The following is a 119,467-nucleotide window of genomic DNA, read 5'->3' as shown; positions in this document are numbered from 1 at the left end:
ATTTGCATTATGACGTAAATGCGCAAAGACTTCTGGTAGTTGTAGTTAGGTTCGCGGGAAAACACCATTTCTGCCTTATGATTGGCTGAGGGCAGCCATGCGCGAAGAAGGACATCCAGGACTTTTATTTTGATCTGAAGTTGAGCTGCTATATATATAAAGTTTACGCTCTTGTCGCTTCGAAATTTGTTTATACATTTATTTTTTCAGTTAACTGTCAAAAATATAGAAAACAGGATGATAGCTTTGGAATGAAAATTGACTGAGTTCTGTGTTTTAACCAAGACAGACAAATGTTGTTCGTGTTCAAGTTTAATATGCACGTTGTGTGGCGGAGTTGACTTGGTAGAAATTCATTCATCGCGGCCGACAACTTCTCTTCGTAAATAATTTTAGCCTAAAATAACAGCTTCAAAACATCGCGCACTGGAAACAGATTTCTTGAAAGGACGAGTCTAGGATATAACTAAATTTGTGTGGAATCAAGTGAAAGCAAGGCAAGCCATTGACTTTGTTCATCATCTATTTTCAGACGTTCAACGAACGATCGCTTCCATCCATCGCAGGTGAATTAATTCTTCACTGAAAAGCTTAGAAAATTTACCATATATCATGATTGCTCGGCGGGACGGTCAGTTTAATTTATTTTTACAGTGAGACAGAGAAACGAGTCAAATAATTTTCCTCGTTCAATCGAGCTTCATCGATGAATCAATCATAAAGGATTTTCAAACTGATCAATCAAAACTTCCCCGTGCAGGTGAATACAGATTATTTGTTTTTTTATCTTAAAATTTTATTTCTTTTTTCGCCAAATTAGAACTGTAATTGCAATATTCTTTAACAAAGAAGTTTTCTTGTTTTTGTGCTGGAAATGTCGTGCGAGCAAATATAATTTTATTTCCATAATCTTGTTGATGAACGATTACTTGTGAGACTCGAAAGGTGAGCCTCAAAGATTTTTACGAGTGTAGACATCATGTACTGTACTCCCCCATGTTTAGAAAGGGTAAAATATTGCGTCTTCGTATATTATTTGAAAATACCTGGCAAGCAAAAGTTTTAGGAATTGAATTAAATAACCACGCGACTGAGACTCGACTGGAGGAAACACTCGTTGAAACTTCACTACAAAACGCAACCAGCAAATATACAATTTCTCGCATAACTGTTTTTTTCATTTCAACGGACTTGGTTTTAAATTGAGAGGTTGCTTTTTGCCCTTTAAATGAAGCCACAGGGACGATCTTCTTCGGTGAGAGTAATTTTCTTTACCTCCATCGCGATTTTCTTGGGCTAGCGTGCTTGATGACGATTCAAAATTTTTACCGCGAACTTAACTACAACTACCAGAAGTCTTTGCGTATTTACGTCATAATGCAAATGGTCTATTGAAGAGGTGTCGCCGTGAAATTTAGCGGTCAGTTTTCGCCTTTCTTAATCGCTATAACTTCACACTTAGCATTCACTATGAAAGAAGGAAAAGAAGCTTTATTCTGCTTGAAATTTTAAACTACGTTCAGTCTTTGTTATTCATCTGCACGTTGAATGGTATGCAACATTGAACAAGATGTCTTCAGTCGAAGGACGACAACACTGCAAAGTTCTTCTTCGATGCGTTGAACACAACTCTATTTTCAAGGTAAGTTAATCGTTACTTTACTTTGATTTAATTTGATTTCTTAAACAGTTTTCGCAACTCTGTGCAACTCTGGTTTTTGAAAATAGCTTAATATCTGACTTTGATTTTATATCGAGAACTTTGATGCCAGTGGCAGGCCTGTTCGGCTTCCTCGCTAAGTTGAGTTGATGTTTTCATTGTAAATGTTAATTAATCAGCATTTAATAATACGGCTCTCGAAAATTAACAAACCGCTGTCTTTATTTAAACGACTCTTCAATTGCACTTGACGTGCAGTAGTAAGGTTTTGCATACTGAAGCTGTTTTAAATTTGTTTAATTTTCTCTTGTGTGCCACGCTTCAATGGTGAGAAGAAATTTGTTGTCTCCAAACAACTCCATTTTACAGGTCATTTTAACGTATTTACCCTGACTGTATTCGACGATGAAAGCGTGACTAGCCTTTTTCAGCTTTAAGGTCGCGCAGGACCCTTGCAATCATTAGTATGTATTTATTTAAAGAGTATGCACGAACTGCCGGACGACTGAAGCCGACAACAAACGAAATATTCATGAGAATGTTTGTTTTCACACTCTTTTGTACAAGTAATTACTAGTAATTGTTCTCAGCTTTGTGCCACGTGCGCTGAAACATAGGGAATTATCATAATTAGATTCACAGCTTTGAATATATCACACATTTTTGTAAACATTGACTCGGAAGGTCTTCGGAAGCCTCAAAACCTGCAATTTTGTGTCCAAGTTTTCTCCGCCGACATAGAATTTCAAGAGTTGATTCGCGAGGAACATAAACTTGGTGTATTCTATTGTGCTATGGCTAGAGCGAATTTTTAAATTTCCTTCTCAAAATGAAGATAGCACGTTTCGAAGTTTAGATTTCACATTTTTGCTCTCTTAGAAGCCATTAACTTGTAGCAGTTTTTGAAATCGAAAATTTCGTTCTAGCCATAGCACAAAAGAGGTTATGATTTATCACTGCGCTATATAATCATTTAGTTTAGTGCGCTGTTCAAGCTGAAAACTTGGACACAAAAACGCATTATCTGCAGTTAAACTTTTAAGGGCTTGTAACATCACAGACAACGGTCATCTCTCAGTAAAAGGACAATCATGATGTAATTCCATCATCCCTGAATATCCTTGTTAAATTTTAGAGGAATCGATGTTCAAAATATAGTGAATTAAAGCTTTACAAGATAGCACTCCGTCAAGAAATTTGGCCAATGAATTTATTAATGAGCAAGGGTCCCGCGCGACCTTAACTGTCTCTGCTAACTTATCTGGGTACAAGCCAGATCCCAGTTACTTGAGTGGAGTTTCTTCACATTTTATTCACAATTTATTCGCAGTTTCCGAAATGCAGGGCTTCATTGAAGAATCGATTTTGTTGGTTTGGCGTTTATTTCAAGGGTAAAAAAATAAAATCTGAAGTACCAACCTTAAAAATTTAAACACTCCTTCCGCGAAAAATAATTCTGGAACTAACAATGCTATTGCTTCTTTCCTGTTTAGCGAAAACTGGTATGAGTACTGGTCTCTCCTCAGATGACTTTCAATGGGCATAAGCACAGTCTTAAGCATAAGCACGAGCGCATAAGAAAACGAACACACTCATCCTCCTTAAGTTGTCCTTACGTGGTGTAAGCACATTAAGCACAAGAAGAGCGAACAGTTTTGTCCGGGGTCTCCTATATGAAAGGTACGGGAATGCTCGTCGTCTCGCTAAGAGGTGTAAATTACGGAGTTTGATCTCACTTAGGGTGTTCAGGACAGAACGCCAATATTTTTAGCCGTCAAGGTTGAACGTGACGAAATTAAAAACGTTGCCAAACTGTGTTGGCCATCTAGACCGACTAGGCATCAAAAATTGTATCTTTAAGGGGTCAAAAAAAGATTGCGCCTCGCCTAGATTGGTCTCCTTTAGGGTTTCATTCAAATTTTCCAATTTTCCGACGAGAATCTCCATTCCTTCATATGGGACTCCCATATAAAAGGGTGATTCCCATATGAAAGGAAGGGGATTCTTGTTTCTTTTCTTCTGCATATGTTTATGCTAATTACACTCGAGGACAGCATAAGAAGAATGGGTGTGTTTGTTCTTTTTATCCACTTCTGCTTATAATTATGTTTATTCCAAGTGAAAACCAGCCTTAATGACTAACCCCAAGGGAAATAAATATGTTCACGTTTAGCTAAGTTAGTGTGAACAGGATGCTACTATGGACTCCGAACTCAGCTGTGAAGAAAGAAAGTTGAAAGTAGTTTAAAGTAATACATGTCAGTTGTAAAATCAAATATTCCTCCAAATCGAAATATTCATCCAAGCCTCTTCCGCTCACTCGTGTAGCGCGAATAGGCCTGGGGACGAAGCTGTATCACTTCTAGATTTTTCTTGACAATCAAGATATTGATCACGTGACTTGTTTTCTAAGAAAAACCTCCTTCCGCTTAGATCGAGCAGGCACAACGGCTTCCATCATTTACTATCAAAACTCGCAACCCAAAAAAATTCAGCTTCGACCAGTGACAACAATGCAACAAGTTCAGGTTGGGGAGAGACGCTTAACGGTTCAGAAAACACTTGGAAAAGGCGCGTTCGGTATCGTTTACCAAGTCAAAGACAATGTCAGCTCTAAAGTTTTCGCTCTAAAGTACATTCGTTGTGAAGACAAACGCAGTCTTTGTAATGCTGTATGTGAGGCCAGAAATCTCGGCCAAGTAGTCAACCACAACAACATAATCACAATTCTGGGCGTTGACATGTTTGAAGAAAAAACTAGCCAAACACACTTTCTGATTTTAACTGAGTTGTGTGCCGGTGGAAGTCTAAACGATCGCTTAACACGACAAAGCAGCGACGAGATAAACCTGAAGTGGATGAGTCAAACTGCAGATGCTCTGAGCTACCTCCACAAGAAAGGTATGGTTCACCGTGATCTAAAACCAGACAACGTGTTGCTTACAAAAAATGAAGATGTAAAGTTGGCGGACTTTGGTCTGGCGCGAAAATTTATCGCACTCAAGGGTGCCGATCCAGTAAAAGAGGGGTTGACGTTCTACAAACAGTATTACATGAACACATTCGCTGGCACACCGTTCTGGATAGCCCCCGAGGTTTTCAGCAGCCACTACACAGATAAGGCGGACGTGTTTTCGCTTGGAGTGATCTTCTTTGCAATTTTGGAAAGGGATTACATCATTTTCGAAGAAAAGCCGAAATACGGTGCCTTTGTCAGCCTCCTTGGTTATGAAGAGAGACTTGGTCTGGGGGCAGCCATGTCACTGAATCCAAATGTCAAAGTTTTGTTTTCGCTTCAAACGCAAGGAACAACTTCCCAACGAAGAGTCACTCTTGATGCCTTATTGTACAACGCAAACGAGAGGCCAAGCGCTGAGGAAATTTACAAAAGAGTCCAATCTGTTCGAAAAAGTATAAGGCTCGAAGCAAATACGACAGATACGACACAACAAGCGTCTGGCGGGTGCTGTTAGATCGCAGGCAGTACGTTTTAACTCTGGTCTCAGCTGTAGGCACCAACTCTAAAGTTGACTTATATAATTATACAGTAGATATCATTCTCCTTTGTATTTTAGCGAAACATAAACCTCTGCGAAGTAGGTGATCAAGAGATTATCAAAGAAACCCATGATTTTATTTTGATGCTTTTTTGTTCAATTGTATAGCTAAAACTTTCCTTTGCTGTTAACTGCGTTCAGTTTAAAGATGGCTGTGTCCTGAGCTGTTATTATGATTTACATGCCCTTCTTAGAAGTGTTTAAAAGAACTGAGCAATTCAGTTTCATTTCAAATAAATATCCAATCTTAAATAATCACTCTTTGAAGACATGAGCTTTAAACGTGGTTTATTTGGTTGCTTCTTGTGTCTCGTCTCCTTCATATCCATTCCCGGTTTTGTTACCGGAAATATTTCAGTTTATGATTCACTGTCACTTTCATTCACTTGTGACCTCGTTTCACACAAAACTAGAACTTCTCGCGCTGAATCTGTCGAGGTAGTGGGACAGGAGGCGGTATTTGAAACGCCGGGTCTTCCAGGCCAACTTTGAAATAAACGCCGGGTGCGTCTAATTGAGAAAATTATCCTCAAGGTTGTATGGTCAGTTTTACTCTATGTGTAAAAACCTAAGTTGTAAGCTGAAAGTCGCCTCGAAAGTAATCAGTTCTAATGCTCCATCTCGTCTCTCCCTTTCCCTTATAGCCGTCCGATATGATATTTAACACTTATCCAGGAAAATCGCGCGGAATAGCGCCTGATACTTAGCCGACGAGAGGGCGAAGGCCGAGTTGGCTAAAATCAAACGATACTCTAAAAGTTTGAGCAAGATACTTGTTTTATTATTCGTTTATATGCAGCGCTTTGCACGACGTCGGACAAATCTTGGGAAACTATAGCTACGTATATCGCAGGATACGCATAGACCAGTTCCTGAACTCTCCCTTCCTCGCCCTAAATAGCGGTTGAGCGACAAGAGCGAGTCAAGGATAAGTATTTTATTATTCAACAAATTGGCAAGACGAATACAGGATATCTTTTATGTACGACTGATGGATAACAATGACTTCCTGACCATATACGGGCATCGTGTGAACTTGTTGAATAATAATAGCAGGTAAACAGGCTTTTTCCGAGAAACTGTCCTCCGCTTCAAAGCTCGCGTTTTGCTTTTTTTACGACGAGACGGGAGAAAAGTAACTCATAAAATGCAGCAGGCCGCTGTAAATCTGCCATCAAGAGTTTCAGTTGGAAACAAAACAGTTAGAATCCTACGGCGACTTGGCAATGGCGCTTTTGGTGTCGTCTACAAAGTAAAAGACGAGGAAAGTTCCACAGACTACGCATTAAAAGATGTTCTTTGTTTGAATGCCTCGGCGCTTCGTAATGCTATCCGCGAGGCTACAACACTAAACAAAATCTTCCACGAGAATGTGATCGCCATCATGGGAGCAGATCAGTTCCGTGATACACAAGGCGTACACATGCTGCTTTTGACTAAGTACTGCTCGGGCGGAAGTTTAAACGAGCGCCTTGCTCGACCGAGTAGTGGAGAAATGAATTTGAAGTGGATAAGTCAAATAGCCGCAGCTCTTGCCCATCTCCACTCACGCGGTGTGGTTCACCGCGATTTGAAGGCGGATAATGTGCTTCTAACCGCAACGGAGGATGCAAAGTTGGCTGATTTTGGTCTTGCTCGCGAATACACCGCACTCACACAACGATCCTACGCTCAACAAGACGACGGTTCATGGTTGACCACTTACAAGCAATACTACATGAGCTCAGGAATTGGCCCCATACACTGGATGGCACCTGAATTTTTCACTGGCCATTACACAGAAAAAGCCGATATTTTTTCCCTTGGTACGCTGTTTTTCGCAATCCTTGAGAGGGATGTCATCGTGATTGCTGGGAAAGCAATTTACGGTGCCTTTGTAGATATTCCTGGTGTAGGCAAAATTGGCCTTGGGCTTGCAATGGAAGAGGTTGATCGCCGTATCCGAATTGCATTCTCAAGCTATGCACAAGGGTCCAACGCTCTGCAAAGAGTCGCTCTCGAGACCTTGCAGTACAACCCAAATGATCGACCAAGCGCTCAAGAGGGAGCGCTCAAGTCATGAACATTCGCCAAGCAATAAGGCTCCAACAAGTTCAGGTTGGGGAGAGACGCTTAACGGTTCAGAAGACACTCGGAAAAGGCGCGTTTGCATGGTGTCGTGTACAAAGTCAAAGACGAAGCTAGCTCGGAAGTGTTCGCTCTAAAGGACATTCGTCGTGAAAACGAAAGTAGTCTTAGTAATGCTGTTAGTGAGGCCAAGAATCTCGCCCAAGTAGTCAACCACAACAACATTATCACCATCCTAGGCGTTGACACGGTTAGAGAAATATCTGGCACAAGACACTTTCTGATTTTAACTGAGTTGTGTGCCGGTGGAAGTCTAAACGAGCGCTTAACACGACGAAGCAGCGACGAGATGAACCTGAAGTGGATGAGTCAAACTGCAGATGCTCTGAGGTACCTCCACAAGAATGGCATGGTTCACCGTGATCTAAAACCAGAAAATTTGCTGCTTACAAACAATGAAGATGTAAAGTTGGTGGACTTCGGTCTGGCACGAAAATATATCGCACTCAAGCGCGCAGATCCCGTGAACGAGTGGTTGACGTTCTACAAACAGTACTACATGAACACATTGGCTGGCACACCATTCTGGATTGCTCCTGAGGTATTCAGCGGACACCACATTGGAAAGGCGGACGTATTTTCACTTGGAGTGATCTTCTTTGCAATTCTGGAAAGGGATTACGTCATTTTCGAAGAAAAGCCGTATTACGGTGCCTTTTTTAGCCTTGGTTGGGACAAAGTTGGTCTGGGGTACGCCATGTCCAGCAATCCAAATGCCAAAGTTAAGTTTTCGCCTGAGACTCAAGGATCGACTTCCCAACGAAGAGTCACTCTTGATGCCTTATCGTACAACGCAAAAGACAGGCCAAGCGCTGAGGAAGTTTACGAAAGAGTCCAAACTGTTCGAGAAAGTGTAAGGCTGGAAGCAAATACAACACCACAAGCGTCTGGTTGGTGCTGTTAAATCGCCAGCAGTTTTAACTTTAGGTTCCTGTAGGCACTAACTTTACAAAGTTGACTTTTACATTAGATGTTATTCTCCTTTGCATTTCAGCGAAACATGAACTTCTGCGAAGTGAGTGATCAAGAGATTATCAAGAAACCCATAAATTTGTTTTATTTTTTTTTTGTTTGTTTGTTTGTCTAGCTAAAACTTCCCCTCAGTGTTTAGTTTAAAGATGACTTGCTCTGAGCTGTTATTATATTATGATTCACATTCACTTCTCAAGAGTGTTTAAAAGAACTGGGCAATTGGCCTGAACACTGGAATTAAATCCACAAAGGAACTGACATTATTTGCCTAAAACTTGGTTACGATTTCTTGCTTTGTTCTGTTTCATAACTACGGGATTATGCGTGTGACATTTGTAAAATTTGTCTTGTAACATATATATGTCTGAATTTATCAAAACCGGGTCAAAGGAAAGTGACGTCAGTATTCTTGAACAAGTACGTTACTGCGCGAATTGGCTTAAAATACCACAAGAAAGGGGAAAAAAAAATAAATACAGCGCTGAAGGGTAGAGAAGAGAGAGGAGAAGAGAAAAAAAGACTGACATTCCTTTTAGTTTTTATATCATCGAGTTTGGAGAGCGATTTGCGCTTAAACGGTGAAAATTTCTTTGACCTGGTTTTGATAAATTCAGACATATATATAAGTTACGCTTGCCTGTATAATTAGTCCATCGTTTGAGAATGGTTTTGAATTAAACCGAAATATTACGTTCGCATTTTAAAAATTTAAAAAGTTTTAAAGCCTTTTGTTGTTTTTTTAAAGCCTTTTTTTATTTATTTTTTATTTTTTTTTATACTTTTTTAATTTATCTCCTCGTTGTTGACTGAAATATTGAGTACTACAGGATGATGTTCTTCGGTGTCATTTTCATACTCTATCACTTACACTTGTCGGCTGGGAATGTGTTTTTTTTTAATTCAGTTTCATTTCGAATAAATATCCAATCTAAATAATCAGTCTCTTTCAAGAAGTTCCTGTGTCAAAACATAAGCCTTAAACGTGGTTATGATCTGGTTGCTACTTGTGTTTCGTCTCCATCATATCCATTCCCGGTTTTCCGGGAATGGATATATATGAAACGCCTCAGTCTTAGTGCTGACTGTATTTGGAAAAATGTATTTGCCGTGTATTTGGCATGCACATTTGACAGACTAAGCGTACAAGTTGGCAACTTGTTTCTATACATGAAACTGTAAACAGTTGCAGTCGAGTGCTCATGTTTTTTCACCAGATAGTCTCAACTCAGCAAAATCATTTGCTGCCTGATATTTTGTGTTTAAAAGACTGTAAACATTCAGAAATCATATTTTAAAATTATTACTTAATATTAAGAACCGATGTCCAAAACTGTATTTCGAGTCATGTTAGCTCCATAGTCAAAACACCGGATTTTACCGTGAAAAGGTCATTAAAGCGTTTCCTGGAAGACGAAATACTAAGAAAGAACAACAAACAATTAGCATTCGTAAGATGACGGGACCCCTTGTAAAATCTCTGGTTAATTACATAATGAGCCTTGACTTAATCAGTAAAAATCTGAGCAAAGTCTCATCAAATATGAGTTTGGTAGCCCATCAATTATTGTCATATAATCGGAGTATCGGTTTATCGAACATTGTATCGAGTCTGTTGAATCTTTATGTGTCTTTAGCGACGGCCATTATTTTGTTATTATTTTTCATAATTATTCAGTTTCGCTCCACGTCACCTGTGTCAGGACCATATTTGGAGCCGTTTCCTAGAAATAAAACTTGTCGGGGAGAGGGTGGTTTGGGGATTTCGAATTGGGAACACTTTGAGGAAATACAAAGTTGATTTATATGTTCTCAAGGCCGGTACGTTTTTATTTAATGTCTAAAGTAAACCCTACATTCAGAATGATGGTCTTAACTAAAAGCAGTGAAACCCGCAGTTGTAAGCTGAAAGTCCCCTCGAATGTGATTAGTTTTGATGCTCCATCCCGTCCCTTCCTTTCCCTTTATGTAGCGGTCCAATAAGATATCAGCAAATAACACGGTTTTTCCGAGAAGTCATCCTCCGCTTCGAAGCTCCATCGCGCTTTTGGTGACATTTTACAAAGAGAAAAATAGCTTATAAAATGCAGCAGGCCGCAGTAACTCTTCCATCAAGAGTTTCAGTTGGAAACAAAACAGTAAGAATCCAACAGCGACTTGGCAATGGCGCTTTTGGTGTCGTATACAAAGTAAAAGACGAGGCAAGTTCCGCAGTCTACGCATTAAAAGATGTTCTTTGTTTAAATGGCTCGGAGCTTCGTAATGCTGTCCGCGAGGCTACAACACTGAACAGAATCTTCCACGAGAATGTGATCGCTATCATAGCAGCAGATCAGTTCCGTGATACACAAGGCCTACACATGTTGCTTTTGACTGAGTACTGCTCGGGCGGAAGTTTAAACGAGCGTCTTGATCGAGCGAGTAGTACAGAAACAAATATGAAGTGGATGAGTCAAATTGCCGAAGCTCTTGCCCATCTCCACTCACGCGGAGTGGTTCACCGCGATTTAAAGGCGGATAATGTGCTTTTGACCGCAATGGGGGATGTGAAATTGGCTGATTTTGGCCTCGCTCGCGAGTACACCAAACTCAAACGAACCTACGCTCAAGAAGACGACGGTTCATGGCTGACCAGTTACACGCAATACTACATGAGCTCAGGAATTGGCCCCATACACTGGGTGGCTCCAGAGTTTTTCGCTGGCCATTACACTGAAAAAGCTGACGTATTTTCCCTTGGTACGCTGTTTTTCGCAATCCTTGAGCGGGATTTCATCGTGTTTGGCGGAAAGCGGTTTTACGGTGCCTTTGTCAGCCTTGGTTGGGAAGGGAAAGTTGGTCTTGGGTACGCTATGGCAAGAAACCCAAATGCCAAAGTCTGCAAAGTTACATTTTCGCCTTACACGAATGCAACAACTTCCCAACGAAGAGTCACTCTTGATGCCTTATTGTACAACGCAAACGAGAGGCCAAGCGCTGTGGAAATTAATGAAAGAGTCCAATCTGCTCGACAAAGTGTAAGGCTGGAAGCAAATACAACACAACAAGCGTCTGGTTGGTGCTGTTAAATCGCCAGCAGTCTTAACTTTAGTCTCAGCTGTAGACATTCAGGACACAGGCATAAAATGTTATTCTCCTTTGTATTTCAGTGAAAAATAAACCTCTGCAAAGTGAGTGCTCAAGAGATTATCAAAGAGAATTAACCCACAAGTTTGCCTGTTTAGTTTAAAAAAAAAGAGATTGCATGTCGTGACCTGTTATTATGATTTCAGATGCACTTCTCCAGTTTACTGTATTATTGTTTAAAAGAACTGAGTAACCAGTTCCAATAAATAACCAGTCTGAATAAACAGCCTGTTTGAAGAAGAGTCAGCCTAGATCTGGGTTTAACTGGTTGCTACTGACTTTCGTTTTGTCTCCTTCGTTTCCGTTCCCGGTTTTGTTACCGGAAATATTTATTTCAGTTTAATATTCACTTTCATTCACTGGTGACCTCGTTTCGCAACAAAACTAGATTGTCGCGCGCTGAATCCGTCGAGGCTGATTGAAGTGGCCTTTTCATTAACATAGATGAACCTGAAAATCGGTCCCTTTAATTAGCACTTATTTCAAATCTTCCCTTGCTTTTCTTTATGGAACTGAAACGAGAGCGGGTACTGTACGACGCAAATAGGCCATTGACTTTTTTTACAAGCAAACGCCTCTTATGACTGTATTTGACATCATGCATTTGCAAATATGCATGTATTTTGGCATGCACATTTGACAGACAAAGCGTACCAGTTGGCAACTTGTTTCGATACATTTACTGAACTGTATTTTCAGTATAACGTCCTCGAGATCAATCAACAAAACCCTTTGCTGCATAATATTTACAAGATCGAGTTTAAATGACTGAAAAAATTTTCAGATATTTAGAGATCAAATTTAAAAAATGCTGGAATTTGATTTTCATTATTGCATATCGAGTCGTGTTAGCTTTATATCATGGCAACGACAGATTTTACCGTAAAGGTCAATTATTGAACCGTTTCCTAGAAGACGAAATACTTAAAATGGACATCAAACAATAAACATTCGTAAGGTGAGGGGACCCTTGCAAGGAAATCGCAAGTTCGCCTGTTTTATAATCTCGTTTTTTTTTTCTCAAATGAGCTTACATACATTAGTCATTCCCGTCACTGAATATCACAAATATGCCTTATACGAAAACCTCCTTACCCCTACCCCCCAAGACGATAAATTATGACTGAGCATCTAAAAATTGGAACTTTCGAGAAATCACTCTTTCTGTTGAAGCTACGACACGCAACTGTTACTGAATTTAGAGTCCTACGGCCACTTGAAAATGGCGCTTTTGGTGTCGTCTACAAAGTAAACCACGGGGTAAGTTTCATTAAAAAAATGTTCTTTGCTTAAATGCCTGAAACTCCTACTGTCCAGTCCCAATCCGGTCCGGTTTTTCGACTTGAGCACCTTGACTGGTACGTTTTAGCCGGGTCGGCTAAAAATGTTGGCGCCAGGTCAGACCGCTTCGCATGAATCCTTCACATAACTCACAGCGGACAGGTCCAGTCAGGTGTGAACAGCTGTTTCTACATCATAATGCAACTTAATCTCGCTAAGTCGTAAAACTCTACACAACACTGATTGTACCGCTAAGTTATGGGGCAGAATGTATCTTATTCACGCTTCATTCATTTCACTATCATTGGCTAGTGCTTTTTTCATCTTTTTTGGTAGGTTTTCAAAAACTGGTTCGGGAATTTTTACATAAAGTTGAGAGGCGAAGTCAAACATTGCATCGCGCCCCAGATATCCATACTCTACTTCTAGGAAAGTCTTCAAACAATTTGGCCCTTTAACAGAAATGCCTTCAAATTTGTAAGTCTTGAGCGGTAATACACATGACTTTGGGAATCGCTTCCACCGGAAATCGTACCTTCCAGGAATATTCCAGTTGTAGCAAAAGCAAGAATGATCATCAGGATGCTGTCCAAAGGTAAACACATCTACATGAGCCAGGGTTGGATCAAACCTCAAATCAGTTCTTATTCCAAAGTCATCCCAGAGTTTTCTAGTAGCACAGAATTTAAGTCGTTTAATTTACCACCACATCCGTTGTACAAGATTTCGCTTCCATCTACATTAAACCAACTTGTTCCATTCACAGGGCATTTGTCTGACAGGCTTATGTAACCATCTTGCTTGGAAGTTAAGGCAGAAAGATTCCACATAACACTTGAAAAGTCAGACTCAAATATGGCAATATCAACATCCCCATCATGACATATCATTTTTCCACCTTCCCTGTACACTGACAGAGCTGTGCCACCACAAACCAGGTACTGAATATTGAAGCTACTCAGAAACTCTGTAACTTCTTTAAGCAAATAAATACAAACAGGTTTGAATGTCCTATTTTGACCCAGTTTGGCCCTAAAGTTTCCTAGGGTACAGCCATTCCACATGTCAAAACTGATAGACTTTGATGTTGTAGCTTCGGCTGAAGAATGACCAATATCTGTCATTTCTTGCTCTCCTTCTTGGCTGTCATCTTGCAAAATGCATAAGAAATCATCATCACAAGTCGCCATATCTCTGTGGAATGTATGATAAAAACAGACAATTATTATATCGTAATTGTTTCATATATATTGTGTAACAATTATTCATGGGCATGAGTTGGAAATGATGCGACAAAATAATCAATGAGCATGAAGTGTGAGTTTATTATGATCATCTTATTGACGTGTCCAACGAGGGAATAGAAGATATTGAATTCGTTTATTGTTAAAAGATAGGGTGATTTCAGTTTTACCTAAGCGAAGCAGTTCTATGAAAAGTAGGCAGAATGATTGGCATTGTACCATTGGCATTGCTGATGTGAGCTCTCTGGATAAAGAACATTATTATTATTATTATTATTATTATTATTATTATTATTATTATTATTATTATTATTATTATTATTATTATTATTATTACTCCTTGTACGGTTAGTTACCCTTTGCGTAAAACTTTGCGATTAACTTGGATACATCATGTAAAACAAAGAAAACGTAGAATAAATAAACTAGAACTTGAAACTTAACTATAAAACGGAATACAAAAATTGAACAAGAATCGAGAAAATACAAGGGAAAAAGATTACTTACAAGATCTGTACGGCAACTCCGGATAAACGAAAACTTATTTACAACCAATCAGCATACGAGATTTTATACTGATTTGAAAACAAACAATAGCGCTAATGAAGTTACGAAAACAAACAATAAACGATTACATAATACTACGCCGAGAAACTAACTTGCAGAGAAATACATAACTAGGTGTAGTTGACACTAAAAGTGCCCCCGGTCTTTGAATCTTATCTGATTTGTATAAAATGGAAACTTGTTTGTGTTTATTTTTGAGGGTTGTAAATGTGCACGAAACTGTAGCGTGCGGTTTAGTGTTAGTGGCTATCGCATCTGGGTACTGGGTGAGGCATTGATGGGCAGTGAGAAGTTAAAGATAGCTCAATGTTATTGTAAAATATTTATTTCGCTTTCAATTTTAAAATACTAAACTGTATAATTTTGATGTGGCAGTCACATAATAGATCACAAAGCTTGCTGCTGTAGTGCAAGTTGGTTACGATTGCTGGATCAGTTGAAAGACTCAGTACAAATCTGCGATTTGTCAGACACAAATCACACACAAGAGCGACTGAAAGACTCAGTCGAAAAACCAAGTTTACATAAAGAAAACAAAACACTCGTACTGCGCAGTAGCTCACGGTTTCTGACTTTCTGCTTAGTTTCACTATTCTCAATGTTTTCTCTATGTAAACTGAGTCTGTTCAATTCAGCAATCGTAACCAACTTGCTCTACACATGTCTACAATAGCAAGCTTTGTAATCTATTTCGATAGCAACAAAATCCAAACAAATATCCTTACTAGTCAGGTGGCCTAAGGGTAAAATATTTACAGACTGGAAGAAAGCACCAAAAAGCTCAAAAAAGACTGCCACGTTAAACTTCTCTTGCACAAGCTCAAAAAAATGAAACTCGGCTGCCTTCAGGGATGTCTCACTTTAAAACACTGTAGCGCGTCCGGGTTGAATTGTAGATACACATAAAACCCTATATTAAATTAAAGCTCACAGAACTGGCTATCTAAATATTTCATCCATTTTGTGATATAATCAATTGTTGATTTTTTTTAGAGGTCTAAAGACGAAAGTCGGAATCGCCTATTGAAAGCTTTAAAATTCGCTAGTTTGATTTGTTCGAGAGTTTCCGCTCCCAAAGTGCTAAAAAAACGTGTCGGCGTTTTGTCGTATTCGATTACAGTAAAAAGTTACAGAGCATTTTCGAAGAAGGGCTAAAAAAACATGGATTGATCGTACAAAAAAGCCTCTCAACGCAAACGTTTTTATAAATAAAACAATCTGTGACATGTTTTTGTTGCTGACATATTGAAGTAATTCCTCTGATGATTTGAAGTCAATTGAACAAAATCCCTTGGAGTTTTAGCTACCATGCGAAAAATATAATTCGAGAAAATAGCGTTTAGAAAAATCTATCGTTTCGCCGCAAACAAACACCGCCCACAAACTGCCCACAAACACGTTCTCAGATGACCGGGCCAAGCAGTGCTTGGTTTGTTTTTTCCGGTCACCTCTTTGGGGAAATGTTCACGCAATTTAATCTTAGCACAAAGCCTCGAATTTCTACTAGAAGTGTAGCGACCGAATACAAAGCCCTGACTAAAAGATCAAACGTTTTCATCAAGTATCGCTTTAGGTGTTTATTCCAACCTAAGCGCCCTGGGACGAGGTTGTGTTTATTCCCGACCGATTAACGTTGTGTCTGCCGATGTCATGTAGGCTCTTCGGTTGAAACATTCTAATTATATAATTAGCTTTAGAACACCTAAGCCTGGTTTTCACCAGCGACGCAAGCACAAACTCAAGCGCAAACGCAAGCACGCGAACAGGAAAAAAAAATGACCCTTGTGCTTGACACAAGTTCAAGCATAAGCATCAAAATTCAATTGTGTTTGTGCTTTTGTTTGCGTCGAAGCCGTATTCACGGTGAAATTATAGCCGTTATCCTTACGCTTGTGTTTGCGTCGCTAGTGAAAACTAGGCTTTAGCGGACTAAAAAGTTAAGTTGAAAGAATACGTTTTTGTCGGTAACTTACGTGCGTTTCAAGTTTTTAAAATAATCTTTTTGGCATATCGGATATAAACTTAAAATCTTTCATCCGGCTTGAAAATTTTGGAAAAATTAGCCCGGTATACATCTCGCCAAAATATGATTCACTACATGTGCGAGGTGAGAGTTGTGGAGTTGTGAAGACGCGTAATCCGGGAAGCTGCTTGAACGTCACCATTACCCAAAACCCATAGCGGGCAAGTACTATTGTTACGTCATTATTACCCGAGAACACCATGCGGGCAAGCGCTATTGCTACGTCATCATTACCCGATACTATTTGCAGGCAAACCCTATTGTTACGTCATCATTACCCGAGACTAGCTTGCGCGCTCACTTCAACCAAGTCGAGATTTTTTTCTAGCTTCTGACTGTATGCACTGTATTTCCCCGTGTATTTCCTCTGTATTTTTCTTCTGTAACTAGGAGTAGTTCTCACTAACATTGCCCCCGCATTTGGCTAGTCCTGCTTTGAATTTGATTTTGCAAATGTCGTCTTTTTTTTGCGGCTGCATGGAAATTTTTTATTAACCGTCCGTCTTTGGCGTGAATATGTGAAATTTTCTTGGATGTTTACTCTAGTGCTTTTATAGCCGTGAGACATCTTACAATTAAGAGGCTCCGACTGAGAATATGAAGAATCGTTGGACAGGCTGGGAAAATCGAAAATCTTGAAACTTTGCCTGAATAACACCTTTGGGGAACTATGTTCGAAAATATTATTCTCATCTTCTAGGACTTTGTGGTTTTCGAGAAATTAAGAAAAAACGAAAATAACGGTTTTTAGCTCATTGAATATGCAAAAATATGCGTAAAAATGGCAAAGTTCTCGATATTCCTATAAGAGCAATTTTCAATGCCTTGAATCGAAATAAACTTAGAATAATAGCTTGACCTTTCTTCTTTCAGGCAACAGAAACTTTCAATTTTTTCCAGCCATTTTGAGGTTTCCTTCGCCTTTTAAAATATTGCTTTATCAAGCACTTCGGGAAAGGGCAAAAATTGAGAAACTTTGGAGGCCAAAAAAGGCACCTTGATATGTCCGATATCGAGTCAAAATAAACACTGTGCAAAAGCTCGATGTTTCTTCTATTACAATATCAAATAAAAAATCTGGGTACTCAAGATTCACACAAATAAGAAACGAAAGTTTACGACCTACTCGTGTCTAATTTGCATAAAGCTAATTTTTGAATTCGTCCTCCGCTAAGTGATCTGGTCCGCTAAATTTACATTTGGGAGCTATGATTTGCACAAAGAAAGCAAGTTTAATCTTTATTTGATTTTATTGACGACTTATGCCTATCAACAGGTTATATGGACGCGAAGAAAGAAGAAAAAACAGTAAAATCATCGACTGAGCTCATTGCGTGACTTGCGTCACGTTATGAATTTTCTTGTCAACAATTGAATTTGATTTGTTTGTTAGGACTCTTGCATTTCAAATTTAAGATTAAAGAGTGAAATAATAATATCATTCACTTACCTGAAATTGGGAATGATTTGTATCTTTTATTTACTCTGGCGGGTAACTTACGTCCAAGCTATAACTTGCGTAGTATTATTAATTTGGAAGTTGACTTTAGATATGAACATAAACGTACATAAATATTATGAACATATATCGCTGTTAGTTTCCGTTCAGTTGTCATTTATAATGGAAATAAAATACCAAAAGTTTCTCATCTTGTTTTAAAACAACTAAAGGTTTCGATCGTGCAAAAACTATTCATTCATTCAGAGGCACATCACAAAATTAAATTAATTTATAATTCCCGTTAAAGAGACCGAACACGTACACAGCGACAGAACTCGGCGCCAGGACATTTAACACAAAGCACGAAATTATTCGGCTGAAATTTAAAAATAGAATGACCCTTTACAGTTGTGCCTCTCTTGTTGGTGGGGCTTGGAGTCCAAGCCCAGAAATCCAGAATTTGTCCAGTTTGTAAATTACCATGCAAACGCACACTTCAAATTTTGTTACATCTTGTCTGACAGATACTGAAAGCATCGATAGCGAAGGACAATTGTTAGTTGCCCATGCAGGTAAGGTAAAATATATTTTTTTTTCTTTGAACCATGAATTAATGCAAGCTTAACTATTCAACACTCTGGGATTTTTGTAGCGCAAGAATGCCAAGAACATATGACAGTTTGTCATAAATACAAGAACACGCTCCTTCGCTTGCGGACTGGAGAAGCAAGATGTTCTAAACCAATGGAAATTGCGGGTCATAAGCCTTCTTTCACTCGGGAGGATCGCGGAATAGCAAGCAACCCTGCTCTGTTTTACAAGAGACGGATATGCTTGTTCCAGCTAGATCACGGAAGTATCAACTTTCCGGTGAAGGTAAGGTAAATTTAATATTTGTTTTTTCTTTGAACCACATTATTTTATAAGGTTCACACTAGCGACATAACGACATGGACATAACGGTCTTTCCTTATGTCGTTATGCTTATGTCATTATGTTCCAACTATGTCGTTATGTTAGGCGGTTGTTTACACTGGTGACATAAAACATCAACTTGAGGTGTTTTTTACATTTGCGTGACCTTGCCGTTATGCCGTTATGTCGCTAATGTGAACCAGGCCTTATAACTGAATTGATACAAGTTAAACTATCCCATGCCTTCGGATTTTTGAAGCCGCTAGAATGCCAAGAAAACATGACAGTTTACCCGAAATACAGAAACACCTCGGTATTAACTTTTAACACTTTTCCTCGATATTGTAAACATCGCTTTTGTTTTCTTTTATAAAATGCCATTTGACTATATCCATTCCTACTATCAATCAATCAATCAATCAATCAAAGACTTTATTAACATGTCGAAAAAGTGCAAGGGGAAACACCCTCTGCTAATTGGGGACACTTAAATTAATATAAACCTACCATATATAAACTAAGAAACGGGTAAAATGCTAAAAACTATTGACTAATCATAATATCATTCACCAACCTGAAATTGGGAATGATTTATATATTTTATTTAATCGCGTAACTTACGTCAAAAATAAAACGTATGTTCAATGTGTTAGCCTCCGAACAAACAGTGTTGCTAAAGGGGTAGAGGACGCATGTGTTTCGACTAGCCTTCAGAAGAAGACCTACTAAGAAGAAGGCCTATACTAAGGGAAATTGCGGGCCACAAGTTTTCTTTTAGAATTTCACCCTGGGGGTATCGTGAAAAAGACACCAAACACCCCTGCTCTGCAATCCTGTTACGGCGAGGCAGGGAGGCAGGGGGTGGTAGACCCTCCAAACGAATTTGGGGGTGGGGCTTGTTCGACCCCCCCCCCCCCTCCCCCACGTTTTAGTGCCGAAAATATCGTGAGCGCAGCATAAAATAAGTTTGCCAAGATATTCTGTCTCGTGAGTAAGTCATTGGAAGTCTTCGGGAAACTTCGTTTATCTACGGAAAAGTTCAAAAAAAAAAATTTGAAACGTTCGTATGGCCTACGAACAACAAACGGGAATCTTCGGAAATCCTCGGTCTAGAAATTGCTGAGAAAACAAGAACAATTACTGGAACAGATAAAAGTCGCTCCAAATATGAAAACCTGCCGAGTATTTTTGGGACAGTCTAGTTCCCTCCAAGTTCCAAAACGCTCCGCTGCCTCTGCTTAGCTTCCAACTTTTGGTATATAATTGCCAGAACGAATATCTGGCAACACTGGCTGAAAACCAACGTCTGTCACTTAGTGCCTTCGCTAAAGTGTAAGTCTACAGAACGAGTGGTTTAGCGCAGCGCGAAGGATCAAGCGGATAAACAACTGTAGCAGTTAACAATCGCGTGCGCGCTCTTGTGTTTGCACTCGCCTGCTCGCGCATTCACATACGTTTTCTATCCCTTGAGCAACACCGCTTGTTCTGAAGGCTAGTAGGGTAAGGTCAACTATCATTTTATAACTTAAAACCAAAAGCGATTTTTACAATATTAAAGAAAAGTGTTTTAACTTAAAAGTCTAGGAAATACTATAGTAATCATGTAGGCTACTATTCACCAAAGTTTTACTTGGAAGTTGTTACTGTGGGCTTAAAACAAAATTAAGTAACAGAAAGTTAATGCTTATGTGATCTAACTGAAACAAGCATACCCGTCTCTTGTAAAACAGAGCAGGATTGCTTGCTGTTCCGCGATCCTCCCGTGTAAAAGAAGGATTTTACGGTATGTTCTTGGCATTCTTGCGCTACAAAAATCCCAGGGTATTGGATAGTTAAGCTTCTATTAATTCAGTTACCTACACACAAATGTGGTTCAAAGAAAAAAATATATTTTACCTTACCTGCACGAGCAATTAACAATTGTCCTTCGCTATCGATGCTTTCAGTATCTGTCATACAAGATGTAACAAAATTTGAAGTGTGCGTTTGCATGGTAATTTACAAACTGGACAAATTCTGGATTTCTGGGCTTGGACTCCAAGCCCCACAAACGAGCACAACTGTAAAGGGTCATTCTATTTTTAAATTTCAGTTGAATAATTTCGTGCTTGTCGCTGTGTACATGTTCGGTCTCTTTAATTTAATTTTGTGATGTACATCTGAATGAATGAATGGATTTTGCACGATCGAAACCTTTTATATTGTTGTTTTAAAACAAGATGAGAAACATTTGCTATTTTATTTCCATTTATGACAACTGAACGGAAGCTAACAGCGATAAATGTTCATCATAGTTTTAATAATTATGTATGTTTATGTTCACAAAAAAGTAAACTTCCAAATTAATTAGAACTACACGATTTATATTTTTGTCGTAAGTTACGCAAGTAAATAAAAAATACAAATCATTCCCAATTTCAGGTAAGTGAATGATATTATTATCTTAATCTTTAACCTTAAATTTGAAATGTAAGAGCCCTAACAAACAAATCTTTCCTCCGATCTTTTTAATTCAATTATTGACAAGAAAATTCATAACGTGACGCAGGTCACGGAATGGGGAGCTCAGTCGATGATTTTACTGTTTTTTCTTCTTTCTTCGCGTCTATATAACCAGTGTATCGTCATAAGACGTCAAAAAAATCAAATAAAGTTTAAAATTGCTTTCTATGTGCAAATCATAGCTCCCAAATGTAAATTTAGCGGACCAGATCACTTAGCGGAGGACGAATTCAAAAATTAGCTTTATGCAAATTAGACACGAGTAGGTCGTAAACTTTTGTTTCTTATTTATGTGAATCTTGAGTGCCCAGATTTTTTATTTGATATTGGAATAGAAGAAACATCGAGCTTTTGCACAGTGTTTATTTTGACTCGATATCGGACATATCAAGGTGCTTTTTTGGCCTCCAAAGTTTCTCAATTTTTGCCCTTTCCCGAAGTGCTTGATAAAGCAATATTTTAAAACGCGAAGGAAACCTCAAAATGGCCGGAAAAAATTGAAAGTTTCTGTTGCCTGAAAGAAGAAAGGTCAAGCTATTATTCTAAGTTTATTTCGATTCAAGGCATTGAAAATTGCTCTTATAGGAATATCGAGAACTTTGCCATTTTTACGCATATTTTTGCATATTTAATGAGCTAAAAACCGTTATTTTCGTTTTTTCTTAATTTCTCGAAAACCACAAAGTCCTAGAAGATGAGAATAATATTTTCGAACATAGTTCCCCAAAGGTGTTATTCAGGCAAAGTTTCAAGATTTTCGATTTTCCCAGCCTGTCCAACGATTCTTCATATTCTCAGTCGGAGCCTCTTAATGCTTATTAGTGAAAAGTTAACAAAAGGAAACAATGCGATTAGTGTCTAGCGGTATCGATTTGAGTAGTAACTTTTTCTCGGCCGTGGAAATAGTCAAGTCCTCGTATTCGTTTCTAAGAAAAAAATGATTGTAACAACTATCGAACAACTGGAGCTAACTGTTTTCATTAAATTTTCTTGGCATGGAAGCGGAAACCACAGGCTTCGTCTCGACAACTGATCGAGACTGACTTGTCAAAGATGCGGCAAAATTTTCTCACCTCTTGTGACGAAAACGTCTCGCGCGTCTCAGTACTCAATCCCATTTGCAAAATCTTTTTTACAATTAAATACTAGGAGTAGTTCTCACTAACATTGCCCCCGCTTTTGGCTAGTCCTGCTTTGAATTTGATTTTGCAAATGTAGTCTTTTTTTTTGCGGCTGCATGGAAACTTTTTATTAACCGTCCGTCTTTGGCGTGAATATGTGAAATTTTATTTTTTTCTTTGTTCGTGAGCGGGCGGTATTCTACAAATCCTGCGATCTGATTGGTTCCGGGAGCGGGCGGTATTCTCCAATCCGGCCCGCTCACAGCGGGCGGTATCCGTTGTGAGATGAATCGTCGAGTGTACTTTCCGCGCGAAATCATTTTGCAGCGTTGTACAAACGAACACATGAAAGATTTGCTCTGCAAAATCGAAATAGTCGCTCACCAACTGTTGTTAATGTGAAAAGACAGAATAGAAGTGGAATTAAAGGCCTCGAAGTTCTTCTAAAGGCGAGTATTAATTTCTTTATCGACAAAATCAAGTTCTAGTTTCATAGTTTGTCGAGTTTGTGGTTGTTTGTGCATTTCGGAATCATTTGCACGCCATTACGATAAGTTGTGCCGGTTTTAAACTTCAATTTTGAGTACAAACTGTCTTTTTATCGGCCACTTTTTTTGCCAAAACAAAACACTGGTTGCCATCATTCAAGAAAATGAGATCCGTTAATTAAAAACAGCCAAAATAATTCTCGCAATATTGTGCCGTACGTCCAAACTACGCCTTTCATTCATTTTCACTTCGCACTGTTTATCACAGAGAAATTATGCTGGGAATCAACGCAGAGTTTATTAATTCGTTAAATACAAGTGTGTATAGCTATACCGAAACTGTCTTTCAGTCAGATAATATTCTTTAGTCAGAGAAATTCTCGAACTTAATGTCCTGCGAACAGATTTCTTTTTCAAAACATTCATTGAGAAGCCGGAATCGACGTTTGTTCGGATTTAGTTTTGTCAATGCTTTGGCACGATTTTACATTTATGATATATTTACTACTTCAATTTTTTTAATTGCATCTCTTCAGTGTACATTTAATATGCTAAACCTTTCTGTGAATACGGTTCATTTAAGCGAAGCGACTATTTATTATAAATTTTATCGAACTAAAAAACAAACCGCATTTTACACTCTTGCTAACCCGTCGATCGACTCAACATTGAAATGGCGCGCGTATACAAACCAAGATTTTGTGACACAATCTTTCTAGGTCTCTTTTTAAAACAAACGAAGTAGGAAAAAAATAAAAATGTTATTCACCAGCCTAGGTCGGTCCGTATTGGAAAAAACTGTGCCCTCGGTCTTGGAACCGCCCTCGGCCTGCGGCCTCGGGCGGTATCCAAGACCTCGGGCACAGTTTTTCCCAATACGGACCTCCCGGCTGGTTAATAACATATATTTCTTGGATGTTTACTCTAGTGCTTTTATAGCCGTGAGACATCTTACAATTAATGCTTATTTATAGTGAAAAGTTAAAAAAAGGAAACAATGAGATTAGTGACTAGCGGTATCGATTTGAGTGGTAACTTTTTCTCGTTGGAAATAGTCAAGTCCTCGTATTCGTTTCTAAGAAAACAAATGATTGTAACAACTATCGAACAACTGGAGCTAACTGTTTTCATTAAATTTTCTTGGCATGGAAGCGGAAACCACAGTCTTCGTCTCGACAACTGACTTGTCAAAGATGCGGCAAAATTTTCTCACAGTTTTCGCACAGTACATTATGGAAAACATTCTTTACGATATTTCGGGCCTTATCTATGGAGCAAACTAGACCACAGTGATAGAGAAAAACATAATGTCACGAGTTTTAAAAACAGTATTGGGAGAAAAGACCTCACCCGTCTTATACAAACTGAGTGTAAATGTGACATATGCAGCTAGCCGATATACATTTTTAAATTTTTAATTTTTAACTCTTAACTGCAATTTTTATCTTTCACCTACTTTTATAATAAAATTTTATATTCTATTGTAATTTATTTATTTATTTATTTATTTATTTATTAATCTATGTAGTACGATTCTTCAGTTTTTCTTCTTCTTAGAATTTAAGTGTAAATATTTTAACTTTAAATAGCTTAGATATATAATAATGTAAATACTTCAGACACTTTAATAAAGTATTTCATTCATTCATTCATTCTCATCTCTTTTGACAAAAACGTCTCGCGAGTCTCAGTATTCAATCCCTTTTGTAAAATATTTTTTACAATTGACTATAATCTCTGGAGCGTGTTTCGTCGAGAAATGGCAAATCTCAGTTGTGAGTTGTAGCTGGGTAGTTTGTTTTGATTGTGACTAAGTCTTTCGGTCTGTTGTGATTTGTGTTTGACCGATCGCGGTTTACAGACGAGTCTTTCAATTCAGCGAACTTATCTAACTTTGAGACGTTAGCCTGCGTTGCAGCCGGACGTCTCACAAAACCTCGGGGTTTAATTCGTCTGCAACGCAGGCTATGAGATAGACTACGAGCAGTCCCTATTTTTTCGCAGAGTCCGTCGAGCTTGAAGCGAATTTTTTTTTTCGAAGAGTTCGTCGAGCTTATAGCGAAAAAATAAGCTCGACGAACTCTTCAAAAAAATTCGCTTCAAGCTCGATGGACTCTGCGAAAAAATAGGGACTGCTCGTAGTCTAGCTATGAGACGTTTGAGTCGCAAATCTTCAGCTTGTTGCTCGCAGTATGGCGGCGAAAACACCCAGAACACCTTGCGTGCTTGCCGCAAAATTAACCGAGACCACCGTGCGCGCCTAGCTTATTCAAATCGGGATCGCCTCGCATACTACCATATATTTCTTGTATATTTCTTCATATATTTTCTATTTTTTTAATCCCTTATATATATACACGCGAGGACTTCAATGATGCCTCCTCGGGTTTTGGCCTCTGGGCCAAAACCCTGCGGGCGCAATAATCTCTGGAGTGTGTTTCGTCGAGAAATGGCAAATCTCAGTTGTGAGTTGTAGCTGGGTAGTCTGTTTTGATTGTGACTAAGTCTTCCGGTCTGTTGTGATTTGTGTTTGACCGATCGCGGTTTACAAAAGAGTCTTTCAATTCAGCGAACTTATCTAACTTTGAGACGTTAGCCTGCGTTGCAGCCGGACGTCTCACAAAACCTCGGGGTTTAATTCGTCTGCAACGCAGGCTATGAGACGTTTGAGTCGCAAATCTTCAACTTGTTGCTCGCAGTATGGCGGCGAAAACACCCAAAACACCTTGCGTGCTTGCCGCAAAATTAACCGAGACCACCGTGCGCGCCTAGTTTCTTCAAATCGGGATCGCCTCGCATACTACCATACATTTCTTGTATATTTCTTCATATATCTTCTATTTTTTAATCCCTTATATATATACACGCGGGGACTTCAATGATGCCTCCTCGGGTTTTGGCCTCTGGGCCAAAACCCTGCGGGGGCAATAATGAGCTACGCTTAACAAAGAAACCAAAAAAACCGAACAAAATACTGACGAGAATTAAAACTAATTACAACGCAAACACGAAAAAATTGAACGCTCGTGGCTACAGGCATATTCACTTTGTAACCTGATTAAAGGAAGTTATAATTATGGCAAATGGTTTAGGTCAATAAGATCTGAAATAATTGTGGGGACATGGTATGAAATCCCGCCTGACGACAAAAACAAAGTGGATCAAAAACAGGATGCGTCAAGAACAGGGTTCTTTAAGACTTGGAATTGCTCCTACAAATTAATGAGTCATGGACTTGTTTGCGTCTAATTGTTCATTAATGTTACAAGAAATATTACATTAGTTTTATTTAATTATTGAGTTTTGGAAGCGTGCTGAGTTTTTTAAATGTGCTCAACTGAAAACTTTACAATTATTAAATGCAAACTGGCCGTACAAAATTCCACTAGTGCATGTATTCAAGGCTCTTATTCATGTCATATTTGAGACGCATCTTATTTACCTTACTATAGGAAATTAACGTGACATGCCTAAATCGCGCGTCGAAGGACCTTGAGAAAGTCTACACCGTTAATTATGCAAAGCGTTAATTTCATGACCTAACATGCCTAAATTTCCATTATTTTGGCCTCAATTTCGCGAAACGGTCCACACGTTCTCGACTGCTAGGAAAAAGCATTATTTATCAGGGTGGAAACTAAATCTGTCGGTATAACTGAACTGAGTGGTTCACCGCGATTTGAAGGCGGATAATGTGCTTCTTGCCGCCACGGAGGAGTGAAATTGGCTGATTTTGGCCTCGCTCGCGAGTACACCGCACTCAAACTAACCCAAGCCCAAGAAGACGACGGTTTATGGCTGGCAAGTTACTAACACGGACTACATGAGCTCAGGAACTGGCCCCATACACTGGGTTGCTCCAGAATTTTTCATTAACCAATTACACAGAAAGGGCCGACGTATTTTCCCTTGGTACGCTGTATTTCGCAATCCTTGAGCGGGATTTCATCGTGATTGATGGGAAAGCATTTTACGGTGCCTTTGTGTAGGAAAGTTTGGCCTTGGGCTTCCAATGGAAACGGTTGGTCGTCGTATCCGAATTGCGTTCTCAAGTTAAAAGAGACAGGTCCAACGCTCTGTAAAGAGTCGTTCTAAAGGCTTTGCAGTACGCCTCAAGTGATCGACTAAGTGCTTAAAAGATTTTTGACGAGTCATGAGCATTTGTCTGATTCTTTAACAACGACACTTATCCCAACAATCGCAGCTTTTGCCCCAAAAATCGCAGCCTTTGCCCAACAATCGCAGCCTTTGCCATGCACATCAATCGCAGCTTTTGCCTCGACAATCGGAGCCTTTGCCACAACATAGTTAGTAGAGGCATAGTTAGTAGAGGAGACTGGTTGTGAAACCCGGTAAACATCAAAGGGTTAAACAATAGCGCGGTCGGCGATGTTGAACAGACCCGTCACGTGACTCTGACCGTGCACAAGTTCATTCAAGATGGCGGACGGTGGAGACGGTTTGTTTGTATGGGGAGAAGATTTTGAAGCGATCTTGGGTATTTTGGAAGACGATGAAGAAGTAGAGGAACAATTTTCCGTCGCAGTTAGAAATGTAAGTTGAGAAAGTTGCAATTTCGAGTTGTAATTTCGCACTACTGAGCTTAAATTTGCCACGATAGGCTACTCGACGAGTGTAAACAAACGAAATTCAACAAACGCTCGCGTAAAAACTATGCTTATATATTGCTGTTTCTTCTAATGCGACTTTCTTTAGCGCTCCTGCGAAACAAGGAAGACTTATGTAAAGCTTCTAAAGAGCTCAAAGCTTCGGAATGTAGCGATTTGTCGAAATTATTTCAAGTGATAAACTTTGTGTGGCCACCGAATTTTTATTTTCAAACTCTTAAGTATATACATGTAGTTTATTTATGTTACAATGGTAATGTTTGTGATATCTTTGTAGGCTCAGCGTCAAGAAATTGTTTGTAATGACTGCGGAAAGAAGTACAAAACAAGAGGAGGTTATGAGAGACACAGGGCTGCAAAACACAACAATCAACAGGCAGAATTGGAGCAGGTGCAACAGTTAAGCCCAAATGTTCTGGCAGAAATAGTTGACCGTGCTGTCCGCAATGTTAAGGAAAGGAAAGTTTTTGCAGGAAATTTAAGGACTGAGCTTAGCAATTACTCATACCAACAGCTACAAGAAGACAGCAATGAATTCTCTGCTATCAAAGCAATCTATGAAGGATATGCAAGAAATGGAGATGCAGAAAAGTTTTATGGCAAATATTATGCAACAGTTGCTGCAAAGTTTACCCAATTCTTCAGTGGAATTTCTAGAAATGCAGCAACACTACTGGCAACCAAAGTTGCTGACTGTTTGCTGGCATACTCTAAGCAACAAAAACACTCTACCGAAAGCAGTCATCATATAAAAACTGTGTTGTCAGATAAGGAAAAAGCTGGGATGCAATATCTTGGAGGTTATGTTCTGCACAACTTACACAAAAAACATGGACGAACTAACTCAGTGGAGAGCCAACAAGCTATGGCAATACTGAAAGCTGGGAAACTGGAGAGCATAACTGACTCTAGCCAAAAACGTGTGTCAGCCTTGAACCGTGGGGGACTTTGGTCAATCACTCAGCCTGCACAGCAAATTTTTTTAAAAGCAGAAATTCATTTTAGGCAGTTCACATCAAAGCCTGACTTGCAAAGATTAGATCTTTCTGGCATCACTAACAAAGCAACCAGTGATAGTGACATCCTTGCTTATTACAATTTGATGGTATCAGATGCAGAACTTGAACCGGACAGTCATGTTTGTAAGGATGTCTTGCGTGGCATTATAAGTCTGTATGTACATGTACGTTCATTCTCTTTTGCCAAGGATATCATTCAGCATTACGAGATCAAGGCAACTAAAACCAAAGCAAAGGCTTTACGCAAGGAAATTAGTAGAAGTTGTCAAGGTGATGACCAACAAAGGCAGGAATAAGACTGTTAATTCACATTTTTGATTTCTTTATTAGTACATTGTGATCAGAACCACCATTTGCAGCGAGGACAATAAATGCCATGTTAACTCTGAAATTTTTTAAACTTTGATTCAGGTTTGGTAAAACAATGAAATTCATTCAAGTTATCAGTGAGATAGATTATAAGAACTTATGGATCTTTAATAAATTATATTTCTTGTTTTATATGCTCTGTCGCGATGAAACACAACTGCAAGCTGTTCAATACAAAAATTCACCTTAATGGTCTCCTTGTATTTCCTTGTTACACTTAATAATTACCATTTGCACTCACAAGCACAGTCATAATGAAACACAACTGCAAGCTGTTCTTGACAAGTATTTTCACTTTGAATGATCAAAAAAAAATTCTCCTTAATGGTCTCTGTATTTATTGGTTACATTACAGAATTACCACATAATTCAACTTTCAAGAAACCTTACTTATTTAAAAAGCACTAAAAAATCTTTGTCAAATGACATGAAATAATTGTATCTACAGTACATGTACAGTGTATAATACAAAATGTACACTGGATGCTATGTGATTAATCTCCTCAATGATGAAATACTGAAATGACTTAATTGACTACAGTTTCAGTTTTGTTCTACATGGTAACTTAACACCAGTAACTTGTTCCCAAGCTCGTGTCTTGTCCTTTCGGCCCCTTGTGTTGCCACTCTGACAGGACACTGTTCTCTGCATTCTTAGTGTGTTACTGTTATACCCAAATGTTTTTATGTCAGGGTTGTCACTGCGCCTACCCAGTTTCCGCTGGCCCCCGAAGTACTCCTCTACTGGATCCTGGCAGAACCGTTCTGTGAGGACAAATTCAAACCCTTCCTGAAGCAAAAATCTTGTTACTTCAACAGCAGAATGTACAGATATTTGGAAGCCCTCATATGTCTGCCATGAGAGAAACATTCGGTTTCTGGCATTCTGGGTGAAGTTACCGGGTCTGTTGTCAACATTCTCTTTCCAAGTCCTCAGATAGTCTAGGAACTCCATCAACCATGCAAATCTAAGAAATAAAAGAAAAGTCATTAATTACTGTTTCTTGACATGGATAAGGCAACATAAAAAGATACTTCCACATCATTAGTACTCAGGGCTCACCAAAACCCCTGTCCGGTCGTCCGGGACAAGTGGATTTTCCTGCCAGGCAAGTGACTTTTCATGCTTACTTGCCCGAAGGGCAAGGGCCCAGGCAAACCATCAATTAACTTAATTTCATGAATTATTAATTAGTTTGAGAGCCTGGGCAGGGGGGGGGGGGGAGTGCCCGGGCAAGCAAAGTTTGAGAGTTACTTGCCCTATGGGCAAGTTGGAATTCAAGTTTTTTTCGAGCCCTGGTACTCCATTATACAAATGCATCTAAGTAGCTTTAATTGATTAATACTAATTAAACAGAAGCTTTTTTAAAGCAAAATAAATATTCTAATCGGGATAACCTCTGGGCCCTCCTTTTCAGGATTTGTAAATTCTGAATAAAGCACTATATATAAAGAAACCATTTACAATCGATGATTTTATACCCATTTTGCTAAATAATACTTTATAAATTAAACAAAATTTAAAATAAAAAAATCAACAACACACCTTTCGTCATCAACAGAAGTATAAGGAGCCAATAATGGTTTGCGCTTTCTCTGATGTTCTGTCGTGCTTCTCACATTGAGACAATCAAAGAAGCCATCGACCATTTCGCAGAGTTTTGCAGTTGCTGATGTCTCTGGAGGTCCAAATGTCTTCAGAACTGCAGCAACTGATGCACTCAGGACTTGTGCAGCAAGATTCACCCGCATGACAGAATACGCGGTCAGGTGTACATGCTCATACGACAGCCTAGGCAACAGCTTTAAGCCATTGTCCACATCCTGATAGAAAATCTCTGTGATGTGCTGCCACAATAAATACTGCCCATCATTCCACATATATCGGGTACATTTTCCAGATCCAGAGTGCATGAGACAGTTCCGTGTTGTTTTGACTAGGTGCAGGGCATCAGAGAGGAAGTAGACAAAGCGATGAGGTGCAAAAATGTTAACTGCACGATAACACACATCAGTGCCTGCATCTCCATCAAGGGGTTTGTGAAGGTGGTAAAACCTCCTATTTGGTGAAGCACCATCAGATGTGGCAGCAATGACCCACAGATTGCAACTAGTTTCTAATATACAAACAGCTTCCCAAAACAAGAGCATTAGTTGTGCAGAAGTAACACCAGTTGTGGCAAAATGTGCAAGGCAGAACTTGAGGTCAGTGCACACTCCACGAACCAGAAAGGCAAGAGCATGTGTTGCAATTTCATTGACTTTTTCCAAAACAGCATAGTTCAGTTCCAAGTCTCCAAGATCAGTAAAACCGATCAGTTCTCCTGTTATCTTGTCCAAAACAAGGTTTGACATGACTTTCATCTCGTCAAACAAAAGAACCACATATCTTTGAACATCAAAGTATGTGTCAGTTAAGGAGTTCAACTCCTGAACAATTTCCTCTTGGAATCCACGTTGTGGCCGAATGGCATTTCGATAATCTTTCAGTCGTCGCTGACTTGGGAGTACCAACACTTTACTATTTCTAAGCTCTTCGTAACATGAAGGTGACTTAGCAGCAAGTGAAAGACAAAACCTGATGATCATTGGATGGTATCGCACCCCAGTACGACTGCTGGAGAAAAGTTTTTTCTGTTGCTGCCAGAAAAGGCTCATGAAAGGAGTGATGTTGTCATCAGCCTCATTGAGGATTTTAGTGAAGTCGTTGCTAAGTTCATGATCGACTTCAATGTTTGTTTTGACAATTGCCGCTCGCATTTCATTTAGCTCTCGCTCAAGTTCGGCACATTTCAGTCTTTGTTGTTGTAATGTCAGTTTAATTCTTTCCGGATCAGTTTTTGATACTGGTGCCTTGACACTTGCAGGTTTGGAGAGCCGCCTTTCCTTTGCTTTTATGGGCTTTCTTGAGGAAACCAGGTACTCCAAACATTGTGGGCATGCATCTTCCCCAACTTCTTTTTCGCACATGAGATGGCAGCCCTTTGACCGCCAGAAACCTTTGTTGGGAAACTGTTCACCATGCTCACATACCTGAAGTGAGTCTTCATTTATGGGAATTACGTGATGAAACAGCTGGCTTGTTAATTCACTGGCTTCCACTCCACAGCAAAGTTTATAGCACTCCAGCTCTTTAACAATTTCACATACTGAAATGTTTCTGACTGAACGCTGGTGAGTAACATAGAGGGGATGATCTTCAGGAAGATAACAACCAAAAGCTTTCACAGTGTATGCAAGACTGTCATCGATCATAATTTCTACTTCCGGGAGAAGGAAAGGTTCTACAGTCTTTTTCATAATAAGTCTGTCTGCCATTCTCTATTTTCCAATTGCCCATAATACACTTTGTTTGCCCCCCAAATTTTGCATAAACTATTGTTTTCAAATTCTCTTGGGAGGACTGCATATTTCCAAAACAATAGTTTATGCAAAATTTGGGGGGCAAACAAAGTGCATTATGGGCAATTGGAAAATAGAGAATTGTTTTAAATTTCCAACCTTTCAGGGTTTTCAAGCCAGTGATTCGCTGGCACAATTCACTAAACGACTTGTAACATGCCTTGGGTTGTTGATCGTGCTCCTTGACAACCGATCGAGCAGGTCTTGGTGTAGGCTTTGCAGCTTCGTGACTTTTCCTTGGCATGTTTAATCTTGGGATGGCGCCGAATCGTGGTTTCTTCTTCGTCATTTTCGCCGTTTGAACTGCATTTGGAAATAAAGTAGAACACAAATAAGAAAGATGAAAATTAACATTCAAGAAAATTTCACAGAGATCGTAAACAAAACCATATGGCAAGCGAGAGCATATCTTCAATTTCTACTGTATATCGTAGCCGTACTTACATATTTCGAAATCTTCAACGTCGAAGTGTTTTTCACAGGTAAACACCTTGTCATTTTCGATCCTTTTTCGAAATTCATGGTCGATCTCACGCGTCTTTGTGATCTCACTCAACCAATCGTCCCGCCATTTCTTGTGTGCCTCGTCCTTCGCCGCGGGCAACTTCCAAATACCGATCCCTTTCGTTCTTCTACAACTCCCACAGCCAAATACAGCGCAGTTATCTCCGGGCATGACGACTGATGAACAATATAGCTATAACATTTATCGAATCGAGACTAATCTAAGCTAAAAATCCGGCAAAATACAGCGTAATTCTCCGCACATTCACGTAACTCCGATCGCCATGTTGATTTTCTTGTGCACGGTCAAGATCATGTGACTAAGGGAAAACCATAACAAAGACATCGGCCTTTGATGTTAACCGCGTTTCATAACCAGTCTCCTCTACTAACTATCGCTGCTTTTGCCCCTAAAATCGCAGCCTTTGCCCCAACAATCGCTTGCCCATCTCTACTCACACGGAGTGGTTCACCGCGATTTGAAGGCGGATAATGTGCTTCTTACCGCAACGTTTACCCTTCGTTTTTCAAGACTGGTTCTCGCTTGCTTTTGTGTTCGTCCTCCAAAGAGTATGCTCGCAGTCTACCTTAGCGAACAGGTTATAACTATGGGCTTTTGTATGATCTCAGCTGTGAAGACGGAAAGAGATTGGAAAGTAGTTTAAAGTAATATTTCGAAAATCAAATATTCCTCCAAATCGCTGACTGCTGTACTCGAAAACCCAAGTTCGATAATATCCCATTGACCCCTGCCATCCACAATTTCAACTATCTCTGATTACTTATCAAGATTACAATCGAGTTATCGATCACGTGTCTCGTTTTCTAAGAATACCTCCTTCCGCTCTGATCGAGCAGGCACAACAGCTTCCATCAAAACTCGCAACTAGAAGCCTAGAAAGCTCAGCTTCGACCGGTGACAACAATGCAACAAGTTCAGGTTGGGGAGAGAGGCTTAACGATTCAGAAAACACTTGGAAACGGCGCGTTCGGAGTCGTGTACCAAGTCAAAGACCAAGCTACCTCGGAAGTGTTCGCCCTAAAGGACATTTGTTGTGAAAACGACAGCGGTCTTCAGGATGCTCTCAGTGAGGCCGAGTCTCTCTGCAAAGTAGTCAGCCACAAGAACATAATTACCATCCAAGGCGTAGACTGGTCTACAAAAAAACATGGCCCAATACACTTTCTGATTTTAACTGAGTTGTGTGCCGGTGGAAGTCTAAACGAGCGCTTAACAAGACGAAGCAGCGAGGAGATGAACCTGAAGTGGATGAGTCAAATTGCAGATGCTCTGAGGTACCTCCACAAGAATGGCATCGTCCACCGTGATCTAAAACCAGAAAATGTGCTGCTTACAAACACAGAAGAGGCAAAATTGGCAGACTTTGGTCTGGCACGAGAGTATATTGCACTCAAGCACGCGGATCTTGTGAACGGGTGGTTGAAAGGGTGGCTGACGTTTTACAAGCTGTATTACATGAACACATTGGCTGGCACACCGTTCTGGATTGCTCCCGAGGTATTTAGCGGCCACTACACTGAAAAGGCGGACGTGTTTTCGCTTGGAGTGATCTTCTTTGCAATTCTGGAAAGGGATTACGTCTTTTTTGGAGGAAAGCAGTTTTACGGTGCCTTTGTCCACCTTGATCAGGAAGGCAAAGTTGGTCTGGGGTACGCCATGTCCCAAAATCAAAATATCAAAGTAAGGTTTTCGCCCGAGACCCAAGGATCATCTTCCCAACGAAGAGTCACTCTTGATACCTTATCGTACAAAGCAAAAGACAGGCCAAGCGCTGAGGAAGTTCACAAAAGAGTCCAATCTAGTCAAGAAAGTATAAGGCTGAAAGGTAAAAAGACAAAAGAAGCGCCCGGTTGGTGTTGTTTCTGAGGTCGCAGGCAGTTTTAACATGATTCAGGAGCTGACTTTGACTTGACATGTCCCTATAATTGATGTTATTTCCGTTGTATTTCACGGTGGAACATAAAGTATTACAAAGTAAATAATTGTATTTAGACCACACTGATCAAGCTGTTTTGTTTTTGGTTTGTTCGTTTGTCTAGATATATCTTCTTTCCCAAAGCGAACAAGTATCAGCCCTTCCAACGTTTAAGGCGATGTCTTTCACATCTTCTCATTTCCACCCTGAATTGTTGCCTATTCATGTGCAAATACTCTCCTGGTTCTGAGTTACTTTCTGACTTCATTTGGGTATGGATATTTTCCGGCCTCACGTCATGCATGTCTCGCCTCGACGGCTCAATTGTCTTGTGCTTTAAAAGCAACAACAAATCACTGGATTGAGAAGCACATATCTGTTTGTAAGCCGCTGCAGCAAAACCCTTATATATCTCTAAGTTGCAAGTAACATGCCTTGGCAGTCAAATGTTTACGTTTTCCAGCAGGCAGTTCTCAAACTGACTTACATATCTCGAGGTCAAAAGCTGGCATATTTCTCAAAACTAAAATCTCAAATTACAACATTTCAAATTTAACTGGAATGTTGACTTTGGGTTTCCGTGGAAACGCTGTATTTCGTATTAATTATTTAGTTTCGCATCGTGATCATATTTAGCGCCGTTTCCTAGAAATAGAATTTGTTGTGAGAGAGGGTGGCTCAGAGTTTTCGAATTAGGAAGACTTTCGAGAAAGGCAAATTTAATATATTCTCCAGGTTATGGTTTTAATGTTTTGTCTAAAGTAAACTATACGGAATGTTAATCTTAACTAAAGGCAATGAAACTCGCAGTTGTAGGTTGAAAGACTCCTCGAAAGCAATTAGTTTTGATGCTCCATCCCGTCCCTTCCTTTCCCTTATAGACGTCCGATAAGCTAGATGTCAACAAAAACAGGCATTTTCCGAGAAGCCATTCGAAGCTCTGTCGCGCCTTTGGTAACTTTTTACAAAGAGAGAAAAAAGCTAATAAAATACAACAGGCCACTGTAAATCTTCCATCAAGAGTTTCCGTTGGAAACAAAACAGTTAGAATCCAGCAGCGACTTGGCAATGGCGCTTTTGGTGTCGTATACAAAGTAAAAGACGAGGCAAGTTCCACAGTCTACGCATTAAAAGATGTTCTTTGTTGGAATGCCTCGGCGCTTCGTAATGCTATCCGCGAGGCTACAACACTGAACAAAATCTTCCACGAGAATGTGATCGCCATCATAGGAGCAGATCAGTTCCGTGATACACAAGGCGCGCGTACACATGCTGCTTTTGACTGAGTACTGCTCGGGCGGAAGTTTAAACGAGTGTCTTGATCGAGCGAGTATCGGGGGTGGAAGAGGAATTATTGGAACTGACTTATTCATTATTCCTTCACATTTTTCACGACTTATTCATTATTCATTTTCAGACTTTTCTTGTTATTCATTATTCCCTATTGCCTAAATAAAGTAAACCTTCATTTTGTATGGGATCATGGGGGTAGAATTTGAACGACAGTGCCTGAAAAATGCGTTTGCCCTCCTTCGTTATCAGAGATTTTTACCCTGCCCCCCTTCGTAAATCCTAATTTTTTTATGACCCCCCTCCACGCAAAAAATGACAACATATCAAGCTAAATTTCGAATATCACACAAAATTGCGGTTTAAAGTGATAACAAAAATACTGTAGTGTATTGATGGGACGTGATTGTCACTGTGTCGATAACAGTGGGTCAGCTTTAATTGTTTGCAACCAGATAGTTATTGGGATGGACTTGATGCTGCCTGATACATAACAAAGTAGGGGGGTCCGGGGGCATGCTCCCCCGGGAAAATTTTCATTTTTTGAACCCCAGAAACGCTATTTTAGACATTCTGGTAAAAGTGTTGCACTATTTTAGATGCCCATCATACAATTAATTATTTTGAGTGTCCCACCCTCTCTTTGGTCTGAAGATAAAAGATAATGTTTGAGCACGGTGAATAACCACTATTCATTATTCCTTTACTGGAAATGACTTATTCATTATTCCAAGCATTGAACCTTAAATATTCCTTATCTGTTTTAGCCCGTTATTCATTATTCATTATTCCTCTTCCACCCCCGACGAGTAGTACAGAAACGAATATGAAGTGGATGAGTCAAATTGCCGAAGCTCTTGCCCATCTCCACTCACGCGGTGTGGTTCACCGCGATTTAAAGGCGGATAATGTCCTTTTGACCGCAATGGGGGATGTGAAGTTGGCTGATTTTGGTCTTGCTCGCGAGTACACCGCACTCAAACGAACCAACGCTGAAGACGGTTCATGGCTGACCAGTTACACACAATACTACATGAGCTCAGGAATTGGCCCCATACACTGGGTGGCTCCAGAGTTTTTCGCTGGCCATTACCCTGAAAAAGCTGACGTATTTTCCCTTGGTACGCTGTTTTTCGCAATCCTTGAGCGGGATTTCATTGTGCTTGGCGGAAAGCGGTTTTACGGTGTCTTCGTCAGCCTTGGTTGGGAAGGGAAAGTTGGTCTTGGGTACGCCATGGCAAGAAACCCAAATGCCAAAGTTACATTTTCGCTTTACACGAATGTAACAACTTCCCAACGAAAAGTCACTCTTGATGCCTTATTGTACAACGCAAACGAGAGGCCAAGCGCTGTGTAAATTAATGAAAGAGTCCAATCTGCTCGACAAAGTGTAAGGCTGGAAGCAAATACAACACAACAAGCGTCTGGTTGGTGCTGTTAAATCGCCAGCAGTCTTAACTTTAGTCTCAGCTGTAGACATTCAGGACACTTACTTTAACCTCGGCTAATGCATAAGATGTTATTCTCCTTTGTATTTCAGTAAAAAAAAAACCTCTGCGAAGTGAGTGATCAAGAAATTATTATAGAGAATTAACCCACAAGTTTGCCTGTTTAGTTTAAAAAGATAGCATGATTTCAGATGTACTTCTCCAGTTTACTGTAATTGTTTAAAAGAACTGAGTAATTCAGTTTCAGTTCCAATAAATAACCAGTCTGAATAAACAGGCTGTTTGAAGAAGTCAGCCTAGATCTGGGTTTAACTGGTTGCTACTGAATTTCGTTTTGTCTCCTTCGTTTCCGTTACCAGTTTTGTTACCGGAAATATTAATTTCAGTTTATGATTCACTTTCATTCACTCGTGACCTCGTTTCGTGACAAAACTAGATCTTTACACGCTGAATCCGTCGGGCTGAGTAAAGTCGCCTTTCCATAAACATAGACGAACCTGAAAGTCGGTCCCTTTAATTAGTACTTATTCAAAATCCTCCCTTGCTTTTCTTTATGGAACTGAAACGAGAGCGACACCATCTAAAGGGTATGGCGTAAATAGGCGCCTAATAGTTCAACTTTCTCACTTCCATTGACTTGTTTACAAGCAAACGCCTCTTATTGTATTTGACATCATGCATTTGCAAATATGCATGTATTTTGGCATGCACATTTGACAGACAAAGCGTACCAGTTGGTAACTTGTTTCGATATATTTACTGAACTGTATTTTCAGCATAAAGTCCTCAAGATCATTCAACAAAACCCTTTGCTGCATAATATTTACAAGATCGAGTTTAAATGAGTGAAAAAAATTTCAGATATTTGGAGATCAAATTTAAAAAATGCTGGAATTCGATTTTCATTATTGTATGTAGAGTCGTGTTAGCTTTATATCATGGAGCCAGATTTTACCTTAAAGGTTAATTATTGAACCGTTTCCTAGAAGACGAAATACTTAAAATGGACATCAAACAATAAACATTCGCAAGGTGAGGGGACCCTTGTAAGGAAATCGAAAGTTCACCCGTTTTATAATCTCGTTTTTTTTCCTCAAATGAGCTTACATACATTAGTCATTCCCGTCACTGAATATCACAAATATGCCTTATACGAAAATCTCCTTACCCCTACCCCCAAGACGATAAATTATGACTGAGCATCTAAAAATTGGAACTTTAGAGAAATCACTCTTTGCGTCGAAGCTAGGACACGCAACTGGTACTACAAAGTAAACGACGGGGCAAGTTTCATTAAAAAATGTTCTTTGCTTAAATGCCTGAGACTCCTACTGTCCAGTCCCAATCCGGTCCGGTTTTTCGACTTGAGCACCTTGACTGGTACGTTTTAGCCGGGTCGGCTCAAAATTTTGGCGCCAGGTCAGACCGCTTCGCATGAATCCTTCACATAACTCACAGCGGACAGGTCCAGTCAGGTGTGAACAGCTGTTTCTACATCATAATGCAACTTTATCTCGCTAAGTCGCAAAACTCTACCCAACAATTGTACCGCTAAGTTCAGGACAACTCGGATTAATATTAATCGGATTAATATTAATCCTAATGATTATTATAATCCAGTAATAGATTATTATAATCCAGTTATAGATTATTATAATCCAGTAATAGATTATTATAATCTATTACTGAGGTTTGAGCCGTGCCTTAATCCATTAGGATTAATATTAATCTTATGTAAGATTAATATTAATCGGATTAATATTAATCTTAATAATAAATCTCAACAACTCAATCCTAGTCCAAAGCTTCCGAACTGAACCATATACTGGCATATACAAAACGCAAAATAGTCAACAGACTTGCGCGTGAAAGATTTCAAATCTATATTTGAATCATGTGGTGCCAACGCAACGCAACAACAAGGGAGGTAAAAAATCCTAAACAACGAGCTAAAAAGACAGAGCGCTCGATCAAAATAATGCAAGAAGCATAGCCTTTACAACACAGAGTGTCTCTCTGAAACCAACTTTCAGCTTTTTCATAGTAAAGCTGAAACAGTCTCTGGCGAAGCCGGACCAAGATAATCTTGCAACAATATTGATTAAAATACCGGGCCCGGCGTCAATAAAATGCAAGTAGTTTACATTTTCACGTAACATTTCATATCTTGTCCTTCAAGGGCGAACATTTTGAGAGCCTAAAGCATATCTTGCAAATAGAATTGAGCCAAAACAAACTGAACTAGCACAACATGTGGCAAAGTACAGATTTAGAGGTGTCATTCAACTCTACTTGTAAACGGAAACCACGCAGCGCGGACTAATGACCTCTAGACACTTCCTTGGCCACAATCTTACGGCTCTATTCAATACATAATGCCTCCAAATAAAAACAGTACCCTCAGAAAGAAGTCAGAAGCAAATAAGGTCGAAAGACCTAACTTAACATAAAACGGCAAAGGTACAAATGTCACGAACGTAGGAGTCGTGTAGGCCCGTCACCTTTACTTACAATTGACGGATGTAATAAGTGACTTATGTTCTGTCAGTCCTGTGTTGTAAGTCTGCAGTGTGTTTGTCATATACATATCTGTCAGATAGTCAAATAGACATATCTGTTATCCGAACATTCAAGGAATTTTATTGGGATTATAATAGAGATTAATATTAATCCGGATTATAATATTAATAATAATCTAATCCTTCCAATTTTTTGCCGTGCCTTAATCTATTACTGGATTATAATAATATATTACTGGATTATAATAATCTATTACTGGATTATAATAATCTATTACTGGATTATAATAATCCTATTATAATCTATTATTATTATAATCCGCGGATTAATATTAATCCGAGTTGTCCTGTAAGTTATGGGGCAGAATGTATCTTATTCACGCTTCATTCATTTCGCTATCATTGGCTAGTGCTTTTTTCATCTTTTTTGGTAGGTTTTCAAAAACTGGTTCGGGAATTTTTACATAAAGTTGAGAGGCAAAGTCAAACATTGCATCGCGGCCCAGATATCCATACTCTACTTCAAGGAAAGTCTTCAAACAATTTGGCCCTTGAACAGAAACGCCTTCAAATTTATAAGACTTGAGTGGTAATACACATGACTTTGGGAATCGCTTCCGCCGGAAATCGTACCTTCCAGGAATATTCCAGTTGTAGCAAAAGCAAGAAGGGTCATCAGGATGCTGTCCAAAGGTAAACAAATCTAAATGAGCCAGAGTTGGATCAAACCTCAAATCAGTTCTTATTCCAAAGTCATCCCAGAGTTTTCTAGTAGCACAGAATTTAAGCCGTTTACCACCACATCCGTTGTACAAGATTTCGCTTCCATCTACATTAAACCAACTTGTTCCATTCACAGGGCATTTGTCTGACAGGCTTATGTAACCATCTTGCTTGGAAGTTAAGGCAGAAAGATTCTGCATAACACTTGAAAAGTCAGACTCAAATATGGCAATATCAACATCCCCATCATGACATATCATTTTCCCACCTTCCCTGTACACTGACAGAGCTGTGCCACCACAAACCAGGTACTGAATGTTGAACCTACTCAGAAACTCTGTAACTTCTTTAAGCAGATAAATACAAATAGGTTTGAATGTCCTGTTTTGACCCAGTTTGGCCCTAAAGTTTCCTAGGGTACAACCATTCCACATGTCAAAACTGATAGACTTTGATGTTGTAGCTTCGGCTGGAGAATGACCAATATCTGGAATTTCTTGCTCTCCTTCTTGGCTGTCATCTTGCAAAATGCATAAGAAATCATCATCACAAGTCGCCATATCTCTGTGGAATGTATGATAATACAGACAATTATTATATCGTAATTGTTTCATATTATGTTACAATTATTCCATGAGCATGAGTTGGAAATCAGGCGACAAAATAATCAAAAAGCATGAAGTGCGAGTTGATTATGATCATCTCATTGACATGTCCATCGAGGGCGAATGAAATTATTGTTTTAGCAAATGCTTGTCTGACAGTTTTTGTCATAGAATTTGTTTATTGTTAAAAGATTGGGGGATTTCAGTTTAACCTAAGCGAAGTAGTTCTATGAAAGGGGGCGGAATGGCTGGCATGTTCACTTTGTAATCTGATTAAAGGACATGAAGAAAGACAGCTATCTTCTCTAAAATAGTCATGACAGGAGTGAAATGCATTCTTATATTTGGGGGAAATGTCTGATAGTGCTTTCCCTTCTCTAAATTCGGTTGCAATACTTCCGGCGGGGGAGGCGGTAGGGCATGCTAATGAAACTGAACTTATATCATCTTCTGTCAAGGTTAAATGTTTCTCTTGGAAACGATAAATAACTACAATTCAACAAATATAAGAACAGCGAGACGCTTTCGATGATATGACTCGGCGGCTTTTTCGTCCACAGACGAAATCGGAAACGAGGACATTGCTATGCACAAGTCACGCGACTGAGCAAACAACAGGTTTTCTAAGAAATTGACCTTCGGTTTCAAAGCCGTGACGCTTGACTTGCGATTTTATGCGCGCTTAGCTAATGTCCTTAATCGTACCCATTGAAACCGTGAAAACAAATCTTGAAGGCTTGATGGTTCGTATTCTTGGCCATCTCTAAGAAAAAATTCACCAACGTACCTGCTGAGCTCTTCTGGTTGAATTTCCTCAGTTTTTCTGTTTTCGTTTTCTTCAGCAGAAATGCGGTAAGTAGTTTATTTAAGTAGGTTTATGTAAAGGTTTGAACCTACTTTAGCACGTTTTAACCTCGTATTTGTCTAAAAATGTACTGCGAAAAAGCCAAAACCCCGGAGAGCGAGAAGCTGGCGCCATCGACAAAGCTACCATGTTTGAAAATACTGATTTGTTTTGACAGCCGCTTTCTGATTGGACGAAACGGGTTTTCCACTTCTGGGAAAGTTGTTTTTAGTATTGGGACCGTAAAACTTTATAGTATGTCTGAAATGACAATGACTTTCTGACCATATACGGGCATGGTGCGAATTTAATAGCAGGTAAACAGGATTTTTCCGAGAACCCGTCCTCCACTTTGAAGCTCTGTTGCATTTTGTTTTTTACGACGAGAGAAGAATAGCAAATAAAATGCAGCAGGCCGCTCTGAATCTTCCACCGAGAGTTTCAGTTAACAACAAAACAGTTAGAATCCAACAGCGACTTGGCAATGGTGCTTTTGGTGTCGTCTACAAAGTAAAAGACAAGGCAAGTTCCACAATCTATGCATTAAAAGATGTTCCTTGTTTGTATGACTCGCAGCTTTATAATGCTGTCCGCGAGGCTAGAACACTCAGCAAAATTTCTCACAAGAATGTGATCGAAATCATAGCAGCAGATAAGTACCTTGATTCGAAAGGTCTTTTACACATGTTGCTTTTGACTGAGTACTGCTCAGGCGGAAGTTTAAACGAGCGTCTTGATCGACCGAGTACTGAAGAAATGAATTTGAAATGGATAAGTCAAATATCCGCAGCTCTTGCCCATCTCCACTCACGCGGAGTGGTTCATCGCGATTTAAAGGCGGATAATGTGCTTCTGACTGCAACGTTGGATGTGAAGTTGGCTGATTTTGGCCTGGCTCGAGAGTACACCGCACTCAAACGAACCTACGCTCAAGAAGATGACGGTTCATGGCTTACCAGTTACACGCAATATTACATGAGCTCAGGAATTGGCCCCATACACTGGGTGGCACCTGAATTTTTCACTGGCCATTACACAGAAAAGGCCGATGTATTTTCACTTGGCACGCTGTTTTACGCAATCCTTGAGCGGGATTTCATCGTGGTTGACGGAAAAGCAATGTACGGCGCCTTTGTAAAAATTCATGGGGTAGGAAAGGTTGGCCTTGGGCTTGCAATGAAGGAGGTTGGTCGTCGTATCCGAATTGCATTCTCAAGCTATGCACAAGGGTCCAACGCTCTGCAAAGAGTCGCTCTCAAGGCTTTGCAGTACGACCCAGATGACCGACCAAGTGCTCAAAAGGTGTATGACAAGGTGATGAACATTCGCCGAGCTATAAGGCTCCAACATGGCCAGCGGGATTCGTCAAGTACCGGTGAGTGTTGTTAAACCCACTATTGGTAACAGGGCACCGGATCGTTTAAAGGTTTCTAGGAAAGTGAGACGTAATTCATGTGTATAAAATATTTTCAGTAATGGGTGGTTTTCATTGTCACACAACTGTCATGCCGCGAAAAATTAATGCAAAACTATTGGACCAAAACAATAAAGGATACAACAGGTCGTAGACAAGTACTAGATAATCTACTTGTCCTTGTTTCAAGTCTGTACGGTACTCCGTACTCGAGCTATTCTTCAGAATGTTCCACTTCTCGCCAAACCTCGACTGTTCAGATTGTTTAAAATTACAGGATGAGGGTACGGCTGGTGCTATCGAGCTAACAATATATTTATTAAGGATGTCTAACAGCCAGTGAAGGATAGAAATTCAGGGGTCTTGCAATTTTGGATTTTACAATTTTGAAGACATCAAGTGAAAACCACGAATAAGCTTCTAATGTGTGCCAACAAGGCAGAAACAAAATGAAACTTTATCATTGATATAACATTTTAATTTTACACTATATACGACTTTGTATTGAATTAGTTGTGGTCGAATGCTTTACATGTATACTTAAATAGAAGTGTTACTGATGAGCTTATTATATTGATACAGCAATATTCATCTTGTGAATACTTGTGAAAAAGTGGTTGAGTTTTTTCATTAATCTGAAGGTGTTTATTGATATTTTATAGAAGAAGAAGAAGAAGAAGAAGAAGACGACGACGACGAAGACGACGACGACGACGAAGAAGAAGAAGAAGAAGACGACGACGACGACGACGACGACGACGAACTTAATCACCGTGATTCTTGTTGTGTTTCGTAAATGAGTAAATAAACCCCCCGGGGGGGGGAGTACTCCCTATAATGGCCTATACGGGGAGGCTCCGCCCGAAAGGGGTACCTTTTTCAGGCTTCAGGTATATAATTTTTCAAAGTAGAAAGAAGAAGTAGAAAGAAGTTTGAAGTAACAAGTTTGGGAAAAGTTGTCTCAGACATTTCCCCCAATTATAAGAATGCATTTCACTCGTGTCGTGACTATTTTAAAACTGAGCAATGTTTGATAATATTTTAGAACCGTTTCTTAGAATGTGGAATTGAGCATTTCAAACTTCTTGGAAACAAATTTTGTAACGCTTATTGTAAACTTCATTCAGTAATAATTCCAAATTTAACAGAAAGACACTATTTAGGTCACATGAATGCGCTGTAAATCCCAACACAGAATAGGCATTTTGTAAAGGATACAGAATAAAGGAGCGATTGATTACAACAATATACTGTTTTGAAAATTGAAAACAAAAAAAAAACATATTCATTTCACAAGTCCGATACGGTATTCGCGTCCGATTAAAAGTCACGCGACTCAACAAACAGAAGGATTTTCCAAGAAATTGACCTTCGGTTTCGAAGCCGTGACGGTTGACTTGCGATTTTATCAGTGCGCGCTTGCCTAATATCTTGTCGTAAACAGCGCGGGAAGGCAACAGAAAAACATCGATACAATTCAGCAACTGGACTAATTCGTGAGTACATCACACGTAACAGACGCTCAGCAAAACGAGGGTTCGTTGAATATCAGTTTACACACAATACTGCACGAACTCAGGGACTGGCCCGTAAACAGCTCGTAAACAGCGCGAGAAGGCAACAGAAAAACATTGATACAATTCAGCAAGCCTTTGTGAATACTCCTAAAGGATATGCAGTTATTGAGGTAAAAACGTTAGCGACTTGGTGACTAGTACTCGTTTGATGTTGCTTACAAAGTAATAGACGAGGCAGGTCTACACGTCAAACAATGATCTTTGTTTGAATGCTTCGCCTCTTTCTAATGTTGTGCATGTGCTACAAAGGATAAAACACGGAAAAAACTCTGTACCTAAAACGTGATAACCGTCATAGGTTCAGACGAATTCGTCGATACTCGAGGTCGTTTTATACAAGTATCGTTTTTGAGACAGTTCCGTACTCGAGAATTACTGAATCTGGTAGTGGACGAGTCAAGTTGCCTCAGTTTGTGCCAACTGGACGGATTCGTGAGTACATCACACGTAACAAACGTTCGTTGAATATCAGTTTACACACAATACTGCATGAACTCAGGGACTGGCCCGATACTTGGTGGCAGGTTTTCCCTTGGCGTGCTGTTTTGTACAATGCTAGAGTGCGACTTTATCATGATTTGATGAAAAAGCAATTTACTATGCCTTCATATGTATTCCTGTTTTAGGAAACGTAAGCTTCCGGTTTACAATGGTAAATATGATCCAGAAATTCACAAACCATCTACATGGGTCCAACGCTCGGCGAAGATATAGCCCTCGTGACCTGGAGTAAGACAAAATTAATCAACCAAGAGCTAATTAAACTTGAGGAATTGGTGCCCTCAGTTGAAGGTTATGAGGAAAGGTAAGTAAAAATAGTTCTTTTACCTCTTCATGTCTGCCAATACAGGGCAGGAACAAAATGAAACTTCAAAACTCGCTTCTTATAGCTCTGTGGTTCGTAGCTAAATATTTTCTCTTTTGCTTTGAGAATATTGTCGTGTGCAAACTCAACGACCAAGCTAGCTCGGAAGTGATCGCCCTAAAGAAAATTCATTGTGAAAACGAAAGCGGTCTTAATAACGCACTTAGTGAGGCCGAGACCCTCCGCAAAGTAGTCAGCCACAACAACGTTATCGCCATCCTGGGCGTTGCACGTTTAGAGAAAAATCTGGCCAAAACACTTTTTAATTTTAACTGAGTTGTGTGTCAGTGAAAGTCTAAACGAGCACTTAACACGAAGAGCAGTAAAACTGTTACAAAATGAGCCTGAAGAGGATGAGACAAATTGCAGATGCTTTGAGGTACCCCACAAGAAAGGCATCGTCCACCGTGACTTAAAACTAGAAATGTTTTGCTCACAAACACAGAAGATGCAAAGTTGGCAAACTTTGGTCTGGCACGAGTGTCGAACTCAAGACACTCAAGAACGCAGATCTCGCGAACGAGCAGTACATGGGCACATTGGCTGGCACACTATTCTGAAATGCTCCTGAGGTGTTCAGCGGCCATTAAAAGGTAAGGTAAAGTCTGTGTCCGAGCAAAGTGGCCCATACAGCCGGAAGCTTATCCCGGTTTCCATAGCATTTTAAAGCGACTAGGAGTATTGCTACTCCCCCCTGAATGGGATGCTTGTCCATCGCAGAGTTACCCACCAGCAGTAAATTCGCCGGTACCCATTTATACACCGGGGTGGAGAGAGGCACTTTGAGTGTAAAGTGTCTTGCCCAAGAACACAATGCAGCACCCCTGCCAGGCCTCGAACCCGGGCCGTTCGACTCGGAGTCGAGCGCGCTAACCGTTAGGCCCCGCGCCTTTCAGCGGCTATTAATCTACACTAAAAAGGCGGGTGTGTGATCTTTTTTGCAATTCTGGAAAGAAAATACGTCGTTCAGCGAAACATCATAATATTAAAAAATATATATATTATTATTTTATTTATTTTTTCTTTTTCTCTTTCTCGAATAAACTAGCTTCTGTAGATTCTCTTGTAAATCCGAGGTAACATAAAGGTGATGTAGGTATAAGATACTTGCGTATACTTTTCATTCACGATATGCTTGATCAAACACAATGTTTTCGATAATATTCGCTGAGTATTTGCGTTCTTATCAATCCCTGCTGAAACCTTGAAAACAACTCTCGAAGGCTTGATGGTTTGTAGTCTTAGACATCTGTTTTTGTCACACTTACGATAAATTTACTAACATACCTGCTGAGCCCTTTTGATTGAATTTCTTCAACTTTTCTGTGTTTGTTTTTCTTCGGCAGAATGTTTTTTCACAGGTTTGAACCCACTGCCAAAACATTCAAACATAGTTGTTTTTAGCACGTTTTAAGCTCTGTTTTTGTCTAGCAATGTATTGCAAAAAAGCTGAAATCCGGGAGCAAGAATTTTCGAGAGGCGAAGCTTCCACGGGTTTTTTTGACAGCTGCTTTCTGATTAAACGAAACGGGGTTTCCACTTCTAGGAAAACAGCCGTTTTGCTATTGTCATGGCAGCTGCGGGATCGTCAAACTTGACAGTATGTCTATAATAACAATGCCGTTCTGACCATATACAGGCATAGCAGGTAAACAGGGTTTTTCCGAGAAACCATCCTCCGCTTCGAAGCCTTGTCGCGTTTTGCTTTTTTACGACGAGAGAAAAATAGTTTATACAATGCATCAGGCCGCAGTAACTCTTCCATCAAGAGTTTCAGTTGGAAACAAAACAGTTCGAATCCAACAACGACTTGGCAACGGCGCCTTTGGTGTCGTCTACAAAGTAAAAGAGGCAGGTTTTTTTTGGTCCACAGCCTACGCATTAAAAGATGTCCTTTGTTTGAATGCCTCGGCGCTTCGTAATGCTGTCCGCGAGGCTACAACACTGAACAGCATCTCCCATGAGAATGTGATCGCCATGATAGCAGCAGATCAGTTCCGTGATACACAAGGCCTTTTACACATGTTGCTTTTGACTGAGTACTGCTCCGGCGGAAGTTTAAACGAGCGTCTTGCTCGACCGAGTACTGAAGAAATGAATTTGAAGTGGATAACTCAAACAGCCGGAGCTCTTGGCTATCTCCATTCCCGCAGTGTAGTACACCGCGATTTGAAGGCGGATAATGTGCTTCTGACTGCAACGGAGGACGTGAAATTGGCTGACTTTGGTCTGGCTCGAGAGTACACCGCACTCAAACGATCCTACGCTCAACCGTACAACGATTCATGGCTGACCAGTTACTCGCAATACTACATGAGCTCAGGAGTTGGCGCGATACACTGGGTGGCACCTGAATTTTACACTTACCATTACACAGAAAAAGCCGACGTGTTTTCCCTTGGTGCGCTGTTTTATACAATCCTTGAGCGGGATTTCATCATCATTGATGGTAAAGCAATTTACGGTGCCTTTGCAGATATTCCTGGTGTAGGCAAAGTTGGCTTTGGGCTTGCAATGGCAAACTTCGATAGTGGTATCAGAATTGCATTCTCGAGCTATGCACAAGTGTCCAACGCTCTGCGAAGCGTCGTTCTTGAGGCCTTGCAGCACAACCCAAATAATCGACCAAGCGCTCAAGAAATTTATGACAAAGTCAAGAGAGTTCGTCCGATTCGACAACAACAACACTTGCTCCAACAACAGCAGACCTTTCCTCGACATTCCGTCCCTCGACAACAGGAGGAGATCGCTCCTCAACAACCGCAGCAAATCCTTCCCCGGCAACAGCGGGAGATCCTTCCTCAACAACTGCAGCACCACTTTTCTCGACTTTTCTTTCCTCGACAACCGCAGCAGCACTTGCCCGAACAACAAGAGCAGCAGCATTGTTTTTTACATTGTGTTTTTGTTATTATTTTCTTTTATTATCATTATAATTATCTTTATTATTATTTATTGGTATTATTATCCCTATTTTTTCTTGGATTGTCAATAGTATTATTATTAGCATCATTATTTTTATCATTATTATCATTATCCTTATCATTATTCTTATTATTATATCATTGTTATTATTATTTTTTTGAATTATCATTATCATTATTATCATTATTAGTAGTAGTATCAACATCATCATCATCGTCATTATCGTTACTATCATTATCATTATTATTATTATATCATTATTATTATTAATGCAAACGTCACGCGGCTGAGCAAACAACAGGGTTTGACAAGAAATTGACCTTCGGTTTCGAAGCCGCGATGCTTGCCTAATGTTCTCAGTCGTAAACAGTGGGAAAAGGTCGAAGTAAAAAAAATCATCAATTCAATTCATTAATTTTCTTAAAATCTTTCAAAAGAAGTTGCAGTTGGGGTAAATCGTTTTCGACCTGGTAAGGGTGCTATTGCTGTTCCTTGTAGGGTAGTAGACAAGGCAACTTCCATACCTTGAACTTCACGTCAAAAGACGTTCTTTGTATGAATATTTCGGCTCTTCGAAATGCTATGTGCTAGGCTAAAATACTGAACAACATCTATAACTAAAACGCGTTTACCACCACAGAAGTAGACCAATTGCTCTTCAAAGGATACTGCCATATTATACAGGTATCGCTTTTGAGTCAGTGCAGCGATGAAAGAAATAGTTAAGCGAGCTTTATGCTCGACCTAACACTCAGAAATAATTTGGAACTAAATGAGTCAAACTGCCACAGTTCTTGCCACCTTCACTTACGCGGGATGGATCGATGCGATTAAGCCGGAAAATGTTCCCTCGAAAGCAGAAGAGGACGAAAAAATAGCTTATTCTAGACTGATTCGCGAGCACATCGATCACACTTGAACGAATCGACGCTCATCGAAACGGTGGATCGTTGAATATCAGTTTAATACATGAACCTTCGGATTGGCCCGATATAACTCGTGGCCACTAATTTTTTTTTCTGGAGATTTCAAGAATAATAATAATAATAATAATAATATTTAATATTTATATTGCGCATTTTCTATAAAATAATCAAATGCGCATTACAAACATTACAATAGATACAAAAATAAGAACCTATTTACAAGAAGAAAGCCGAAGTTTATTTCTCTTGGTTCGCTGTTTTGTATAATGCTGGAGTGTGCTTTTATCGTGTTTTGCTGAAAAAGCAATTTACCATGCCTTTATATAGATATTCCTGTTGTAGAAAATGTTTACAAGTCTCCGGTTTACAGTAAGTTATATAATTCAGAAAATCACAGCCATCTTCATGGGTCTAACACTCAGTGAAGGTATAGCCCTCGTGGCAGGAGTACGACAAAAATAATCAAGCATCTGCTTGAGTTGATGACTTGGTTGGCTCAGTTAAAGGTTATGGGGTAAAAACAAAATGAACGCCTCTTATTAGCTAAGCTACGACTAAGTATGAGCGTTTTTCTGACAATCGTAATACCAGAACCAAAGTGACCAAATCTGGCCAAACAAAACAAACTAGTAACATAACGGACCAATCAAAATTCGAAGTAATAAAATGTAACTGGTGTCAAGCGCGTAGAAACGAGTGTTAACCAAATCGCGTTTTTTTATTCTTGTTCCTGATTAGTTCGAAATAGGTGGCGTACCCCCGATTAGGGACCTGTCATTGAGGCTGGTGAAAATAGGGGCAGAGACAATAATTTTTATGCTGAGAAAAAGTGGGTAAATAAATAAATTTATGCACGCATAGTAGGGAGGTTTAAGGGAGTGAGTGGGTAAGGGGGGGGGGGGGGGGGGGCAGCAGAAAAAAAATGCTTCATAAAAGAGGAGGGTCAGGAGAATTTGAACATAGCCTTCCCTATTTGCACATGCCCTACCCCTTCTAAATAATAACCGGTCCCTTAGTTAGGACATGTCGAGGGTTTTTCCAAAACTACCGCAATACCCGGTATTACTTTTGACAGTCAATCGAAAAACCTTCCTCCAATATAACACTGGCAAGTATGGTCCTAAAATTAAGAAACTATGCAATGTAATCTTCATAATTACTGTAAGTTTATTTCAATATGTTTGTAACGCGCATTTGAAAACGCATGTTGAATTTGCGCGATGTAATTATATGTTATTATAAGGGTTATTCCACATTAGTTGAAGGTCAAATGAACAGAAATTTCAAAATGCCATTTTAACCAATCAAACGCTAAAACTATCCATTATTGAGTAAAATTAAGAACAATTTTTGCTTTCCGAGCCTTAAAGCGTGAATTACAGCAAAAAATACGAAGATTTCCGAAGGCTTCACGAAAACGTTTTTGAATGACTGCGCACTGAAATGGAAGGAATGGAACGAGTTTGTGACGACATAATTGGTGTTTTTGAAGACGACCGCAGACCGATTCCGCAGACCGCACCGACGCCATTGTCAATGACAACGTCTGGTGCAAAATGAATTTATATTTTACTTGAGAATCTCGCAGCTTTCCGGACGCATTCTGCTTATTTATCGCTTTAAGAACAAGCTCCCGCTGAATATTTAAAGAAAGCAAAAATTAGAGAAACCAAAAATTAGCCGTCGTGGCTGACGTTGTCCAAAATACGCAGAATTTCGTCATTTCACGTTGTTGTTCGGCAGAGAACGGCTTTGAAGTGTACCAAAATTCAAAACGCACGTGCATAGTTAACGCGCGTGCAGAACTTTGAACTGTACCAAAATTCAAAACGCACGTGCATAGTTAACGGGCGTGCAGATAATTCTGCTCATTAACGTTAAATGCTAATGAGAAAGAACAATAGAGATTCCTGATTTGTTTTCATACCAGCGTGCATTCAACCTTTGTCTCACATGACATGCAAAACGACAGCAAACAAAACTTTAAGCTATTTTTGTGCTTTAGCTATTCTATTAAAAAAAATGAGCCTCTCTTAACAACAACCAACAATCAATCCACTGAAAAACGGCCGAACAGAACGAAATAACTGCTTGAAATGTTACTAAACACAATTATTTAGATTTAAGGTGCCGTCTGCGGAATCGGTCTGCGGTCGTCTTCAAAAACACCAATTATGACGTCACAAGTTTTTATTTCCGACAATTTTCCGACAACTTTTCCGAGCACTCTACGATTATGACAGCCTAAAAAAAGCATTTTTCAACTTGCAATATCTCTTCGATGTAATGGCCGATTGCTTTGAAACTTTGGGATATGTTTATTTGGCTCTTAATAAACACATGGGCAAAAAATAACAAAAAACAAAATTTCTGTTCATTTGACCTTTAAATGGTTGTAAGTAGCAGAATAATCACCATAAATTCAAAAAATGTCCATAAACCACACACAAAGTTTTGATTGTACCAACCGAAAAACTTGTAGGAAAGACTGGTTAAAATTTAACTGCGAATATTTTTACCACATGCAATATATAATGACTCTACAATACATTTGTATTGTGCTAAACTACCTGTATGTATTTAGTACTTTTTCATTCTAAGGAAGTATCCGACCTTAAATTTGCGTACATCTTTAAGTAACGACTCGAAAGTAACGATTAAACAAACCCTCACGAAACTAAATGGCAATATAGTTGCGTTTTCACTGTTGCACTCTCATACTAATGTTCTCCCAGTTTAGCCTTACATACACCCACCCGACATATTGTCTCTGGCCTTCCCACAAACCGACAATGCTTGCCGCCGACTAACGCCAAACGGGGAATACTACGCCATACCTTTACCCAAGAACTGTCACCGTTCTTTCAAATACTCTGTCCTCTCCAATGAAATCAAGCTCGGGGTTTACTTTGCAATTTGTTTTTAAAATCTTCCTCAAAAGATACAGATATCCACGCTTGCTATAAAGCTTTCAATATTACTCTTCCGGTTATAGAAAATTTTAAACCAATATTTTTTACATTTCCTTTGATTTGAAAACAATTCGGCATGTGTAATCAAGTATATTAGAACTTAGACGGGAATTGTACAATTATAATTGATAATAAAAAGCTATACAACAGTAAATCTTAGTATTGTTGGCAATAACCGCAGATAAAAAATTATATACATGCAGGCGACTGTGTTTGCAATTGGTTATATTGGCTCGCCCTTTAATCTGCGGTTCATTTGATTTAAAAACTTCAAACTGTCTAGGCAATAGAACACTTGTTTCTAATTCTTGACCGGCGCTTTTTTTCCCTCTTTGTGCGCCTAGCGTGAAGATTTTCTTCGCCTGACCATTGAAGGCGAATACTAGTAGCAATCTCCTCTAATCTGTAGTAGATTTCCTCCGCTCTTGGCCTTTCGTGTGGGACATAATTCAAAGTATCTAAGATCAAACTTCGGAATCCATTCTCCTCGTTCAGCAGATAATCGTGAGTAAACTCCGTCATGGCAGCAGGGCCGAGTACCGCCATGGCGTAACCAAGGCCAATTTTAACCTGCCCTGAGACTTTCACAAATGCGCCATACCATCGCTTCTCGTTGCCAGAGAAAGCAAAGTCTCGTACAAGAATCGCGTTGAATAACACCCCCAAAGAAAAAACGTCGGCTTTTTCTGTATAGCGGCAAGTGAAGACCTCTGGGGCCATCCAATGAGCAGGGCCTGTCCCCGAACGCATGTAGTACTGAGCTAAACCGATTCTTGAACAGTTTGAATCCACCCTTTTCAACGCCATAAACTCTCTTGCCAAGCCAAAATCGCCAAGCTTCAAGTCCTCGCTCGTGGAATCGCTGAGCAAGACGTTGTCTGGTTTTAAATCACGGTGAACGATTTGGCGCGAGTGTAGATAGCTCAAAGCACTTGCCATTTGGCTCAACCATTTAAGGGTTTTCTCCTCGCTACTCGGTTGCGATAACCTATCGTTCAGTGTACCACCCGAGCAGTATTCAGTCAAAATCAGCACGTGAAATCCCCCACGTGAGTCTTCAAACTGATCAGCCGCGATGATTTTAACTATAAAGTCGTGATTCACCCGACGAAGAGTTTCAACTTCGCTGATTGCCTTGCCAATGGACGACGAATTCAGACACACAACATCTTTCAAAGCGTAAAAAACGTTGTCGCTAGCGAGCAGGTCTCTTGCCTTGAATACAACGCCAAAAGCACCACTACCAAGTTGTCTTTGTATCTCGAGCTCGATTCCTTCAACGACGATAACCTGGCCGATTGGAAATGAAGGAACAGTGTTCGAAGACATGACCTTCACGGGCGTCAAAAACACTTTAATTCACGCGAAATTTTCTCACATCTATAAGAACTCGGGCAATATCGTTTCCTGAGTGCATTGTAAGCTAATCCAATACAACAGGCCTGTTTATTGCCAACACAAAAGGGATATTTTACTTTGCTGTTGAAAAACCTGAAGCAATATCTATCGTGTGTAGCTCGATCACGTTTCAGATCATTGAACGTCTGAAAGGTTTTTTAGGGAAATAAAAAACAAAAATGACAATTCAACAAGTCACTTTTGCAAATGTTCAAAAGAACAGAACCAAACACGGCTTTAAAAAGTGAATTTTTAAGTTGGTCACAATATTTTAAAGATTTGTCCATATTGTAATCTTTTTTATGCTAGCCATCTTCAGACATCCTCACTTTCTAACGAGTGTCTGTCCTCGTTGAATTTTTTTGCACAAAATCGAAAAGTTTTTTCAGGGCCATACATGTATAACGCATATAAGCTGCAGTGGCCTTGTGGTTAGCGCGCTGAACTCCAGATCGAGCGGTCCTGGTTTGAGCCCAGGTCGGGGGTCACTGCTTTCTGTTTTGGGCAAGACACTTAACTCGCATAGTGCCTCTCTCCACCCAGGTGTAACAGTATAAATGAGCACCGGCGAATCATAGTTAGTAGAGGACTATGGGTGAATTTAATGCTGGAAGTAATCCTTCAATGGACATTCCCATGTAGGGAGAAGTAGAAATACTCCTCGTCACTGAGTGCTTGGGAAACCGGAAAATGCGCCGGCTTGATGCCCCCCCCCCCCCCCCCCCCCCACCCCTCGAACGCAGGTATGTTTTTTAAGCTTCCCCAAATCATGGCAGTGCCCCTTAAAAAATGGAATATCTGAACATAATCCATCCAATTGACAGCTTACATGCCCTATATAATTACGATAGACTACTATACAAATCTAACTTGGCTCTGAAACTAAGAGAATAAAATAAACAAATAACATTGCGGTTGAGAGATATTTAAATAAACATTTTTGGTGTTGTTCTATTCCCATTAGCCTCGGAGCCAAGGCAGAATTTTTTTAATATATATAACTACTTATATAGGCTCACTGAATTCACACAGCATTGAGTCCAAATTTAGATCACTGACGCAAAACGGCGTTATGTGATATTTCTAATTGCTCAAGTTCAGCCTCGTTACCAGGGTACCGTGTTGCAAGGAGACTGGTGCTTAAATAACACGATGACGCAGAATAAACAAAACAGGCAGCATCGGGCAAAGCTGGGCAAATTTTGAATAAACTCAATTCAAAAATAATGTTTTTGCACTAAATAAATTCATAGCCTTGATATCAGTCAAGATCGATGATATTCTCTCTTGTATCTTGAAGCATTTTAATTAAGGATACACTAGTCTTAATGAAAACCATGAGCGGCCTCCACTTGAGGCTTTTCGCGCGCCTTTCGGCTGAATAATGGGACGACAAATCGACATCACGAACCCACGTGGAAAATGTTCATTCAAAGATCACAGCACTCATATTCATGATTCATGACCACCTCGGTGGGCGCATTTTTGCCGTCAATTTTACGAGTTCATTACGATCACAGCCCAGGGAGGTTTTTCCCAAGACGCGAGAATTCTTTTTTCGCCGATTCGCCTTCCAAAAATACTGCATTCAACTTATATTGACTTCTCCTGTCTTTTACGTTATAAGCGTCGCGTGCCGGCGTTTACGAGCGTGACTTTAGAGACCTTTTAGAGCGATACAACTCAGCTTTTCATCGTAATCAAATGCTGTGTAACCTTACTTCAATTCTTTTTTGAGTGTATTTGGAAACTCCAGCCCCTCATTTATATATATTGACTTTCATTCAACATGGTTTTGGCTCCGAGATAAGTTGATAATCGATGTAAACCGGTTCTTTGACCCCTCTACCCTTCTCACTCGCCACGCGGTCTGTGTACGCATAGCGTTAGCCGCATTGTTTTCTCCCCTTCTACACAAACGGGCTTAAATCGTATCCTTTTTGGGTAAAAACTGAATCCACAGTTATTTTCTAAATTTTGTCATGTCATCATTCAATTGTTCTTGACAGTCAAAGCGTTACAAATGCTTTGTAAATACTACCAGTGGAAAACAATATTAAAGGCAATGGTCGTAGCATTAAACTGAAAAGAAAACGAATAAGTAAGTTCCCGTCCTAAATATTTTCTCCTTTGAAAAACCTTAATTTTTCCATGCTCCTGGTAAATCACAAATTCGATTTACTAAATCGGGAAGTGACGAAATAATTTCATTAACAGTGTCATGAAATTGAAATTACATTAGCATACAGGTGAACTAAGTCTCTCGTTTACAGTAATCAGTTTTTAGAACGCGCAGATTTAAATTAAAAAAATACTGAAGGACAAAAAAATAGAAAACGGTTGTTTCGTATATTTTGCTTTTGGTACATGTTTTATAACGGAGTTTGATCGCTAACAGAGCGCTTTACATTTGCATACCCCTAATGGATTTTCTGTTAAATGAATTTATATGGTAATAACAAGTCATGTCTATATTTAAACTTTTCGTCAAAGAACAGAGAAGATTGACAATTGAAAAATCAATTAGAGGGTATAGCAATGTTTTTAACCGAGGAGTTGTAATGCTACACGACATTTATGGTGACGTGTCAACTTTATACGCTCGATTGATCACAAAAACAAATTACACGACTTTGCTTTGAATTATTAAATCGAACGCGCTGATCGGCAAGAATTTCAAAAAATACCGTATCTCCTTCGCTTTAAATTAACATAATTTACAGGGCTTTCTTATAACTATTACGTCGTTGTTGATGGGCTTATTTCCGAGCGGGCAAATTTGTTGAATAAACTTCATTGAATAAAATTAATGCAGGTTGCATCACTTGAACGTAATAGCGCGTTTCAAACGCTGCCGAAGAAACAAGAATTCAAGGGCCTGCATAGCTATTTTCGGCCCAGAAGTAATGCTAAATTTCTGGATCATACAGACGAAACGATTGAAGAAAATTCCGCATAATTCAAACGTTTTTAAAGCGCTTTGCCGGCTTGTCAAAAACCTGTCACGAAACGCCGTGCTAGGGGATTCCCCGTTCGTCATCGAAGTCAGACGTTGCTTGGTGACTGCCCGGACATGCCCGACGTTCTCTCGTGTGATTGGTCGAATAACAATAGGATCGTTTTTAGCAACATTACATCATACCATAAATAAAATTTGGTGCTTTCGTGGTGCAATCCTTGTTGGCTCTTGCGCTGGTTTAAACCGGTCACATATAAAAAGAGCTCCCCATTTCTCGCCATCCATCGAACTGAATACACGTGTTGTGATCGAGTCTTCGATTGTCATTTGTGAAAAGCATCTTCGCTGCTTAATCTCAAAGTCTTATTTGAAAGCTTCCAAGCCGATTCAAGTTCTGTGTGTCTTCACCACGCCAGAGGAGCTGATTTGTACTGTGATTTTTCATTTGGAGTCGCTCATCACTAGTTGATAGTAAAAATATCTTCAAGATGATGCCCACAAACATTAGCAACAACGAGACCTCTAATCCACCTTTAGTGATCACGATCCCTTCGTCGCTAACATTGATATATGACAGACCTGTCCCTAATCTCTGGTTTCCCTCAGAGGAAAAAGAAGAAAGCGCGCAAAGTGTTCCAGAATCAACCCTGGACCTCAACGGAATGCCCGCATGGCTCAGCGAGACTTTCCCGCCGCAACAACTCTATGAAGACGATAAAGCTTCAGAGCGATCAAACACGAGCCCATCTCCTTCCGAAAGCAGCTCCACAAGCACCGGATACTTTTTCCCCCAAGAAATGAGTGCCAAAGAAGCTCTGTTTACCGACAAAGAGCTGCGAGAGCTCGGTGTTAAAGAGATCAACAGCCTCCTAAAACTCAGAGGGCTGTCAAAAGAAGAGATCGCACGAGTGAAGCAACGACGAAGAACATTGAAAAATAGAGGCTATGCACAGCATTCCAGAATGCGAAGAATCGAAAATAAGAACAGTCTTGAAGTTACAAGGGATAATTTAGTGAAAGAGCTGGAACAACTGCAACGACAGCTGGCTGCCACCTCGCGGGAACGAGATTTCTTCAAGGGAAAGTACGTTAGCCTGTTATCCCAAGTGTCCAAGCTGCCAGGGAGAGTTCTGAAGATCAGCCCCTTGGAGAAGTGAACTAGACTTATCTTTCCGCGAGGAAAGGATTTGCTCTTCGAAAAACTAGAATGAAAAAACTACATTGTACATGTACAAGTGCTCGACGTGAAATCGACAAGTTGTAACTTCGCTCACACGCGACGAACTTGGCCTCGCCATCGCGATCTTTAGCTCAGAATGAGTAACTTAGTGTAAGTAACATGCTAGTTGTTGTTTTGGAGATTTTACTAGCCATTATCGGCATTTTAGCTCGTCGTTTTACAGGTGTTTTTGCTCTCCGGCTCAAACTGCCGACGTCGCGAAACGTTTCGGTACGTTGCGTGACGTAATGAGTTATTCTTGTTTATGTTGTGGTAAACCGCTGACAAAGCGGGCGAAATTTCAATCACATGTTTGTAAAGGACCATTCAATATGCTCCTACGACCTGCTCCTACATGTAAACAATTCTTTTTTGTACAATCCGTTTCGGTTACACCGCGTATTTTAACGATGGAAATACAAAAACCAAAAACAGGAAAAAAAAGGAAATTCAAAGAAAAACAACAAAACACAATTATTGAAAAAAATCAAAATATTTTTTTCTCAAAAACAAAAAAAAAATTAAAAACAAACAAACAAAAATGTAAAATTGTGCAATTCAACCCCAAAAAAACTTTGTTACGGTAAAAACCTTATGCCAATGTAAATTATTGGGAGAATATAGGGGAAGTTTTTTGCAGTACCCTGACCCACGTGGCAGTTTTTGTTAGTAATAGTGTTAAATATAACAAACTGTAAATATGTTAGGAAAATGTCTCAACAAAATCAAAAGGCTGCTATATATTGACAGTCAGATTTTGGTTCCTTCATTACATTGTAGTGAAGAAACATTACTGGGATTCATTGGTATTTGTGTCGATATATATTGTATAAAAATTTGTATGTTAAAATAAAAGCACTGTTGTTATAGTTATCGTAATACGGTGTTGTTATCATTATATTTCTTCCTGAGTTCTTATCTCAGTAATCTCTTGAAGAACATAGGACCCCAATTTAATCGATGAAAATATATCAGTCCTGCTTTCTCACCCCATTAGTTAAAAAAGTTCTCCAAGTTTATCAAAACCTTCTTTGAAATTGGCAGCAGAGGAGGGGGGGGGGAGGTTTGTCATTAACAGCCATAAGCATTATATCTGTGAGGGACTTTAGACATGCTGTTTAAGGCCTTATTCGACCCATGGTGCAATAACAACAAATGATAATGATGATGATGGTAAACAAGCTGTTTCTTAAAATACTGCAAGTGTCCCATACCCTGCTTCAAATGTTGCACTGGGAAAATAAATGAAAGTTACAAACTGAAAAGTCTTGAAATTGGAGGAGGGAGCTTTTCTTGCAATTATGCTTCATGCAGCTACATATATAAATAGTCACCACCCAACATTTGTCTTTAGTTCTAATATGATTCGCATCAACATATGATTAAAGAATATAATAGAAAAAATTACATGTCCAAATTTTGATAAAAACTATTCCTTCAGTAGAAATTTTTACATACTGGTAGTTCTGATTTCTTGTACATACGAATTACCTGAAATTGCTTTTTCATCAGTAATGTGTTTAAATTCTTCAAGTGAAGCTGATGTCAGTCCATGATCAGCCACATTTGTAGTCTGAGCATTCCTACAAAACAGGAATGAAATTTAAAATGGTTTTCACTATAATCAAGCCAGGTACTAAAATGATTACCATATATACATTTCTGGTTATAAGCCCTGGGCTTATACAACTTTGTAAGGGGGTTAGGGTGGGCTTATAAACAAATGGGCTGATATCCGAGGGGGGGGGGGGGGGGGGGGCTTAAATAAGTTAGGTTAAAAAGTAAAAAAAAAACCATAATATTAAGCATTTCATTTAGCCCATTAAGTACTGTCATCCACAGAGCGGGGGTTTATATCTGGGGGCTTATAACCGGATGTACTTTTTATGTTTCCAGGTACATGTAGATGGGCCCATACCCAAGGGGGCTTATAAGCGGGGCAGGTTATAACCAGAATTTTACAGTATATTATACATATAAAAGTTTTAGCATCTTGCCAAATGTCCATAAGAAAAATCTTTTCAAACATTAGAAATAAGAAGCACAACTAAGGTTATAAGTGCCAGAATTATTTCCATATCTTGTAACAACTTGTACCATAAATTTGCTGTTCCAGCTCTAGGTGGGTTCAAATCAATTTAATTTTTAGACACAGAGTTTAATTGTTTATGTTAGAGTAGAACCCTGATATCTCTTGCGTATCTCAAACTTCTTGCTATCTCAGACAAAAAGTCAAATTTTTACCTCAGATTTGGTTGTATTCTTTCTCTCAGTTACTATAAAAATAACTTCACTATTGATATCTTGACCGTGGTTATCTCAAACTCCTTGCTAACTCAAACAGATTGCAGTTTTCCTACATCTCTAGATAATAATTATCAACTAAAGAATGAACTAAGTGCTGCCCTTGAATCCTCTATCTCAATGCTACATTTTAAACGAAAGCAATCACAGTCTATGGGTAATATATATATATACTGTACTTTAGAGACTACTTGAACTTCACTATTTGTTACATTTACCATAAGTTTCCCTCCCAGAGGGGAGGAGGTATTTCTTTTTTTTAAAGCCCTTTTGAAGAGGGGCTTAATTAATTAGAGAGGGGGGCTTATTAACCCTTTGGCTCCTGGAGATTTTCCAAAATAACGCATTTTTTAGACGTTTTGACCTTTTAAGGTCTATTATAAGCTAAAATAGCTCCAAAACCCTCAAAACGGCCCTCGAAACACAAAAATGCATCCTTATTTCTCACCAGAATCACGTTTCACAACTTTTTAGCTCGTGCACGCGCACAAATCAAAATTTTGACAGTTTTTGGACGATAAACCATCCTACCACTTTAGGCTTTTCGTTTTTTGTTTTTTTTTTCGCTTTTCCTTTTTATCTTCTTCCTTTCTTTTTGCTGCAGTGTTTGGCCTTCTAGCAGGCTTCTTTTTAGTAGAAGAATTTCCGCGAAAGCGCAAACGAGGCAAGAACTACTTACCGTGGACAAGCAAAGGGGTGGAAAGAGGCAATTTTCCTCTGATTTTTTCGTTGTAGTGCATATTTCAAGCTCCATTAATCTAATCGCGCTGGTTTAGGTATCATTGTAAAGGTCTTCTTCTGCTTCAGAATTTGAGCATAGATGTGGCCTTTCTGGGTGAAAGGTGATGACGTCACAAGCGGGACAAATGCCCCGTCCTTTGCGGCCGGTTTAGGCCGGTTCAGGAGTCAAGTAGTGAAAGAAAGTAGAAAGTAGTGTGGGGGCTTATTTCAAATGATATATTAGTGCTGTTTGTTGACATATTTTCACAAACATTTTCGCTAAACTAAAGGTTTATAAGCGAAAAGTTGCTTTGTTTTCTTGTTCATAAATTGTCATGATTTACCATCTACATTATAGAGAGAGGTGGGGGGGGGGGAATTTTACTTCCAAACGGGAGGCTTGGCTTATTAGAGGGGGGGTAACAAAGCTTTTATGGTATTTGAACTCTTTGATTTTTCAGTAGTATTTAACGGGGCATTTACCTATTATAATTACTTTACATTCACATAGACAAGACACAAGAATTTAAGCCATTGTTATAATGTACGGTATTTTATCAGAACCATAACGGGGGAATTTTTCAGAAAATTTAATGCTGGGTGGTAACCCTGCAAGGAACTAGCATCCCATCCAGGGGGAGGGGGAGTAGAGATACTTCTACTGATGGAAACAAGGATAGTTCCAGCAGTAAAGGACATTCTGCCTGGACACACACTTTATCCGCCTTACAAGTTTCTGCCCACTGACGAGCACTGAGACCAGTGGGGATGCTGGACAGAGTGCTCCCCAGTCCGATACCCCACACCACCCCTCTGGGGTTCATTCATTTACACACAAACTACGATTAATCAATCTTCTAATGTCACGAGCTACCAGTACTGGATATTAGGCTTCTTTTTAGCGCTACTAAACCTATGCATTAGCGTGTTAGAAATCTAAATAATTTATCCATATATTGGGCGCAAAAAGCACTGAAATCTGTCATGCCTGAGCCGCGTGCATGTCTGAATTTCTAGTCAAACCGCAATGTCGCACACAAACTTTGTTTTAGACGTAAGCATTATTAAAATCAATCACTTAATAGAAGTCAATTGCTAAATTCAACCGAAAATCCTTACCCCAGCTCCGCCGATCAGGATCTCACCAGAAGAAACATGGTTGATCAAGGTTTCGAAAGATTTCTGTTTCGTTTTAATACTTCAGCCGGTCCACGTGACAGCTTTGGTTCCTACGCACCCCTCCCTGCTGCTACCAACGAAAATTCGTCGAACGGAGAGAAAAATGGAAACGAGACGTTTCAGAAGTCGCATTTCCACTAAAAAATATTTCTGAAAGAACTTTATCTTTTCCGCTGTATGTAAAACAGAAACCTTTTCCATGTTTACTGTAGTATACACGAAATAAGCAGGGAACTTTCAAGGGGTCATAAGAGTGACATTTGATTCTTCCGATTCTTTTGTAAGTCGTAAAATGATGTGAGGATAACGGACGTTTTACGGTTTTTTGCGGGCTGTGATCTCACTACTTTATCAGACCTTTGCTGTAATCGCCGTCAACTCACCCATACCCATGGTACCATGGGGGTTTTTTGCCTACATGATTCCTTTTACGTGACGCACGATTAAATATAAATGTCACGCCAGAGGTCACGCAATCATCAACCATGCACTCACTAAGACAAAATCCACTAGGCCAACTGGAGAAATATCTTTTCACAGCGGTAGCGTGCAAATTATTCCAAGACATATTTAATCTCAACAATGACGGATTGGAATAATTCTTTAAACAGTTATTAATTATTAACAAATGAGGTCTGTAACAGCAGGAATACATGTAAAATCAGGGCTCGTTATAAGCTGTAAGCATAAAGGGTATTCAAAACAAGAAAACAAATGCAAACATGTTCTTTTTAATAGAAGTACCAATGCAGTCGCTTGTTTTGTTTTCATTCTATTTAATGGTGGAGAACAGGTGCCACAGATTTAAACTAAATCATTACGATCCACTTCGGCGAAGAAAACCCGCTCTTAAAACTAAAACTATCTTGCCAATCTTTCAAGCAAACCAAGAATATCTCACTGCTTTTCCCCAAAAAACTTGGCTTTTTTGCTATGGGGAACAAACAAGCAGCTTTCACGGAAGATCAGCTCGAAGACTATCAGGTTTTTCCATAAACCGTTGGTATCATTCAAATATAAACATTTTCTTTTACCGTTATTTTTAATAACTGATCGATGTTTACTGTTTTTCTGTTCAGGACTGTACTTACTTTAATCGAGCTGATATTTTAAGGTGGGTATTTAAACTCTATATTACGGTATATTTATCTTGTCATTATATTTTAATTTTGATACCGACATTATTTTTTATAAAAAAAAAACACAATTTTTGCAACACGTTATAAAGTGTGGTGTAGCATTCTTCGTGTATCAGTCCAGTGCATTTCAATTACGTAAAACGCCAAAATATAACAGCAGAAACGTATAGCTTTAAAGATGAATTTTAAAGACGCGTTCACCTATCTTAGGAAATGTTAGTTTTGAGAAGTACTCAACAGCTAGATCATTTGGAAATACAAACAATAACAATGATTTTAATTTGTAGAGCGGTACTAGTCTATTCTTCGACGATCCGTTAGCTACACTTTGTTACTAAAGGAAGCGACAAAATTACTTTGAAATAGTCACATTTAAATCGTTTAAGATTTCTGGCCATTATTTTGCAAGGTTACTAACTATGGTTTAACAAAACTCTCCTTTTAATAAGTGATTATTTCTTATTTTTTTTCTAAATAGCCACAGTGACAGTACTTTCTATTGGGTTAACTTTTAAAGGCGACGCTTAAAAGTATAATACTGAATTTCCTCAGCAGTATATTTTGAGAGGTATCGCACTGAATTTCACAAGATTAGCAATAATTTTATATCCATTATAGTCCTAGATGAACTAAAGTCATAAAAATTCTCGCCTTGTTTACGTTCTCTTGTTTGCAGCGGGCTATCGTACACCAAAGTCGGCAAAGTGTACTCAATTTCTTTTTTTTAAAAATGAAGCTGTTTGATTTATTTTTCCTTAGGATTCATCAGAGATATAGAGACTTAAACACAGTACTTATACCCGATGACTTCACGGAACTTGAAGTTCAGCCAAAGTTGAAGTATAAGTTCCTCCAACAACTTCCAGAGCTAAAAGTAAGGAAAACCAGTACTGCCTAAATAATACTCATCTATTCTACTATGACCATTTTGATATAAAGCTAAAGCTATTCGTTGGCTTGGGTTTGCGACTTTTTCTGCGCTTGGCACAGGTTTCACGAAATTGGCCTACAGCTGCGTTAGGGTTGCAGGAACGCATCTTTTCGGAGAAATACTGAAGGAGGCGTCAAAGAAGAGCTTTCAGTACACGAGGTTTTATTCTCAAGGAATGATTAAAAAAAAAAAATACCTTGTCTCACTACCAACTGTAAGCCTCACCGAGCATAACGTCTGGTCAACAGGCTCTACCAAACTAGTACACTGCACTGGCTTTAAGGCATTGAGTGTTATATTATCGGCTAAATTTTATTACTATGAATTCGGTTTAGCATAGTTACAGAAAAGCGCTGCAGCGTTCATCGAAGCAAATATAATCTGTATTCTGTATTCATTACATAATTGTGTTCTTTTGTAATTTCTTTTATAGGAAAATCCCTTCAGACGGCGAATCTGTGAAGTATTTTCACCTGACGGAGATGGCAGCTTAACATTTGACGATTTCCTAAATATGATGTCAGTCCTCAGCGAGTCTGTAAGTTTAATAACAACTGTAGATATAAATTGACTGTATAGTAAGAAAAAAGGATGAACACTTATCGCTCTTGAAATACGCGCTTAAACGCATATTTTAAGCCTAAATTAAGACGAACCTTGAGAAGACCAGCTCAAAACCCTGGTCCAAATAAGCCACCACCTGCCTAGTCCCTAGGCATTCTCCTCCTCTCTCGGGCGAGCGCGAGGCCCACGTAAGAACCTGGGAACGGGTTTTCAGTGTCATTCGGTGACGTCACGAAATTTCGCGCCAAATCGATAAGCGGGAAGGGAACGCTTGGGTACTAGGCTGAGCCACCACTATTGTTGCAACCAAGTGCAACCTGATTTTAGTCGCGAGGCAAACCTGTTCCAGGCGTTCGGGGTTATTTTCCTTGTAAAGATAGCCCTATTGTTATGTATTGCTGGCGATCTCTTCCGCCATGAGTTCTTTTTCAGCTCTGAAATATTGGCATTTCTTTCCAGAAGTTAGAGATTCCGTCTTTTTCCGCACGCGTTGATGGACAAAGAAGGGAAAATTTTACTGCTCGTAACTTGTAGAGTCTATTCCGCAAACGTAAAGAGTGCTTAAAATTTTTTCAACTTTATACAGGCTCCCAGAGAACTCAAAGCAAAGTACGCATTCAAGATATTTGGTAAAGTTACTTAGTCTGATCTGTTGATCTGTTGTTGCGCATTTGATTAACACTTACTTTAAAGGGCATGACCTAATGGGTATTTCGCGAATTTGCGGATTGTTACGCATTAATGAATGTAGGTTGTGCATTAATCATACCCAACATGTTCTTCCGCGATGAACTGTTATGACCGGACTGCAAGCATTGATAGTGACCGTTTAGCGCAACACCCAGCATTTCTACTTAATTCTTTATTAAAATACTTAAATGAATCGACAGTTCGGTCGATTCATCCTTGTAAATACCTAAATGACAGTTTTCCCTACCCTTCTGTATAATCCAGCTCGTGAAAATCCTCCGTTTAATATAGGCTTACCAACAACCTTGAAAAAGATACCCCTTTCGGGCAACGCCTCCCCGTATAGTTCACTATAGGGAATACCCTTTCCCTGGGCGCGCAAAATACTGACGCGGTAGTTTACATATCGCATTGGCAAAATTGCAAGGATGAAATAGTCAAGAAGAACAACACGCAACAACATTACACGTAGTGTTGTGTGAAGAACATACGCTGCAATTTGATTTGGGTGCGCGCTTTAGAGCGATTTTCGATTGAGTGTCGTAAAACCAGACCCAAAGTAATTACTGACGCCGTTCTAAAAAAACACAGACACTGGCAGTCCAGTGAGCCAATCAAAACTCGAAACAAGTACATGTAGCCAGCGTAAGGCGCGGGTTGTGATTGGCTGAGAAGGAGGCGCGAGTTTGTTAAAGACTGTTTAAAGCAATCACTGAGCGTAGAAATGCAAAACCAAGGTAAACGTGAATTACTTGCGACACTTAAATGATAATGCTGCACCATGTGTTCCAGTCTTAACTGACGAGCCCACCCACATTCACTCATTTTCATACTTATTTCTAAACATTCATTATCATTATTCTTCTCTTAACTTGTATCAAGACTTTGATCAGGACGAGTACCTCGGCAAGGAAGATCTCAAACAAACCTTGCGAGCCATCACAGCTAATGAACTCACAGATGACGAAATGGAGTTTGTCTCTGACAAGGTATACTCATAAACATTTCTTTAAGTACAGCTTTTCTTCTCGACTTGTTTTGCGGGAGCAACTTGCAAAAATTGCATTTATCATGCCCGAATGATTTGTAGGCTATTTAAGGAAATAAAAAAGTGATCTCGTCAAACATTAACAACAGAACAGAAATGATCTGAGATACCAAACAGGTATGATCAAGTTTTTTAGCTTTCACAAGCTTTCGGAGCCTTCACGGCGCCTGATAATTACAGTAATGTAATGAGTTATCTGTCACGTGAACTTGGGGGCGCATCGCGCTGTGATGACTCCGAAAGCTAGCTTGTGAAAGTTAACAAACCTGATTCTGTTTGATATCTCATAATTAGTATATAAAATAAATGCTTTCGTTTAATTTTGTTTCTGAAGCTACTAGAGGAAGCAGACTTGGACGAAGATGGCTTGTTATCCTACGCAGAGTTTGAAAACGTCATTGCAAGATCGCCTGAATTTATGAAGTAAGTCAAAGTGAGCATTAGTCGGTGTTAAGTCATGAGTTCAGTCTTCTTTATATACACAGGGCTGATTCCATGAAGTAATATTTTTAGATCTTATTTAACCCGCCTTTAATTAAATTCACTTCCGTAAAAATTTTCAATAGAAATAAAATTCTCTGTTGAGTGTTCCAAAAGCGTGTCCCATCTTTTCTCTGGAACGCAGAGAAAATGGGACGCGGCACAAGACGAATTACAGGGCCGTCAAACAATTGCAACTACTCAGAGTCCGAATGAGGCGCAGCCGGGCTGAGAAAAAAGGCAACTCGTGCACGACCGTGTTCTACCAGCGATTAGCATAACCCAGTGACCAACTGATGGAGACCTTGCAATCTGATCGGATCTCCGAGCCATCTATCAAAGTCAATAGAAACCGTAATCGAGCGGTCTAATTGTAGCCTGCAGAACAGGCGGTTTATTTTGCGGGTCGAAGCGCGAAGTGCGAGTTTTTATTTTGCGGGTCGCGTGAGGGCGAACGCGAAGCGCGAAGGAAAAATAAACCGCGGTTTATTTTTCCCTCGCACTTCGCGCTCGTGGGGTCGCGCTTCGCGCGACCTCGTAATAACCCCGCAAAAAATAAACCGCCTGTTCTGCAGGCTATCTAATTGTTAAATAGAACCAATTAGATTTACAAATTTGCAATAGACCACGAAGGGTATCTACTTATAGTAAACAAAAACTAAAACAGATTTTTGTTTCTTTTTACTTGCAGCAATTTCCACATCCACATATAAAGTTTACCAACCAACAGAAATATGGACTTAAGATTCCCTGAGAATACTCTCGTGTTAATCAATTTAGACTCGGTCTGTGATTCAAAATATTAAATAAATACGGGGCTTAATCCCAGTAGATATCTTATACTTGTCAAGTACATACAACTCATGGAAGAAAAATTGTTATCACATTGTTAATTCTTTACTACCTCGCTTACTATCGCCACTATTCGACTAAACGTATTTGTATTTTAGTCTTCATTTATTCAACATAAAACTTATCAAAAAATAACTTAAATCTTTCTTTATGAGCCGTAAAGAACTTATTGAGCTTTTATAAAGCTGGAGAATACGGTATGAAGGCCAGAAACGGGGAGTGTTAACAACACTGTACATTCAATAAGTGAAAATCGTAAAATAAACTGCATGCTCTGTTGCTAAGCATGGTTTGTCATAAATCATCTTTCCCTGGTCAGTACTGTCAGTAGTAAAAAAAAAATACAATTACACACCAAAATATGTGGCTACACTATCTTACGTTCAAACGGATACGACAAAAAGAAAGCAAGAGATTTTTCCATCAATTCTTGATCTCTATGTTCCTGTATCATTCACTTTGTCTTCTAGAGCACTCTAGCGGCGATTTGAAAATGCGCTCCAAACCAATGACTGTTACCAGACCTCCGCGAAGCAATCTTTTTAGAGGTTCCACTCGTGCACAATGGCTACCATCCCCTCCAAGCAAAGCTGTTCATAATTCCCATTTCTTTAGCAGCTCCAGTTCTGTTTGAGTCCGGCACTTTATCCGAACCATCGCTTGTAAGACGCTCCACGACTTCTCTTATCAGCTGGGCTCTTTCTTCCTTCGAAAGCTTCGATTCATCCAAAAACCCTCGAGGATCTCGGGGAGAACCCTGTTTCGCTTTTTTCTGCTCATCCATTTGATAAATTAATTCACACTCCTGGATGTGGTCAGCTTTTGGAATAAACAACCAAAAAACCTTCACAATTAATTTAACTCTAATTATTATTCATTACATGTAATTGGCGCACTCGTAATTAAACGTCATATCTTAATAATTTTCAGCAGACTAGGACAGTTTCCGCCCTTTCCCTACGCTTACGAAAACCGGAATTTTCGGTTGAAATGCGAATTAATTTCCGTGAATTCCGGTTGGCTGTCCTGCGATTCTGGTTGGAACGAACGAACCGACTGGAATATACCTCGGTATCATTTACCTGGTTTCCCAATTCCAGTCTTCCATCAACGAAAAACAATAATAGGAAACCGAATTACAAATGGTTAGCGCTATCTCTTCCAGTTGGTTTGATGATTTTGGAAAAAATCTTACCATTGAAAGTTCTATTGAATCCAAACCTGTTTCTTCCCATCGACATGGCAAATTTGCTCTTTATCCCATTTTCGTTTCGTTGCTCTTTTTTTCATCCTATTCCTTTCTTTCGGTTCAAGTTCACAAACTTAATGACGTCATCTTTCAATTTCAGTTTGCAAACAAAAGTGTTTATGCGCCATTTTGTCCGTCGTTGACAACAAGTTTTCTCTTCATTTCGAAGCATTTCAATCGCGAAAGTCACCCCAGCTGTGTTTTAACTTAGTGTCTAAGAATTGACTCACTATTTTGTGGGTTAAGTTATCGAGTTTCTACGCAAAGAAGGAAAACTTCTACATGCATCCGAGCGAGAGGACACCCTTCCTCAGTTTCTTTGTGGAAAAATTTGGCGCCCAGAGTGGAAGAAAGCCCCGACATCACTCGATTAACCAAAAGCCGATTATTAGTTCGTGTAGCAAGCAAGTATTACATCGACAACGACTCTGTTAAGCTGACAAGAAGCGAAGCTCGGTGAACAGGCAACGAGAAAGGCCTTTCGTGACAGAAGCGAATACAATATTTTAGGCGCAAAGTCCAAGTTGAAAGAACAAGTATGAAGCTTTTGGAAAACGCTCGGTTGGATACGCTTAGTGCGGCCATTTCCACTGACAAAGGAGACAGTCAAATCGATGGAAGGTAAGCCCTTCATCATGTACTAAATAGTTGAATACAATATTGTTTATTTACGTCCCTTTGATCGTGTTTCACTGCACGTCAAAATTTGTAAGGGTGTAAATTTTCTTGTTGTGACTAAGCCCAAGAGATGAAAACTAAATCTGTCTGGTAAAAGTAGAAGTTACCTCAACTGGAACTTATGATCTTGCTTTTTTATTTTTGTGTATTTCGACTCGACTGCATATCAAATATGTTTTTCCCCTGAACTGTCAAAGTAATTATACAGGCCTGCAATATTTTTTATGTGAAAATGTTGATGTTGTGTTTGTTAAATCACGGGACTTTCAGCTGATCTGTTAAGGATTTTGAGAGAAAAGTTTGTGTTTTATTAAAATTGACTTCTGTCAGGACTTTGGTTTCCTGTGTGGTTTTCTGTTGTGTTCAAACCACATCTTTTCCACTGAGGACAAACATTTTCTGTTGTTTTGGCTGTAAGAATATTGAATATCATATTTATTATTTTTTTCAACTGATAATGGTTTACGAAATTGTTCTTGCTATCAGTAAGCTTCAACCAAGTTTGCCGATGCCAGGTGAAAACTCAATCCAACCAAAAATGGTTTTCTAGACAACAGAAACAACTAGCTTTGACTGTATGTTGTCCCCAATACACACTATAATCAGTTGATAGTTGTCCCATGAAAATTTGATGTTCTTAAAGGCCCACATTCAACCGATAAGCTTTGCGATCGTTGTTTGAAAAGCTTTCCCTTGTCCAAAAACAGTCCAAACTGAAAAAGTACTAATTAAAATCAATGGTAAAACAGTCATTAATCACTTTAACTGAAAAACTATTATTTTTAAACTTTTAGAATTGAAAGTTACTCTTGCAAGATGGCTGGCAGTGACAAGAAGCTATACAAAACCTTAAATGAAGGCAGTGCACCCAATGAACTTCAGGCATTGTCGCCTCCTCAAACCACAATCCCTGGAAGTATATCACCTACCAACAGTAGCTACCCAGGAATCCTTGCAAATGCTCGGCAGAGAAGCTTAAGTACAGGAAGTCAAGATGAAGCAGTTCTGTGCGACACAATCAGTCGCAAGATGTTATTTTACTTGATTTCCACCCTTAATGCATCATTTAACCCAGACTATGACTTCAGTAATGTCAAGTCGCATGAATTTTCTCGTGAACCGAGCCTTCAAGTGGTTGTTGATGCAATCAATGGGAATTTGTTGGCAATTAGTGGTGAGTCATTTGTTGCTCTCAAATCTGGATTGTGGGCTGCTATTGATGAGGAGATCAATCTGGCAGAATGTGACATATTCAGGTAAGGTCCATATTTAATTTTTGTTATGCATTGCAATAGAGCGATTACACTTGAATGTCGAAAGCATTTCATGTTTGGTTTGGTTTTGCATTATTATGCAAATAGTAATGGGTTAGAAATATTTGCTTTTAATTACTTTTTCAACATCAGAACTTAAACCAACCATGACTCACCCGCATACATTTTCCAGTACTTCACATCACCTACGTGTATTTGCTTTGACTTTTAATTGGTTCACTAGATTGCCTATGTCCTTTGTGACACGCCAGAGCAATTACTTTGGTTTTAGTTTTACAACACTCAATCAAAAATCACTCTAGTTATAAGTTTTCTTTGTTGTTGTTGTTTTTTGAAAAATTCTTTCTATTAATTTTAAGGTTTAATACAAAATGTCCATGCTTGTGTAATGCTGTATACATGTACGCAGTTTGCCATTAACACAGTATCCAATCTGAAGAATGATGACTACATTCAAACCATGTAACTACATGTACATCTAGTAAACATTTACACAGTATGTACATAGAGGATATTACATGGTTGCGCGGAGATATGAAATTTATCTTCGAGTGTACAAATCGATATCTCACGAGTGAGCGCAGTGAACGAGTGAAAATATCGATTTGAACACGAGAAGATAAATTTCATATCTCCAAGCAACCATGTAATATTCTGTTTATTATTTAAACCTACTAATTACGATGTTTTTGACGATTTTTCGAAGATTTCCGACCATTTTTGGAAAATTTCCGAAGATTTTCAAAATGTTGTCCGAAGGTCGTACGAATGTTTCTGAACATTTTCGAACTTTTCCGAAAATTTCCGAAGATATCCAAAGATTACCAAAGATTGCCAAGGAAAATCCGATGATGTTTCGACTTAATATCGACTTTCTTTGGCTTATTCAGCATTGAAACAGGGCAGACTTGTCAGAAAATGTTCCGAAATCCATATCTTCACATGTGAAAATAACATGTTATTTTCACGTGTGAAGATATGATTTTTTCGTGCAAAAGATTTCCTGGTATTTCACTGATGTTTATATAATGAAAACAGATTTGTGACTTTGTACATGCACTTAGTAGAGTTTTTATTCACTTTGGGAAATGTTTTCTTTTTGTTTTACTCAGTTATAACCCTGATCTTGACTCAGACCCATATGGCGAAGAAGGAAGTCTTTGGTCCTTCAACTATTTCTTCTACAATAAGAAGATGAAAAGAATCTTGTTCTTCACGTGTAGGGCAACAAGGTGAGCACTTTTATTTGACCAAAAACATGGTAGAGATTATGGTTGCCTTAGTACAAGTTTGAGTCATTGTACATTGTATGCTAGACCTAAGGCCTTTCTCTGTCAACAAAAATGTTCAAAAAAGTTACTTGTGATAGGGCAAGAGATGGATAAAAACTACTTGCCCAACAGGAAAGTCCACTAGCCCCATGCTACATTTGACAGTACTTTCTGTGTGTAACGCAACAGTGAACCTAATCTGAGTCCACATAATAATAAATAATAATAATAAACATTTTTATAGCGCCTATCCAGGCCTGCTCTAGGCGCTTTACAAATCTATAAAAATTCGTTAAAATTAGCTGAATAAATCTTAAAAATTAATGTACATTAAAAGTAATAAAAAGTAAAAATCGCTAAGAGTAATAACTTTTTTTAAAAAGATAAGTTTTGAGTTTTGATTTAAAAGAACTTAAATTGTCACATGAGCGGATAAAAAAAGGTAGACTGTTCCAGAGTTCAGGCGACGAAACAGCAAAAGCTCGAGACCCATACGACTTAAGGTGGAATTTGACAGGGTTAAGGCTGGCGTGAAGAGTGTGATGATCGGAGGGTTCTTGGGGGTTGGTAGTGCGTTAACAACACATTAACACATGCTAATTATCTTCTCTTTAATTACGTCAAGTGCACAATACCAGTCTGATGAAGATGAGCAGTTTGAAATGGAGCCAATGGATACGACATTCGAGGAGTTCTCCACTAGCAGGTAATTACATTTTGTGTGAAGTGGTATTAATTGTTCACATTTTAATATCATTTAAGGGATGTGTTTACAAAAAAAAAATATTCTTGTTATAAATATTTTTTTATTCTAAACAAGGGATAAAATATCATGCGCTGGTGTAAATTTCTGACTTGGTCAAGAAGGATCCTTATTCCAGTGCACCAGACCATTCATGAATGTCAATCTCAATATTACAAGGCCTTTTATCCTGCTGGAACAAGATATTTGTATCTTATTTGTATCTTATTTGTGCAGCAGTATAATGTGTATAACACACATGTTGTATTCAACACGTATTGCTATTACTAAAAACTGGTTTGTTTCTTTCTTTTGTCTACTAGGAATTCTCCAATACTCATTTCTTAGATGACACTGGTCACTGGCTACAATGTATGACCACTGTAGCCTGAAAACTGAGTTTGTACCTACACTATAGTTTACATGTAACTATTTGTACATATGTTTGTGAAGGGGATAGAAAGATGCTGATCTTTCCAGCTGTTCTGTCAATTCACCTTTTTTAGTAGCATACTTGTATACTTACGTTACCATACATTTATTTTACCAATTTTGTAAATGTAATGCTTACCAACAAAACATTCTTTATGGCTTATTGCGTTACTTGCATACCGTAATTCAGGGCTGCAAATAATTTTTTCCGTTTGAAAGGACATATGTCCTACTTAGACACCATCTTGAAATTGTGGTCAGACAGATTTTTATTCATTGTTGCCATTAAATGATTTATGATTAAAAAATTGTCCGGTCATTATGTCCGACCATACTTGGGATTTCGTCAGACCTGAACAAATTTTGGTCGGCCAATGTCCGATGACCGACTGTTATTTGCAGCCCTGGTAATTATTTGACAAGTAACTAGGTCACAATATAAATTTAAAAGTGGTTGACCAGAGTGGTGAAATTGAAAATGTAACAAGCATGCTAAAAACCAGCTTTGTGTTGAAAAACACAAGTTACATTTTAATTATTTTTTCTGTGTATCATTATGCCAAATTTGCTGTGATATAAGTTATCAGAAATATTTTTTGGGGATACCTTTTCAGACAAACAATTTATTCCAGTTTAATATTTAGTAATCCCCAAACAGAGAGAAATTTAACATCAGATGCGAAAGGTATTGTTGCTTTAAAACATGCTAACTGTTGGCATAATAGTAGTGAGTTGCATGACACTTTTAGCTTTCTGTTGACCGAAAGTTCAGGTACAGAAGGGCATACATGCTATTTGCAGTTAGAGAAGAATGTCATGCTTGTGTGCAGAGTAAAATGAGAGGTATCTAACATTCTAGTGATAACAGCTCAGTGAATAACTAGTATTTATGTTTAACTAATTGTTAACTAAAGAATGCTATTCTGTTAAATGTCTTGTTGCTACTTAATGCAACAGGCATACACGCAATGACATCAATAATTTTTACTCTGCCGTGATTTGAGATGATGGATGCTTCATGTTCATGTTGGCAATGTGAATGTCAGAAGTAGTCTGAAAATAGCATTATAAGTCTCAGCTTTACATTTATAGATTTGTTAGAAGCTACATTGGGGTTCACTTACAAGTATAAAGACTTGTTCCGAAGAATATAAATAGTTTTAACAATAATTGTGTTCAGTCTCAAGCATGCTCAAAAGGGAAAGAAGGCTCAAAGCAAACTATTATTATTGTTTCCCTTAGAGCCTATGAGGCTAATATAAGAATCTTTGCATCTCAGAAAGTTTGATATTATACATTACCATCTGACGATGCTGTGAACTGAAAAAGACAACCCAAAGTTCAAGCACCATTACCCACTGTTTTGATCTCTGAAGTCATTTCTTCACAAAATGAAAACTGCAGGGAATTAAAATGAGCGTGAACACAAGCTAAAAGAAGCAAGAAAAAACAAAGCGGAAATTACTGTAGTCTGCATTCGCTGGTTAGAAGTCCACAGTTGTTTTGTGATTTTTGCCTACCCTTATTCTACTCCTTGTTTGCTCCCTACCAATGAGGATAGAAAGAATTACATGTGGACAGACTAGATCATCCTAGTAGTATAGCTACTGTACAAAATAGTCAAAGCTAGGTTGCCTTAAGAGCAGTACACAAAACTTTGACTCTAAAAAGGTTATGAAGGCAAGTTACATAAATCATCTGTAACAGTCTTTTTCTTATGAGGTGGATGGATTTACATTAATATTGTAATAATGGGAAAGCATATAACATTACTGCACCTTTATAATAACACTTATATGTGAAATCTGCTAAATCAGCAGTTATGTTTTTGGCCTTCTTCAATCATCTATTCAGCTGACTCGGGGAAACAGAAGTTTTGCTCTAACAAGTTCAAAACAGCGTATCTGTCATTTGTGATTGGTAGATTTCAAGCCATTTTGTTATTCTCTGTTTTCAAGGTTTGTTGGCTGTCATCATAATTATGATTGACAGCAGCAAAAAACGGATTTGTTGGGTTTAGAACTTTAGAGTTTGCCGGTTATTAAAAGGTGCAGTAAATGTAAGATAGAGTTTTAAAAGTTCTGTAAGTTGTTAATTTTAAAGTATTTCAACCAGTTATATAACCTAAGTGGGAACACATTTAATTTTATTTTTCACTTAGGTAAACATTTACATTTCATGCTTCAGTTCATTTTTAAGGTTATTTTAGCGATTTTAAAAGTTTTATTATTTTATGCGTACAAAAGTATTCCTGGGTCACAAGTGCCTAGGTTTTTCTATTTTATTCTCTTATTCCATTATGGCTTTTTCTGAGGTCTTAAAAAGAAAGTCTGTTTTCACACCACATGACCCAAAAGGGACTCGCCGTGGTGAAATCAAGAGGCCTTAGAACTACCATGTTAAATGTTGCTATAAGAAAAAAATTTTTACAATGCAATATTAAGTTGTGAAAATTTATTGCTACCCTGCATAGCTGTCAGGATTTTGTCTCTGTTTAAGCAGTGGAACCTCTAATGAGAGTGCAAAGTCACTAGAGGATAGCACTTGTCTCAATCTTGTTGAGATCATTTTTTACTCTCTGGTTGTGCTGCCCACAAAAATTCACTGCACATGATTGTGGCTCTGCCGCCAAAAAATGAGTATGAGGTCCTTCCAGCTATGCAGGCTACATTCTTTGTATGCATGATGTAATGCTTTCATATACAGTTGAAACTGGGTTAGTTCAAAAGCCGGTTACTTGCATACTTCTTGTTGGTTTATATTGTATGTTTACAAATTTTTAGTTGTACCTTATAACAATATTCTCTTTTGGTATTAACAAGAATAAAACTGATTAAAAGCTGGACTTGAGATTTATAATAATTACAATGTAGAGAATTAGTTTAAGTCTGAAGCTGCCTTGTGTATGTTTGAAATATTCATTTCTTTTTCCCTTGTCTCCCCCACTGCCTGCCTGTCTGCTTGCCTTTCTTTCATCCTCCTGCCTTCTCTCCTCCCATTCCTAACTCACTCTCTTCATACCTTCCTCGCTACCTCCCTCCCTTCCACTCTATTCTCTATTTCTACCCTTTCTTGGATGCTAGTCCATCACAGGGATACCCATCGGCATCTAATTCATTGGTGCTTATTTGTACACCAAGATTGAGAGAGGTACCGTGAGAGCCCCCTGGGGGTACTCCCTATAATGGCCTATACGGGGAGGCTCCGCCCAAAAGGGGTAGGGATTTCACAAGTTTAGGTATAGGAAAGGGTATGGAAATCTGTCATTTAGGTTTTTCGAAGGGCCTTAAATTAAAATATTTCGAACAGATGCAATTTATGGCTGTATTATTTCAATTAATTAAGCGCTACATGTAAATGACAAGAAAACGTCATGTTCTAAGTCCATACCGTGTCTGTTAGGTATATGAAAGGGGTACCTTTTTTCATTAAAAAGTATACGAAAGGGGTACAATTTCTGTCAAAATGGTATAGAAAAGGGTAAGGGGTAAGAGCTCGGGTTAGAGCCTCCCCGTACAAAAGTGTCTTGCCCAAGAACACAACACAGTTACCCCGGCCAGGGCTCAAATCTGGACCGCCTAATCTGGAGTCCAGTATGCTAAGAGCCAGCAAATTATGATCCTGTGTGTTATATGAGAAGATTGTGAAAATGTTGCACGTAAAATTTAAATGCTTGTTGGGTTACTGTCTGGTCCCATATAAATTTTCTGCTACACTGTGCGTCTGGTTTTTACGGCTGTACACAGGCTATATTAATTTTAACTCCTCAATCTATTTGTTTGTTTTGTTTTAATTACGCTCGAAGCTTTGTTGGCTACATTTTGTTTTGCAAATTCAAATAATTCCTCACCAGGATAGGTGGTTTTCCTCCTCGTTCGCCGCACCACCACCCCACTCCCATTGGTATTTTTTCTTGCCCCAGTCTCTTCTCGGTAAAATAAAAAAAAAACATGGCGGCGGACGATGACGGAATGGTGTTTGAAGAAACAAGCGAGTTTACAAATGCAGAGGAGCATTTTTTACCGCCAGGTTGGGAGATTAGAACTATGGATGATGGAAGAATTTACTATGCCAAGTAAGAAATTTTACTATCTCCTAATTTATGGTTAACGTTTAGTTCTAAAGGGGGATTCTAAAGGACGTTTTGTTCTGGAGCGCGCGAAGTTATTTTGCGCTGTATTTTGTTCAGGTTGTTGAAAGTTTCAAGGGTTCATTAAGTAAGAGTGTTATTTCTGCACCAAATTCGAGTATAAGTAAATCCCGAATAGTTTTGCTAATTGTTTTGTTCGAGGTTGTTTAAACATTTGCGTGAAAATATGCCCTTGAAACCTGTTGCATTGTTAGACAGATTTATTTGATTCAAATTGATTCTCGTCATTTTGAATTTGAAATTAATGAATTTCTGCATCTGTTTTTTTTTTTACCTAGTTATTCACGTAATTTTATTTTTTCTTTTACATTTAACCACTTAACAGCCATTTGACAAAATCCACCCAGTGGGAACATCCAAACTCAGGCAAAAGATATAAAGTGTGTGGAGGTAAATATTCCATACTGGGACATTAAAAACATTTTCCTTCCCCTTCCCTCCTCCCCAGATCCCACAAACAGAGTGAAAATGTTACCCCCAAAATTGACCAAAATAACTATGAATAACTATGATGACCTGTCCCGGGGGGGATTTCCGATAGGGGTGTGCCGTTAAGGTTCTTAAACCCTGACCCTATTTAAGGATAAAGAAAGCAAAAATTGATTCCCTTTTTAAGGCCCAAAACCGAAAAATGACACCCAATTCAACTCTAATAACGGCTAACCGCGCATGGCAAGACACAAATCTTTAAAAAATCGCTTTTCTAATACTTGAAGAGAAAATTCAGTTTTAAGATATCTTTTTTTGTTTAGCTGGGCGGTTTTTTTTTTTAGCTAATAGAGTTTAGGTACCCTATCTAAGGATCACACCGGGAACAGATTGCCAAAAGGAGCAAAAATGATACCTTATTTAAGGACCGGGAGCCTCAAAAACCATACCCCATCGGGCGGCACATACCTATATAGGCCACATATGGGAGTACTCCCCCCCCCCCGGGTGACCTGTTCAGGGTCCTGAATTTTTTTTGTATCTGCAAGACTCCCTAATAATCTGGTGTAGTTAGTATAGATCCCTTCTCTAAGGCTCTTCCAAAATCATATTTGAACGTAAACCTGCAGCTTGGTATTACTGGTATCAGGGAGGCGCAGTGGCCAAATGGTTGCATGCCAGACTCTGGATCAAGCTGTCAGGTTTTGAGCCCTGGCCAACATACTTTCATAGTGCCTCTCTCCACCCAGCTGTATAAAATAAAATGGGTACCAGTAGAATAATGTTAGGAGGGTACCCTGCAATGTACAAGCATCCCATTCAGGGGGGAGTATAAATATTCCTAGCCACTTAATGCTACAGAAACCAGGATAAGCTCCTGCAATATTGGCTGCATGGCTCGTGGCTTCTCCTTTTATTATAATGTCTGACTGTATAACATTTTTTTTAGAACTTCCACATGGCTGGCAAAAGCTGTATGATAGCAAGGGGAATGTTTTCTTTTTTGAGTAAGTACAGATCACTCTGATCCCCTTTTGATTGATTTTTCCAAGAATTAAGAATGAACTACATGTACATATATTAAGTGGGAGGCGCGGTGGCCTAATGGTTAGCGCGCTCAACTCCGAGTCGAACGGCCCGGGTTCGAGCCCTGGCCGGGGCGCTGTGTTGTGTTCTTAGGCAAGACACTTAACTCTCACAGTGCCTCTCTCCACCCAGGTGTATAAATGGGTACCGGTGAATTTACTGCTGGGGGGTAATCCCTGCGATGGACTGGCATCCCATCCAGGGGGGAGTAGCAATACTCTCAGTCGCTTAATGCTACGGAAACCGTGATAACCTCCGGCTGTATGGGCCACTTGGCTCGGACACAGACTTTACCTTTTTTTACATATATTAAGATTGAAGGTTGCTGTAAGAGTTTCTGCTTACCTCAGGACTTGTGATTTGTTGACAGTTCTGTGAACAGACATACCACTTATGTTGACCCGAGACTGGCTCTTAACTTCACCAAAAACAAAGAACATGCAAAGAGGCTAGACAGTCACTCTACTGCCATGCACGTGTTGAATGGAGAGGACCTTACTGGGAAGGTTGTCGTGGTAACAGGATCAAACAGTGGTATAGGTCAGTAAGTTCCTTTGTATTACCATATGTTCATTTTTATTTTAATTATTGTGTGACAGTTAAGCATAAATTATAATATTTTCCACCAAAATTATGTATCCAAATTCTTACATGCCTGACATTCAGGGGTTTCAAAATGTTTGGAAGAAGCCATCAGCACCTGGAAGAGTAGGTGCCTGTGACAATGCCAAGCTTGTTTGTCATGAGCTTATTGCTATGACCAGAGTAACTGATAATATATAATCAAGTAGCTGGTGGATCTCCGGCAGTTGCTGGCTTGTTTTAAAAACCCTGGACATTACATGAATTCAAGAAAGAAAAGTGATTTGGTCTTATTTTGAACATCAAACCTTTCATTTGAAGAGAACAGGTTTGAAATCAGAATGACATGGATAACTAGTTCATTATTGGTAGGAACATTTAACCCATCACAAGTTTTTCGCAACTGTACTATTTATTATTTTGATTATAAGAATTTAGTTACAATATTTTTTTCTAGGTTTTGAGACTGCTAAAGCCCTTGCACTGCATGGAGCGCATGTGATCCTAGCTTGCAGGGACATCAACAAAGCAAATAAAGCAGCTGCTACCATCAGGGCAACACAGGTTTGTATGAAAATGATATATCATTCACAATGAAATCCAAAACAAGTCTCACTTCAGCTATCTAATGTGCTTAGTAAACCAAGTTACTAGAGCAGTTTTCAATTGAGTGTCGTAAAACCAAAACCAAAGTAATTACTCTGGCCAATCACAAAGGACACAGACAATCCAGTGAACCAATCAAAATTCGAAGCAAATACATGTAGCTGGCACGAAGCGCGGGAAAACGTGCGTGAGCTAGTCACGATTGGTTTTGGTTTTACTCCTGATTGGCTGAGAAAGTGGCGCGAGATTTTTAAGCCAATCACTAAGCGTAGTAAGCTGCCCTATGTGCCACACAGGCATGATGGGCAGTAAGTAAGTAAAACTAAGCGTAGTAATGCAAAACCAAAGCAAACGCAATTTACTTTCGACACTCAAGTGAAAACCGCTCTAACAACTGTGTTTACCGATATGTTGTTGTTGGTCATAAAATAATGAATGTTTTACTAAATTTAAAAAAAAAAATTTGAAATGATGTGTCTTTCCATCAATACTTGATCCTGAAGACTCCTGAGGCTTTTGTTGAAACCATGTTGCTGGACTTGGCATCATTTGCAAGTATCAGAAGCTTTGCAGAAGAGTACAGAAGGAGAAAGCTGTAAGTATTAATTAATCATACAGTCATGTAGTCTTGACAATATGAAAAAAAAAAAAAACATTTTCCCTTAGAACTGTGTTTTTGCATGTACAGACTTCTAGAAAAGACTGAATGTGTGGTTTTTCATAATATTAGTGGAACATGCAACCAATCAAAGCAAAATTTATAGCCAAGGTCAATTTTAATTGTTTTCCTCAGCTTATCACAATGATATACTCAACACTTATGTAGACCACCTATCACAGGCTATATAAATTGGAGTCATTGTTTGAATTCTTGTTGTAACAGGCCCCTTCATATCCTGATCTGTAATGCTGCAGTATTTGGTTCAGCCTGGTCAAAGACAGAGGATGGAATTGAGCGCACCTTTGGTGTCAATCATCTTGGCCATTTCTACCTGGTACAGTTGTTGGAGGATATTCTCCGCTCGTCATCTCCTGCCAGAGTTGTAGTTTTGTCTTCTGAATCTCACAGGTTAGTGTTTACAATAATTCTGATGTTTGTTCAACAATTCTGATTTAGCTTCCCTAAACTTTCAAATCTGGTGCAATTAATGCAATGAGCCTTCCTTCATCATCATCATCATCATCATCATCAATGAGCATTCCTTCTTCAATACAGTATTCCTTCAGAAGCAAAAGTTGGGCACTTTGCATGATGGCTATAACTCTATCAAAATATGGAAATTAAAATGTGTTGACTGAGTTAGTAACACAGTCAACTGGTACATTGTATCTTTACAAACGGAATGATGAGATGTAGCTGTAGTTGTGAAGAACAGCGCTTTCCTTAACCAACTGTCGACTGTCTGCTGTCTGTTGGCCATCAGTTAGCTGACTGTTGGCCTTTTGTTGGCCGACAGTCGGCCATTTGTTGGCTGACAGGCTTTGGCTGAAGCACAGACAACTTTCAACCAACAGTTGGCCGAAAGTCACTAGCCTGTCGGTAAACTGTCAGTGGCCTGGCCTGTTGGTAACCTGTCAAACGGCAGTTGACCAAGCTGAAGCTGTTCCTCGCAATTTTTTAGTAGTTTAAACAAGAGAACAAAATTATGTTCAAAAACACAGTAAGTGGAATCTCAATTCCATGAACCTTGAGAAATGGGAAGTTTGAGATATTGGAGGGGAGAGAAGGCTAGGATACAAAGTGAAACAAATTTAGGAGAAACAGCAAGCTTTTGGTTCAAGCTCAAGCTACAGTACAATGTGGGAGCTGACAGTTAATACCTAATCATTACCAATAACCTTTATTTGTCTCTGCAATTTCTAACAACTGTAGTGATGTTTCTTTCTCACCCATTAGATTTCCTGACTTGAACTATTCCAAGAAGTTACCTCTATCTGAGATCCCGCTTACTAAAGCTAAATACTGGTCCATCGTGGCTTACAATCAATCCAAACTTTGTAACCTGTTATTCTCTATGGAGCTAAATGGTCGTCTAAAACCAAAGGGAGTGACATGCAATGCTGTACACCCTGGAAATCTGATCTACACATCTTTATCAAAGAACTCTTGGTTCTATTGGCTGTTCTTTCTTATGGCAAGGCCTTTTACCAAGACATCAGTGAGTCAAGCTAGTTTTTGCTGTTTTTTTTTTTTTCTATACACAATAATTATTATTATGATTGATTCAGTCTAGGGAACAAGTGCCAGTTGATGGTGACATAACTTCTCCAAGAATTGATTGAGCCTGCAGTTTTCGTCCCAGAAGTTGCTAAGCAACATGATGTATTTATATATGCGACGGCTGTTGGAAAACTAGTGAGCGCTCGCGCTAGTTTTTGATTGAAAATAATAATTAAGAAATTCTTCAACAAAGATAATTGTGATAAAACTGGCACTTATTCCCCCGACTAAATTTTACTGTCACAGTATGAAGAGCTTCACTTAATGAAGAAAACTTATGGAAATGAAGTGTGTAACCCAAACCCGGTAGGGGGGGGGGGGGTACATTTACTTGGAATTTCAAAAAACAGGCCTGATGATCAAAGGATTTTCTTGGCTTTGAAATTTCCGATTCTGGGAATTTTTGGGTCAGAAAATTTGGCAAAAATTTTGTTTTGGTGGCTTCATTTAAGTAGGGATTCCTTTTTGGGGTATTAAAAACAATCTCGACGCGTTCATAGTATTATACCATTGCCCCTTTCTGGAAATGTAAGGGTCGGAAATTTGCATGGGATTTATTTGGGGTAAACTTTTAGTGCAAGCCATAGGGGGTTTTGGGGTCTTGATTTTGCCCCCATTTGATCATCCCAGTCACTTGAAATCCCCAGTACCCCTCCCCCTCCCCCGGAACCCAAACCCAAACATCATACTGTTATCTGTAGTAAACCATTTAATGGTAAATTTAAGTGGAAAAAAAGCTCACAAAAGAAACTGTGGGTAGTATGTCTGTCATTTGCCTCCCATGCAGTCGTTTTCAGGGGCATCATATTTTTTACTTGTTGGAAGTAGTAAAATATGCTCCCTGTAAAAAGGGCTGCATAGGAGGCTAGTCTGCCAAGTGTCATTCAACTGTTGGCTTACTGTACAGCTTTAATCCCAGCCTGCATGTATGCATTGTTGATTACAGTGGAACCTCGATATAACGAAGGGCCAAGGGACTGGCAAAATATGTTCGCTATAACAAGGTTCGTTATATCAAGGTTCTTTTCCATATGTTTTACTATTCCTGGGGCTAAGAATATCGTTCGTTATATCAAGAACTTTGCTATATAGAAGTTTGTTAAATCGAGGTTCCACTGTACTTAAAAATTTCAGCAAAATATTATTTTCACATCTCTGCCTGTGGTAGACTGTTAGCTAAGTGTTTGCCAACAGCCAGTTTAATGATTTTTGGGTGCTACGAGTTCCGGTACATTGTATGTAGCCGAGTTAATAAGCTTTTATTCGATATAGAGTGTAAAGATTACACTGGTTTCTTTGTAAATGTAACATAGTCAAATGCACTATAAGAACATTTTTTAACCAGCAGATAACCCCAAAGGTGTATGGTAACCAAACATTTCTTTTCCCAGGAACAAGGTGCAGCCACTGTTGTATACTGTGCTACAGCAAAAGAGCTTGATAATGTGGGAGGACATTATTTTAACAACTGTTGTGTGTGTAAGCCATCAGAGGAAGCAAAGAATCCAGAAACTGCTGCTAAGCTTTGGAAATTGAGTGAGCGACTTGTCAGGCAGATTACGTTAAATGAAGACCAAGTTGTAGAACTATGACTGATAGTTAACAGCCTTGAGTAATGGCTAATGTTCAGTTCTCTGACTTGCTTTTATGGGCAAGAAAATGTTACAAGTAATTGGTGGCAGTTGGCATTGGCTGTATTGGTACTCCCACCAGATAGGATGCTAGTCCACCATATGTTACACCTCAGCATAAAATGAAATGCGCAGAAAAATATTGTCACCCACCCCGTGGAAGGTTAATGGCAATTCCAGGGGGTTGGGGTCTCAAAAGCCAAAATTTTTAAAGGAAATAATGAAGCTATAAAACTGGAATTTCTGGAGGGGTGAAGGGGTTCAATCAAAATAACCTTCCCAACCTTGTTCCCATGGCCTCTTCCTCTCCCCATCCCCCAGAGCGAGAGAAGGGCAGGCAGAGAGAGACCCTGGGAACAAGATTGTAACCTCCCATAAAGGGGGGAGGTATGAATATTTTCAGGAACAGCATAATAATCAGCAAGGTTGCCCTAGGCAACAATAATTTGTTGGTACTTAGAAAAAGGTATCAAGAGTCAAGCTTAAAATGCAGGTATAATGTTTTTATACAGAGATGAATCCTATGTAGTACATGTATTTGAAATTTTTATGGTGCAGAGCAGTCTTTACTGCACAATTTGTTTAATAATAATAAAATGCACTAGCATGGTGGCAGAACATTTTTTTCAAATAAACCACTCAGGTGGATAAACAATGTAATACAGATTTATTTATTGTAAAAAAACTATCCAATAAAGTATTTATTATTTTCATTTTTGTTTACATTATTTTCTACTCAATCTACAATAAAATGGTACGTAGCTAAGTGCTGAAAATCACTGGATATGTGTATTGTTCAAAAGATGACGAATTCTGGATTAAAAGAAAGCATGATTTAATCCTTCAGTAAGATTATAACAATTCTATAATGATGTGAAACTAATAACATTAGCAAAATTCATTAAATTAATACATTAAGTTTTGTAAATCAATCTCACCTTGAGTCTTCACTCATTACTGCGCAAGGTTGACAAATTGTATTACTCAGTCGGGGGAATAAGCGCCGGTCTTGGCAAGTCTTTGTTGAAGTACTCAAAGAACTTCCGAATCTTTCATCCAATCAAAAACTAGCGCGAGCACTCACGAGTACGCCGAAAGCAATCGCGAGTACAAATACGTCATGTTGCTTAGCAACTTCTGGGACGAAAACCGCAGGCTCAGTCACTTCTCGGAAAAGTGATGTCGCCATCAACTGGCACTTGTTCCCCGACTGTACTGGTAATTAAATATTGTAAAGCAGTCCTTATCATTCCTAATGCAATTCAAATTTTCATCAGCAGATACATTAGAGATTGTTTCTTAAGTCTTTGTCAGTCTCTTCCAATATTTTTTGCAATCTTGGTTTCTTGCAAAAGAGTGACACTTGATTAAGCTTCCATGGCCATGTTGTAGAATTTGTATCACCACACAAATCTTCAGAGTTTACTCCTCTGAGAAAGGCTTGGGTCTCATGAAGTATCAAAAGTAACCAACAAACCATAACCATGAAGTCTGACTACAGTAATTATTTTTAAATTTTCCTTTTTTTAGACCACTATGTCTTTCATTTCTCAGAAACTTTACACTTTTCTGCAAAGTCATCTACCAATAGCGATTCTCTTTTCTCCCACAATTCTTGAAGTAATGGATCAAGTTTATTGGCGAGAACCATCTCCTCGATTTCATTGTGGCTGAACTTTTTGTACTTTTCATCTTCAACTTGTTGTTTAACAAGTCTCCATATAACATTGGCTTTATCTCGTTCCTGTTTGGTTAAGTTCACTTTTCCAACACCAAGTGTAGCCTTTTCCACTGAATATACACTGATATAACGCTGGAAAAGAAGTTGAGATTATTAATAATCTTGACATAGTCGTGTATTAATGGGGAGATATGCATGGTGATATAGGTTTTGTTCAAAAGATTGACCTGAGAACAATTTTATGTGAATTCTAGCCGGTTTTTTTATTACTTGATCTTTTGCAGACAATTTGCTCATGATGTTAAAGTTGATTATTTGAAAGGTCAAGCGTATGCCCTTTTTAAATTTCCTTCGCCTTAAGTGCGTTGCTTATTTGAGGGTGGCGCTTATTTGAAATTTGGACACCACAAAGAATCCGATCTCTTACAGTGATTTTGCAGTCTTTTGATTGTCAGTTTTCGTCTCTTGCTGAAAAAGAAGTATTGTAAGAAATTTTGACTGTTGGATAGAAAAATTAATGGGCAAGGGGTAAAACAATCACTTTGAACTGCAAACCATCACTTTTGATGGTAAGAAATGTACAAGTTTGTTTTAGTGTTGCTTTGTAGTGCTGTTTTTAGTTAAACAGAATTCCTTCAATAAGCGCCGCATCTGGACTGTAGCACTTATTTGGGGGCAGTGCTTATTAACTTTTTTTTCCCAAATGTGGCGCTTGTCTGAGGGCAGGGCTTATTCGGTGCGGCGCTAATTTGAGTAAATACGGTATTTTACGCAAACAAGTGAGTTTTATAACAGGTAAATACAGTATTCAAAGAGAACGGTCATGACATACGGTTTCTCCAAAGCCTGAACTAGAAGTTCCCAAGCCAAAGCTTTGTGCAATTTCATGGACTTGTTTTCGCTGTGTTTTTTCAAGAGTTGCAGGAAACTGTAGTACAGCATCCTGATCCTTCCAACCTATTTCACGAAATTTCTGCAAAAAGAAACATTCATTTGTTACCTCAATTAACTCATGACCAACAGTCTCATAGCAGTTAAATACTAATTCATGGTATGCAAGTCATAAAAACATAAAAACTGATCACTAGGAAGTAAAATTATGATCATTAGATCTGCAAAAAATTAACTACCCTATAGTTCCAAGAGTTGTAAGCCTCATTAATTTTTTTTATTTACAATCACTGTGGCAGGCTTTTCTAGGTGGTCACTTATTTTCTGGAATCAACGAGTATTGCACTGTTTGTGGGCTAATATAACTAAATCTGCGTATTTCTAAGAGTCCATCGCAGATCTTGATTGGTTTTTACATCTCTGTGAAAGCAACAACAGATCAACGGCAATACGTGGAGCTTCATAGAGCTGCATTATTAATCGAAAATGGAATTTTCCAGAGCAAATCTTAGAGGTCTTTCTCAAAGACGAGAGATGTGTTTACTTACTAGGCTAAAATTAACAGCTTTCTAGAAAAACTTTCCTTTGTCAACTTACCGACATAAGTGTCCTCAACTCTTTATAGTTAAACTGAAATTCAAACTTCTGAATGCTTGAGTCACTGTTCTCCTTATCAGATACCTCAGCGAATGGAAGATCTACAAAAACATTTGCCATGTATCAGTGTAATTAATATTTAGAAAGCTGTTTCTTAAGGCTGAATTAGGGCCTGTTTACATGTATGTGGAGAAACTGGAACTGTTTTCCTTCTTGTCCTCCTCCCCCCCCCCCCCCACCCCCTCCTCAGCTGAGCCATCTTGGCAAAAGACATGAAATATAGTTATCTAGCAATAACCATCACTTGCATCTAAGCATGAACATGTGATGCCAAAAAAGGCATGACCCCCCCACCCTACTACAGATCATGTTTCAATATCATGTGTTCTCGCTTAGTTTCAAGCAACGGTACTTGTCATAAACTAAGACATTAAATTAAAAAATAATTCACATGCTACACTTACTGTGTTTGTTTTTTGACCTCAAGTTTACTTCAAAAACATCACCCCCTGCATCTTGGACAATATCGTCAAGTGATCTTTGTGAATCTTCAGCGTTTTTTGTGGTGGCAGCTGCTGTTTCCTTATGCCTGGCTCCTGGAGGAACATATCGTTTAGCCATGGTCTTCCCTATCCAGGCTGTGTTATATGGACAAAAATAAACTTGAGTAAAAAGTGATTTGAAAATGGTTAACAGAGGGAAGACACTGATTGACCATGGTCCAAAGAGCCAAAATGAAATTTGCAAGAAATAACATGATGGACAAGTGGTCAAAATAACAAGTGGGTTTACTAGTCTTGCTAGATTTACTAGCTTTTCTTTCCATGTATCTGACCTCCTATGACCAAAATCCATGTTAAACTGAAGTCAAGCACTTGAATGAAAGTTCAAAGCATAAAAACTGGCAAACTCCTCATTTAAAAAGTGGGTGCATGTGTCATTCTGTAGTGCTCAAACAGATGATGCATTCAACCATGCAATCTGCCGACGACAGGAGTAAAGGGGGGGGGGGGGGTGGTGAAGAAATATGATCTTGTTTAGCCCCCAACCCAACTGACTGATACAAAATGTATGATGCTGAAAGGCATATTTAACTCACTGCTGTACTTAAACCAATAATTTTCTCTTCCTGTCAAGTTCAAGAAAAACACTTACTTATTACTGAGGTGAAGTGGTGATAGCAGGTGTCGACGTTTCATGGTTTGCTAAACAAACAAAAAACAATCTGCCACGGCGAAAAACATCCCCTCGCCGTGATCTGTTTCCAACAGTTCACGTACGTTTCACGTTTTTAATAGTATAACATTGCACAAAGCCCTGTCTGAAAAATACTCACTCACCTTTGTAGCTGGACAGTCTTGAAACGGCAATGCGAACGCAAAATAGAGATAAATTGTCAGCTTACAATATTTGGACTGAAATATCGATGGAGAGAAACAAAAACAAACAGGCGTTTCAAGTGAGTATATGCTCGGAGAGAATGGTACCTAGTTTGTATTTGAAAACATGGCGGAAAGCAAGATTAGATTTGGCCTTCTCGATCTGACTTTCTTTATAAATCTCTGCAAAATGATGTTCAGGGATATTCAGTATTCTCTCTAGGTAAGAAATATTTATTTTATTTTAATTAATTTTCGAATTGGATGTACCTTAAATGTAAAAGAAGAAGAAAACTCGGTTGTTCTGGAGAAAGCCCGAACACGTCTACAATCATAGTTTAGGCAGGACGTAACAAATCGATAATTCCGATACTCGATAAAAATCAATAAAAATCGATAAGTAATTAACTAATTAGTATCGAAAATCGATCAAAATCGATGACCCAATTCTTTGTGATTTTCGATTTTGATCGATTTTACTAATTAAAGTTCGATTAGTGTCGATTGCATTCGAAAAGTATCAATCACGTTCGATTAGTATTGATTTCAAACGATTTGTATCAATTTCGATCGGAGAAGAAAAGCTACTGTTTTTTTGTGTGTGTGTCCAATCAATCCTGAAGTGTGACGTTGAAAGAAATGCAGTCGCTTCACCTTCAAGTTGTTTTGCTAATGGCCAGTCAGGTCAGTTCGGCAACGTTTATTTTCGAACGAAGAATAAAACATGGTCAATGCAATCCTATAAAACAAAGAATATCAGAATATGTATACGCGACGTAACCAAAGACGTTCGTCAGCGACACAATTTGTAGACGAAACAACCGGTTTAATACCCGCAAAGGATTCCATTTTACTCTTCATATTAATTACGTTTGTTTGAACAATCTTTTATTTATATGATCAGGTCACAGGAACTGATCAGATCACTTTCAGACTTGACATTAATTACTATCTTCATTGTAGTTTATGTCTCAATAACAGTAACTTCATATGAAACTGAAAAAACTTATCGTGGAGAGTAGAACGCCGAGAATTGCACGGAACCTTTTTAAAACACAAAACAACAGTCTTTCACAATCAAAATCGATAATCCACTCCCAAATCAGGTGATTATCAATTTTTATCGATTTTCGATACTAATTAGTTAATCATTTATCGAAAAATATCGAATAATATTGATTTATCGATTAGTTTTCCGATGATCGATTTCGATCGATTTGTTACGTCCTGGTTTAGGGGACTGGTTATGAAATCCCGCAAACTTTCAGAACTTTCCCTCTTTAAGCTTTCATATTTAGTCGTTTTTCTTAATAACATTCAAAGATAAAAAATTCTTTAAAATAATTCATTTTTGCCTTTCCAAAATGTATTTAAAGTAGAAATAATTACTAAGGAGGGTCTTGATAAATGTTACACTTATTAGTTGCAGTTATTGGAGGGAGGAGGGTGGGGGAATTGGGGCTATGAGAGCCATTTGAAGATGGAGTTGTGGTGGGGGGGGGGAGAGTCAAAGTCGAATCGTTCCCCCCCCCCACCCCTCTGGAATTTCCTGTGAAGCCCCATACCTACTTTCCTTATAAACATTTTGGCTTTTGAGAACCCCCCATCCCCCACCCCTTCAGAATCTCCAGTGACCTTCCATGGGGTGGGTGTGGATATTTTCTAGAACTGCACAATGCCAAGAAGTTCATTGAGTCAGGTCCTTGAAAGCTAGGCATACACAATTCAACTGGAAGTCCAATATTTTTGGACTTGCAATCAGGACTTTCCAGGGTCGCTCGTTTCCCAGCTGCTGGTCAAGAAGGGGAATGAAGACCCTGGGTATGAGGTTGGGCCGAGAATATCTGCACAAACACTCATAGGATTATCCAGTTTGGCAATGTGAACTTGATCTGCACTTTCATCTAGTGGTCTGCTGATAAACACTAAATTTCTCCCCCTCGACAAAGAGTGGTATTATTATTATTGTTGTTATCATTATTATTTATTATTATTACTTATTTTATTATTATTATTATTATTATTATTATTATTATTATTATTATTATTATTATTATGATTATTTCATTTTATAAATGAAACATAAAAACAGGAACTTGTCAAAACTCAAACAAAACTTGCCAACTTGCTCGAACAAATTTGAATTGAATTTGCAGTTTAGTTGCTAGAGCAAATATAATTATCATATTTGAATCGTGCTGCAACATAGAAGAGAACATCCTACACGTGAACACCCTGTTTGACTTGATAATCCCTGAAATCACCATTGCATAAGGTGCTTTCTTTTGAATGAGACATAGGGAGCTGAAGGGCGGGCATGATCGCAGGTTCCTTTCTGTCATACTCGTTTGCCCCCCTCCCACCCGAAAAAAATCCCATAAGCACTTGTGCTGAAACTCTCAACCCAAGCCACCACTCTTTTTTAAGTGAGCTATTACACTATTACACTGGATTTCAGGAACAGCAATGCCTAAAGCCCCACTAAATGGATGCAGTAGGGCATGGAGTTCCCGGTGTTGTGGTCTGGTCTTTGCTTGTTGTACTGTGCTTACTGTGAAATGCTCGTAGATATTAGCTGTATAAGCTACTCTTCAAATCCGAGGGTAAACAAAGTGATGATGATGATGATGATAGTATTTCAAAACATCATATCGCAACGTTGTTGTGCACAACATGTTGGACACGTTTGGCCGCCCTGTTGCAACATGTTAGATGATGTTGGATCAAGTTTGAAAAATAATGGTCAAATTTTCCCTCGCAACATTTTTGGATGTTGCATGATGTTGTACTTGTTTGGCCATGTTCCTGCAACATTGTTGCACCAGAGCGTGTCCACTAGTTCTATTTGCTATTTAAAAGCGTCATTCAACAACATATTACAACAGGGTGGGCAGACATGTGCAACATGCTGTGCTCAACAATGATGCATGCTATGTTTGGTTGAAATGTTGTGTCCGTTTGGCCAGGGCTTTATAATTATTATCTCACACCTCGTGCCACTCTTGGCTAACTAACATAAACAAAAAAACGTCTGTTCGCAGGCATTTTGAGCACAACCCCAAGACTGTAAGTACTGTAAGTAGTGTTAATAAGGTATGTATTTGCTGCTCGAAATATGAACCTATATTTTCTCTTGCCTTTAGAGATGTTTACATGGCATGCTATCCAGTTGTGCGAATAATACGATAAGCCATTATGGTGAATTGGAGAGCTGCCACAAATGCCACACTGATGTTGGAAGTAATGTGTCACGGAGTGTATGGTCATCACCAACTGTAAGTGAAGCTTTTTCTTGGTCTTTTTCTCGTTCAAATTAATTATTGGTCCTGAAGACATCTGTTAAATGGGATGATTTTGCAGTGATAGAATTCTTTGCTCTGCAAAATTTGAATTATAGCTGTAAGCATGGAGATAACTGCAGAAAAATTCATCAGCTTTGCATAAGTACTGTGAAGCATTTTCTCCCACACAAATTGGCTTGTAGGAATCCCTCTTGAGGCAAATCCAGGCAAATTCTTGAGTTTTCAATGATCACGACACAAACATTAAATTCATCACACAATCAATTTATTTTATTCTGCAACTGAAACCAAGGGTGCATGCGGAACCAGCCTGACGAAAAAGCCATTTAAACAAACCTTTCAGTCTGGGAGCAATTATTAAAATAGTAATTATCAGGGAAATAGCTTCAATTTCTGCTCACTGATGTAGTCGGCACTGGTAAAATGAAGTTCCTCACTCTCTCACTCACTGCCCATTGTGCCCACTGGCACGTAGGGCAGCAACAAAGTCCTCCACTGCTGTCTGTCTTTGGCCAGCTGTTGGATGGTGTTCCAACTTTGGTTTAAGCCCCTCAACTGTCTCTACTGTACGTCGCCATGTATTCTTGGGCCTGCCACGCTTGCGCTTTCCTTCGGGTGTCCAGTATAGTGCTGTCTTTGTGATGGATTCGCTTTCCTTTCGGATGACATGGCCAATCCACCTCCAGCGCCGTTGCATAAAATAGTACCCATGTCCTCCTGTTTGCACCGCAAGTAGTCCTTGTTGGAAATTGTTTGAGGCAGAGATGCGAAGTTTTTTCGCAGACTTTTGGTATGAAAGGTTGACAGCTTCTCTAGATCACTTTCTAACATTCGCCAACATTCTGACCCATACAAGGGTAGACAGGACACAGCTTTGATAGATCTTGAGGTTGGTATGTGTACTGTACTGTGATGACCGCCACACATTGCTCAGCATCCTGAAGGTGTTTCTGGCTTTGTTCAGCCGGCTCTGAAGTTCCTAGTCCAGGGAAAATACATTTAATGCTGTTTCTGGCAAATCGTCATCTGACATCAATCTATTTTATCATTCATAAGCACTTAGAGAGTACCCCATAAGTTGTCACACCATCATGGCATGATGTGTTGCAAAGCAACTTTGGTTCAAAATCTGAAGCTGAGTTCAGTCCAAAAGGGGGGGGGGGGAGAAACTTCCTTCATATTACACGTCTCAAAAATGCGGCATAGCAGTGTCTAGCAGGGCCGGGCAAACGAGTGTGAGCAGCAGCTATCGAATGCTTGCTAAGGGCATAGTGGATAACTTGACAAAGTTCATTGTTTAGTTCACTTGTTTGGTCTTGACCATGCACAAAACACAATAGCTATTTGCATTTTGTTTGCTTTTTTGAAGGTTGCCAGACATCAAAACAACAAACAGTGATATTAAACGGTGACCAATCTGGCAAAAGTAAGGCTTGCCAATTATACTAATTAAAATAACAACTCCAATGATTCTGAAATTATTTACCATTTTTGGTTGTTAAATGTCAACTGTGACAAATTTTTCGCTTGTTATTCCACAGTGCTAAAACATTCTCAGTGATGTGAAACATCAGGTAAGAAATCTGGCTAAAAATGCAAAAAACATCTCAGCAGCGTGAAACATCAAATGCAAAAACCGCCACTATTCAAAATTTCACACGCATGCAGTCATTGATATTTAAATTTTTCTGAGAAAGCAAAACTTTGGGTGACATATTTCTTAGCAATGGCTTGACTGATAGAGACTTGCATTGTTTCCTGCTCCTGCTTAGCCTCCCACGCAGTCGTTCTTAGGCGCGATCGTGTTTCACTTCGTGGGGAGGAGTGAAACACGATCGCCCCTAAGAACGACTGCGTGGGAGGCTAGGCCCTGCCAACTTTCTTCCCCCTGGTTCAGTTTTATATTGTGCATTTCCAAAAACATCCATATCCACCCCATAATAGTTCAGCAGAAGTTCCGAGGGGGTGGGAGGTGTTAGGTCTCAAAACCCAAACTTTTTTCCAGGGAAGTTTGAAACTGAACTGGAATTTCTGAAACGGGTGTGGTGCTCAAACCAAACAGCCTTCCATGGGGGAGGGGGACGTATTGACTATTTTTCAGTGTAATTTTGAGAACTTTAGACTCAGCTATTGAGCTGCTTTTAGCAGGTGACAACAGTTTCCTCTGTCTTTCAGCTTTTGATTAAGAAAAACAAAACTCAAACATTGAATTCTATGATTTTTTTTATTGAATTACATTTCTTAAAAGTCAAAAAACGTTTTTTTCCATTAAAAAATGTTACGGCCTTGCTCAGAAATGGAAGAAATGCTAAATAACGGGATGTCCATGTGCATCATTAATTGAAAGTAATTAGTCAATCCATTAAATATTTTGGCGTCATAGAGATTTTAGTATAAGAAACTCCAAGTACAGTACACTATCAAATACATTACAAAACCAACACCCAATTCACTTTTTGCGCTAAACAACAGACATGACATAAACGCTTCTTTTCAAAGGAAAGTTTCCGTGATTGCAGCACTTTCTTCCCAATTTTCTGTCTCAGGGATGACATTGTCACAGCTAAGTTCTTGAGAGGCCCAGTCTGCCCATACTTTCAACTCATTATCATCAAAGTCCCGGATGGGAAACAGGGGCGGCTGGGGCACCGCCTTGTTCATGTCATTCTGTGAGCGCACTCGACGCAGATTTTCCCGCCTTTTTTTGGCGTTTTCCTTTGGATCGCCGCGCTGCATATCATTCCAAAAGAAATATGCCTTCCTTTCCATGGCTTGCAGTTTTTCTTCTAGCGCCATTTTACGAATGCCACATTCACTGTGAAGAGAAAGGACTTGTTATTAAGAAAAGTTGTCTATGTACTTTGCACTGAAAAATATTTAATCAGGACTTAAAATTTATCTAGACTCTAGGCTTGTGTCTTAGGAGCTATTTATCTGTTCATCTTACGATGATACCAAAATAATTAGTTACGAAAGTTTCCTGACAGTTGCAAGTTAAAATTTAAAAGCATTGTCTCGTTTCCTTTCTGTGTGCCATTAATAAGTTCTTCTTTGCAGACTTATAAAGACCAAAAATCTCTTTAAGATTTGTAATGCATGCCTTAAGAGTAACGGCAAAACACGGTTTATTTCTCTAATGTTAAAATCCGAACTTTTATTTAAAAGTTCTTCCAGTTTTCACGGCCTTTCTTTTAAGTACTCACATGATCTCAGACATGAGCATTTGACGCTTTTCTAAGGCTCGCCCCAGTCTACTCTCAGTGAGTTGTACTTGAGCCATCAGATGACTTCTGGTGTTTCTCGTCATCTCTTCTTTTTCTTCTGCAGCTCTTTGTCGCTGCTTGTATTCCTCTACAGTGCTCCTGTGTAGAAACATAAAAACCGCTTAGCATGACATTCTATGAAGGTGTTTTTCAACACCATTTTTGCAAGACTTGTATGCGTGCGCAAAACTTGTGAATACCGTTTCCGACATACTGTGTTTTGTAATTTTTACTAGTTTAGATACCTTATTATAGGAAATTAACGCAAATTTCAAAAGTTCGCGCTAATTTAAGTCGCGTTAATTTTTGTTAACGTTAATTTCTGCGCCGTAAATTAAGTGGAGCGTTAATTTCCATGACCTTAATTTCCAGTATTTTGGCCTCAATTTCTAGATACAGTCCAGACGTTCTTGACTCCTAGGAAAAGGCATTATTTCATCAGGGTAGAAATCTGCCGGTATCACTGAAACTGTGAAGAACGTTCGAGGCGGTCAGATTCCTACGTTTAGGATTATACGCCTTGTGTTGAAATAAACTTGTTCCTGTTGTCTCAACAATTTTTTTTTGTTCGTCGAGTTAATTTCCTTCATTTTGAAATATCACCCCCTTTTTTCGCGTTAACGTCCTTTTTTGGGAAGTAACGTTTCCTTCAGTTCGCGTTAATTTAAGTCGAGTTAATTTCAAATACCTTAATTAAAACAAGCCTTAGTTTCCTGTAATAAAGTAGGTCAATGTAAATTTTGTAAATCCTACTAGTTAAGATAGTTTGGGAAAATAGTTCGATGTTTTCTCTTAGTTTTCTCAGCGAAGATAGCCCAGCGGCAAAGGTTTTGTGTTTCTTAGTGGTGTTCACGCAGAAAAAATATGCCAATTCACCACTTCTATGGGACAGACTGTAAAACTGAACGGGAATATTGTAAAGGAAATGTGTGTTGTTTGTGAGTAAAACAAGTTTAATCACAATTCTTACCTTGTATTTTGAATATCTTCTTCAATTATTCTGATCGCTTCTTGCATAATGCAAAGTTCATTTTCCATTTTTCTTCTGAGGATGAAACAAGAACTATCTGATCAGTAAAAACAACAGCAGTAAAAAACTTAAAAAAAAAACAACAACAACTTAACACGCGTCTTTTACGATTCTAACCTGGACTTGACTTTTCTTTGACTGGAACCAAAACAGTTTAAACGCCTGAAAAATCGTAAAACACCCATACTGGCAAATTTAAGAGCAAAATATCAGCAGAAAAATTAACGCGCACCTTGCACAGTGTTTCTCAACTGAATGTGCCTACGTACGTTGAGTGACTATTGTGATGTTTGTAACACGACACGCGCGCACTCGTGCTCGCGCGCGTGAAGGCGATTGGTGTTTGTGGACAAAAGTCAGGGAAATTGTTGAAAACAAAATTGGACCTTTCTTGTTGCTGATTAATCAGCTGGAAAAAAGAACTACCTTTAAATGTTAACACTGTTTTCATGTCTTTGTGAAGATAAGAGCAACCTGTGATCTGAGTGTAGGTTTTACGGCGTTCGTCGACTGTGATAGCACGCGCGCTCGCCTGCTCGCGCAAGGTAGCGTTTTAGCGAAAATAAAATCAGTATTTCTTTTATCTATTCTTTTTTCTATAGTGAAGGTATTCACTATAGAATCTCCGTGCAAATGCCTACCTTAGCTAAAGGTTTAGGCTGATAACACTTACTGAGATCTTGATTATTGCGGATATCACAAAAACCGAATTTAAAAATTGTTTTATTATAAATTGTTTTTCTGAAAAAAAAAAAAATAGGACAAAACGATTCCAATCGTTCTACTAATTCCTTTTTGTCGTCTTGCTTCTGAATGCTTTTCTCTCAAAGTATTCGTGGAATAGTTCCTTCGCAATCTTTGTCGGTAATTTTGTATTTTCCGAGAATTTATTGTCCAACAATTTTTCAATTTAGCAGATTTAGGTCAATTTTCAACTCGGTTGAAGAAGCGAATCGACAAACTATGAATTTCCTTCGCTGTCAGATGTCTCCCACATTGCTCTCGGAAATCATGCATTGCGCGCCCAACCTACAGATAAACGAATAATCTGCTAGCAGATTATTCACTAATCTGTAGGTTGCGCTGATTCTCAGAATTAACTGTAGGCTCTTAGCCAATGAGAAGAAAGGGGAAATTTGATTTTTATTAGGGAAAAGTCAGGCAATTTTGAAAACTAATGTCTCTGGCAACCATGTTTCAATGTAGTGCTATTATAAATGTGTTTATTGACTACTCAGGAATATGACATATTTTTCTCTTTTCTCTTTGTTATTTCAGTGTGATGGTGGCTCCATTTCAGCTGTGCCGATGAATGAAGAACGAGAATGACATTGCAGTGAAGGGTGGAGCTTGTGATATTTCGAGAACTGTAAGTAAAGCTTTGTGGCTTTCAGGTCACGTGTTTCTATGAATTTCCTTCACGTGCAAAACCAAAAATGTAAATTAGATGGTGTCGAAGGTGCCAAGCCACTTTTAAAGTGCGTCTTCTTGTTGTTAAGCGTATTTACACGTTGAAGGTGATTGCAGAAACACTGAACACTGTGGAATGATGTATTTCGGAGTACTTGCGCTGCGTTCGCTTGAAAGATTTTGGTCGATGCATATGCCGCGCCTTTGATATTTGTGTTGTTGGACGAGTGTTGTTAATTTCAAATTTCGCACGATTTTCTGCTCCTTGGGAATGGCTTTGCTTTTGTATGTGCAATAGCCCTTATGTCTGTTTACGTCACACTGGCTATTTTCACCACCAAGCCTCGCTTTCGAAGTGCAAACTTGCCGTAAATTTTATCATGAACGAATTCCCAAAGCAGCAAAGATGAAAAGAATACCCACGTGAAAACTGCATGAAGGTGGCAGAGGGTTGAGAATAATTTGCGTAAACGAGGCTTGGTGGTGAATTTTGAGCATCTGTCGACGTTATCATGCATAAGACCTATTTCCAAATGATGATTATCAGAACAAGAAGTCAACTTTCAATTTAAATCCTCGCAAAATGTTTTCTTTCCACTGTCAGACACATTTTATTGTCGAAATGCATTCCTTTGCATCATTCATTTCAGTTTCCTATTTCTTCTGCGAATCTTTCAAAATGTAAACTACCGTAATTACTCAGGTAAAGAAAATACATTCACGATGTTCTGTTTCTTTCGTTTCCCCTTTTCGTGATTCGCTGACTTCAAAAGCGTGTAGCGTGCAAGCAATGTCCGTGCGCGCCAAATCTCTGACGTATTTGTCAGCGATTGGCTTGAGTTTCTAATCCATATTCATGACAAATTGTAGAATCTGCATCAAACCATGCTGTCCGTTGATGTGCGAAGACGCTTTGCTTATGAAGACGAGTTTGTACTTTTGTAAGAAGAAGTTACTTGAAGAAGAGCTTAAAGCTAGGAAAGAAGTCTTCACGCTTATCAAACGACAGGTGAGTAATTGCTTTTGAAACATATTACTTAAATTTTTGCCCAGAAAGTCGAAAGCTACATAATGTTGCTGAACCGAGTCGACACGTGCGCTTACTGCTCGTTTTGAGCGTAGCTTCAAGTTGAAATTCGACTAAGAAAGCAGAATGTTTTGTTTAGTTTACGAAATTTACGCTCGAGCATCAACTGATGCAGCGCAATATAAGAAAAGTTACGAATTTAAAGAAAAAAAACCTAATAAACCTCGCAAAAATACTTCGCCGAGAAAGACATCTGGTTTATGAGTTGAAAGCCGATAAGGTGTGTTAAATTATCAATTGCAACGCGATCATTTCTTAAGCGCAGAGGGCTTTTTATGGCAAGACAATTTGCCAAGTTTTACTTTTCGCTCACCGAAGGAACTTTATTTTGGATGTCTTTCAAGTATGGCCTTATTTTTTTTACTGTGCGTTTCTTTGGCCTGTACGGGCGTAGCCACTTTTGCAATAGACCATTTTACAGTTATCTGCTCATGACCTGGCCTTTGAATGGAAGTGAGGCTGGAGGTGACCTTGTTTTGATACATACCTCACTGCTTTTGTTGTGTAAATCATGTTGTTCTTATGCTAACTAGTTTGCATTTACATAATAAAGCAGGGAGGTTTGTATCCGGTCACCTCCACCTCCCCTCCCGACTTGGAAGGCAACTGTAAAATGGATATTGCTTTGGCCCGCTTAAGAACCCATTCCAGAGTGTTTGTTGCTGTGAAAAGGCTTTAAATTTAAGCGTTTGCTAATCATTGGATTGATTATTCATTTTCAGGAAAAGTAGAGGAAAAGACTGAAAGGAAAGAAGGACCTGGCCAAAAGGACAAACTGAGATCACTCAATCGGAAGGAAATACTGCAAAGATAAGAACTTTAAATTGTTAAATAATCTTAGTGAAAATGGTGGCTGAACAAACGTCTAGGTTTTAAGGAGAGCTTCACTCTCGGTGGTATAAGATCTGTAATACTTATCGTCTGTATCAAAAGAAAAGGAAAATTGTTTGCATCAAGTAATGAAAAAGACTCATAATGGAAATTAATACAATATTCATCATATTATTAGTGATTTAATATGAATCAATTGAACTGAGTTGAGTTTGTTGAACATCAGCCACCATTCACAACTTAATTTATTTGATGTCGCAGCGAGGTGATTTGTTAAGGTGGCACTGCAAAACGAACGAGAGTATAGACAACTCTTGAAGTAACACGAACAAAGAAAAAACTAGTTTAAATTCCACAATTGTTTGCAGTTAATTTCCAAAACGTTCCATTTTTCAGCATGATAATTTTACTCGTTCTGTCGTACAGGAATTTCTATTTAATTTTGTAAGCGAAACACAAACAGTCATCAACTAAAAACACGACTTTCGCGGAATACAATTATTGCTTAGTTGCTGATTTTAATACCAAATGTATTTGGAAATCTATTTTTATTTTAAAGTATACAGAAAGTGCCACCTTAAAAATAAAAGTTTGCTTCATCAACGAATTTAACAGTTGTAGTGGACAAGAGAACACGGGACTTTCAAATGTAAAGCGGGACAAATTCCTTCCAGCAAATCATTGAACATAAAATCGTTTTGCGTTTGCACCATTTCACAACAAGTTATTTCCTTTTTTTGGTTTTTGGTTTTTTAATTTTGGCTTACTTTGTTTAACGAAGCGTACGGAAATCGCATGTTCCTATGTTCTCTTGTCATTTTGTAAGCTAAGTATGCAAAACCCTTATGTCTGGTTCGGAGCATGTTACGATGCAGTCTCGATTAAGTTGGGATTTACTGTTATACAGACCACAAAATCAAACTGTTTTAGAACATTTATTTATTTTTTCTTGTTTACTTTCATGTTATTAATAACAAAATCCCATGTTTAAATCCGGCGACAGTTTTTTTTGCTCTAATTGTCTTGCTCATCCAAAATTATATCTCGCACGCTGTTGTTAAATCGTTTTTACCTTTCGAACACTGAGCCATTACAACGAACTCGTTATTTTTAGCGATAAAGAACAGCTTTGTTCAAATTTATTTTTGTGAACTGACAATCTTTAGAAATTTTGTTGTGTGAGTAATTTGTTCAAATTATTTTTGCCTGAATTCCATTGTAACAGTCTTTCATTTTAAGTATTCATAATTTTATCTGCCAAAAACCCTCATCTCCTTTAATTGTCTTGCTCATTCTTCTGAAATTGTTATCAATTTCTGCTGCGCCATACACAAGTCAATGCAAAGAACTTTTTCATTACTTCTTTTTCTTGTTTATTTTGTGCGTGATAACGAAAAACGACTCCATTTATTTTTTGCGAGCTAACCCGTGATCAATTTTCGCAAGCTTTGTCTAACAAACACATTTTTGTTCAATTGTCTTGACATACTGACTTGTTAAAAGTTATTAACTTCCGTTGCAGTACACAAGATGTACACAAGTTGCTTGGTGTTGGTAACGAGAAAATTTGTTTGAATGTTTGGAGAAGATGTTATTCTTGTTGACGTAAATTTATACACATCGAAAGGAACTATTTCATTTTGGTCTCATAATCTTTATTGTGGTCTGTATAACCGCTATTTATCTATTTTTTATTTATCGAGTGATAAGCAAACATTCGTGTAAAAGGGGGATTGATCTTAGAACAACGCTTCTGTTAATTCCTTGGACCAGACACTGGGTTTTGTTTAATATTTCTACATTGGATAAAGAGCTTTTTCTGCCGGCACTCGATGTAACACAGGACAAGAAAAAAAAAAAATACGTTAAGCCAAGTTTCCAATTGTAGAATACATTTCTAACACTATAAAACCCGAACTTGGCTTGAAGGCGGAATTTTAGCAAAAGAAATTAAGAACATGGAGTTGAGCAATTAAACTGTGATAATCTGCGGCTAAAACAGCGTTTGAATTTGCTCCATGAAATATTTTAACTGACGTAGTCTTTGCTAAAGTTACGTATTTTTAATATCGGATTGATTTTTATTTTTGTTTTCTCGTTAATGTTTCAATCTTGTTTGTTATATGGAGCCAAACACAATTAATTTGTTTAATTCTGCGGCCAAAACAAAAGTTGAATTTGCTTTACAAACCTAGCTTTTGCTTATGCCTCGAAATTTATACCTTTTTTGTTGTGTAATTTTTCCTGTGTTATAAACGAATATTGACGGCTGGTAAAGGTCTTTTATCCGAGACAACATGGCAAGTTATAAGCACTTTAAAGTTTTGGAAATGAACCTGATTAAACAGATTAAGTTTCGCGGCATCACTACCGATTTCATTTCGGTGGAACTGGTAGTGGCGCTGTAAAACGTTGTCTGTTTTCTCAGGTTATTGCTATTAAACAAGGCAAAGCAAAAACAGGAATCGATTTTTTATAGTACTGAATAGCTTGTCATGTTGCTATCTTTATAGTTAAGATGTATACACCATGTCGTGCAAAAGCCTTAAAAAACTTAATCGTTCGGGAAAAAATAGTTTCATTTCAAACTTTGATTTTGGAAAAGACTCTTAACTAAAATAGAGTATCAGTTTTTAAAAATCTGGGACGAACTTTGCGTTTCATTTTGAATTTTTTTTTTTGCACGATATAGTGTTTGCATATTTTTGGCGGAAAATCTCTTAGGGAAGCCATTTTGAATTTTTTTGCCGAGAATGTTGCCAGGGGAAACGCTGTGCAATTTTTTTCAAATTTTCCCGCCAAAAGTCTTAGTATATAGAAGGAAGGTTTTTTTCTTGACACCTTTTTTATTAATTAATTTATTTTACTTAACTAATTACGCTATAATTAAAGGATGTTTGAAGTAAATAAAGTCAATTAAAACACTTGTTTGTACTTATTTTTAAATATTTTATTGACGTTAATAAAGATTACAAGGAAACCTGATCACTTTATTGACTTTTTTAATGATACAATGTAAAATACATTAATGAAGAGGGCAAACAAATTGAACTATATTTTTATTGACAATATAATAGACTAGCAGAGTGCACAATACACTTTTTTTTTTTAAAAAAGTTGGCGCATGCGTATTTTGAGCGCCCGTATTTTTTCTAAGTTTTTTGGCGGGAAAATTAAAACAATTTAAACAGATGTCTACACGAAAAAATCTTGCGCAAAAAATTGTTGACTGTTTTCTTACTAACAAACTATAAATAGCACTAAAGATCAAAATCCTTAACTTGAAAATTCTCAGCGAGTGATCTTCAATGAAAATAAATCTTAGCTGCGTTCTCGTCTCCAAATGATCTTGAAGTTGAAATTCTTGCTTATTAAGTTCGTTTTCTACCTCAAGTTAACTGAGCTTGTCTTCTTCTTGAATGATGTTATTCTTGCTAGATTCTTGTCTGAAACGAATGAAGCGTCGTGGCATCCAGGAACCTGTATAAAAGTAAACCAAAACGACAAATCAATAGACAATCATAGAGAAGACTTTTGCAAAAGACCATATCAACGTTGGTTTTATAGGCGCTTTACTCCGCTACAAGAATCGAAATTTCTCAAAATTGCAAACAAACCAAGATTGAATATGTTTGCCCTACAACAAGTTAAATAGTCAAAATTAATCCAAATTAAACATTTTAAGCGGTCGCCACCAGCAAGTAATTATATTGGAAAAATTAACAAGCACTTAAACTGATTGTAGCGTAAGCTTCCAAGGTTTTAATTTATCGGTCGACTGTTTGCGTTTACTAATTTCTTTACAAAATGTAGTCACTGTGACAGTCTTCTCACAATTTTAGTTGTGGCATCTTGCTCTTGTTCTTTTTAACTGAGAAATTCTTAACAAATAAAAAAAAATCATAGATAATTATTGCCACTTTGATACCGCCCAAAATAAATAATAAATAATTCCTGGTGCGACAAAACTTCAAAACAATTCCTTTTATACAGAGTAGATGCGACCTTCGTTAAAGAAAATTTACGGCTTAATTTGTAGAAGCTAATCTACTAACCTCGCAAAAAAAAAAACGCCAGGCTTAAAGTTGTCCTTCTATCCTTGGTAGATTTTGTTGATCTGTAGCTTCTTCGCCATTCTGCGCTTCTCGATCTCATTTTCCTGTAGACATACAAGAATTATGTTAAGACATGCTCGGTTTCGTGTCAGAGTGTTTGTGATAATCCCAAAAAAAGAAAATTTTTACAAAAAATATACCCCCAAAAAAAAACTTCCCCTAAAAAAAAAAAAAAAAAAAAGAAAAAAAAGGAAAAAAAAAAAGACAAAAAATTTGGTTTAAAAACGTACTTGTACTCAATCTCGTACTCGTAGTCCAATCTGAAGGTCGCTAATGTTTATGAATACAAATCTTTCGATGAGGAATGCACGATCGCATGAAAGGCGAAGAAAATTTGCACTTAATTAAACCTTGAGCCGGATATTTTGGTTGAAGATTGCAAGGAAAGCCGTTCACATTATTTTCTTCATTTTCTATTGATTCGTAAAATCGACGCCATATTTCGTGTGACTTATTTTTTGCGATTTGACCAAAAAATACTTTAGAAATCTGTCCAATCAGCAATCTGATCTTTAGCCTTAGTATTAATACAAACACTAGAATGGCCTCTTTTTTCCCAAAAAGCAGCTTTCAAATATACTATTAGCCGGCAAGGCCAGGTTTACATCTGCTCGCTTGCAAAGATCGGTTTAACTAGACGCTGATTCTAACCTGTTGTTCCAGGAACATGATCGTCCTACTGTGCGTCTTCCCATTTTAATCACAAGAACTTTCTCCAGCCGCATGTCATCGTGTGGTCAGTTCTGCCTGTGAAATCTGTCCAATCAGTAAGAAAAATAACATGATAATTAGACAAAGCCGGCTGACATAAAAAAAGTGTTCATTACAAAGATTCGGGTGATAAGTACCTCGCAGATTCCAAGTTTTGCTCAGTAATGCCAACAAAATCTCAACAGAAGATATTTTAGGGAGGAGATACGAAGTATTAAACTTTCCCCTTACATGCTATGTAAACAAACAAGCTAAGAAAAACTCGTCAAACTGGTTACACTAGGGAAGGCAGGTTATTACAGCGGTAATCCGGGGGCAAGGAACTAAGCAATCCAGGAGAATAAAGTTTTTGTAAGTCAGACGAGTCAATGAGTCATGAGTCAAATCTTTAATAGGAGTTATCAAGTTGAAAAAAGCACAGCCCTCGCTCACAAATAAAAGCTAACCACAAGCAAACCAGAATTAAACTAATAGTAAACAAACTTGAGTAGAACTAACCGCAAGCAGAGTGGAATGTAAAGCTTACTCGCTTAAAGGGAAACCTTGACTCTTGACTAATGACTCATGGACTCATTTGACTCATAAAACACGGCTAGAGGACCTTATCTAGAAATTAAAAGAGGATTTCGCACCCCCTTTATGTCTCTCTCTCCCCCTACCAGCCCCATCCCTTTTAAGCAAGAAAAGTCATATCGCCACCTGTCCGTCCTCCCCCCGTTTAGTACATCTGGAGGGATTGGGCTAACAGATAATACTTGCATTATAATCAAAAGACAGTTGTTACTTGGATTCGATATAAGATAGGGCTTAAGGTAATGAAAAGTATATCCTGTTTTATAACATAGAGGGCAAAATTACTGAATGCTGATTGGCTGAGACAGAGGGCATTTTTCCTTAATTTTGGTAATTGCCCCGGGCAAAATTACTAGATCCTGATTGGACAAACAGGAAAATTACTCGTTTCTGATTGGCTGAGCGCGCTGCACTTCGTTGGCTTCAAGACGGCGGGATTTTGAGCAGAATTTTCAAACACAGCGCTCGCTTGGACATCGATCTTTTCGAAATTTGACTTCAGTTTCTGCAGATATGTGATGAAAATGGAATGGAAACGGGGTGATAGCTTGAAACGAAGATCCGAAAGCTGAAACAGAAGATTATTACAGTTGAAAACGGTACAAAAATTGGATCAGACACTTGCGAGTGTGCGACGATTCAAACTCATTCATAGCGGCCGGCAACTGACATCTCCGTTTCACTTCTGTCATCTCTAAGACTCATCACTAGCAACCCAGGATATAAAGGAGGACATATATAGTTTGTTCTGTGAAAGAAGGTCACATTTACCGGACAAATTACTTCTACAAGTTTCTTTGAGGTCGTTGTTTGCTGTTATCTTTGTCGAGGACTGACATGTGAAGCCGCTCGTAGACGGAAAGCTTCAAAACGTGCAAACAGGTGAATAAAATTAAGCTTACGTTTATATTGAGTGTTCGCTTGTTCAGTTGTTAATAGCTAATTATTATTTTCACGACTTTCATACATTTCATTGCATACAACTGTCAGCGTTATTCTCTTCGAACGCCAAGATTTGCTCGATTATGAGGAACGTTTTCGTTTTGCAAGCCAAATTATTAAGCTTCGCGCTGTACATAAGTTATTATTCAACAGATGCGCGCGCTGCCCATATATGGTCAAAATGTTAACGATATCTGTCATCCGTACATAACAGATATCCTGCGATATTCGTAGGTTGTGAAGATTCGTCCGAAATCTTGTAAAGCGCTGCACAATTACAGTTTTTTATGTGCAAAATGTGTTTCGTTGACAATTTGTTGAATAATAAAACAATTATCCTGCTCAATCTTGCGGAATATCGTCTGATTTTAGCCAACTCGGCCTACGGCCTCGTCGGCTAAGTATCAGGCGATATTCCGCGTGATTTCGCAGGATAATTGTTAATTATAAGCATCGACAATTTTCAGAAAATTTTGCCCTCTATGTCATAAACAAGTAATCACATGGGGCCGAGTAAAATTAAGGATTAATATCACTTGTGTTTTCAGAAGTTGTAGAAATTGCCCTCGTCGCTTCGCGACTCTGGCAATTTCTACAATTTCTGAAAACACGCGTGATATTAATCCTTAATTTTACTCGGCCCCATGCGATTACCTATACAAAAACAGAAAAAACAGTGCTCGTTCGGGACCCCAGTTGTGTAGCAGCCCTTGGAAACCTGCATTACTCTAGTGGTCCTCTAGTGTAGCAGTTGCTATTGTTTTGGGGGCTAGGGGCATTGTTCCTGTTGTTGTTCTATTGTTCTCTTGAAGGGGATCAAGCCATTCATCTGAGATCTTAGGAGAGCTGCTAACCGACTTTTTCGTTCTCCAATAACAAATCACTGGTCATGTCATACAATAGACTAGTAGACTACTTGCTATCTAAACTAGGGATTACGTAGGGCTTGTTTGTTTGTTTTAAAAGGATCATTCGAATTCTGCTTTGTTTATCATTGCAATCCTGATCAACAATTTATTTCTCCTGCAATACCAGTACAGAGTCAAACGGACAGTATGAGAATCAGGACCGTAACCAGACCTTTGCCATAAACGAGGCAAGATCTTGTTAGGGGGTTCTGGAGGCAGGCCCTTCAGAAAATTTTGAAATCTAGAAGCTCTGAAACTCTTTCAGAGACATTTTTCTTGAGGCATTTCCTGAGAAAAACCTATCTTTTTCAACTGGGGATTATTTTCCCAACATAACATATTTTGTTTTTAATTTTGGGTAAAAATCTAGACGAGGCAAGTGTCTCGTCTTGCCTCATTCTAGTCACGGCCCTGAGAATAAAGAAAACCATCCCAACAAAAATGTTGTCTTGGTATATAAGCCGCCAGATTCTTAGAACTAACTGTATGTATGTGTGGTAGAAAGTAAGGAAAATCAATTTAGTTACCTGAACTATTCTTGACGTAATGAAGATAGGAAAGATCCCGTATGAGCAGTGCTCTCCTCAGAAATGGCCTCACGAAGCTTGTTTACTTCCTGGAGAAAAATGGAAAATGTATTTAATTTTACATTCTCTTTCAAGACTGAGAAATTACCCTTAGCCGGGGGGAGTGAACTACCCTCAAATTTGGGCTATAAATGTGTGTGGCGTGGATAGTGTATGGTTTTTGAGATTGTTAGTCCTTAAAGGGGGTATTCTGTGTTCCTTAGGGCGTTTTCCCTTTGTCAGAACTGGCCGGCCGATCCTGTGCTTTTGAAAGTGAAATGGGATTTTTTCACGAGAGTTTCCCACAAATCCGTCACGACAACAGTGTATAATATTTATGCATTGATTGATTTAAAAGGACAAATATGACTAACAATGGAATTCTGTTCTCGAATATAGCGGTTTGGCCGACAAGTTCTGGCTTATGGAAAGCGCCCAAGACAGGATCCCTTTAAACTGTGTTAACTGAATGTACAGTGCGTAAACGTCCAGCTAAACGAAGAAGATATCGTTTGTTAAAACTGAACTACTCGTGAGGGATAATACTTATCATAATAAACTTAAAAATATCGAGAAAAACGTATTGTTCATTTGATGGTAAACTGACTTGGGAAAGAATTAGGTAAACCAACTGATGAATTTATGACTAAATTCTTAACGAATGATATCATCATTTCTTTGTTATTTCTTCGCTTTAAAAATAAGTCACCACTCTCTGTTAAAAAAAATATTTAATAAATTCATAGATAATCCATTGTTGTTGTTTTTTATGGCTAAATTGCAGAATACCCCGCAACTAAAGCTGTTCCGCGTAGCCACCGAAAATGGCTACGCGGACCGTCCGATCAAACGCTACTGGGAACGAAAGTAGTAAGAATAATTTTCTCACTCGTCAACGTGTTTTTAATCGCTGACTAAATTTTTGTCGGGTGTATTTCGCGGTGAGTTCCACTTTAGTTTGCTTGCGGTTAGTTTCACTCCGGTTTGCTTGCGGTTAGTTCCACTCTGGTTTGCTTGCGGTTAGTTTCACTCTGGTTTGCTTGCGGTTAGTTCCACTCTGGTTTGCTTGCGGTTAGTTTCACTCTGGTTTGCTTGCGGTTAGCTTTTATTTGTTTGTAAGGGAAGCACACTAAAACTAACTAAAGCCGTTTGTTCGAAGGTCGAAAGCTATTGCCGTTCAACAACATTCATTTTATACGAAACAGGACGAGGTAAGATTTTGACAATTATCGATTCACTGTGTTATAAACTTTGTAGTTTCTCGTTGTACGTCACAATTTTGAAACACAAATAGTTTTATTTGCTTGATGGCATAGACAAACGTTCGTGAGTGATTTTCGAGTGTTATGAATAAATTTCAACTGCGTAGACGCGTAGACGCGTAGCCACTTTCCTAGTAAACTTCGAGAGCTATGAATAAATTTTGTCGGCGTATACGCGTAGCCGAGTAGCTGGCTGCACAGTGTAGCTAGAAATGCGGGGTATTCTGCAATTGCTCCTTTTTTATTAAAGTAAACTTTGCTGTCCATTCGGCGAATAACACTGAGACAAAAGGTTGTTGACTAACTTTTCTAACATACATGTGTTTCGTTCAACGTTTTCCGATAGAAATAGTTTATCTCTACAAAATATAATATTACTGTAGCGTAGAGTTCTTACCTCGAAGAAGATTCAAAAGCCATTTGCAGAGAATTCACTATGACATCTTTGGTCAAAGCACGTGCTTGCAGTGTTTCCTTGAAGTCGAGTTCTTGTGTAAAGTTCTTGTGTTTCATAACATCTCCAAACGTAAGGACAATCCCAAACTGAAGCTTGGTACTTTTTCGTAGCAATAGGCGAAAGCAAAGGTTCAGTAAAGGTGCATTTTTGACGTAAAATTAACATTTTGAACACGAAACGTTCAACCGAAGAAAGCAAAGCGTCAGAAGTGTATAATTTGCAATTTAATTTTTGCGACCACGCAACGTGCGTGATGCTGTGTTAAAATTAGCATATACAAATTTCCAGATACCCGCGAAGTCTTTAGGGAATAGAAAAAAACTGCAATGACGCCTGTCATAGCAATTTCTATCTCAAGTCCAAATCAGTAGCAGTTAACGTAGAATTAATCCCCACGGCAAGAAACAAAGGAACAAGCAAACAAAAAAATAGTCTCCTATCTGGTGGACTCCCAGTACGCCTCACTTCAAACCAAAGAAAGCAGTGTGCAATAACTCATATATCTTGTAATTCTAATCTTAAATATCACTACTAACAAAAACTGGCGAAAGGCAGGAAGTAGGAAAGACTAAATTATACAAAAATCCAAATTCAGAAACATGGTAACGATAAGTTTAAAATTTCAAGTAATGTTACTGTAAAATTAATTTCAATTTGAAAGTTTATCATTTGAAATTCTTTTTTCTTCATTTTCCTTTTTCAATTTAGGATTGTTACAATAGTCCATAAACAATATCAATCGTTCTGAGCAAGTTGAAATACTAAATAACCTTCTGACCTTTAATCCCGATTTTTACTTACAGTACTTCTATTGAATTCCCCATACTTCGCTTTGGTTTTTTTCGAAGTAAGTCCGTACTCCCTTGCTTTTGTCTCTGTCTGTTTCGTCACTTTCCGAGTAATGTGTTGTGGAATTTGTGTTTCCGTTTTCGTTTCTTTCTAGTTTTTCATTTCATTTTAGGATTTACACGGCGCCAAGATTGAATTTTTTTTCAGTGGTAATTCAATATTTTACGAATGAGCACAGCTAATGAGTAAAATATTGCCTTTCACGTATTTTTTTTCGGCCACCGTGTAATTTTCTTTTATTATTAGACAAAAAACATGCATGAAGTAAAGGTTTAGACATTTTTATTCATCAGGTTACACACGACGGCTCATGTAAAAATTGAGCAAATTCAAATCTCAAAGGCAAAATTTCGCGAACTGAAGATGTATAACGTAAATGTCATCCAACTGTTTGTCCCCTTTCAGCACTGTCACTGATATATAATTCGCCGTTTTGAAATCTATTTCTGCTAGCTCAAACTCGCCGCTTTTTTTATTTCTGATCGCGAAGTCTTGCAGTTCGCAGCTGAACTTCTTGATTTTCCTTCTCTTCGTCTCCAAAACTAGAAGCTCTTATAATTTAAAGTCATTTGAAGTTTTCTTCTTCGTGTAAGCATATTTTCCTGCTCCTTAGTATAAAAACATTTTATTTTGGCTTCAGTGAACTTCATGAATCGATAGCTCGCCATTTCCAACCGGCGTTTGGCAGCCTTGCACAAACAATCGTGCAAAGGCGGGAAATGACGTCATCGATATCCTCCACTAGTGAGGATATGGGAAATACGCCACTACAGTCCCAGATGCATTTCGTATGAATTTTACGAGTGGTCTATTTTCCAGCAAAACACTCGCGGCTATATAATAAATTATCATTGTCATTGTCATTGTCATTTTTTTTTCATTACAAACACGAAAAAACTTACATTAGATTACATTACGGTAAAAAAACAACACTTACAACCATTACTTACGTTACTCAACTACGTCGCTTACATTACAATGCTTACGCAAGGGCGCTTCTTACAATACATATATCTTATTAACCACGCGCGAGGGCCGTACTGGGCGAATATTGGCCCGGGTCTTACAGTACGGATCGGCGCACGTCCTACAAAAAAACCGAGGACCAATATTCACCAGTACGGTCCCAGCAACTTGGTCAATAAAAATTATACACAACTGGAACTTTGTGTAGTGAGAATTGCTACCGTAGATGTCGCGGAAAACAATGTGCGGCAAAAACTTCTACGCGCGCGAGTTATAATTATTTATGTGTTTAAGGTCATTTCATTTTCAAACAATAAAACTCCGAAAAATCCTACAAAAAAATCCTGCGCTAAATCGCGCAGGAATTAGCGCGGATCATCCGGGACAAACCCGGTCCGATACTTGAAAATATCGGCCCTCGCGGGATCGGAAATAAAGTAATCTGATTGGCTGATTTAGTTATGGCGCTCGACCGCCTTATCGTGAAAAACATAAATCACTCTATTACAATACTTGCTTTCATTGTCATCTATATTGTATTTTGATTGATATTGTTTACGTAATAAATAGAAACTTCACGACATTACTAAATTTCACTACAACGATCATCAGACTTGCCTAGCGGGTAAAATACAATTAACTTCGTTCATGAGGACGGTTGACGATCCTTCTCTGTGCTGCGTAGTACTGTTCGTACTAGACAGCTCAGATCTTTTGTTCAAAGAGTAGACCTGTCACTGATAGTATCAGAGCTTCTCCTCAGACACAATTCACAATCAACGCTAGCGTTATGGAGATGGATGGATGGATGGATGGATGGATGGATGGATGGATGGATGGATGGATGGATGGATGGATGGATGGATGGATGGATGGATGGATGGATGGATGGAACCGGGTAACATACAGGATTTCTCCCACTTAATTTATCGGTATCAGAGACAGGAAAACAAAACAAACTATCTTCTTGTTTTAAACTAGAGCCAAAATCCTACAACATTATAGGGTCAATACTTACCATAATGAAATGGTTTATGTATGTAAGTGATTTTTTTATTGAATGTTATGAAAAAAACGGCCAAACCTGCGGCCAAAAAAATCCCAAAACGGGAAGTTTTTTTTAGGACAAACAGACTTGTAGCTGAACAGCAACACACCTGGTACTTTAATTTAGAAGGAACGACATACAAGAATAGCATCCACAATTGTACACAGTGTCCATGTACGAACATGAGTCAAGAATTTGACTACAATCGGATCCCGTCCATCCATCAGACAACTACAACTATCGGGAAATGTACATGTCCCACCGTTTTGACATGCCGGACTACAGATTGCTGTTGAAAAAAAGAGTAAATTGAAAAAATAAAATCGTGTATATCTGACTGGATTTTTAGAACTACCACAAAATTTCACCTGCTACTGAAAGTTTTGAATACCTTTCTCAAACTCTTTATAATTCGTGAGCTTATGACTCACGTTCATAATTAGGTCTAATATATGATTGAAAGACTGATTAAGGCAGGTTCGATTAGTTCAAAAACTAACCAATACACTGACAAAAAAAACTTGGCTTTTCATCAGTCTTAATGATTCGTCTTTTTCTTTATGGTGGTAAATGTACTTTTACTAAAGACACTTGGACCGAGAATACTTGAAACGTTAGACACATTTTCTTCTGTATGCTTTTCGTAGTGAAACAATGCATTAAAATGATGCTTCGACCTTTTGCGTATCAATTTTTCTTCAATCCCAAAATTTCCGAGAAAAAATTAAAAGTATCACGCACTGAAATGAATAAAAAAAAAGTATCACGCAGACTAGGACGGGCTTAGTTTGCGTTAAACCTACCGCCTAACACATTTCACAAAATCTTATTCAAGCTGTTGATGCCTGCGGGCACTTCATCGAATGCGAACTTAGTTTTTGATGGCTTGAAGTAAAATGCAATAACTGACTTCTTTGGCACGAGTCTCAACTAAACCTATCTACAATCTAAATATATCCACAAGGCACGAAGCACTCACCAAAAACGTTTTCTTTTGAAGGCATTTTGGAAACGCAAAATGTCCTGATCCATTCGTGCTCCATCACCGGGGTTAGTATTTTTTTTTTAGAAAAAAATGATTCTACCTTCAAAACTACCCCATGGTCGCATATTAAATTCATTTCATTTTCATTAAATAAAAACAAACAAACGCCCATTGAGCACCCATTTGAAAATCTCTTTCTTTTTCATCAGGGGCTCCAAACACGTTGAAAAATAAGATCACTCCCTCTTCGGAGTCGTGCAGCTTTCATCTCTTTTTCTTTGTGTTTTGAACTCTGATGAATACTCCACTCGTTGATAGTAACTTGGATTGCGAAGTTAAACCTATCTTTCTCGATCTATATTCATAGACAGCTTATGGCTCATCGTGGCTCAAATGGGTTTTTAGTAAAACAGTGACGGTAAAATTGGTAAAATAAGTGACAGCTATGTCCGTGATGGATCTGTGACAATTGGCTCGAGGGTCTAGAGCGAAAGATCTAAGACTGATTAGAGGAGTAAAAAATTATGGCCCTAGATCGTAGTCAACTGCGTAAATCCGTGATGGCTAAAGTTCATAAAATATTAAATGACAGTATTAGACCTACGACACTCAAATCCAGCCCATCCATCACACAGCTACAAACATCAGGAGCGATACATTCCCCTTTGGCATTTCGGATACAAGCTGTAAATGTAATGAAAAAAGTTGTGTGCATGCATATTGACTGGATTACGAACTGAAACCCGCAAAATGTACCTGTCATTGCAGTGTAATCTTCAACAAGAGCTTTCGAAAAGGCTCAATGTCGATCAGATGGAGAAAAAAACTCTTCTTTATCTTTTTGAAGACAGAACGACTAAATTCGGGGTATTTGTATCGAACTGAATTGTGCAATTTCATAGAGTGTTACACAATCCTTTGCCTTAAAAACAGCAAGCTAAACAAATGAAACACACGGCGGAGTGCATGCTTTTAAAGGCCTGGCTAAATAGGAAACATTGTTGCGGATGCAAATGATTACCAGTATAACCTCACGGAAACAATTGAAAAATACTCCTGCACCAAGTCCAAAAAAAACATTTTCCTTCCAGACACAACTTTTGCTTCAGAAACATATGTCGCCTTGTTTTAATCCACATAAACAATGTTGACGCATTTATGCAGTTATTCGCATGCGGACGCGTTGTTCCCAGAAAATTGTTTCTTAGAGCCACTCGGCAGTATGTTGACAGTAATGAGCTTCCTCTTCAAATTATCATTCTCCGAACTGCCTGTTAGAAGTGTTCAAACCCAAACATAAAACTAACCTTAAGAAAAGCGTCTTCTTAGTAAAGCATTTAAGAATCATTCAAGGTTACAATAAAAATAAACTCAAATTTTTCATCAAATCATACATAACATTCCACCCACTAACAACAGACTTCACAAAATAAATTGAAAAGTTCTCCCAGTTGTGATCGTTGTAGCTCTCCATACGAAACTTTATCTCATCTGCTTTATTAGTGTCCGACGGTACAAACATTCTGGCATAAAATGTTAATTTTGTTCCAAATTTCTATCTGCATAAAACTGTTGTTATCAAAACTATTTTGTTCACGCTGTTGTTGTGTTGATTGATGAATAGTTAAGTAAAAAAATCACATGTGCTTCAAAGCTGTTGGAACACATACCGTATTTATTCGATAAGCGCCCAACCTCGAATAAGCGCCCACCTTGAATAAGCGCCCACCCTCTAGGTAGGAAAAGTTAATAACCGCCCAGCCTCGAATAAGCGCCCACTCCCACCCCCCTAAAATGAGGGCACAAGAGGAATGTTATATTTTTTTGAAGTTGAGATTAAAAACTAATGCACAAGAGATATCCGAAGTCCGACTTTTTTCGTTTTGTTTTACTGAAGATTCAATGAACATTAAAATTCACTTTCCTACACCTTTCGTTTAGTTATTATACATTGTTTTCTTGCAAAATAAACGTACAACTTGCTAAAGATGGCAAAAGCCGAGCCTCGAATAAGCGCCCACCTCGAATAAGCGCCCACCCTCAATCAAAATTACGCCAGGCCTTAACAGAAAAATACGGTAAGCTGTTCTTGGGTTTCAAACTCATCCAACTGACCAGTAAAGGTGTTACGTTGGCTAAGCCGGGGCGGCATGAATTGCTAAGGAGCTTGAGAACTGGAAATAAAAACATAAAATTATTAAAAAAAAAAAAGCGTTTTATTAAAAGGAAAAACGGAAGTGCAAATTCTAGTTTGTGAGGCTGTAAATCGCACTGTTTTTTTTTTGTTGGCTCCTAGTAAGGTGTTTATACGAAATCAAAGTAAATGTCTTTTGCTATCATAATAAATTAATAACTTGTAACAGATACCTTTGCATTTTGTCATCCACGGGCGAAACCTCTCCGGCAACTACATTTCCACCAGGATAGTTAACACATTGGTGACTGCAGCCCCCATTATTTACGGCGCATTCGTTGTCATCTGTAAAAATAGTAGATTGGGTCATTTTCAATTCTCTTTTTATTATTGCCCAAGGATAACTAGGGTATATATTAAAAAAAGTGATTATAATTAACGTTATCCTGCGAAATCGCGCGGAATATCGCCTGTTACTTAGCCGACGAGGCCGTATGCCGAGTTGGCTAAAAATCAGACGATATTTCGCAAGATTGAGCAGGATAATTGTTTTATTATTAACAAATTGTCAGCGAAACACGTTTTGCAGATAGATAAACTGTAATTATGCAGCGCTTTACAGGACTTCGGGCGAATTTTCGCAACGTACGTATATCACGGAAGGCGCGGTGGCCTAATGGTTAGCGCGCTCGACTCCGGTCGAACGGCCCGGGTTCGAGGCCTGGCCGGGGCGCTGCGTGAGTTCTTGGGCAGACACTTTACTCTCACATCCTCTCTTCCCCGGTGTATAAATGGGTACCGGCGAATTTACTGCTGGGGGGGGGGGGGGGTAACCCTGCGATGGACTAGCATCCCATCTGGCGGCAGTAGTTACTCCTAGTTGCTTAATGCTACGGAAACCGGGATAAGCTCCGGCTGTATGGGCCTCATCTCGAGACAACTTTACTTTGAAGTATATTTAGTAAATAACCCCTTCAGGCGGCTGGTATATTGGGGATAATGCCGGGCTGAAGATCGAAAAATGAACAGTTGGCCGAGAAGCGACTTCGAGGATCTTGAATTTGAGGACATCTTTCCATTATTCTCCAATACACAGCAAGCCAGAAAGCGTTTATTTATTTTATAACCTCCGATTAATTTCTACATGCGCTACAACGCCAGTAATTTATGGAAAAACCTACGTAATAAGCTCGGCTTAACTGTGGCTGAAAAAATGTAAGTTGATTGGTTTACGTGATTTTTTAACTCTGTGATTCTGTGTGGTGACTTCGTCTGTGGCTTGACTCGGGCACGGATATTCGCGGGGTTTCGCTGCCCGCGCCTCCTGTGCGTTTTGTCCCGCGTTGGTGGGTGTACCGCTGGTTTGGGTTGCCCGGGCTGGTTGTCTGTCCGGCGGCTCGGCGGTTTTGGATTTTTCCTCTGGGTTTTTCCCTCCGTTTTCGCTTTCGCGTATTTGGACTACGAACCCCGTACTGTGGGATGTAGTTGTTCGTTTCGTGTTCGGGTCTTTAGTTGGTGGTGTCTTCTCCGGTTCTCCGGGGTTTGCCCTTCGGCGGCTGGTTATTGGGTTGCCGGGCGGTTGTCTGGTCGAGCGCTGGCTTGGGGTTTTTTTTCCTCCGTTTACCGCGCTGTTTTGGGCCGCTGGGTGTGTTCGTCGTCTCGGTGTCTTTTAGTTGGTAGGTTCTTTTAGTTTTTCTGCCTACTCGGCGCGGTATCGGGTTTTTAGTAATGCGGCTGGTTATGGGGTATGCCCGGGCTGAAGTTGTCGAAAGACAGTTGGCCGGAAGCGAGCTTCGAGGGCCGGAATTTTGAGGACAATCTTTCACCATTATCCTCCATATACCAGCAAGCCAGAAAGGGGTTTATTTATTTTATCCCTCCGTTATTTCTACAACGCGCTTTATCGCCAGTAATTTATAGGAAAACCTACGTAATAAACCGGCGTAACTGTGGTTGAAACAAATGTAAGTTGTTGGTTACGTGATTTTTTATCTCTGTGTTTTTAAAATTATGTAAGGTGACTTTATTCGTTTGTTTTGTGCTTGCCTATAAAATCGGGCGACGGATATCAAATCGGACGGGGTATATTCGCTGATACCCGTCGTCCGTTGCCGTGCGTCTCGCGCGCAAAATAATGGGTGGGTTATAATCGCTGATCCCTCCGTTCCGTGTCGTTTTTCCCGCTTTAGTGGTTATTTCTGTTTGCGTGAGATTTTTCTATATGGCGCTCGCGCTTGTCGTCCTGAACTCTCTCTCTCTCTTATTTCTCGTTATACCACAACGCCCCATTCGGGTCAGTGGATGAGTTGGACTCTGGGATGTGTTTTCCGTTTATGAAAATTTTTTGTTTTTTTCTCCTTTATTCTTTTTTTTAAGCATTTCTTTCTGTCTTTGTTCTTAGTTTCTTCTGACTTTTTCTCCTTCCTCCACTCCTTGTCGCCTTTTCCCTTCTTGCTGACTTTGTCTTCATACTCTTTTCTCCTCTTTGTTGCCTTTCTTCTCCTCTCCCTTTCCTTTTTTCTTGCGTCTCTCGTTTGCACGCGGGGTTGGAGCACGAGGCGGAGGTTGCCGGGCGTGCCGGGCCTCTGCTCTTTCGTGCTCTCCTTTCAGTGCTCCTACTCGATGGGCCCTTATTGTTTTTTAGTGGATTGTGCTCGGCCGCGGGAAAATTGTGTTTGTTGTGTGCCGTGTGAGAACATATACTGGCGATATTACACATGTACAAGTTTCCACGATTGGAGCAGTTTGTCAAATGGCTGCTAATGACTAATTTATACGGTGGCAGAGCGAAGAAAAATGAGCATACTGCTGTTGATTTGAGACAGTTTTCGTGATTAATTAATGTTTACTCCCGCGTGGAGAAAATTAACTCGAAGATTTGGGTTAAGAGTAGATTCGGTTCTGCTTGTTTTTTGTGGTTTTTTTGTTTGTGTTTTTTTGGTAGTTGTAAGCGCGTGAGTTATTTTTCCCGGCGGATCAAGCCGTAGACGCTTTGGTGTTGCTTACGGAAATTTGTAGGTAGCTAGTTTTTAGTGCTGAGCTGTTGTCATTCTGGTTGGCCCATTCTTCCACGTTAGGGCAGTGAAAAAAATGATTTTGTCCTTCGAGACTCGCACGTTAGTTGTTGTTGTTTGAATGAAGGAAGCACACAACAACTTTGACGGCAATCGATTTATTTTCTTTTCGCTCTCTTCTCGTATAAGAACTTACTTGTAGCTCGTATCCTTGGGAAAATATTGAAAGGATTCACTTTTCATATTGAGATAATGTGTTATCGTTTGCAAATCCCGCGTATGTCGTATGGCTTTACTCGTGAGTCGCTCGTCGTTCGTGCTCATCGGTTTTGAGCCGCTTGTAGTTGCCGGCTCTGCTGCTTGTTTTTTTTTTATATTGGAGACTCGGTCTGTTTCTTTTCTTCTTCCTCGTTGTTTTGGGAGCGCCTTTCGGCCTGGCAACATATGTTCTTCGTTCACAAGTTTTGTTGGTGCACGACTTTGGATATTAAAAGCTACATACATGATGCCGACTGAATACAACAAATCACAAACAAGATTTTAAGAAAATGGGAAAAATACGATGATTTTGTTTGTTTCTTTAGTCTTTTCGTGTCGTGTTTTGATTTCCATCGAGAGAAGCACTCGGCGAAGCGGCCTCGTGC

The 119,467-nt window shown here is 38.9% G+C and overlaps 17 protein-coding genes, 2 long non-coding RNA genes and 2 pseudogenes across 25 annotated transcripts; 14 read left to right on the top strand and 7 right to left on the bottom strand.

Annotated features, from left to right (window-relative positions):
* The first annotated feature begins 4,052 nt into the window (after window positions 1-4,052).
* LOC144652713 (serine/threonine-protein kinase pdik1l-A-like) lies at window positions 4,053-5,281 on the top strand. The gene has a single exon (XM_078512762.1). It carries the CDS (start codon window positions 4,174-4,176, stop codon window positions 5,131-5,133), a length of 960 nt encoding a protein of 319 aa, XP_078368888.1. The 5' UTR covers window positions 4,053-4,173; the 3' UTR covers window positions 5,134-5,281.
* A 1,038-nt stretch (window positions 5,282-6,319) lies between these two features.
* On the top strand, window positions 6,320-43,784 carry LOC144651806 (serine/threonine-protein kinase PDIK1L-like). Its single transcript, XM_078511818.1, has 2 exons — window positions 6,320-7,314; window positions 43,666-43,784. The coding sequence occupies exon 1, from the start codon at window positions 6,365-6,367 to the stop codon at window positions 7,277-7,279; it is 915 nt and encodes a 304-aa protein (XP_078367944.1). The 5' UTR covers window positions 6,320-6,364; the 3' UTR covers window positions 7,280-7,314; window positions 43,666-43,784.
* On the top strand, window positions 7,334-8,672 carry LOC144651976 (serine/threonine-protein kinase 35-like). Its single transcript, XM_078512060.1, has one exon. The coding sequence runs from the start codon at window positions 7,634-7,636 to the stop codon at window positions 8,246-8,248; it is 615 nt and encodes a 204-aa protein (XP_078368186.1). The 5' UTR covers window positions 7,334-7,633; the 3' UTR covers window positions 8,249-8,672.
* On the top strand, window positions 10,144-11,598 carry LOC144652712 (serine/threonine-protein kinase 35-like). The gene has a single exon (XM_078512761.1). It carries the CDS (start codon window positions 10,398-10,400, stop codon window positions 11,379-11,381), a length of 984 nt encoding a protein of 327 aa, XP_078368887.1. The 5' UTR covers window positions 10,144-10,397; the 3' UTR covers window positions 11,382-11,598.
* On the bottom strand, window positions 12,398-13,924 carry LOC144651807 (uncharacterized; annotated as a pseudogene).
* Window positions 27,462-28,993, top strand: LOC144649906 (uncharacterized). The gene is made up of 2 exons (XM_078509503.1): window positions 27,462-27,575; window positions 27,927-28,993. The coding sequence occupies exons 1-2, from the start codon at window positions 27,462-27,464 to the stop codon at window positions 28,962-28,964; spliced, it is 1,152 nt and encodes a 383-aa protein (XP_078365629.1). The 3' UTR covers window positions 28,965-28,993.
* LOC144649907 (uncharacterized) lies at window positions 29,001-33,115 on the bottom strand. The gene is made up of 4 exons (XM_078509504.1): window positions 32,884-33,115; window positions 32,523-32,742; window positions 30,584-32,356; window positions 29,001-30,005 (listed from the first exon to the last, which is right to left on the bottom strand). The coding sequence occupies exons 1-4, from the start codon at window positions 33,113-33,115 to the stop codon at window positions 29,573-29,575; spliced, it is 2,658 nt and encodes an 885-aa protein (XP_078365630.1). The 3' UTR covers window positions 29,001-29,572.
* On the top strand, window positions 33,834-34,831 carry LOC144648257 (serine/threonine-protein kinase PDIK1L-like). The gene has a single exon (XM_078507876.1). It carries the CDS (start codon window positions 33,869-33,871, stop codon window positions 34,829-34,831), a length of 963 nt encoding a protein of 320 aa, XP_078364002.1. The 5' UTR covers window positions 33,834-33,868.
* LOC144648256 (serine/threonine-protein kinase pdik1l-like) lies at window positions 35,105-37,649 on the top strand (annotated as a pseudogene). The gene is made up of 3 exons (XR_013569674.1): window positions 35,105-35,152; window positions 35,762-36,219; window positions 36,989-37,649. The product of XR_013569674.1 is annotated as a serine/threonine-protein kinase pdik1l-like (transcript).
* LOC144651800 (uncharacterized) lies at window positions 40,494-62,756 on the bottom strand. 3 transcript variants are annotated; one of them, XM_078511798.1, is made up of 3 exons: window positions 62,709-62,756; window positions 60,056-60,149; window positions 40,494-41,424 (listed from the first exon to the last, which is right to left on the bottom strand). In XM_078511798.1, the coding sequence occupies exon 3, from the start codon at window positions 41,418-41,420 to the stop codon at window positions 40,515-40,517; it is 906 nt and encodes a 301-aa protein (XP_078367924.1). In that variant the 5' UTR covers window positions 41,421-41,424; window positions 60,056-60,149; window positions 62,709-62,756; the 3' UTR covers window positions 40,494-40,514. The 3 variants fall into 3 exon arrangements, with proteins under 3 accessions (XP_078367924.1, XP_078367925.1, XP_078367926.1); XM_078511799.1 differs by lacking the exon at window positions 62,709-62,756 and having other exon boundaries at window positions 60,056-60,514; XM_078511800.1 differs by lacking the exons at window positions 60,056-60,149; window positions 62,709-62,756 and adding an exon at window positions 42,102-42,189.
* LOC144651773 (serine/threonine-protein kinase PDIK1L-like) lies at window positions 42,681-45,617 on the top strand. Of its 2 annotated transcripts, XR_013570370.1 has the most exons (3): window positions 42,681-43,684; window positions 44,386-45,176; window positions 45,341-45,617. XR_013570370.1 is itself a non-coding variant. In XM_078511749.1 (2 exons), exons 1-2 carry the CDS (start codon window positions 42,715-42,717, stop codon window positions 44,517-44,519), a joined length of 1,104 nt encoding a protein of 367 aa, XP_078367875.1. In that variant the 5' UTR covers window positions 42,681-42,714; the 3' UTR covers window positions 44,520-45,617. The 2 variants fall into 2 exon arrangements, 1 of the variants encoding a protein (XP_078367875.1); XM_078511749.1 differs by having other exon boundaries at window positions 44,386-45,617.
* LOC144648255 (serine/threonine-protein kinase 35-like) lies at window positions 46,992-49,593 on the top strand. Its single transcript, XM_078507874.1, has 2 exons — window positions 46,992-49,052; window positions 49,589-49,593. The coding sequence occupies exons 1-2, from the start codon at window positions 47,903-47,905 to the stop codon at window positions 49,591-49,593; spliced, it is 1,155 nt and encodes a 384-aa protein (XP_078364000.1). The 5' UTR covers window positions 46,992-47,902.
* On the bottom strand, window positions 52,408-54,354 carry LOC144649904 (serine/threonine-protein kinase PDIK1L-like). The gene has a single exon (XM_078509501.1). The coding sequence runs from the start codon at window positions 54,315-54,317 to the stop codon at window positions 53,268-53,270; it is 1,050 nt and encodes a 349-aa protein (XP_078365627.1). The 5' UTR covers window positions 54,318-54,354; the 3' UTR covers window positions 52,408-53,267.
* LOC144649905 (uncharacterized) lies at window positions 57,765-59,521 on the top strand. Its single transcript, XM_078509502.1, has one exon. The coding sequence runs from the start codon at window positions 57,834-57,836 to the stop codon at window positions 58,500-58,502; it is 669 nt and encodes a 222-aa protein (XP_078365628.1). The 5' UTR covers window positions 57,765-57,833; the 3' UTR covers window positions 58,503-59,521.
* LOC144651935 (calcium and integrin-binding family member 2-like) lies at window positions 61,983-68,792 on the top strand. The gene is made up of 8 exons (XM_078512007.1): window positions 61,983-63,751; window positions 63,847-63,881; window positions 64,666-64,780; window positions 65,271-65,375; window positions 65,988-66,030; window positions 66,974-67,080; window positions 67,474-67,562; window positions 68,311-68,792. The coding sequence occupies exons 1-8, from the start codon at window positions 63,701-63,703 to the stop codon at window positions 68,330-68,332; spliced, it is 567 nt and encodes a 188-aa protein (XP_078368133.1). The 5' UTR covers window positions 61,983-63,700; the 3' UTR covers window positions 68,333-68,792.
* Window positions 68,793-69,802: 1,010 nt separating this feature from the next.
* On the top strand, window positions 69,803-76,962 carry LOC144651877 (repressor of RNA polymerase III transcription MAF1 homolog). The gene is made up of 5 exons (XM_078511927.1): window positions 69,803-70,341; window positions 71,193-71,654; window positions 72,785-72,904; window positions 73,569-73,649; window positions 74,009-76,962. The coding sequence occupies exons 1-5, from the start codon at window positions 70,259-70,261 to the stop codon at window positions 74,031-74,033; spliced, it is 771 nt and encodes a 256-aa protein (XP_078368053.1). The 5' UTR covers window positions 69,803-70,258; the 3' UTR covers window positions 74,034-76,962.
* Window positions 76,963-77,640: 678 nt separating this feature from the next.
* On the top strand, window positions 77,641-85,535 carry LOC144649902 (WW domain-containing oxidoreductase-like). The gene is made up of 9 exons (XM_078509497.1): window positions 77,641-78,192; window positions 78,593-78,657; window positions 79,646-79,703; window positions 80,153-80,322; window positions 80,822-80,928; window positions 81,474-81,565; window positions 81,854-82,039; window positions 82,868-83,129; window positions 84,583-85,535. The coding sequence occupies exons 1-9, from the start codon at window positions 78,068-78,070 to the stop codon at window positions 84,781-84,783; spliced, it is 1,266 nt and encodes a 421-aa protein (XP_078365623.1). The 5' UTR covers window positions 77,641-78,067; the 3' UTR covers window positions 84,784-85,535.
* Window positions 85,536-85,575: 40 nt separating this feature from the next.
* LOC144649903 (uncharacterized) lies at window positions 85,576-89,456 on the bottom strand. 2 transcript variants are annotated; one of them, XM_078509499.1, is made up of 5 exons: window positions 89,332-89,428; window positions 88,456-88,653; window positions 87,992-88,092; window positions 87,336-87,476; window positions 85,576-86,635 (listed from the first exon to the last, which is right to left on the bottom strand). In XM_078509499.1, the coding sequence occupies exons 2-5, from the start codon at window positions 88,610-88,612 to the stop codon at window positions 86,366-86,368; spliced, it is 669 nt and encodes a 222-aa protein (XP_078365625.1). In that variant the 5' UTR covers window positions 88,613-88,653; window positions 89,332-89,428; the 3' UTR covers window positions 85,576-86,365. The 2 variants fall into 2 exon arrangements, with proteins under 2 accessions (XP_078365625.1, XP_078365624.1); XM_078509498.1 differs by having other exon boundaries at window positions 85,582-86,635; window positions 88,456-88,629; window positions 89,332-89,456.
* A 34-nt stretch (window positions 89,457-89,490) lies between these two features.
* On the top strand, window positions 89,491-102,835 carry LOC144649901 (uncharacterized). Of its 2 annotated transcripts, XR_013569974.1 has the most exons (6): window positions 89,491-89,593; window positions 92,514-92,645; window positions 94,214-94,246; window positions 98,244-98,334; window positions 99,246-99,384; window positions 100,185-102,835. It is a non-coding gene; the product is annotated as an uncharacterized LOC144649901 (long non-coding RNA). The 2 variants fall into 2 exon arrangements; XR_013569975.1 differs by lacking the exon at window positions 94,214-94,246.
* LOC144649899 (uncharacterized) lies at window positions 94,875-97,219 on the bottom strand. The gene is made up of 4 exons (XM_078509495.1): window positions 97,083-97,219; window positions 96,906-96,980; window positions 95,876-96,034; window positions 94,875-95,487 (listed from the first exon to the last, which is right to left on the bottom strand). Exons 1-4 carry the CDS (start codon window positions 97,148-97,150, stop codon window positions 95,166-95,168), a joined length of 624 nt encoding a protein of 207 aa, XP_078365621.1. The 5' UTR covers window positions 97,151-97,219; the 3' UTR covers window positions 94,875-95,165.
* Window positions 102,836-102,925: 90 nt separating the features above from the next.
* Window positions 102,926-105,158, bottom strand: LOC144649900 (uncharacterized). Its single transcript, XR_013569973.1, has 3 exons — window positions 105,060-105,158; window positions 104,349-104,452; window positions 102,926-103,773 (listed from the first exon to the last, which is right to left on the bottom strand). It is a non-coding gene; the product is annotated as an uncharacterized LOC144649900 (long non-coding RNA).
* Between the last annotated feature and the right edge of the window lie 14,309 nt (window positions 105,159-119,467).

The sequence above is a fragment of the Oculina patagonica genome, chromosome 4 (assembly GCF_052425735.1).
Source record: "Oculina patagonica isolate OP01 chromosome 4, crgOcupat, whole genome shotgun sequence".
Taxonomy (NCBI): Eukaryota; Metazoa; Cnidaria; class Anthozoa; order Scleractinia; family Oculinidae; genus Oculina; species Oculina patagonica.
The sequence above is the reverse complement of the archived record's forward strand: the minus strand, read 5'-3'. Positions and strand labels throughout refer to the sequence as shown.

What these genes read in the sequence shown, in the direction of transcription:
- LOC144648257 (XM_078507876.1), top strand. Translation starts at nt 33,869, where the DNA reads ATGCAACAAGTTCAGGTTGGGGAGAGAGGCTTAACGATTCAGAAAACA.
- LOC144649904 (XM_078509501.1), bottom strand. Translation starts at nt 54,317, where the DNA reads ATGTCTTCGAACACTGTTCCTTCATTTCCAATCGGCCAGGTTATCGTC.
- LOC144651935 (XM_078512007.1), top strand. Translation starts at nt 63,701, where the DNA reads ATGGGGAACAAACAAGCAGCTTTCACGGAAGATCAGCTCGAAGACTAT. An exon ending in ATCAGCTCGAAGACTATCAG is followed by an intron (nt 63,752 to 63,846) that starts GTTTTTCCATAA and finishes TTTTCTGTTCAG; the next exon opens with GACTGTACTTACTTTAATCG. An exon ending in AATCGAGCTGATATTTTAAG is followed by an intron (nt 63,882 to 64,665) that starts GTGGGTATTTAA and finishes ATTTTTCCTTAG; the next exon opens with GATTCATCAGAGATATAGAG.
- LOC144649905 (XM_078509502.1), top strand. Translation starts at nt 57,834, where the DNA reads ATGATGCCCACAAACATTAGCAACAACGAGACCTCTAATCCACCTTTA.
- LOC144651800 (XM_078511798.1), bottom strand. Translation starts at nt 41,420, where the DNA reads ATGGCGACTTGTGATGATGATTTCTTATGCATTTTGCAAGATGACAGC.
- LOC144649902 (XM_078509497.1), top strand. Translation starts at nt 78,068, where the DNA reads ATGGCGGCGGACGATGACGGAATGGTGTTTGAAGAAACAAGCGAGTTT. An exon ending in GGAAGAATTTACTATGCCAA is followed by an intron (nt 78,193 to 78,592) that starts GTAAGAAATTTT and finishes ACCACTTAACAG; the next exon opens with CCATTTGACAAAATCCACCC. An exon ending in CTACCATCAGGGCAACACAG is followed by an intron (nt 80,929 to 81,473) that starts GTTTGTATGAAA and finishes TTGATCCTGAAG; the next exon opens with ACTCCTGAGGCTTTTGTTGA.
- LOC144649903 (XM_078509498.1), bottom strand. Translation starts at nt 88,612, where the DNA reads ATGGCTAAACGATATGTTCCTCCAGGAGCCAGGCATAAGGAAACAGCA. An exon ending in GAGGTCAAAAAACAAACACA is followed by an intron (nt 88,093 to 88,455) that starts GTAAGTGTAGCA and finishes ATGTTTTTGTAG; the next exon opens with ATCTTCCATTCGCTGAGGTA. An exon ending in GTTCAGGCTTTGGAGAAACC is followed by an intron (nt 86,636 to 87,335) that starts GTATGTCATGAC and finishes CTTCTTTTCCAG; the next exon opens with CGTTATATCAGTGTATATTC.
- LOC144651806 (XM_078511818.1), top strand. Translation starts at nt 6,365, where the DNA reads ATGCAGCAGGCCGCTGTAAATCTGCCATCAAGAGTTTCAGTTGGAAAC.
- LOC144652712 (XM_078512761.1), top strand. Translation starts at nt 10,398, where the DNA reads ATGCAGCAGGCCGCAGTAACTCTTCCATCAAGAGTTTCAGTTGGAAAC.
- LOC144652713 (XM_078512762.1), top strand. Translation starts at nt 4,174, where the DNA reads ATGCAACAAGTTCAGGTTGGGGAGAGACGCTTAACGGTTCAGAAAACA.
- LOC144651773 (XM_078511749.1), top strand. Translation starts at nt 42,715, where the DNA reads ATGCAGCAGGCCGCTCTGAATCTTCCACCGAGAGTTTCAGTTAACAAC. An exon ending in GCGGGATTCGTCAAGTACCG is followed by an intron (nt 43,685 to 44,385) that starts GTGAGTGTTGTT and finishes GATATTTTATAG; the next exon opens with AAGAAGAAGAAGAAGAAGAA.
- LOC144649906 (XM_078509503.1), top strand. Translation starts at nt 27,462, where the DNA reads ATGGCGGACGGTGGAGACGGTTTGTTTGTATGGGGAGAAGATTTTGAA. An exon ending in TTTCCGTCGCAGTTAGAAAT is followed by an intron (nt 27,576 to 27,926) that starts GTAAGTTGAGAA and finishes ATATCTTTGTAG; the next exon opens with GCTCAGCGTCAAGAAATTGT.
- LOC144651877 (XM_078511927.1), top strand. Translation starts at nt 70,259, where the DNA reads ATGAAGCTTTTGGAAAACGCTCGGTTGGATACGCTTAGTGCGGCCATT. An exon ending in GACAGTCAAATCGATGGAAG is followed by an intron (nt 70,342 to 71,192) that starts GTAAGCCCTTCA and finishes TTAAACTTTTAG; the next exon opens with AATTGAAAGTTACTCTTGCA. An exon ending in GAGGAGTTCTCCACTAGCAG is followed by an intron (nt 73,650 to 74,008) that starts GTAATTACATTT and finishes TTTGTCTACTAG; the next exon opens with GAATTCTCCAATACTCATTT.
- LOC144651976 (XM_078512060.1), top strand. Translation starts at nt 7,634, where the DNA reads ATGAACCTGAAGTGGATGAGTCAAACTGCAGATGCTCTGAGGTACCTC.
- LOC144649907 (XM_078509504.1), bottom strand. Translation starts at nt 33,115, where the DNA reads ATGCCCGGAGATAACTGCGCTGTATTTGGCTGTGGGAGTTGTAGAAGA. An exon ending in CGTTGAAGATTTCGAAATAT is followed by an intron (nt 32,743 to 32,883) that starts GTAAGTACGGCT and finishes TTCCAAATGCAG; the next exon opens with TTCAAACGGCGAAAATGACG. An exon ending in AAAGGTTGGAAATTTAAAAC is followed by an intron (nt 32,357 to 32,522) that starts AATTCTCTATTT and finishes TGGAAAATAGAG; the next exon opens with AATGGCAGACAGACTTATTA.
- LOC144648255 (XM_078507874.1), top strand. Translation starts at nt 47,903, where the DNA reads ATGCATCAGGCCGCAGTAACTCTTCCATCAAGAGTTTCAGTTGGAAAC.
- LOC144649899 (XM_078509495.1), bottom strand. Translation starts at nt 97,150, where the DNA reads ATGGGTGTTTTACGATTTTTCAGGCGTTTAAACTGTTTTGGTTCCAGT. An exon ending in GAAGATATTCAAAATACAAG is followed by an intron (nt 96,035 to 96,905) that starts GTAAGAATTGTG and finishes GTTTCTACACAG; the next exon opens with GAGCACTGTAGAGGAATACA. An exon ending in ATGCTCATGTCTGAGATCAT is followed by an intron (nt 95,488 to 95,875) that starts GTGAGTACTTAA and finishes TTCTCTTCACAG; the next exon opens with TGAATGTGGCATTCGTAAAA.